General features: G+C 41.0%; 7 protein-coding genes and 1 long non-coding RNA gene across 11 annotated transcripts in view; 4 read left to right on the top strand and 4 right to left on the bottom strand.

The window, feature by feature from the left end:
• Positions 1 to 4,448: 4,448 nt before the first annotated feature.
• rhoq (ras homolog family member Q) lies at positions 4,449 to 20,517 on the bottom strand. Its single transcript, XM_063874634.1, has 5 exons — positions 19,956 to 20,517; positions 19,588 to 19,646; positions 10,324 to 10,488; positions 8,583 to 8,678; positions 4,449 to 7,248 (listed from the first exon to the last, which is right to left on the bottom strand). Exons 1-5 carry the CDS (start codon positions 20,095 to 20,097, stop codon positions 7,087 to 7,089), a joined length of 624 nt encoding a protein of 207 aa, XP_063730704.1. The 5' UTR covers positions 20,098 to 20,517; the 3' UTR covers positions 4,449 to 7,086.
• An 18,779-nt stretch (positions 20,518 to 39,296) lies between these two features.
• Positions 39,297 to 44,739, top strand: tmem254 (transmembrane protein 254). The gene is made up of 4 exons (XM_063874222.1): positions 39,297 to 39,469; positions 41,933 to 42,036; positions 42,830 to 42,889; positions 44,001 to 44,739. The coding sequence occupies exons 1-4, from the start codon at positions 39,383 to 39,385 to the stop codon at positions 44,119 to 44,121; spliced, it is 372 nt and encodes a 123-aa protein (XP_063730292.1). The 5' UTR covers positions 39,297 to 39,382; the 3' UTR covers positions 44,122 to 44,739.
• A 3,620-nt stretch (positions 44,740 to 48,359) lies between these two features.
• LOC134858391 (L-threonine ammonia-lyase) lies at positions 48,360 to 57,843 on the bottom strand. 2 transcript variants are annotated; one of them, XM_063874246.1, is made up of 11 exons: positions 57,606 to 57,843; positions 54,025 to 54,355; positions 53,199 to 53,315; positions 52,092 to 52,333; positions 51,432 to 51,597; positions 51,056 to 51,155; positions 50,832 to 50,907; positions 50,609 to 50,734; positions 50,153 to 50,320; positions 49,482 to 49,539; positions 48,360 to 48,962 (listed from the first exon to the last, which is right to left on the bottom strand). In XM_063874246.1, the coding sequence occupies exons 1-11, from the start codon at positions 57,719 to 57,721 to the stop codon at positions 48,864 to 48,866; spliced, it is 1,599 nt and encodes a 532-aa protein (XP_063730316.1). In that variant the 5' UTR covers positions 57,722 to 57,843; the 3' UTR covers positions 48,360 to 48,863. The 2 variants fall into 2 exon arrangements, with proteins under 2 accessions (XP_063730316.1, XP_063730315.1); XM_063874245.1 differs by lacking the exon at positions 57,606 to 57,843 and adding an exon at positions 57,018 to 57,597.
• A 4,327-nt stretch (positions 57,844 to 62,170) lies between these two features.
• LOC134858346 (placenta-specific protein 9-like) lies at positions 62,171 to 77,475 on the top strand. Its single transcript, XM_063874186.1, has 4 exons — positions 62,171 to 62,301; positions 62,332 to 62,427; positions 76,388 to 76,479; positions 76,881 to 77,475. Exons 2-4 carry the CDS (start codon positions 62,367 to 62,369, stop codon positions 77,022 to 77,024), a joined length of 297 nt encoding a protein of 98 aa, XP_063730256.1. The 5' UTR covers positions 62,171 to 62,301; positions 62,332 to 62,366; the 3' UTR covers positions 77,025 to 77,475.
• Positions 77,476 to 78,599: 1,124 nt separating this feature from the next.
• Positions 78,600 to 94,488, top strand: nvl (nuclear VCP like). Of its 2 annotated transcripts, none has more exons than XM_063874640.1 (24): positions 78,600 to 78,718; positions 80,049 to 80,117; positions 80,939 to 81,009; positions 82,025 to 82,077; positions 82,278 to 82,368; positions 82,472 to 82,535; positions 84,236 to 84,481; positions 84,797 to 84,896; positions 85,366 to 85,442; positions 85,563 to 85,697; positions 86,255 to 86,356; positions 86,809 to 86,926; positions 87,577 to 87,721; positions 87,893 to 88,199; positions 88,521 to 88,775; positions 89,699 to 89,803; positions 90,435 to 90,497; positions 90,938 to 91,057; positions 92,039 to 92,138; positions 92,240 to 92,346; positions 93,358 to 93,434; positions 93,614 to 93,705; positions 93,982 to 94,079; positions 94,323 to 94,488. In XM_063874640.1, the coding sequence occupies exons 2-24, from the start codon at positions 80,061 to 80,063 to the stop codon at positions 94,365 to 94,367; spliced, it is 2,628 nt and encodes an 875-aa protein (XP_063730710.1). In that variant the 5' UTR covers positions 78,600 to 78,718; positions 80,049 to 80,060; the 3' UTR covers positions 94,368 to 94,488. The 2 variants fall into 2 exon arrangements, with proteins under 2 accessions (XP_063730710.1, XP_063730709.1); XM_063874639.1 differs by having other exon boundaries at positions 84,794 to 84,896.
• A 2,314-nt stretch (positions 94,489 to 96,802) lies between these two features.
• On the bottom strand, positions 96,803 to 105,237 carry degs1 (delta(4)-desaturase, sphingolipid 1). The gene is made up of 3 exons (XM_063874641.1): positions 104,975 to 105,237; positions 100,262 to 101,004; positions 96,803 to 98,220 (listed from the first exon to the last, which is right to left on the bottom strand). The coding sequence occupies exons 1-3, from the start codon at positions 105,054 to 105,056 to the stop codon at positions 98,074 to 98,076; spliced, it is 972 nt and encodes a 323-aa protein (XP_063730711.1). The 5' UTR covers positions 105,057 to 105,237; the 3' UTR covers positions 96,803 to 98,073.
• Positions 105,238 to 110,166: 4,929 nt separating this feature from the next.
• The window catches only part of LOC134859234 (uncharacterized), a 5,622-nt gene continuing 1,605 nt past the window's right edge, over positions 110,167 to 114,183 (bottom strand). For both annotated transcript variants that reach the window (XR_010165061.1, XR_010165062.1), the window contains exons 3-4: positions 113,315 to 113,428; positions 110,167 to 110,976 (exon numbers count right to left, since the gene is read on the bottom strand). This is a non-coding gene — a long non-coding RNA (uncharacterized LOC134859234). The remainder of the gene's footprint in view (positions 110,977 to 113,314; positions 113,429 to 114,183) is intronic.
• ogfrl1 (opioid growth factor receptor-like 1) overlaps positions 111,560 to 114,183 on the top strand; it is a 4,459-nt gene continuing 1,835 nt past the window's right edge. The window contains exons 1-4 of the mRNA XM_063875614.1: positions 111,560 to 111,903; positions 113,162 to 113,248; positions 113,356 to 113,434; positions 113,639 to 113,717. Of these exons, the coding sequence (XP_063731684.1) occupies positions 111,715 to 111,903; positions 113,162 to 113,248; positions 113,356 to 113,434; positions 113,639 to 113,717 (434 nt within the window). The 5' untranslated portion in view covers positions 111,560 to 111,714. The remainder of the gene's footprint in view (positions 111,904 to 113,161; positions 113,249 to 113,355; positions 113,435 to 113,638; positions 113,718 to 114,183) is intronic.

Below are 114,183 nucleotides of genomic sequence, written 5' to 3'. Positions count from 1 at the left end.
TCAAGTGTATACAAGGTTCCTGCAGATCCTTCAAAAATCTTAAAAGTAATTTAATGAATTAATCTAAAAAAAAGAACTTCAGTGATATTGATGTTTTTTTCAAAATGTCTTAATAATGCGAAGGATTTAATCATTAGTTTTAGTTTTCTTGCAGTTACTTTGCATTTTCAAATCACAAAGTAATCGGTTGATTCCATTTTTGAAAAATAGTAATTTACCAATTGCATCTTGCATTAATGTCCCACAGATTCGGTTCGCGAAAACATTGCCCTTAAAATTGGTACCTAATTGTATTCTGAGTGGCATCAAACCAGTCTTATAACTCTTCTGCCATAAAGGTTGTCATTTTGAATTAGGATCAGAGGGATTTTCGTCCACATGGCGACAGCCAGCATCTCACAGTGATTATTTCACTAACAGTGCAAATAATGGCAACTGGAACCAGAGGGGTGGCCATTACCATTGTCTAACAATGCTGTCAGTCGGGACGTCAGCAGTATTGCCATGAATAACGAGTGCTGTGCAGAATGGTGAACACTAGCATTAGCCAGCTAGCAGGGCACATGGTCCCAATTCAGACACTCCCCCAAACTACACTGCATGAGGTAGGCTGTTAACACTTATACAGTGTGTGAATTTTGACTGACACATCGTGGCTGTGCCATCAATTGTATTGACAATTGCCGCTGTTAAATAGCTAGCTAGCTTGTAACCTTATTGTTTCGCCATAGTAAATCATTACAGATTTCTCCATTAACCTTGTAAAAAAACATGTATAACTTTTATTTTTATAGTGGGGTGTTCCTTCCATTATGTAGCCAAGATGGCGATTGATGAATGTGAGAAGTGTCCAGCTTTCCACACTTATCTTTTTGACCACTGTGAGTGCATCATCCAGGTTCTTGTAATGCACTGCATTATGAGATATTTTGCTTTTGCATGCATTTATGCACTAAAAATAGCAAATGTAAGTACAGAGCTTCACAAATTGAGTCACAGCTAAAAAACTCACATGCTCACCTATACAAAGCACAGAGAAGCTCGGATTAGAACAAATGCAAAGGGAGAATTACTTCATTTTCTCTCTGCTTAAGTAGACAACACCCCATTGCAACTTAACATAGCAAACAGATGTTTGCTGCTATACTAATTCTGATAATATTGAAGTCAGTACCTTGAAAAAACCGTGATAGTAAACTTTAATTTATTGCAGTAGGCTACTCATCTGACATCCACTAAACCATAACAAATCATGTACGTGCTGACAGGTGATGTTGGGTCATGGGCACCCACTCACTACACGAATAGATTTGGATACTGATCAGTCGTGATATTAAATTGATGGACAGATGCAGACGCTTGGAAGAACAAGTAGGATTATTTTGTGTGGAGTTCAGATCACATTTTATATATAGATTATTATTGTTGTTTAAGTGTGTTTATTTAATGTTTGCAGGTGTATTTAAACACAATTATGAAACGCCAACCCTTTACAAAATGATGTTTGGTCGTCGAATGGGATCACTGTAATGTGTTATGTGTTTTAAACAGTCGACTGGAATTGAGGATATAACATCATTGAATAATTTACAGTTCATTTAACCATGTCATATCTTTTCATTGCTATTTAAATCGTTGGGCTTATTTTTGTTACCCCATCCAAAATTATTTGTTGCTTTTGTATTCCCATTTGACTGCTGTGTTTGAAATTAGAATTACATTTATGCCTCTAAAAATTGGCAAAACTGTTGTAAATACAGTCAGTCACATGCCAATAGTATTTGTCCTATTACTAAGTAATTACAGTAGAAAGTTAGGCGTTTGATTTAGAGTACACATACAGAAATATAATTTAAAATATAAAGGGTGAACAAACTATTAAATTAAACTTTTTGTGTGTTCTATCTGGAATACATGTACTGGTTTGTATTCATCTAAATGTGCAGTGGAAGTTTCTTTAGAGACAAAGGCAAGGTTGCCATCTTGTGGAAAACAAATTCCATCAACATCAAAATGATATTTACTGTTCCCCATAGTATTTTGTTTGACTATTTTGTGTAATTAATACACAGATTATTTTCAAACAAATTATCAGTTTGTCTATAAAATGTCTGAACTTAGTAAAACATGTCCATCCCAGTTTCTCAAAGTACAAGGTGATGTCCCAGCATATTTTGTCATTGTTGCACGAAGTATTACTTTGACAATTAACGGGGTCCTATCATGCTTTTTGTAGTGTTCCCCTTCCTGTAGCGTGTTTAAAGGTTTTTATGCATGTAAATGGTCTGCAAAGACTCAAATCCCTCCAGAGGGAATTTCTCTCCCACAAACATTTTATGTCCTCTTTAACTTTTTATCACATTACTTGGCGATTATTTTTCTGTCAACGGCTAATCTATTCATCAATGTGTTGCTCTACTGCACATTTTTTCAAACAGTTCTAAGTCCAACTGACTGAGACCACATTTTGTCTTTTTTAATGACCAGCTCAGACATCACTTTAAGGCAACCTTCGAAATAGTTAGTAAAATAAATGTCTCTCAAAATCAGTTTACGAAAAACAAAAGGAAATTGTTCTATGTTTTTACGGTCGAGTGTCTTTAGAGGTTTGTTTTGTGAAAGGCCCTGTAACTGAACCCAGATAGGATTTGACTGTAAATTCCAGTTTCTCTTTCAAAAGCACAAGACAGTCAGCAGGGTGAGGTTGGCTCTCGTGTTAATTAGGATGCATAATCCAAATTTGATGCACTGATTTTCAGTCCCTGAGGGGGAGACTCAGACTGGACTGGAAAAGCAAATGAAGACTCAGTGAAGCACATCAAAAGTCGTTAAAGCAGGTTTACACACCAGCATGCTTACAGTTAGTAAGCAGTTATGAGTTTAAAGAGAGTTGAGCTGTGCTTCAATGTATTCTCACTTACAGTAAAAAGAAAAGCAAGCTGATACTGGTCAGATCTAACACAAGACTTCAAATAAACAATGATTTGCTTTTCCTGACTCAATACTTCAGAAAGTTTATGAGTCAAAACATTTCTTTAGGACAAATATTGCTGCCCCCTGCAATTTAATGTTCAGAAAGTGGCTCTTCCGTATGCTGAAGAGGTCCAGTAAGTCAGAGTCTAGATGGGATGAAGAAACACATGCTCAAGATTAATGTTAGGTTAGGGCTGGCCACAGCCAAACGTTACTGCTTCCCCCTTTTCATTTTTATTTTCAGCTTTTATGTGAAATAAGCCAAATCATGTTTCAAATGCAAAAGTCATTGATGAATCATTTTTCGGGAGGACACATTTTCCTGATTTGTTATGTTAAATTCTTTCTTATTGTTTATTTGGATACACTTTGTGAGCAAAAAATGCGGAATTGTATTATTTACATGCGTCTGATAATATAATGCATGGCTAAGAATAGCAGAGGTGTTAAGTAACTTAACTAAGTACAGTAATTACTGTACACAGGATTTTTTATTGTAACAGAGTATTTCTACACTCTGGTACTTTTAATTAAGTACACGATCTGAGTACTACTTTCACCTCTGAAGAAGAATAGTAATATATCTTCATGATGGACAAATGGTTCATACTGAAGAAACATTTAGAAAGTACTGATATGTTGGCATTTTCTAGCCAGTAGCCAGCAGATGGCGCTCATATTCCAGGTACTGATGCTGATGTGGACAGAGGGTCTAATGTAGGAGCAAAATACACACACAAGAACATATGGCAACAAGACCAAAAACACACACATGGAGAAAACAGAGAGCAACAACACCACAAACACCTTCAGCACTCATTTCACAAAACACAGACATACAGACATACAAATACACACTGATCCTCTTTACTGACACACACACACACACACACACACACACACACACACACACACACACACACACACACACACACACACACACACACACACACACACACACACACACACACACAGGGAATCTCAACAACAAACACCATATTTGATACAGACACACACACCATCACAACACACACAAAAACCTTAACACACACTTCCACCATCATCAAAAACACCCGTACTCAGTGTATTTGTTCATTGATTTCTGCATTTTCTTGATTATGAATTGCACCTTTTTCGTGCTATTTAATCAATATTTCTGCAAGATTGTCTTTGTTAGACTGCCTAAAAAAATATATATTCAACTGAGTAAAACAATCAATGATGAATAATCACAAAATTCAGGAGATTCATAAGAAAAAGTTAACTTTTAAACAAATCAAATGAACATCAAAGATTTCTTTGAACAGGCCTAAGAGTTTAATTCAGTTGACTTGCTTATCAACTCAACCTGGTATGTTTGACCTACATTGAAACAGAATGCCTGTAGTTCCAGAAATAATCAATGAAAAAGTTAATTTCAAAAATGTGTTCCACAGCACATCTGACACCGTCCAAGTTAAACCCTCCAGGCCGGCTTATTAACACAGTAAACACATTTATTGAGAAGAGAGAAGCATCAACGGGAGAATGCATTGGTGGCTGCGGCACTTTAGGTCCTGGATCCTGAGGGCGGACCTTCACACAACGTAAGCAAAGCAAAACTGTCCGGGTGAGAAGGCTGTTCACCCCGCAAAGACACGGTTATACAACGCAGGCTGGGACAGAGAAGAGGAGCACCGTTTACATTAAAGCTTTAATCAATCATCTGACTCAACACAATGTCAACACAAGTCATTCAGCAAGAGTTGGCACCTTTGATTAATATCTCTTTTGAAAAAGTTAGAAAAGCCGATAAATGCTTTAAAATGAGAAGAGCTGATATTTTTGAGATGTTTGGCTTGCAAGAGTCACAAACTAAAGTTAATACCTACAGTACATCGACATATAGGCTTTAAACCTTTGTTGCATACACTTGTTTTTGGAGATCATAGAGATATATGTATGAAGAACTCCAAATCCAGGTAAACTTCACATATAATCTCAATTTATATTGGAGATGTCGTAGAAGGAGATTTCACTACACGGGTAAAGTATTCTTGGTGTGGCATTGTGACTGTTTCTACAGTGTGGCAAAAAGATTGGCTGAGTGTGTACTTGTCAGACTCACATTTCCATAGATAATGTAAAAAGCCATCATGTGAGGACATAACTTTGAATTAAGCGATCATTTTGATTCAAACTGTATTGAAAGATTAACTTCTACATGGGGTTGCACCATCCTTTCATAACTCAATCATGTTTGATGTCAAGTTTGTATGTAGAGTCCTTTACTATAACTTCTCAGTGACTGAACTGGTTTCAATTTAGTGATAACAGGGAAACTACTGGCCTGATTCACATCAAACCGTTGCAAGGGTGTAGTATGGGTCAAGGATAACCTGTTACATTTTGAAAGGTATCTGAATCACAGGGCTTTACTTAACATTTGGCCTTGGTGACGCAAGAAATAGGCCTGGGTTTTCTGAGTGTCGATTTAAGTCATAGCTATTCATGCTGCTATTGTTAAAAGATCAATTCGGCCTACTGTACTTCTATTTCTTTAAATCAACTCAAATCATCTTTGCTCGGGAAAATGTTGCGTCCAATGACGTGGTGAGTCAGGCTAATGCTAACGTAACATACAATATTCAACGTTAGCTAGTGATTCAGTCCAGCATTATTGGCATAATGTTGTAATTTCAGGGATATTTTGTTGTTTTGGTTAAATAGAATTTATTTGACACTTCAACAGTAAACAGATTTTCAGTCAGATGTGTCTGCCATATTCGTAACGAGTCAAACCCTTTTTAAGGTAACGTCAGTTTGTTTAGTTGGCTAATGCTATGAAAGTTTGCGTTGTGCACCCCATTTTCACTTTGTGTCGTGTGAAGTTTGAACTTATGAACAGCTGATGCAACCCCTTCTTGAGTCAGTGTCTTTCCTGAAAAGCTGAAGTATTTCTGAGACTCGATGGACTATGATTGTGCGTGGTAAGTGTGCTATGCTCATAGTTGTGCCTGCTGGAACAGTGTGCATCTTCTGTGCTTCAGTCAGCCTTCTCTGGGAGAGAACTGTGTTTAAAAGCAGAGGGATGTGCTTTGTTGTGCCTGAAAATGAAGCTGTGCTGACTGTGATTCATGTTTGTGCCTTAGATATACAGTATTGGGTCACCCATGATTTTGTGAAAAGTGTGCATTAGATTCTTTGGAAGTCGGATGTGAATCATTCTGTAACTTCGTAAATGAGATATCTTCTGAACCTTCTTGAAGGTGTTAACATATTATTGTAGGATAGCAAAAATCAAACAAGAAAAAAGTTATTATTAGCTGACAAGAACATCTCTATTTTAGAGACAGAATCATAAACTCTGGACAATATATATTTAGAAAATGGATAGTAGATCTCTTCAATTACTGATGAAAAACTCAGCCTGGAACTTGCAATATGTTTTGGCATGCCACACTCTAAAGAAATAAGTTTCATAAGGCAAAAGCAAGACTCATACACTTTAAAATAATACAGTTCAGGTCCAAAATGTGATTTCTGAACAGCATTGCACTCGTTGCATCTTGTGTGATGTCGTTTGCAGGGCCCAATTGGCATATAATTGGAGACAGACTTACACAGTCTTCATTTGAAATCCCCAAACTGGGTCCTTATGCCCAGAAATATATGCTGGCCACTTTCACAGTGTCACTTAGGTCAGCCTCTCATTATTTACAGGTTGCAGGCTTTCTCTGATCTGCTCTTTTTTAGAGAAATGCACAAATGTAGCTTTCAAACCATAGAAATAAAATGAACTCTTTGCATGACAGCTTAAGACAAGGAACAAATGATTAAAAATGGTTATAAAAGAAGGTACTTCAGAGGCAAGAAGTCTTTCAGAAGAAGAGACAGACTTGAGTTTTGTGCTCCTTTGGTAGTAAACTGCATCCTCAACCTGTGTCGGACAGCAGGAGAGAGTTATGGCCTTTCAAGAGCCCTGCAGCTTAAAATTAGCTCTTGTTCTGTCCTTTTCAGTCCTCTCTTTTGTCTCACTCTGCTGTCCGTGCATTTTTCTTTTGTCTCTCTTTTGCCTGCAGTCCAGGTTTGGTTTATGGTTTGTTGCTGACAAATCTCCGAGAGGTTAATTCATCACGTGATCAGACAGCAGTTGATGCAGCGGGGTCCCAGTCTTCTCTTCAGCGCTCCTTTCTTTTTCTTGGGCGTCAGGATTGCGATGATGGCCTCGTCGAACACCGTCTTCAGGCCCTTCTGTGTCAAAGCTGAACATTCCACATAGCAACATGCACCAATCTGAAGGAGGAAAAGATTAACATCTGTCAAAAATGCAGGCACATTACATCTAGCAGTTATAATACGTAAAGGAATAGATTGTCTTTATTGCCAATAGTTATACGAGAATTTCGAAAACCATTACTTCCTAAGCACAAAATAGCCCCTCATTTTTACACTTCTGCCGTGTTTGCTAAGCAGCCCTGAGCTACATACTGTTTTAAGCCTACAGACATTAGTGAGGTATCGACAAAAGTTAGATTTTTTAAAAAAATCATTCAACAGTAGCTTATCATCCAGATTGTAACATTTGCCAGAGAGGTTTTGTTTCGGCTCAGCTTGTCTGTCTGTCAATGAAACTTGTTCAAAGGGTGAATCATGGGCCAAAAAAGAACCCACTGATTTTTGGAGCAAAGCCAAATCAACAATGCATCAATTAGTTTTCAAGTTTGTTAACTTCGCCAGCATTTCTGCTGCATTTACGTGGTGTCAAAATACAACACATCTTATAGCGTCCATGTTGTTTCCACAGTAAGACTTTAGGCTCATGAAGAACCACTTCCCAACTGGGCATACAGGACCATCTGCGGAGCACGTGAAGGCACCATTGGCCGGTAGTGTTTGAGGATTCTACAACTTTCAGAACAGCAGTACAGTGAGGCCCCATGACTCCTATATCTTTATAAAAAGAGGCTAAGAACTAGAGAAAACATAAATACATTTTGGTTCCGTTCATTTGGAGTTTTTAGGGGAGTTTTCAAATCTTTAAAGGACTTATATGGAAATCAAGTCTGCAACAGTAAGAAATAATGTCCAAAGTAAAAAACTGTTCACATTGAAGAAAAAGCTAATACGAGTCATTTATTAAAATCTGGAAATTATCTTACATTGAACCTTTGTGACCTCAGAAAACTTTATGCGCACTTTATTCACACGTCATGAAACCCGCCTAAATCCTATCTTACATTGCCAAAAAAAACATGTTGTTTTTACTTTAAAATGAGTGTACATTGTAATTTTTGAACGTTTGACTTATATTCTGACAAGATTGATTATTCACAGGCCATGTTTGGTATCTACGTCGAACAGCCTGTAACCACTTTTGACCTCCATGAGGACATAGAATGTATTTCTGAATTTATTTGAGGCAAAGAATGCACAGAGGTCTGATTCCAGACATTTTATTGAGGAAAGGACATTCCCACAGAGACATGCAGGGGTCAAAGAAACACGCAGGAATCTCACTGGACATGACAGCTAAATTCTACCACATTGACAGTAAGGATCTAGCTTCTTTCGTTAGTTACTTCTCTTTAGTAGGACAAACAAACAAACAAACAAACAAACAAACATACCTCCTTTGCTAGTTTCTGTCCTTGCTCAGTGGGTATGGGCTTCTCCTTCATGTCATTCAGTTTGGCAATGGTCTTGGGGTCATCACGAAGGTCAATCTGAAAGAGATAAGGGACACCCTCTCTGAGTTAAGTCATGGATATGAATTCAGAACTTTTCTAATAGTTTCTTAAAGAGTTATTTTCTGATATGACAACACAAAAGCTGGTATTTCGGCACTTTTCTCCACACTTCTAAATATAGCCGACCTGCATAACTGACAGCTTTCCTTCTAATCTGTAAGAAAACCATGTTTGCCCACACTTCCTGCTCTTGTGCAAAAGCCATTTCACAGCCAACCACAAGGTTCCTCACTCTTCTTTTATTCAATGCAACGCTCAGCACACACAACTCATCCCCATGTCAGTAACGGCCATTTATAATAAATGCATCCACCTGCACAAACGCACTGAGCGTGACCTTCATTAAACCTTTTCTTGATTGGTGGGAATGGTGGCTCGCTGTTATGAAGCTCATGTGTGCATATCAGCAGCTGGCCTAAGAGCAGCGAGCGAGTTTTGACGGGGACTGATACAAAGGGCAGTAAACATCAGCTGACAGGAGATAAATCAGACACCCACTCCATCCTCCTCACCACCGCTGGGCCCTGGCTCCATTGGCATTTGGTTGCCAAGGAACACAGTGCGAATTCACCCACTAGTAAGTGCTCGTTTTTGGACATACAGATTTGAAAGTGGGTTTTAAGGCTTAAGAAATAAGCTCATACTTAGGATGAGTGTCATCTCCTAACATCTTCATGAGTTTGGTTGCCTCCATTGAAGATCAAAAGGCATGAGCCCAGCTTAAGTATCTTTGCATAAGTTAATTGCTGTTTTAATGATTACCTTTAAGGCACGGAGGAGTAATGTACCAAGCCACAAACCAGGATCAGCCAGAGGTCTCCAGACATGTTTGTTCTCGCCACATTTTTTTTATTGAATATATTTACTCTTCCTTGCCAAGGGTCAGGTTCAGGGAAAAAGCAATGGGAATTTGTATCAATTTTACTTAAAACTGCACTTTAGGAAGGCCACAGAAAGGAAAATGTTCCACTTTTATTTCTGTAAAAAGGAAAAAAAACGTAGTAATGTGACGCGGAAGCCAAATCACTGTGTAACACCAGTAGCAAACATTACCTTGGCAAACTAGCTTCATTATTAACCTTTTTTTCCAATGGATTTTGTGAAAATAGTAGGAAAATGCCCATAATACTTTGCCAGAGCTCAAAGGGATAATTCTAAAATATCAACAACCAAAAGACAAAGAAAAGCATCACATTTTAAATAGTAGAACCTTCAAACGTTAGAGAATCGACAAATGGTTAAAAGGTCTAGATTTATAACATTTTGTAGGCTATAGGTAAGGAACATTTTCGTGTGGTTTTGTGATACTCTGTGAATATCTTCTGAGCATCGTGCCAACCTCCTTTAGCCAATGAGAACAAAATCAAGGCCGATTCAATGTATATATTATATTTGTTTCAAATTCACATTGTACTTAAAAGTGTGTTTTGTGTATTTCTCAAGTTACAAGCCAACAGAATTTGTTTTACAAACTGAATTTTTGCCTTAAACATTAAAATTCCAATCATATCACGTTGAGACAGTGTAGATGCATCAGACATTGTCTCTAAATAAAAAAATCACATGTAAGCAGTCATTCAAAGTTGGCTGTGAAGGCTTCTGACATGATTGGTGGACTGACCTGGGTGCCTATAAGCAGGTAGGGGACACTGGGCGCATACTCCTGCAACTCAGGCACCCATTCCTCGCGCACATTCTGGAAACTGGCCGGGTTTACCACCGAAAAGCAGATGAGGAAGACATCAGTCATCGGGTAGGACAGCGGCCTCAGACGGTCGTAGTCCTCCTGGGGGAATACAGGACAGGAATAGTTAACATTGGGGGGTCAGGGGAGGATGAGAGGTCAGGACGGTGAGCAGACATGATTCATTTCCGTTTCCTAACATCTGGGAAGCGATTACTCGTGAATTATTAAAGCGTGTGAAAAATGAGCTCCAGACTCAGACAGGAGCCAGTATAGCTCCTTGGCTGTTTTATATGAGTGATGTAGACTCTTATGATAGGAATGATAAAGATACACACTTGGGATTGACTTATGAAGAGAACAAAGTAATGACCTTCACATGACACTTCAATGGATTCATTTTCATTTGCAGTCAGGTTTAAAGGCGATCCCTACAGGACACTGAAAACCAGACGAAGTGGCATCGCCCAAATTTGCGTGGATTAAATGGCCGATTCACAAACGCAAGACTGTCCTTTGTGCATCAGATCAAGCGCCCTTTGTCCTCACCAAAGATAAACCCTTCTGACAGAGTGTCGTACTTTCACACATATGAATATTCAACACCCATCACACTTCTTCTACCCGTGGCACACATCAGGATGGTTTTCAGCCAATAGCTCGAAGATGCGGGCGATCAATGGATCTCCGGTAATTAGATATGACTCAACCAGACCAACAAGGACCAAGTGAATCAATCTCACTCTGTTGTCTGGGGAATATACTGTCCACATGCCTCAAATCAAAGCAAATTGGTTGCCACGTCCCACTGTGCCAGAGATAGTTGCACTGTGAGCGTTGGCATGACAGTGTTTCACTCGGATGCCTTCAGCAAGTCCCATTCTCCGCCAAACGCACTTGACAAAATCCAATACTATCACACTGCTATACCCCCAGAAGCAAGTCCTACTCATGCAAATGCTTTAGGGAATGTTTATGCAAATGAGCGTAATGGTTCTCCATACAGCAATAGAGCAGACAGATGAATGTGTCATCTTTTGGTCACTGTGTAATGAATTTAAGATATACTGACTTTATATTGAATTGAAGTAGATTTTAAAAACGCCATACAAATCTTCACGCCTGTGCTCGTATCGTGGATGACTCTTCACTGGAGTGGAGTCAAGTGGATGTGATTCAAATATTTATGAGTTGTTCATCCTCTTACTTCCAAATGAGTTCAGTATTCGCCGGGTTCTCACAGACATGGCTCAAGCAGAACATTTTAAATAATTCTCTGTATCTGCTATAAAGTTCCTCAACTAATGAGATGATAGAGTGTTTTCACAGCCTCAGTAATTCAAGCAAGTTGACTGACAGCTTACCTGACACTATCTTAATGTCCTTATGTGATAAATTAGTTATGTATGCAAACCATCTGGTGCTTCAAGCAAGCTGAGACAAACCATAAGGCTGATTCCCAAACACTAAGTGTCTGATTTTTAGTTGTAAAGTTTGAAAAAATGGTGAAAGACCAATAAAAAGACCACAATGATATAAATTAAAGTGATACACAGGATATGTGACAAATACATAATGAGTAGACTTTGGAATCAAAACTTTGTACCATATAAGAACAGAATCCAAAAAGTGCCATGAACCTGCTACTCTTATAAAACCAGACACAAAGAATTGGGAAAAAAATGATCAGGAAATCATATAAAGATCAGCAAACAAAACTGTTTGCAATTCATTTACAGAGTCCCGTAACCTGATGACTGAATTGTGAATAAAAATATACAATTGTGTAAAGGTTTTCTTAAAGATTTATTTCTGTGACATAAGCCTTTGACCTCTTGCTTAAACAATTGCGATAAAGAATTGCTAAGAACAAAAATCAATAAGCAGAACCGCAATCAAAGCAGTAATCATTTAAACACCAACGATTGCTAAGCCTTAAAAACACAGTTAGGCAATATGCGACAATCCTGCAAATCCAAAATTATCTTAAATCCGCCCTGATCATTGATTTCCCATAATGGGCTTAAGCAACCAGAGATATTGAAGGAATAGCTACGTGGGTATAAACGGCACGAGAAGTCTGTAACTGTCAGACCACATATAGTGTTTATTCAAGTAGTGCCAATCAATTAAAACATGTAATCGCATGAATCACAATAGTAATCTATGATTAATTATGATGAATCAAAAATGTTGAAATATTTGTATTTCAGGGGAAGATAAAACAAGTACACGTGTGATGTTGTACTAAAGAAATCCTAGAGACCTAATAGGAGAAATCAAAGGTTTTTTTATTCTGAATTGAATTGCATGAAGTCTGACCATTTTCCACACAAACATGACATGTATGGTAGTATTCATATTACGAGCACTATCTGTTCCAACAGTGGTGACCCTGAAAGAAATTGGCTAGCCTTTGTGTCAGGAAGATGCCTTTCCTCACTTTTCACTGCACATCAAGCGAACAAGTGCAGTCGCCTTCTGTCATGGATTAGGCGTACCTTTAAACCGAGGTAGTAATGGTTCTTTCTCCATTGTAAGTCCAGTGGTCTCCAGTCAGCGCAATACTTATAGTTTGTTCCAGTCATCCATTTTATTTGCCTTTTCACTGCCACGCAATTCATGGTAACATCTGCGCTGGAACTACGGTAGGAAGTTGGTGTCAAACTTGGTCATTTGATTAGTATGCATTAATTTCTTTATTTAACACATTAAGGTTTCCAGATTCATCGTGAGCATTAACTTTGACAGCCCTAGTTTATTCCTGTCTGATACCGATGTTATCCCGCTCGTTTTACCCTCCTTGGGACAACATATTACATCACAAACAGTTTTCTTCCATACACATAATGTGCTTTCCTCTGCCCCCAAAGATATACTATATCCGTCACTTGGGATCAAGTACACAGTGTGTCTGTGCGACCTTTGCTTGCACAAGTATCCCCCAGTGAGCCACAGACTTAAAGGAACACAGTGTAAGCCACTCAGCAGTTTACTGTAAACAGGCCGGGAGCTTCTCCGGGACCCATCTCTGCTTCTATCACCATTTCCTCAGTACACCCCTGACACAATACCAAAGACAGTATTTCTCTAACCACTCAGAGTGTACATAGAGACACATAGAGAGTGTGTACGCCTACGTACAGCAGCTCACTCGTATGTTTGATCAGTCCAGAAATGTTTACACTCATGCTTCTGTGAAGGGATAAAAGTTTCCATCAGAAGAATGTCTTACAGTTTTATTAGAACAGTTTATGAACACATCATTGGGACAAAACAGCATTCCCAAGTGAGTGCAGTAAATGTTATTATCAGTGGAAAGTGATAAAAACACTAACACCAACTTCTCTCCATACATGTCCATACATTTCTAGGAAGGCCAGGCTCGGTGTCTACGTGTAAGCTTCACCGTGTGACTGCGCTCTGTTGACTCAGTGACATATGAGTGCAATGATATCAGTGAGTCATACCCTCCTCCTCACTCTCGATTTTCTATCTTTCTCCTGTTCTCCTCCTATGGCCTCCTCAGGGCTCTATACACCGGCAATGTCAACAGAGTCAGAGACGCCTGTTCCAGCATGGCCGCCGGCTGGGAGCGCAAGCCCAGACACAAGACACTTCCTTTTTACCTCAGGAATAAAATAAAGAAGCTATTTATGCTCGTTTTTATTTTACTGGCCCTTTAGTGGTGATTAATGATCATTTATCTAGCTTGGATGCTGAAGCACTCAGTCTATTCATGCCTAGTTAGTGAGAAGAGCCTGCCATACTCCATTAAAACATCTGACAGTCTGATTTTGACCTTAATGTCAGCTAATGACATTGGGTACAAACTAAATTAACACCTTTAATAAATAATTAAAACTAGGGCTGCCGGACGTTTAACCTTACTGGCTTTTTTATTTATTTAACATATACACATATTAGTTGTGTTCATTTATTTTTCTTCGGTTTTGTTTTTGTGATTTTCTGTTGTGAATACATTTATAAAATAAAAACAAAAACATATTGTTATATTCATGTTTTTCCAGAAATTTGTACCAAAACCTGATTCTGGACAAATGTATGCAGCCGAAAATATTTCCATAGAGCTACCATTTCTTTTTGCAACCAAATCTTACTTTTGGATGTTTTTCTACTGTTATAACCACATTTCAGATTGCTTTAAAGTCCAGCAGGGCATGATGTGAATGGTGGTTTGCAGTGTATTTCGGGTCTGGATGTAACTTACTAACAATAAACTCAGTGTATCAAAGAACTCTCAAAGTTACAAACAGCAAAAAAGTTGTAGCAAGAAGTAGTCAAGTTAATTTGCCTTGCTTGTGCAATCATAATGTGTAGTAGGGCTAGGCAAAATATCAATACTATATCAACGTATTGATATGAGACTAGATATGGTCTTAGATTTTAAATATCCTTATATCACATAGTGTTCTTCCAGGTTTTAAAGCCCCATTATACTGATCTCATTTTCAGAATTTACTATTCCGTTTTTTTTTACTTATAATTGAAATAATTATCAAAGATCTCACTTTGTAAATATTTGGTGAAAGCACCAACTCAACAATATCGTTACATGAGATATGATTCTCTGCATATCGCCTTTAATTGAAGTAAATGTTTCCATGAAATGCTACAAGTTTTAAATAAGACGATGAAGAGGAATTCAAAGCATCTAAGTGGTGACAGGCTCCCAGATGGGAAAACAAAATTCCAGACCCTCCCTTTTATGCCTCACCCTATTTCCCACCTGTCACCCCCTCCTCTATACTGGGATGTCTGAGGGTGACTCTGGTTTGCTGAGTCAAAAAGAACTCATCAGACTGTATCAAACAGAACGGAGAGAGTGGGTAATGGGTGAAGTGAAGTGGAAAAAGTGATCAAGGGATGTGCAGTTGAGTGTGAGAAGCCCTTGAATGGCTGAGTAAATGAGGAACAGTCAAACGACAAAGTGGGGGTTACTAGGGCAGCGTGGCACAGATCCCAGAGGGTCACAAATCTTGAGTTCCTCTCCTTAAAGCGTTTCCATGGGTACCACAGCACTTAACATCCACTTCCTGCTTCCTCCTGCTTCTCCTCAGGCAGCAAAGCTAGATTTGTCTTTGAGTGCAGCATCATGAGAACGAATGAATAAGTAAAGGCTTTCCCCTCGTCACACTCAGCCAAACAGACTTCTCAGACCTTCCATATGGAATAATTCAATAGGCGGTGGCTGGGGGAGCGACGTGGCAGCGCGCGGATAATAGAAGCAGAGCAGCAGTCTCAACAGCAGACACTCAGTGCCACTCAGGTCAATGCCGGGCCCTGATTATGTGGCCCTGACATGTCACAGAGAAGCGACAGTATGAAATAGCATCTGATGATGGTATGGCAGCGGTAGTTTGCTGCTGATAACCATTGTGGGAGTTGTAACCCTGCAGGAATATCAATATTACAGCAGCCTGAGCCAACTGAAGATGTGTAGCACAGGCCAGAGGTGGGGATGATAAAGGTAATAAGTGAAGGAGAGAAAGGGAAAGCAAAACTTAAAGGGAACTATTATGCTATTTTCTTTAGGTTCATATTTGTATTTTGTGCCTACTGGGACATGTCTCCATGCTTTAATGTTCAGAAAGCTCTTTACTTTTCTCATACTGCCTGTGCTGCAGCACCTCTTTCCACCCTCTGTCTGAAACCAGATCCCACTCTGTTCTGATTGGTTAGCCGGCCAGCTCTGTTGTGATTGGTCAACCTCTTGGAGATGTCCTGCCCCTTAGCCTATCACGTACAATGTGTTAGAGTGCTAGCCAATAGACGCCTGAGTGTAACATAGTGATGTATCTTTGTTAGGGAAGTAAACAAAGGAGTTAGTGAGTTACCACTTCAGGTTCCCTCGTCTTGAAGTCAAAGGTCGAAGTCAACCGTTTGAACGTGTTTTTGGTTAGATGCCTGAAATAAGCTCTGTTTTTAACACCTGCCTAAGAGATTTCAACTTTTTGTTCTCAGCATAAAATACATAACTAAATACCCAACAATGTCTGAAGCTTCTATCCTTCGTAAAACTGGCTGTTGCTAACAAGTGACTAAATGAGACTACCACTGGTCATCACGGCAATCATTAGCCGCCTTGAGCTTAGCGTTGGTAAAACTCAACCATGCGACCTTGATGTAGTTTGTTTATAGCGTAATGTTAGCTTTTACCTGCCACAGAGCTAGTTTTCTGCAGTATTCGAAAATTCAGAGGAAAAAAATTATAGCTTTTTGTCGAGGGACCCCATTGAGATGCTAACTTCTGGGTCGGCCTACAAAAATAAGACATCGCTGCTTCACTCTATTTGTTCACTTTCTTAGCAATTCAACCCCCTCCTCCCCCCCTCCGTCACCCCTACCCGTCTCTCTCTCTTCCTCCCTTCCTTTCTTACTCTCTCTTTGGCGCGACGGCTCTTTGATCAGATGTTGAAGCTATAAACATTACCAGCTGGCCTTGCTGCTCCGCATAAAGAGGTCAGCAGAGTCTGGGGCGGTGAGGGGGGTGCGCGTTTACAAGAGCGGTAACTCTACTCTCGAAATGCCAGCAGCACCCACGGCAGACATCTGGGAGAACTTCTCCATTTCAGAGACACTCTGAATCAGCTAAAAGCAAACCCTCGTCTCACACACACACACACACACACACACACACACACACACACACACACACACACACACACACACACACACACACACACACACACACACACACACACACACACACACACACACACACACACACACACACACACACACACACACACTATCAAAAACACCAGAATACACAAAAAGTATGTGTTCCTCTTTTTACAACCGGGTAGTAACACCTCTTCCATCTGCTTTGTCGAGAACAGAAATGCAACGCAGCCACAGGTTGGCTGGGAAGAAGGAGGCAGGGTTGTGATTTGATATTCATGGACATTTAGCATTCATGAATGAACAGAAACAGAGAGGCTGAATATTCCCCGGGTGACCTTTCAGCGCCTAGTTTTTGTCTTTCCGATGAACGGATCACATTTCGGATTGTGACTCATTTTGACTTCACACAGTTAAATCTGGCACTGAGGAAAGTGTTAACTATTCAACGTTTGACATGAGTACAGTTTTAGGTTGCTGGAGGTGAAAGGTTTAGGAGCAGGGAAAGGTTACTGTTGGCGAGCCTTGTGATTGTTTAAGGAAGTCCAAACCTAAAGGTGCTTCGAAATGTTCTCATACTAAGATAGCAGCTTCAATAGTCGCACACTGTTCCTGTTATTATGTCTGCCTAAATAGTACTGGAGCACAATAACATGAACAACTTGCGATATTACAACTTGTATTTCCACAAAACAGAGTAAAAAACTGTTGTAGTCTCAAAAACTAACTACACTCCTACTTATAAAAAGGGGAATTATCCGTTCAATTGTCTGTTTTATGTTGCTGTCTTGTTCCATTATGTATTTTTATGCTAAAAAGCATTGTTTGCATTTTAGGGAAATCATTATAAATGTATCAGATACAAATTCCTTGACACCCTCCTGCAAACATAACATGCTGTATTCCTCTACCAACAAAGCTAGCGAGCTGCGTCCTTTGACTTCTGAGCGGACATCAAGCCAATTGATGGGCTAAGTTTCACCTGATTGACCACCTCCATCTGCTCATTGTGACAGAAGTTGAACATTAAGATCCAAAACCTAAAGGTGCTCTTTGGAGTTTCCTTTTAACAAACTATTATTTAGTGTTTTTCACCAGAAAGCATTGTGTGCATTTTTCCTAATGCCAGTATAGTGTTACAATTCCAACTGTTGATCAGCAGAAATGTGTCAAAACCAGCCCCCATGCTTCTAGTGGTCTACACTATTTAGGGTTTTCTGCTATTTAATCAAGACTACTCCAACAAAATGACCATTTGTATCAATTACTCATTCCATGTTACTTTGAGTTCTTGATGAAGGCTCTACAGTGAACAAAGAACCAAAACACAAAGATGGCAGTGGCCTGCTTAACAATGGCAATCTTAAATCTTAATGATTTTTTTATAAAACCTTACTATTACATTTTTTTAAAATAATCTGGACTTGCAATGGACAGGTCTGCACAATTGAAGACTGTTAAAAAAGTGTTTTAAATATAAATGTTTAGGCTTAAATCGGGTATTTTCATATGGTTTTGCCTCTGTTACATACAGACCCCATTTACTTGAATTGATTAATTATTCAACAACAACTGATTGATTATCGGAAATGGCTGCTGATTAATCAACCCATTGATTACTTGACAAATTATTTCAGTTAGACTGTTACCATCTAAGTTATTACACTAATTAAATTATTCATATTTATATCCCTAAAACTTGGGCTGCATAAACTATATGTATATTTTTTCTTGTGCAACACACTTTGAAAGATTGCATCATTGTTATTAGGGGTTTTATGAGGTATTCAAAAGATAGTATTAGTAGAAAATGGCACTTAAAAAAGAAACCGTCATTATTTTTTCAGACATTCCTTGTGTGTTCGGTTCATTTATTCGAATTTTTTTTTTTAAATCCATCAAGGAATTAGTTGTATTTTGGATATCCAGTATAATTAAAGCAGCAATAAGTACACTTTAAACACTTTTTTTATATTCAGCAAATTGCATCACATCTTTTCCTCATTATGTGCAGCCCTAAAACTTAGTCCGTAAGATCTGGTTGTGAATGATGCAGCATATCTTGCAATCAATGATCTTCTGTCTTTGGTGTGTTAACATGGCTTCCTCTGTCAGTGTGTGTTACACTGCTGAGCTCTTCTGCTGAGTGGAAACATTATTGTGTGTCTGTGTGTGTGTCACATTGGATTTCCAGTATAGTTTTAGCTCTTGTCCACTGAATGGCACATTGTAAAGAAAAAGCCCAGGCATTAGGCAGCCCTATTAACAAACCTGTGACATCACTATACTGGACATAGGAGCCCTGTTCTCCACATAATAGAACTATTGAAACCCCTTCACTACCATCACTGTCCATGGCACACACCACTACAGGCAGTAAGCCCATGTGTGAAAACCATCACCTGTTGCAGCTTAGTGTCTGGCCTGAATATGAAGCCTGTGGGCGTGTTGGATAGTTATTGGTCCCATGAGCGCACATGGAGACCGAGATATAGAGATAGAGTGTGTGTCCTTGACATGCTTGGCACCGGGCCAGAGGGAAAAAATAAACTGTACCTGACCAGCTGTGTCATACAGTCCCAGCAAGTACTGCTTTCCACCAACGTTGACGCTCACTGCAAGGAAATGACAAAGAGCATTTGAGAGGAGAGAGGGTGAGGTTGGGGAGCAGAAAAGAAGGGAGGGAGGGAGGGAGTATGGGAGGGGGTCCCCAACCCCTCTCTGCTATGAAGAAGGCAAACAAGTGGTTTTGATTATAGCAACAGATGCAAGCCAATGCAGTTGGAGAGGAAGTGGCAGAGGGAATTCACCCAGCAACATTACATTCACTCTTATTAGAATGTTTGTGACAAAACACAGGATTTCAACATGTGTATGTGTCATTATTAAACGCCCATGACAGACAGAATAATAGAAATTCCTACCTGCATAATGATCAAACACTGTGGGTACATACTCCTCTGGAAAGGCGTCATTGGCATAGCTCATCAGAAGACACGTTTTGCCTACTGCACCGTCTCCAACCACGACGCATTTTAACATGATGGTACCGGTTCCGTTAGCCATGATCCCGACCTTACCAGCATCATCATCGGCCTCCCGAGGCACTGTTTTCCCGACCCCCTCCGGCTGCTGCTGCTGCTGCTGCTGGGCGGTGATCCCCGCACGGCACGCCGGGCATCACCAGCCTCCGAGGCTAACTGCGCGGCTTACAGAGTCGGGCTTCAACTGCATATTTTCCCCCTAAAACCACCGGGTTCGGTACTCCCAAATTTGGCAGTGAGGAGTTCCCTTTCACGGTTGACAAAATGAAGGATACCCCTTAGTCCCAAGAAGTCTTATTACGGAGTTTCCCCCTAACCGTGTTTTCTCCGTAGAACGCTCGGCTGCCACTCCGTGCTGCTGCCGGACTGTATTGCCTGCCCCCCGGTGTGACCCACGCCTGAGCTCCTGCTGCCTGCCTGGCGCACTGTGCTGCTGCTGCTGCTGCTGCTGCTGCTGGTGGACAAGGTGGGTGCGCTTGCTGGAGAGGCGGGGCTTGGATTTGAAAGCTAGGGGCTCTGGATAAAGTATAGGCCCTCCTGTCTGGTGTGAACTAAGCACTGAAAGAAATTACATCATAATTTAGGAAGGTGTTATACAAACATCTGCCTACGTCATTTCAGATATAGCTTGTAGGAATATAATAAAAGACTATTTATACCCTTAGGAAATACAACAATATACACATGAAGGGCTGCAACAATAATATCCATTATAAATAAATATTTTGATTGTCTTCTCTATTTATTGATTAGTGGTTTGGCCTATATATTCAAATCTAACAAGCTGTAAGAAGAGAATTGACAGTGTTTTCCTTTAAATATTACTCAAACCACTTCATTGATTTGCTAAATATTTAACTTAAAGGGGACCTATTATGCTATTTGGGGTTTTCCCTTTCCCGTAGTGTGTTATATAGGTTTCTGTGCATGTAAATGGTCTGCAAAGGCTAAAATCCCAAAGTTACCTCCATAATGACATCACTATTTAACACTTGCACTTATATTGGCTAGCACTCAGAAAACTTGTACATGATAGGCTAATGGATTGGACATCTCTAACAGAGCCGGCCCAGCTGACCAATCAGAGCAGGCTGGGCTCTGGTTTCAGACATAGGGTGAAAAGAGGTGCTGCAAGCCAGGTAGTATGAGAAAAATGAAGCGCTTTTTGAACATTGAAGCATGAAAACATGTCACAGCAGAGGCACAAAATACAAATATGAAACCTTAAAATGAGCAGAATAGGGCCCCTTTAATAGTAAACCCATACTGGTGCAACATTCAACAGTGTGTGCTATATAGACCTACTATAAGTGTACACAGAAATATCCTAGTAACATTGTAAGGGTTCATAATTCCCTTATAATGACTTTAACATCACTGTAAAATCTAAAAAGAAATCTGTAAAAAAAGACGAGAGAATATTAATTTCACTTTGGCTAGACATGCATCTGTTCAACAAGACAGTCCATCATAATAACATGTAAGACTTTAGCCAACTTGTTTGTTTGGATCCGGAAATGTTGTAACTGAAGTCTAACTGTAAAAGGTCTAAATTTAGGGAAGTCTGTGTGCTTTCACATGACTTTGTGGTTAGAGAGATGAAAAGATGGACACACACACATACACTGTGTGTGTGTGTGTGTGTGTGTGTGTGTGTGTGTGTGTGTGTGTGTGTGTGTGTGTGTGTGTGTGTGTGTGTGTGTGTGTGTGTGTGTGTTTTTCCAGGATGGATGGGATATGTGAGAAGGGACCGGGGCGCTGCAGATGGAGGCGCCACAGGAGGAGGTGTGTGTTTGGGAGAGAAGGATGGGAGGTGCAGTGTTTGACCTCTGTGGTGCAGTTGGCCAGGTGTGCACTGTCTGCTTGAATAAGTGCCCGTGGAAACTTTTTTCAAATCTCATGTTTTTGCAATCCCAAAGATAATCACTTTAATATAATTATAGTAGAGAAAAACAACAGAAAATCCCAATACTTTAAATTACTTCATTTAGTTGATCATCAAAATAGTTTCCAGTTTGTTTCTGTTGATTGTCTTTTTGTCTTAACTGAATTTAGAACTTCATATGCTGGCACTTAAATTCTTGTGTTTATATAGTATTCTTTTTGGGGGGAAATTTTAATGAACATTTGTACTTTCATTTCTCAATTGTATATATGTTCTTTTTTCTTATTATTATATCACATTATTACTTCTTATGTTTATGTATATATTTTATTTTATTCATCTTTTTTCATTCTTAAAAAGAACAATTGTCTGAAAATTGAATTCCCCCCGGGATAAACGAAGTATCTCTGATTCAAATTTTGATCTTTATCTGGTCCCATCTACAAATGGAAAGGAATGAGCACACACAGCTATCACACACACACACACACACACACACACACACACACACACACACACACACACACACACACACACACACACACACACACATACACACACACACACACACACACACACACACACACACACACACACACACACACACACACACACACACACACACACACACACACACACACACACACACACACACACACACACGTGCCTATCGTTTTTCTGTCCTTCTTTATCTGTCTGCTCTGTCGGCCAAATGTTCTTAAACCGAGGGCCTGAAACCCCAGGGAGTCTAAGAGATGTGCAGCGAGATGTGTAAGTTAGATAACACATGACGACATTTTTCCGGAAAGTATCATGAGCTGACTCATTCTGGTGAAATGTCATCCCATTCCCTTGTTATGGCCTTTACATAAAATGCACAGTCCCGCTCAAAGGATGTGTGAAATAAGATGCCGACTTAATACATCTTTTAAGCTCATTTAAATGACATCTGTTAAGTGCTAATAATCTTTTGTCTTTTTGATCTCTCAATTTTTTGAAATCATTCCTATCCTTTTAGCAGTTTCTGACCCTGAAACAGTTGCCATATTTTCCCCTACAGCTGTCTAAATGAGCAAGGTAAAGGATAACAAATCGTGTTATGTTGCACACTTCACTTAAAGAGAGGCTGCATTAAAATCAAGCAATTCACAGTTAACAGGAAATTGGGATGCTTCTGATAACTGATACCCGATTATGTGAAAAAAAGAAAAAGAAAGCAGTAGAGGCAAATAAGGACACATCAATATTATACTTTTTTTTAATAAACAATTCAACTTTAATATGATCAAAATGTGTGGATGGATGGATGGATGGATGGATGGATGGATGGATGGATGGATGGATGGATGGATGGATGGCTGTTTTGGGAGAATTAAGCACCAAAAACAAAAGTTAGAAACATTTTGGTGTGTCACGCACCAAAACTGCTTTTCTCACTGAGAGGAGATGAAAATCACAAAAACGGAGTCAGTTCACTGAAAGAAGCTTAAAATGACAAAAGTGTCTTATCTCAATATTCTGCTTCTCTTTTCCAACCTTCCCCTCTGTTTCCTGGTTGAAACTAAACAATGAGTGCATCTATAGGCTGAGCTCTTGCTTGATGGTCCCTAGACGTCTGAGAGCTGTCCAATGAGCTGCAGGGGGCGGGGCCTATGATCTTCCTGCTATCGCCACGTTTGACAGCTGCTGCAGCGGATCACATGACCAAACAACAATTACCTCATACATGTAGTACTCCTGCTGAAGGTGTTGCATTGGAGACAGCGGCGCTCCCTGCACTGGGCTGGGCTGCCGAGCAACAAGAGACCTTTCAGCTGACATGACAGAAGTCTGCTGGGATCCTCTCTGATGGATGCACCTTACACTCACTATAAGACACACTTACATCAATCACCATGATATTACTCCATTTCAATAGCTAGAACTATGTCGTTTAATACAACACTGGGTGAGCCATAACTTCCAGTCAGTGCAGATCAAAGGCAAATTATACTGCTGTATGTCCTCATGAAAGCAGATTGAAGATGGTTTGTTACTGCCCATCGTAACGTACTGCTTCCTGATTATTGATGCATTAATGTGTTCATCACTGCTGGTAAATGTGTAGTTAATTTAAATATTTATGAACTGCTGCTGGATATTTGAACCTATAATTATATGACAATGTTTATTTATAAATGATATATATATATAGCTCTGAATCAAGTACAGTATGTTATGGTGGGAAATCACTTGTGTTTTGCTTATGTTAATGTGGAAAGTCACAAGTGTTATCCAGTAGTTAAGGTGGATATTGTAAGACAACTTTATATAACACTTTATCATATTGCGCAGTGTGTTGCTTTATCGCACTTATATATATATTTTTAAAGTAGCCTACTAAGAAGTAAGTAACACCACTAACACCACAGTAAATAATACAACCTTACTACTAACTAATAACTTAAAAAGCCGGGCAAGGTAAAAACTATAAACGGTGCCACCTGCTTACCAGGAGCGATACACGTTCACACCACACTCAATTTAGGGTTCATTGTCTTGCCCACGGACACTTGACGAATGGGCTGCAGGGGCCAGGGATTAGGTGCCGCAGACCTTCGGATTGGTGGACAACTACTCTACCGCCTGAGACACAGCCGGCCTTTTATGACACAATAGGTTATACTACTGATCCTATCATGTTTCATGTTTTTTTTATTATCATCCTGCGTTAAAACTGTCGGTTTCATGAAGTGTGTCTTAGGTCCTAATAATGAGTTCCTGATTTCCCCTTACCCATCCACATGTACACTATCAAGGAAAATTCCTGTATGGAGTTATCCATGTATAACTTTAATTATTTTTTAAGGACAGTCTTTGAAGGGCACACATTGTGTTCATGCAGTGTCAGCATTATAATGCTCCTATAGTGTACTGTTAGCGCTGCCAGGAACAAGAAGCTTCGCAGGAGTTCATTAGAGCGCTGCTGACCTTATTTCCCATGTGGATGATATTTAAGATCAACTCTCTATTTCTGTATGGAGCTAAGTTTAAAGGTGGAGGCTTCAATAAAATATATTGGCGTGCAATGATCTGCATCTCAGCATAATTCCCAAGTAAACAACATGCTTTTTTTGTTCACTACTGAGACAATAATGTAAATTAAATTGTACGTAGTATGAATATGAATGAAGATAATCATATGGTATATAATGTTACATCGGTCTATTTGCAGTCAGGCTTGCGTGTGGTTTGCTGTTCTATTTAAGGAAAGTGAAACAAATGCTCTTCCCTCCCAGGTCTCTTCTCCCGTTTCCAGACACTATCAGATCGTACGCAGGTATGAGCACACACACAAACACACACTCATGGAGACTTCCTTCCTGTCACGGACCGACATCAATCACAGTGTGGACGTGCAAAGTGGGGATCAGGCTGTGGACGGGTGAGAGTGGCGCAGTGCAATCACACAGCGCTCAGATGAGATCCTAAATTAGAGCGTGTGGCCGGCGCGGACTCCCTGGGAGGGTTTGGTTAAATTACAGGCCATATTTTTAGTGAAGGCTAGGCTTCATCCCTGGAACTGCCAGCAGCTGAGGACCATCACTCACACGCCTGTCTGCCCCCAGTTTGTTCAACACTATGGCAGTTAACGCTTTTGTGTGTTTGGTTGGCGAGCAGCAGGAAAATAAGACCATTGCTTAGAAACAGTTCTATTGCTTTGTGTGACTATGTCAATAATTATTCACCTATAGTTTACTGGCTGAGGAGTTTGATGATCAGTCTTGTAATGACAGAGACAATGATACGCAGAGAAGGAGAGTAAACATGTTGGTTATAAATGTCAGTAGTCCTCTGTTGCTTGCATTATTTGATCTCAATTAAACTCAAATACAGTAATTTTTCATTCATATTTTACTTTTGAGTTGTGGACATTTTTTTTTTTTTACTTTGATATGTAATTAATCCAATCACATGAGCAGGAAATCCTTTTAATGCTTCCATTTTCCATGAACATGTGACACTTAGAAGGTCATTATCTGAGAGCTCAGAAAAGTTGACTGTTCAATATTTAAGCAAAATTATTTTGAGAATAAAACTGAAATACTATTTTGTGTAAGATAACTTTCAGTGTTCATAAACCATCTCAGATGTTTTTTGTAAAATTGTAAAATGAGATTGTTTCCATATGGCAGTGTGGAAGTGATTTATGTGCATCCAACGTACAGTATTGGATTTAAATGGATTGCACCGTATTATGTAATTTCAGATATTGTGTAATTGTACCATTTATCTGGATTATGAATTAATCCACTGGTTGTGCTGGTTGAGGGGAAAAGAAAAGGGTGACAACCTTGTCCAAACTGATCCGGATAGAAGGTTTAACATACACCAGATATAACCCTCAAGCTAACGAGAAGGGAAATGCCATGGTGGCACCGTTAGGAGCAATGGGGATGAATACTAAATTAAATGAATGATAGTGAATGACAATTATTAGTTAAACTTATACAAGATTATTTTATATTTTAAGGGACGTTTCCAGATTTCATCAATAACCAATTCCCCCCCTTCAAATATATAGAAAACTAGTCCCACACTAAAAACACTGAAAGGTTGACTTTAATTAAATGTATTATGTCAACAGATTTCACACAACTGTATTAGGTTACTAGAAAGCAATAACATTAAGTTAAAATGAAAAGTATAAGGTTCAACTTAATATTATTGCTTTCAACTCTATACAGTTATGTGAAATCTCTAATATATTTAATTAAAGTCAATGTTTCAGTTTTTTCAGTGCAGGTCTATAGGGTAAAAATGATGCCAAAGATTATGAGTTATTTCTTATTACCATGAGTCTTTACCAGTTAATTAATAACATTAAGATAACAAGTTTTGTGAAATCTTGTGTTTAAATATGCAAAAGAGGCATTATCTAATGCTAACTTTTGGTACATTTACCAGAATCCACAAACACAAATTAAGGCGAATAAACTGAGTTTTTTTTTCTTGTTTCCTTTCCATTCGTTCTGTCAGTGTTTGGGGAAATAGGACCCAAGTGCAGCAACAAGGGAGGCAGGTATGGGTACAAACAAAAGGCGAGCTTTATTCCAAAGCTGTTTCACAAAAATCCAAAGTTAGGTAAAGTCCAGGGCATGAAAAACACTTGACTTGAACACATGAAGACGATAATCCAGGACATGAAAAACACTTGACTTGAACGCATGAAAGACGATAACGAACTGACAGAGAACACAAGGGAAAGCAGGACTAAATAGAAAGACACTAATCACAACACAAGACACAGCTTGGGAGGGGAGGCAGAAACATGAGGGCAACAGGTGACAACAATAAAACAATCAGACACAAGGAAAACCAAAAGACAGGAAGTAAAACACATGACACAACAGAGGGAAAACATTTCAAAATAAAACAGGAAACAGACAGAAAACAAGGATCATGACAGAACCCCCCTCTCAAGGGGCGGATTCCAGACGTCCCAACAAAGTCCCAAAAAATCCAACAGGGTGGGTGGAGGGGGTCTGGAGGAGGGACGCATGACCAAGGCCAAAAGGGTAGGTGTAGGAGTTTCGGAGGCGGGATTCGGGCGGACGACCCGGGGGCAAGGCAGAGGATGAGAAGGGTGTCTCGGCCGGACGGCCCACGGGCAAGGCAGAGCATGAGACAAAGCACGGACAAGCCTTGTGGCAAGGGAACTCCGGAGGCCGGAGACATGGGCGGAGGCCACGGCGAGGGAACTCCTGAGGCCGGAGACATGGGCGGAGGCAAGGTCGTAGACCATGGCGAGGGAACTCTGGAGGACGACCTGGAGGGCAGTGGAATAGCTCCGGAGGGCGGCGAGACAGTTCCGGAGGACGGCCTGGAAGGTAGCGAGACAGTTCCGGAGGACGGCCTGGAAGACAGTGGAATAGCTCCGGAGGGCAGCGAGAAACCTCCGGAGGACGGCCTGGAAGGTGGTGAGACAGCTGTGGAGGACGGTCTGTATGACGGCTGGAGGATGGCGAGACGCCTCTGGACGACGGGCTGTAGGACAGGCTGGAGGACAGCGAGACGCCTCTGGACGACGGGCTGTAGGACAGCCTGGAGGACGGCGAGATGCCTCTGGACAACGGGCTGTAGGACAGGCTGGAGGACGGCGAGACGCCTCTGGACGACGGGCTGTAGGACGACGGCTGTAGGACGGCGAGACGCCTCTGGACGACGGGCTGTAGGACGGCGAGACGCCTCTGGAGGAGAGTAAGGAGGACCTGGAGCGGGAGGCGGCAGGGCCACCGAGGAGACAGGAGCACCAGTCGGCGGGACCCCCGACGGGACATGAGCCGTTGTCGGCGGGACCCCAGTTGGTACTGGCATCAGCGGGACCCCCGAAGAGGCAGGACATGGCTTTGGCGGGAACCCGGGTGGTAATGGTGTCAGCGGGACCCCGGAAGAGGGAGGACATGGCTTTGGCGGGAACCCGGGTGGTAATGGTGTCAGCGGGACCCCGGAAGAGGCAGGACATGGCTTTCGAGGGAACCTGGGTGGTTATGGTGTCAGCAGGACCCCGGACAGGACAGGGACATGGGTCAGCCGGGCCCCCGACTGGACAGGGACATGGTTCGGCCGGGCCCCCGACTGGACAGGGACATGGATCGGTGGGACCACCGACGGAACAGGTGTCGAGGGACCAGCGACTTGACGGGATGAGGAGTTGGCGGGACCCCCGGCAGAACAGTTGACGGCGGGACCCCCAACGCAGCAGGAGGACAGGACAGGCGAGGCTGGGGTCGGCCGGGCCGGAGTCGGCCGGGCCGCCGAAAAAATAGGACGGGAAATAGGACCCAAGTGCAGCAACAAGGGAGGCAGGTATGGGTACAAACAAAAGGCAAGCTTTATTCCAAAGCTGTTTTACAAAAATCCAAAGTTAGGTAAAGTCCAGGGCATGAAAAACACTTGACTTGAACACATGAAGACGATAACGAACTGACAGAGAACACAAGGGAAAGCAGGACTAAATACAAAGACACTAATCACAACACAAGCCACAGCTGGGGAGGGGAGGCAGAAACATGAGGGCAACAGGTGACAACAATAAAACAATCAGACACAAGGAAAACCAAAAGACAGGAAGTAAAACACATGACACAACAGAGGGAAAACATTTCAAAATAAAACAGGAAACTGACAGAAAACAAGGATCATGACACGTTCGAAGAAGACATGTAATGGAAGCAAAATGTACTACCGCATGACAAATTATGTTTTGGATGTATTGTAAACACATTTAAAAGTAAACATTCATGCAGCAGAGGGCTAGACACATGCAACCACACACAAACACTTGATCACATGAAATGCTCAGCTGATTACGACAACATTTCTGGAAGTAAGCCAATGGTAGAACAGGATGTGTTATTCAGTGACCCTGAAACACATGATAGATCGCATGAGGTTATACGCTACATCCTGAGTTCTAGATTTGTAATTTAGTCAAGTTTCACTGAAATGGTTTCTATTGTGCAATCACTACTCTCCATAACAAGGTCAAGACGAAGAGACACTTTGAGGAGACAGCATAAAGTACCATAAAAATTGTTGAATGGTGAGGTCCCATTTACACCAACATATGAACTATGTTGTTCTCCTCCCACGTATTTCATAATGAACATAATGCCGGCAATTACATATTTCAAAGTATATCAAATACAACATTACTTCATGTTGTTGACAGTAAGAGGAGGAATTATGAAACAGATAAAAGTTGCTGCCTGTTGACACCAAGTCATCTTTAGTTATTGACATGGGAGCATCTCATTGTCATCTTTGCTTAGATTTTTTTTAATGATATTAATTACACACACTTTTTAAAATATTGACATGAAATTAGCCACAAATATTTACTAATGACTTTATAAATGGCCGACTACTCATCTAGTGCCATCATCTGGTGACCATGTCAATTTGTCCAAAATAGGAAATGGGTCAGAAGTAGCCTACTACTACTCAAAAACTAAATGACCAGCAATAAAGATAATTGATCACTGAACAGATACAGGTGCCTGAATTTATCAAGATATGTTGTCTACCCCAGAAGTAAGTGTACCAATTTTGTTAAAAGGTTGTTTCCACCTGATAACTAAAAGTTTTATAATCATCTGTTTAAGTCGGTATCAATGCCTGAGGGGTAAATCTTCCTGTTTAGCTGCTAAATGCTATATTCACCCATAGCCTCTAGCTTAACATCATGTACACCTACTGTACAAGTAGCCAAGCAAGTCTTTGTTCATGTACAAATATTTCTTACTACTGATATGTTGTTAACTATAAGTAACTTATTCATATTCTAAGTCTTTATTTCACAACCATTTGAGCCTCAAAGGAGTACTGAACACCTTAGAGCAACTATGGCTCTAAGAACTATTACCCTTGGCGGGCCAAAACTGAAACATAATGGTGGGTCAACGACAAAAAACAAACACCTATTTTATTATTAATAAGGTGCAATATGGTAATCCCTACTTCCCTTAGTTAAAATGCCTGTGCCAATGTCTCTTCCTCTCCGTATTTTCTCACCACACCGGCGAACTTCCTGTGCAAAAAGTCACTTTAATATCAGTTTATGAAAAATAATAAATGATTCAAGCCAAATTTGGCCTTTGGGCCCGACATTTCATAGCACTGCTTGAGAGAAATACCCGCATAATATAGCAAAGACAATGCCTACAAACATGTAAATGGTTGACCGTTTAATTCAAACTTTAGTTTGCATACTTTGGTTTACTGCTGCTACTCTTTCAAGCCTGCAGTCTGCATTTTGTTTATTGAGAATCCAGTGCTGGGCAAACACCTGGCCGATGCACGTCAGACACCTCCAGTCTGACACATTTCCTCCGATTATGTATCTTTAGTGAGTACAAGAGACTGGAAATCTACGTTCCCTCCTGCGTCAAGACCCATTCTTTGTTTTTTTGGGCAGAGGAACAGTCGCCAGACACAACCAAAGGACAACACCCTTCCTCTCATGTTGAGGATGAAGGGAGGAGGCCAAAACAGTCCAAACAACAAAAGCACGTTTCACTGTAGCGTGAAACAGTCGAGCCTAACATCCTGTGTACCGTGTTTTTCACTGATGTTTGAAAAAGATTATGTTGCGGTTGTCATAGGTTAGGAAAACAGACGGCTGATACACACATGGGTCTGTTGACAGATGGTACAAGATTTCTATTTTATTTTATACTTAATTTGATTTATTTTGACCCCAGGCCATTGCTATGATAAACAGTAGCTCAACAGATGCTGCACTTGCTCCCATTAGTATAAGACATTTACTCTTCAATGTATTTTTGAGTTGTTTCCACCCTTGCCTCAGACAATAAAATGTCCTTCACCTCATTTACTATTTTCATCAAATCAAAAGGACTAGCTAATGTTAACTGAACACAAAATGTTGGTGTCTCACAACTCAGAGAAAGTTTTGTTCAGCTATAGTTGCCGAGTTGAAGCTAAGTTTTGTCCAAAAGCCACCCCAGCAAGTGTGCTAATATTAATCTTAATACGAGGCTACTGTAGCAGCATGACTGTATAAACTCATATCATGGTAGCTAAATGATTTTAGCCTGCATGCTAACCTTTGATGCCTGGTTGGCGGTTACATGCTGCTATTCCGACATACCTCTACTCCGACATTGATGTCTAATTGTCGGAGTAGCGGCGCTTTACTTTTTTTCAAACATTCCACCATTCCGACATGAGCATTCGGAGTGGTAGTTGACACTGTCAGACACGCAGGGCCTCCCTCATGGACGCTTCTGATAGCCCTCCCAAATCCACCGCCACTGCTCCTCCAAGTCTCTCCATTGTCATCCCATCAGCTCTGGTCTACAGCTCCGCGGAATTGGGAGCAGCCTCGATGGCTTTAACTTTCTTGAGCGTCTCCCTTGCAGATCGGATGTAGGGCGATCGGACAACAACGAAATTGAGTGCCAACCAGTCAGTGCATCCATTACAACAATAGGCTGTATTATATTATACAAAATAAACTGAATATGTTAAAAAAGTAGATGTTAAACAGACACACAAACACAAATGAAAGAAAGACGATGCCCCGACGCGCCTGCGTAGACTGTCGGAATGGTGGTACTAAAATTGTGTCGGAATAGAGGCATGTCGGAATAGAGGTTGCACCCCCTAGTTGGCCTACTCACAGGGTCAGCTAGCTAACAAGCTAATTGTTCTCATCAAGAGCCAGGTATTTGTGTTTTTAGCTTATTTTTTTACTTTTCAAGTAACTTTTTCCTACATTTTGTGAAAATAGCCTTAAATGTCAAATTTCAACATAAATTCTGTGTTGCCTACCTTAAATGTTTCTGCTTATGAGATACAAGAGTAGGCTACATATGATTACTTTCACCCCTTCGTTTCCATTTATGCCAGTGTATAACCTGCTGTTTCAATCCATCCTGAGGAAAGAGGAAAACGTGTTCTTTTTAACTGACCAAAATAGATATAGTTATTTAATATGGAACTAAAAAACGTTTTTGGTCTTTTTTTTTTAGGTATTCCCACAGAGGATGTTAAGTTTCTAAAATAAATCGTTCCTTCTTGTCCTTCTTCCAACTCAGAGGCACCATCTGCTGGTTGTGTAACGCATCACAGACTTTTCTAGCAGTTAATTCTGTCTGATTACAAGAGGATTTCTTGTCTTTCTGTCTTTAACTAAACCGAATAGTAATAGTTTTAAATCAACCTCAAACAAATTATTGGATATAAAAAATACAAAACAAACAAAGGTTTAGTACAACTAATTTATTATTATAAAAGTGCACAAAATCATACATACTGGTAATAAATAGAGTGAATAAAAAGGTGAATAATGGAATAAATACATTAAGCAAAAGAAACTGTAGTCAGTGTGGAATAAATAATAATCATGTAGGATTTTTGGAAATGTGTATCCCATTTGAAATATATTTTTGTTTTTACACATCGCAGATGACCAGAAACAAAATAATACATATGATTTCAAACTGTCCATCGCAAATCCTGGTGACAGTCATTAGCAGAAGAAAATGTTATCCCCAGTAGTGTGAGTGTCCAGTCACTCTCCTCCCATCCAATCCTCATTCAGCACCCCCAGGATCTCCTGCAGTGACAGCTCAGGCAGAGGGGTGTGAGGTTTGGACTCCCTGCAGCTTTCTGCAGCAGTTCCGCTCCACGAATCCTCCAGCTGTGAGTACTGACTCTCCACAGTTGGGCTGCTCTCGACACTGGCATCCCAGTACCCAGAATCAGGGGTGTCTGGAGTTGAGGATTGAGAGGTGGGGCCTGGCATACACATCTGCTGCTCTGCTGATCCTGGATACATGGCGGCTGCCTGACTGGAGCTGTAGTCTTTCATCTCCAGGGAAGAGTGGCACCACCGAGACGAGGCGGGGGAGGTTTGGCTGCCCGGCTGGGACCAGAAGCCCCTCAAGGGTGGGCTGGAGGTGCCTCCAAATGTTATGCCCTGCTGGAGGCCATACATGGAGCCAAAGTGCTCCTCAATGGTGGAGTATGCTGGTGGATGCTGTCCGTAGTAGCACGATTCGTCTACCTCCTTCTTCACCTGGGTTTGGTAGGCAGGTGGGGGGCCATGAGGTGGCACATACCCTGAGCCAGGGCCCCTGCCGGCTACAGCATGAATGGTAGGCAGAGCATCATGGACCGGGCTATCTGACTGCCACAGAGCCTTCTTGGCTCCTTTGACCTTCAGGGTGCGAGCTCTTCTGTTCTGAAACCACACCTGGACAGGAAAGAAATAAGTTTATATTAAAATCAGAGCAGATAAACAACACCTTCTGTTCTGTTAATCATTTTCTGGGCACCAGTGGAGTATAAGGGGGAACTGTAGGGTGTCAGAGCCATGGTGTGCAATCTATCTGTGAGCTCAAACAAGATCCTGAAAAAAACAGCCTGTGTCATCAATAAAGATAAAGAACTAAAGTGATAGAGGGATAGCAGTATCTGCAATTCTATGCAGGATGCATTTGAACACAGTGGCTTTTTATGATAAGAAACCGCAGTTCAAGAGAGCTTACTAAACAACTTTTTACTATGGGTACATCGGGGGCTCCACCAAAAATCAATACAGTATTATCTTAACCTATAACAATACATTAAACATTTATGTATGCTTGTATATATATATATATATATATATATATATTTATATATGTTTTTTTTATATATATTTTTTTTTATCAGAATCTTTTAACCTAAAACTGTCAAATAAATGCAGTGGAGTAAAAGCGCAATATTTGCCTCTTGTAATAAAGTAAAAGTATAAAGCGGTAAAACAACACTAACACAAATACCTTCAAATTCTACTTTAGTGTAGTTAAATAAATGTACTTAGTTACTATCTACAGGTGTACCTTTAATCTTGGATAAAACCAGTTTCTTATTACCCACATAAAGATAATTCCAATGGTAAACTGACAACTTCATTGCCCATATATACAGCTCAGTTAGATTAATTTCATCATACTTTAACCCCCTAAATATTCTGTAGTATAAAAAGGCTGCGTGGGCGACTGTTTACCTGGATGCGTGACTCTGGCAGGCCTGTGGTCTGGGAAAGGCTCTCCCTGAGGCTGATGCCAGGGTACGGGTCGGTCTCGAAGGTGACGCGCAGGAGCTCCACGTGGTCTTTGGAGAAGCTGGTTCTCTTCCTGCGACTTGCGCTGCGAGAGGAGCCGCCACTGGAGGACACAGGTCTGGCATCATCTGAAGGAAGAGCAGAGAAAAGATCTTTAAGAGATGTACCTTTTAAATTATTTCTCTGATAATAATAGTTCTGATCACTGCTTGTGCGCTTAACCAGGGGTTGTTTGTATAATCATTGGCCTTCTTTCTAGAAAACATCATTCATTCATTCATTGCACATGTTGAATATGGACACTACAAATAATCAATTGCCTTTTTTATTCTCATTGAATCTGAATAAATACATGCACTACATTGAATTGAATGACGAAAGTACAAATATCTGTCGAATAATGACTTTCTTTAATGATGCTGTGTTCTATCAGTTGTTTTATTATTTCTACTGCCACTGTTTATAAAAAACCTGGTTCAAAAATTTGCCAATTTTTAAAGTTTCAGACGACATAGTTAGTAGGTTTGTAATTTGTCTGATGCATTGACTGCCACAATATTTGCAGAATAATAGAAACAAATCAGAAATACATTTGAGGACAGATCTATGTTATTGGCCCACTGCCTGACAACCTGTATAAGTCATCCTGGTGTAATACAACCCATATATGTGGCACTGCTTACTATTTTAACCAATGCCAAATCATATTGTTCAAATTTGAAAAATTAAGCACTACACACAGTTGCAAACTAAAAGTGTTTCTTACCATTGCTGGAATCTTTCCACATAGTGCAGGTAAATGAATGAAGCTCTGCAAATGAATGGATTTTTAATGGACTCCTGAGGTCAGTGGGTGTTGCTCCTTCACTGAGCTCCTGAACTGTGTCTCCTGCTTGTATCAGGGTACCTTTTATATTGATCAATCCCAGAAGGCCATGGTAGAGCCAGGAGAGTGTTGGGGTGGGGTGTCGTTTTATTTGATGGGTGGGTAACAGACCAGGGTCCCCTCCACCTACCCCCGTTATCACCTCATCCCTATCAGAGTGGTGGCAAGGTCAACGGCAAATATGACAGAATGATCTTTGGAGAGACAAAAGAAAGTCGTTAGCCTCATCGATACCACTTCCTCGATAACACAAGACGACAAACATGTAATTGTTTGTCTTTTCTGTGCTGCTGAATATATGACATATAGGACAACCACATAGCAGGACATATTAATTTAAGTGGGCCATAAGGACAGGAGATATGGTGGCATCTGATCAGTGTTGGAAGAAGTACTCAGATCCTATAAAGTACAAATACTATAATGCAAATAATAGTAAAATTCTTGATTTCAAAATGTTGCTTAAGTAAAAGTATTGAAGTATCAGCAAACAAATTATACTTAGAGTTTGAAAAGCAGAAGTAGTCAATCTGCACAGTGACCCATTTCAGTAACATAAAGCACAGAAGTATTATCAGCTAAATGTACTTCAAGTATCAAAAGTAAAAGTAGTTGTTATGCAGAATAGATCTTTTCACAGTATTGTATTATAATGGTTATTATATTATCCTTTTTTTTATACATGTAAGAACATTTTAGTATTTTAGTTTGTCATCAGGACCGATTTAGATAATAGATGGAAATAGAAATAGATGTGGTAAATTAGTAGAACAGTATCAGCATATCATGTGTTTTTATCTAACTGTAAATGTTTAAATAAATATAGTTAAGTAAAAAGTATGTAATTTGCCTGATATGTAGCGGAGTCAAAGTATACAGTAGCATTACATGGAAATACGGTACAATTAATAAAGTATACTTGAGCATATGTACTTAGTTACTTCCACCACTACATCTGATACATTCTAATGCCATTATTTCCATCATATAAACAAGTCCTGAGTATTTTATTTTGATCATTTTAGTTGTGTTTACCTGATAGTTAACATTAAGTGGATTAATGCAAAAAAAGTAAAATCAATATAGACTTAATGTGCTGTTTAGTCCAGGCATTCTGTAAAAAGCTGTTAATATATATTTCTTTTACTGAGAACACTAGACCTTATCATTATTTGTTTATTGATATCTTTTTTGTGAAAGGCCCCTAGATTGTTATTATTTATTATACTAATATTTGCAAGGTGCTGAAAACTACTCTTGCTTTTTGTTTATGATTGAGTGTGCAAGCTTGTGATTTAGTCACAGGCAATACATAAATTATATTGCATAGTGTACAAAGCAAGGAACCTGGAAATCATTTCTCTAGCTATCTTATGAATGAGTTGTCTTTTTTTGTGCTGATGTTCTAAAAATGGCATAAAGAAAATTCAAATGTATATTGGGGTTTTATAAATATAAACATTTTTGGCCAGCATTTTTCACGGAACAGAAGCACAAGATGTTTTAATTCTAAAGAATTTATTTAAGGAAGGATTATTAACGTATCTTTATGAAAATTCCAATACGCCTTTTAATTTAAATGTGGCTAATAGGGGTCATGTGATTAGGGCTGAACACAAACATTGGCAGTTTTGCAAACTGTTGACCACTGATCAACCAACAACAGTCTTAAAGTAATATTAACTCAAAGGCCTTAGTAAAAACAAAAACACACTTCAGAGCTTGAAGCCTATCAGCGGCTCCTGTTGTCTTTCATATGCAGAGTAGCGCCCTGCTATCACAGGAGGAAAGACAAAGGTGGGTAGTTATTCTGTGATGAATTAGACGGTTAACCAGTCGCCTCAGTGTGCTGATTCAGTGAGTGAGCCTGTCAAATGGTGTAACATATCCAGGCTTTGACCGAGCTGTATGCATAAGATGGGACATTTAACATCACTGTCACTCTGAGATTCTGCTGGAAACAAAAAATTACCTATTTGAAAAATAAACCTTTTTTTTTGGATAGATACTTTTATCGATTTTTCATGAGAAATAAAAGTCAAAAATACAATGTATTTAATGAACATCTGAATTTAGCCCGAAAAATTGAAACAAAGAAAAAGATATATAAATAACTTATGGGGAAAAAAAACAAAATAATGTGTTCATATCTATGTATATGAATAAACATTTACATCATATATATATATATATATATATATATATATATGTATATACATTATACATACAAATACATAATTTAAAAAATATTTATATTTTCATTATTATTTTAGCTATGCTTTTTTTATCCATCAAAAAGAAATAAAAGTATAAGTAAAAAAATCAGAATCAGAATCCGAATACCTTAAACCGTCCCACAGGGGGGAAATTTACATTAGATAAATCAAATAATAGAACATATAATAATAACATATGAGGGGAAATGCCTAAATCCAATGAAATCAATATGAAAATCAAGGGTAAAAAGAAGGTGCAAAAACAGGTTTATATTATAAATAATAAGCAGTAAATAAAATATATCTGATATTTATATAAGGAAAAAGGCCCTTTCTATGCACATTATTATGGTCTGGAACTTTGACCTCCATCCTGTTGTTTACATTTCATGACTCCTGAGCTGCTGCATGTCAAACACATTGAAAATGTAACTACTAACACATTGAATCTAGGGTCAGATAGTACCAAGGGTCAAAGTGCAGAAGCAGATTTACAGTAACTGTAGGTGCATTAGAAAAACAATGCAGCTTGAAGTTTACCAGAGTTATCTAAAGCAAACGAAACAAGCTAAGACTGGCTCTTTTCATGGTTATCAGAATAACTTGCAGAATCAATGTCTCCATGTGTGGAGACGGCTCCTGAAAGTCTCTTCAACTCTCTCTCTCTCTGTACTTTATCCAAATGCTATCAGACCTCACACATTCTGCCAACTGTGGAAGCTTCCAAAGTCACCAATTAATCATAATGATTCAAAGAAATTATGTAAGGTTTTCACTGCCTGGTTTAACTTGATCTTTTTAGGCATTTTGAAGCATTATTTGTTAGAAAGACGTACAATTATGTATTACATTTGTAGCCTTTGGCATTTCAAAAAGTACTTGTCCAGCACTTTGTATTTCATATCTAGAATCATTCTGATAAAATAACAACATGGGAAAGAGTGTTATCAATAACCCATTTCAGCAGATTAAATACTTGCCATCAGGTTTACATACAATGGTCAAATGATTGAAGATAACTAAGCGCTGGTTTAGCATCTAGACTTTTCAGCTAATGCAAAATCACTATAAAGAGCTTTGCTTAGGTTAAATATCTGCATATTAAAGAAGTTAAAAGTCTTCTGATCAGTTTATCTCTTTATGTAAATAGCAAGGTATGGTCCTCCAAAAAGGTTAACGGCCATGGTGCAGCTGTCAGGTATCAAAAATACAGCGTAGGCCTACATGTCACAGTTTGGAATAAGTCCTGTGGTTAGGTTGCTCTTATTTTATTTATCACATTTGAGGCATATTGAGAATAAAGTTGGACATGGATTTAAATAATAATAGAAATGTTTTACTTTTCTAATTGGTAGTTAAAATGGAAAACCATGCAAAATCACAAGGTGGAAGGAATGCCCCTTTAAACGCTTTTTTAATACAGTATTAATCATGCATTACTTTATAATTACAGTGTAATATAATTATATACATACGTGTAAATAGCAACAAGACAACAATATAGTGAGAAAACCTGACAAGTTCATATAAAAAGATTATGTTTTTAGTTCAATATGCATTTCCACTTATGAAATAGCCTTTCTTACATGCATGAACTATATCACTCTGCCCAGGCAGCCCAGCCTCCCGTCAGTTCACTTCTCATCGTAGCTGTTACTACACGGCCGTATTTGACAGCGGGACCAGCGAAGACCAGCAGCTATGGCGAAAAGTGATGGATGCGATTACTTTAAAAGAACCAGCCTGTTTTGGCTCGTCTCAGTGACACTCGGCATGGGATATTTCACTGTAAGTTCATTATGCTATCAGCCATTATATAAATAAGGTATAATAAAGACCAGTGTTACACATAACTTCTCCCTGCTGACGATTCCACCGTGCTGTGTTGCATAAATTATCCTCCGGGTGGTATTTTCTCTCAAAATATAAAACGCTATTTAAAATGCTGCGGTTTCTTGTATTTAGTATTTCTATATAGCTGTTTCGCTTGAGTTTTTACGATAATGTGTTTAGTTGGTAAAGTAGCCTTCGAGGTCATTGCCAAGTAATTGATATGTAATCTTATCGGGATCATTCAGTCCTATGTAAGAGCATAGGTTAAACTAACTTCTGTCCAAAGTCCACTGGACATGTTAGTAGTCCAGTGTTAACCCTTACGCTTGCTAATGTTTGTCCCCGTACCACCCATTGTATTTGAAAAGCAAACAATATCGTGCCAAACTCCATTCAGAATGTGTTAGTTTAAGTGTGGCTTTTTGGGGGGGCAAAAGCTTACATAAAAGCTTACATAGAAGCTAAACTCGACAGATATTGGGTTTTCGTTGTAATGTAGTAGTGCTTGGTCACTCAAATATATGCCAAACTTATCAATGGACTGTCTCTTCGTTGAATGGATATTGTTTAAAATAGTTGTTGTCCACTGTATTGGACAAACAAGTAAGACAGACCAACATGTAACCTTTTAAATGGAATTTGGAGCCTGTCACATATATTGTCTCAAACAGGTTTATTTATATACTATCACTTGCCACGTAGCTACACTGTAATGTAAGGAGAGACCTTACTGTGGTGAGAAAATGACAACTGTTTGTGTTGGGTAAATTAAGCAGAGTTAACTTATTTCATTATCAGTAAAAGTATGATAAAATGTTGGATCTGCCTTTTAGGTGTGTCTAACATCCAAACCATAATAACCTGCATTCTCTAGGCTGAGGGGCCCTTTTAACAATATCCCATTGTCATTGTCCATACTGACACATACCTGGCATGTCACAGGTGCACTGAAGAGGACAATAGCAGAATGGCACAATGCTACATTACATCATGAAGATTACACTGGGATTTGTAGTGCGTTGTGTGTGTCTAGTGTACGATCTTTGTACTATATTATTTTGTATGCTTGGTCATTTCTGCTTGCGAAAGAAATATCTGATCAAAAATGTTATACATTTCTGGGATGCAGTGTCAGAAAGCAATTGCTCCCTAATCCTTGATAATAATTTAACTTCTGTTATCAGCTGAACTGGTTGTAAGCAAAATGTGTGGAAAAAAAACACTGATTCTGAAAGTAACATAGATTACATGTAGTCTGATCTAGAGCCTAGAGAATATCGTGTAGGGTTTCAAATGAAAAAAACTTAAATACCAACCCACCGCGGTGCAGAACTGTGTCAAATACAATTTTAGTGGCATATCGCTCAACAAGGCTGCCTCTTGTGATACAGTCATGACCCTAACTGCAGCAAAAAGAGCCGATAGTGCTGCTCGGGAAACCCTAATATCATACAGTTTATAAATGTCACTGTGTATCTGAAACACTGTAAGAACAGACACATGATAGTTAGTTTTAACCAGCTAACTTTCCAGTCAACAGACCGGAACCTTCAGGGAACACAGAGTCAGCTTTCAAAGGCAGACCACTCAAATGTGTTCTAAAACAAACGGTCCTTTGACTTAATTATTAAGTTTGGAAATCCCTGAAAGTAGAGTGAATGATTATATTGGGGTGTCAAATAAGATAGAAGATGAAATTATTATGATTCGGAATACTTTCTGGAGGGAACTTTGGGATTATAGTTTTTGCAGACCATTTACATGCACTAAAACCTATATAACACACTTCCGGATAGGAAAACCCCAAAAAGCATAATAGGGCCCCTTTCATATTGTCATGAGATCTTCCATTTATTTCTCTTTTAATTTGTTACTGTTTGGTCTATTCTTTATAATAATCTTTTCTTGAAAATAATGATTGACATATAAATCAAACCCAGACACCACCTTTTTTGGAGTGTTTTTTCAGATAACAACATGCCGCCAAAAGCAGGCAACAACAACATGTCATCCTATGCACAGAATCTACAGATATTATACATACTTTTTTTTTAACTGGAAATCAAATATGCAAGATGACCAATAAATAAACCGCAAAACAAAATAAATTATACTACCATTTAAAATGTCTTATGTAAGAGCGAGAAACACCTTAACTTTCTATATACTATATTAGATTTGTGAATCCTTGTTCTCCACCGTAAAGGAATTTCAGATATTAAAATATTTTTTAGACTTTTCAAACTATATTCATAAGCTGTTTGATCCCCAAATAAAATCCCTGAGGTGTTCTGTTTATTTTTCTATTGGCATTGACTCCTTTCATATAAAACCATTTGTAGCAATATCTCTAAATAAGTACAGCATTTGAGTATTGTTTTTATGTGTAATGTCTAATTACTTGTCTATGTTTTGCAGTGCATTGTGTTTGCACCAGAAAAAATCCCATTCGGGTACCTTGGTGTGTTTGGCAGCTTCTGCACTCATCTTGTGGATAACTATGCTGGCATTATGTATAAAGGGTAAGTGATAAGAAACAAACACTGCTTTCATGAGAAATATTATTTTGACATCAGTCTTAGTGTATGTTTACTTTTTTCTACAGTTTTGACAGGTCTCACTTGCTGAATAAAATGAGATGTTGCCTTATTAGAATAAAGGCAATCACATGACTTTCTCTACAGAAGGGCAAAGACAATCAGATAATGTGCAAAGTGCCGTCACAAGACTGAAATACACTTTCGAATCACATACAGCCTTAATGGTTCTCCCATTCACAGGTCGTTACACACACTGGTAAGCAATCTTCTAATTAGTCGTTTAAGTCACATGACTGCTGTAGCATCTGTAGAGAATTAAGACAGCAATCAAAGCATCATGTTTTGTTGTCATTTGAGTCATGTGACAGTAAACACAGCGTTAATCCTGAGTGGACCATCAAGTATTTGCTGTTTTGACATTTATTAGTGTTAGTTTATGTTGAGGTAATCTGTTTTTAGGTTGTCATGTGTTTCCTGTTATTTCAGCACCCAGTAACTTTGCATGAATAAAAAAAAAACATGAAATTCAGTTTCCCCATGTTCTCAGGCAGCTTTAAAGTGGCGCCAGTAATGGTTAAAAATGACGCCGCCCTTAGTTGCAGCCTCATTTAGCAGCTTTATATCATTCTATTTTTAATTATCGTTTTAATATGAATATTTTACCTTGTGTGAATCTGTACTGTCCTGTTTTTCACTCTGACCCAGTTGCTGCTTTGAACTCCTGAATTTCCCCACAGAGATATATAAAGTTCCATCTCATATTTGTCCGTTACAGGTGGTGGGCTGCCTGGGCAATCCATTTGTATGAGGCCTATATTGCAATGAGGATGTGCCGGTAAGACTGACAAGAACCTGATTGTCCACTAGGTGGTGATGTAGTCACATTTTTGCCAATGAAATTAGGCAACAGCCTCAAAGCCTTTAAAACTCAACGCATCATTTTTGAGTATAAATAAACAACCAAAAGTTGCCTTTTCCCACATGCTTTACTGTGTGCTTCAGGCACTTGGGACATTATTCTTTTGTGGCATTTCTTTAAAAATAAATAAGCTTTTTTCTATTGGCATCTATCACATCGAGTGCAAAAATACTGAAACATACCAGAAAAAGTATTTGGAAGCCCTCGTTTCTCAGGCCTTTTATTTGACACAAATTAAATTAGAAAAGAGAACTTTATTATCATTCCATGATTTATCCTAATTTTCTTCATGGTTTCAGCATGGCATGTAATTTTTCTAACTTGTTCTAGTTGTATTTTAGTAAACTGAACATTCTTTCAGTTTTCATACTAACTATCTGATATGTGTGTTGACATATTCATATTTGTTTTCAACCTGGATTTTTTTATAAAACCATACATGCTCAGTACTCAGTCAGATATTGTGGTGTACAGACATACATCCTTAGAACATTGTAAAAGGACATTTTTATAACATCTAATTCATTATCTCTTTTAATTTGGTTACATATATTTTGTATTCTTCTCTTTCCATGGAAAACACCATCCAGATAAACAATTTAAGAATATACGCTTAATGAGTCCAGTTGTTAAACAAACATCAGATGATGGGATTTGTTTTGGTTATTTCCAAGAAACTGATGAGCACATTTTTGGTAAACATAAGGTTTAAAGGGGTGCTTTTTCTGAATTCTTTGTAGCGAAACAGATGAGTCATTTAAAGTGTGAGTCAATCTAAGCATTTCTTTAGTCTAAAACAGCCCTAGTTAACACTTAGGCTAACACTGTTAACTCTGTCAGCACTGTTGCTGTTATTAGCATTGTTAGCACTGTTAGCCCCATTACCTATGTGTTTGCTAGTGACGTCAGAAGTGGGAGCAGTGTTATACTACCGGCTTACACCTCCCTTTCAAATTCTAGGAGGACTTGGGTTTTATACAGCTGATCTTAACTTTGTTGTTCATGTATCTTCTCTGTTACCCTGCAGAGAGAAAGGCATCACAAACCAGACCACTCGCCTCCAGTGGTTCATCCAGACCTTCCTGTTTGGCTTCGCCTCCCTCGGCCTACTGCTCAAGTATAACCCTGAACGCCCCAAACAGAACTGACTCCGGCAAGATGATGCCAGCTGAACAACACTGCATAGGCTAAATCCAGAAAATCAATCGCTTCCTTTGAGCCTCTTCTTCTTCTTCCTCTTCTGTTTTTCTCTTTGATATGAAATCCAGCTGCGGGGCAAGTTGAGAAAGACAGGCTTTTCTATCTCTTTTTACTTAAAAGTATTGAAATGAAGACATAGCTTTGATAGAGACACTACCATTATCCGTCTTCGTTCATGTAACTTCATGTGTTCCTATGATCGACACAATTTAATTCCATGGATTTTCTAATAATAAACCAGGGACGTTTTTTCTGGATAATAATATTTACATTATAGCATCAGAGTTCTCTTGAAGATTTCTTCCTGGCTGAAAATGTTCGTTAATTACAACGGTAATCTCTAATGAAAGTATTTCGTTATTCAATGGTACTTGGGATATTTTCTCAGCTGCTGTAATGAAGATGTTACACCATCTTCTCATTCTCCAGGATAAAAATAAAGAGAGTTGCTGTTTGAATTAGCTTTTGATATAACAAAGTGCTTTGTGTTAAACTTTTAAACTGAAGACTGGAATTTCTTAATGTTAACATTGAATAATAAAGCGTTACTTACCAACTGCTGATAATGTGTGCTGCTCAATTATTTTTGTATTTCTCTTGAAATGTTTAAAATGCTCTGACTTAATCCTATAGAGCAACATTTATCCTTTTATCCTGCATGTTAGCATGCTCACATTCGCTAATTTGCAATTCAGATAAAGTATAGTTAAGGCTAATGGGATATGTTATCATTTTTCAGCTATTTGGTCATAAGAAAACAAAGACTTTGAACTGATGGTGGCTTTAAATATAGTGTTAAGAGAACAACACCATGTTTGGTGTGTAATAAGGTTGTGTGCCTAACTTAATAGTCATTTGTCAGTTGTTGGACCAGCAGGAACAAGCTAGCGTCTTGCTAAATTTCCTATATGTGGTTATCCCTATTTTACCACGGTCCCTTATTCCCCAGCTCTTTTTTAGGAAACTTAAAAAGCACAATATGTAGTTCTCTGACAACAGAAGTCTCTAAATAAAAAACTCAAGACAGTTTGGATTGTTGGGTAGTTGCTAAGGAGCTATTTTCTTGACCACCATTTCTGTCATTGCAGTCAGCTTCTCCCAGTCAGGACAACGGGCCTGCAGACAACCACTGCACTAAGAGGAAATGTTGTCATTACAGGCAACCACATGAAATACATCTAATAATAATAATAATAATACATTTTATTTGTAAGCGCTTTTCAATCACTCAAAGACACTTTACAGATGAAAAATAAGTAATTAAAATACATTTAAAAACACAGAAACACAAGAAAACGCAGAGAAGTAGATACATTGTAAATAGAACAGCACAATACAACAGTCAGACAGAACAAAAACAGAATTAGGAAAAGTGGTGGTTAAGAATTATAGGCAGAGTGGAACAGGTGTGTTTTGAGTAGTGATTTGAAAAGTGTGAGGTCATTGCAGTCACGGATGTGGTTGGGGAGGGAATTCCAGAGGGTAGGGGCAGCAACGGAGAAGGCTCTGTCTCCCCAGGTTCTGTGCTTGGTTTTAGGGACAGTGAGGAGGTTGGCATCAGAGGAGCGGAGGTGACGGGGAGGGGTGTAGTGGTGGAGCAGGTCAGTGAGGTAGGAGGGGGCCTGGTTGTGGAGGGCTTTGTGGGTGAGAAGGAGGAGTTTGAATTGAATACGCTGAGGGACGGGGAGCCAGTGGAGGTTCTGGAGGACAGGGGTGATATGATCGCGTGAACGGGTGTGGGTGAGAAGACGGGCGGCGGAGTTTTGAATGTATTGGAGTTTATGGAGGAGTTTGGAGGTTGTACCATAGAAAATGCTGTTGCAGTAGTCGAGGCGGGATGTAATGAAGGCGTGGATCAGGGTTTCGGCGGCAGTGAAAGATAGTGACGGGCGGAGGCGGGAGATGTTTTTGAGGTGAAAGAAGGCTGTTTTGGTGACTTGTTTGATGTGATGGTTGAAGCTGAGGTTATTGTCGAAGATGATACCAAGGTTGCGGCAGAGGGGGGAGGGGGACAGTGTAGAGTTGTTGACAGTGAGGTGGAAATCTTGAGCTGTTTGGGTGAGGGAATTTGGACCAATGAGGATCATATCAGATTTGTCGTAGTTTAGTTGTAAAAAGTTTTCTTGCATCCAGGTTTTAATTTCCGAAAGGCAGTTTGACAGGATGGAGTGGGTTACAGGGGTGATGGATTTTGTTGAAATGTATAGTTGGATGTCGTCAGCGTAGCAGTGGAAATGGATACCAGGGCGACGGATGATTTGGCCAAGGGGAAGGAGGTAGACGATGAAGAGGAGAGGACCAAGCACAGAACCCTGGGGGACGCCTTGGGACAGGGGAGCAGTTGTGGAGGAGCAGTTGTTGACATAGATGAACTGTTTTCTGTCAGTGAGGTAGGAGTGTAACCAGGTGAGGGCAGTGTCGGTGATGTTGAGAAGGGATTTCAGGCGGGAGAGTAGGATAGAATGGTTGATGGTGTCGAAGGCGGCGGAGAGATCAAGGAGGATGAGAATGGAGAGTAGGCCGGAGTCGGAGGAGAGAAGGAGGTCATTTGTGATTTTGAGGAGGGCGGTTTCGGTGCTGTGTTGGGTGCGGAATCCAGATTGAAATTGTTCAAAGAGGTCATTATTGTTGAGGTGGGATTTGATTTGAGAGGCAACGACGCGTTCCAGTATTTTTGACAGAAATGGGAGGTTGGAAATGGGCCGGAAATTGTTCATGATGTCAGGGTTTAGACCGGGTTTTTTGATGATGGGGGTGACAGCAGCTAGTTTGAGTGAAGGGGGAACGGAGGGAAAGCTGAGGGAGGAGTTGATGATTTTGCAAATAAGTGGGGCGATGGTGGGGAAACAGTACTTAACAAGAGAGGATGGGATGGGATCTAATGTGCAGGTAGAAGTTTTCATGGTTGAGATGATTCTGGATAGGTCGGCCGGGGAGGTAAGTGTGAATTTGGAAAGGGGTATGGAGGTAAGAGGGGTGGATGGGAGTGCGGAGGGTAGAGGGGTGGGGGAGGCGGTTAGTGAACTGTAGATCGTATCAATTTTGGTTTGGAAGAATGAGAGGAAAGAATTGCATTTATCTACGGTAAAGGAGTTCGAGATGTTGTCGATGGGGTTTAGAAGTTTGTTAACAGTGGAAAAGAGAGCCTTGTGGTTGTTTGAGCCGGTGTGAATGAGGTTTGAGTAGTATGCGGAGCGGGCAGTGTTGAGGGCGGCTTTGTACTGTAGAAGGTGATCTGTGTAGGCTTGGAGATGGACTGTTAAACCGTTTTTTTTATGGAGACGTTCGAGTTGGCGCTTGCGGGTTTTCATGTGGCGGAGATCAGGGCTGTACCAGGGGGCAGAGTGTGTGAATGTGACAGATTTGGATTTGATGGGAGCCAGTTGATCAAGACAGGAGGAGAGAGATTTGTTGTAGTAGTTAACGAGGTCAACGGGGTCAGTGGACAGCGGGGGAGGGAAGGTGGACAGAATGGTGGAAAGAGAGGCTGAGAAGTCTTGGGGGGAGATGGATTTGAGGTTTCTGAAGGATATTGTGCGTTTGATCTTGGGGAGGGGGGTGGGGAGATGGATGTCCATGGTGATAGCCAGGTGATCGGAGATGTGGAGGTTGATGCTGGAGAGTTGTTGGAATGTGAGCCCGGTAGAGCAAACCAAGTCCAGGGTGTGGCCATGATTGTGTGTGGGGAAGTTGACATGTTGAGTGAAATTGAGGCAGTCCAGTAGTTCCAGATCTAGACCAATAAACTTGATTCAAATAAAGGTTGCTAAAAAACTATTGGAAACATTTGGGGTAATGTATTCACAATACACAAAAAAAGCATACTTGTAATTTGAGATATGAGAACATTATGCAAGATAAGCTTTCATTTGAATTTGTGTTTCAAGCAACTGGCAAACATATTCCATACGTTTACAAGTGTGACGTTGAATGAAGCAGTAGAACAGTGTCACAATGTCCTCTGCTTATGAACGTAAGAGCATTAGCCTGTCTTAAATAGCCCCGTCTCTACTACAGCAATCCACAGCTATTAATCAGGAGTCGGCAGCAAAGAAACAACTTACTTTCTCTTCATGCTTCATTTATTCCTTGAGAGATTACACCAACCGTCAAGAGAAACAAGTAGAGCAAAAATATTTGAAAATTATATATATTTTCCCAAACATTAGAAAACTACCAAATCAAGTCATAGACAGACAATTCTTTATTTGGAGAACACTTTTTACAATTTGTACTCGTTTCAGGCAGAATAAACACAGAATTATATACAAAAAAAACAACACGGATTGAAAAATACATATTTGATGCAGGTGTTTTAGGAAGTTGCATAGTGTGTACTTACTTTAAGAAGGAGTAACTATTCGCTGCTTGGCTCTGTGGACTATAAGTCTTATATTCATCTTCTGAATACAGCCTATGCACTTTACCATAATTACACAGGGGCATAATTAAAGAACAATAGCAGCATAATTGGAGTTATATGAATAGCATTCTCTACATAATCTCAAGGCTTTACTGTATACACTTAGGTTTGCTTACCCACTGTCTTAATGATATTCCTACAACAGAGTTCATATATTGTAGTAGTGTATGTTACAGGGTGTGTATGCACGACAGCTCTCATTTTATTAATGTGTCACATAATGTTATTTTTCCGTTTCCTAGTCTTTGTGTTCATGTTGTGTTGTCATCATCGGTCCAGCCAGCATATAGAGGGGTAGCGCTCAGCTAGGACCTTGCGTAGCTGAATGCTCTGTGTCTTATCCCTGGTTTCCACCACACACTCCACCTGCCAACACACACACAGTTAGCCCTCTGATATCACGCACCCTAGATTTAGGTCAGTGGGTGAATTATGCAACACCTTCACCTTTTGACACTGCCTGGGACCAAAGGGGAAAGATGAACTCAATGGTGCGGATATGTCAGTGTAGATTGCAGAGGCTTTAATAACAAACCAGGAGACTAGGTCTATGCTTACTCATGTTCCTCGGTTATTCATATTCAGATTTTGATACAGGGCACGTTACTTTTGATGGTAAGAATAAGTTCTTATTTCTTATTTAGAATGACTGTTCCTTGCAGTGTAAGCGTACAGTAGGTTCATACTGGATACACAATCTAGAAAAATCAGCATAGATATCAATTTCTTTTTACTTAAATTGTATTTTTTCACCCTCTGAGTCACACTCATCTGTCCCATTATCTGAAAGCCATGAACTTCAAGGCAATGACAGAGAAGAAAATGTACTGATTGAGGATGAGGAGAAAAAGTTATGATGTACAGAGCAAAGATCTAGTTGCATACCGTTGCCTTGAAGAGGTCTGACTTGTCACTTTGTCTCCGTTGGCAGACATCCAACAACCTTGGAGGAAACAGACGAATACATTAAGGAGTAAAAGGTGGCATCAAGAGATACTTAACATAAAACAGATTGGACCTCAAATGGACCGCAAATCAGAACATATCACCCCAATACTCACTCCACTGGCTCCCCGTAACCCACCGGATCAACTACAAAGTCCTCACCGTGGTCTACAAAGCCATTAACCACACAGGCCCCACCTACCTACAGGACTTGCTTAGTACACAACATTCAAAGACGTCACGCACCCTCAGGTCATCCAGCACCAATCTCCTAGCTGTTCCCCGGACAAAACTGGACAGCATGGAGAATGTGCTTTCTCCTCCCTCGGCCCTCGTCTATGAAATCAGCTACCAAGATTTAAGGACCTCTGCATCCCTCTCAGTCTTCAAGAAAAGCCTGAAGACCCACCTGTTCCTCACCGCATTTCCTTGACTGTTTCTCATTTTATATTTAAACATTTTATGCTCTTAACCTTTTTCTTTTATCTTTTTGAAACTCAGCTCACTAGATGATTTCTTTTTTAAATGATTATTATTATTATTATTATTACCTCAGCGTGAAGCGAAGGATAGATCAACAGATCTTTAAAATGAACAGAAGTTGCCCCTACCTGACTTCCTCTCTGGACAGGAGGTCCAGCAGCTTAGCCATCTCTCCTGGATATTCCCCCAGCTGCACGGAGAACTTGCTGACCCGATCATCCAGCACCAGGGCCCGGTCCAAACACTGCCTCATCAGCTCCAGCTCCATGTTAGCACTGCTCACCACTACAGCGACCCTACAGAGGACACACACACACACACACACACACACACACACACACACACACACACACACACACACACACACACACACACACACACACACACACACACACACACACACACAGCTTGTTTTATATGCGGTCAAATGTTAAAAGAACCACTTGTGTGTTTTCCTCATTGTTTTCTCTCAAATAGTGGTTCTGCTATAACATGAATAAATGTAACTGCTGCAGTACACTTTTTTCAGTGAATTTCCCATTTGGGCTCTGTCAGGTTTAATAGTATGAACAAGTCTGTCACACCTTTTGCCTTTCAGCTCTGGTAGTTTTCCAGCCAAGATGGCCGCCAGTCCCATGGCTCCCTCTGTGTCCACAGTGGAGCGTTCAAACTCCTGAAACCGCAGCATCGCCACCAGAGAGTCTTCCTCACTGTGAGGCAGAGGTTGAGTAAATAAAACAAGTTACAGCAGCCGTTGTTTAATCTAAAGTCATAAATTGGTAAACAAAAAGTGTAAATGTGCAGTACCTGACAGAGATGACTTTATCGACTAGTTTCTTTGCCAGCTCGAAGGTGTTATCACCAAGTGAATGCTCCATAAGATCTGCAATAGAGAAATAATAAAGCAATAAGCTTCTCTTAGAAAAATGTGCACATAATTATGCATTTTGTTGAATGTTCATGTGACTTTACAGTATTTTCTTTACAAGCCAGGAAGAGCACCTGACTTATACGTGTTTAACTGAGTTTACCTCCATAGAGTTTCTTATTGGGGTTGCTGTTCATGTTTTTGATTGGGCCGTCACTTTTCAGAGATTGTTGCAGCAGAGGGAAACCTTCAGGTTCAATTCCCTGTTGGAGAAAGGCAATATAGTCTCACCATATTACCACATGTAAACATGACTTAAACCAGACACATAACCATTTTTATTTGCAATGAGATGAAAGAATTATGGAAATGTTGCCTTATTTCAAGAAAAAGCATGAACAATGCAACAGGTGTTAGATTGGGCACAGTTCAACCCATTATACACTTACTTACATTATATACTTGTACATTACAGTATTGTAATTAAGTAGACAGTGATATACAGATGATTAAACAACCTTATTGGAGCATCTACTTACTATGACAAGGGTTCGGGAGTTGAGGTGTTTGATGGCTGCAGCCACAGCAGCCAGTAGACCATACTGTCCAGCGGCCGGAATAACCACTGCGTCCAGTTTGGACACTTGCTCGTAGATCTCCATACCAACAGTGCCCAGTCCTGCCAGGTACGCTTCATTTTCAACTCTGAAAATCAGAAGGCAAAGACGGAAAAAAGGTGTGCTATGCTACTCTGTAAGACCTGTAAATGGAATAGTTCGTCTCTGACACACAAAAAACGCCTCTTCTGAACATTGCCTGGCATGGCACACATTTTTGGTAAAAGGTCTAAATATTACGGGACGAGGATGTTGGTCCAACTCACCAGTAAGTTTGTTTTTATCATTGCATGGGTTGCTAGAGTCTTTTTGCCCTTAAAGGTCTCATATTGCTAAAGCCTTGTTTGACTAAAATGAACGTGTAGATACTATATCCTTTGAGAGTATCAAGTGGCTGAACATATTAGTTACACCTTTGCTTTCCATAAACGTGTGCCTGGTAAATTAAAACTAAACTGCATACTACAAGTGAACTACTTATTTAATTGAATTTATTACATATTTCTAGCTGTGTATAAATATAATTAGTTGAGAATGTTAAAACTAAAGTCAAATGTTACAGTGAATTCAAATGAGACTTACTCTTCCAGGTAGAGGTAACCGTTTTCCGAGGCCAGATGGCGGGCGTGGTTCTGGGAGTCGTGGCCGATGCTGCCGTAGGAGATAACCATGGCACCGTAGTCTCTGTAGATCCGGAGGCGAGGTGAGGAGCAGCATGACGGCATGATGACAAACACCGGGATGTTCAGCTCCACTGCATGGTGGGCCACGGCCATGGAGAAGTTACAGTCGGTGGCAACAATCACACCCTTCCTCTGCTGAGCCTGGGATACAAGAACACATATATATGTATTCATATGTCATATATACACACAGCAAACATCAACAGATTTATGAAGCGAACGAATAATCCTCTATCCTCTGTGAACATTTGCACTTTTCTGTCCACTGTTTTACAAGTGGTTATGTGCGGGACTATTTCCTAGCAAGTTGGTTTATTTTATACTTAAGGATGGATAAAAAAAAGAAAGATGTAATGTTAATAAGTGAGCTTAACACATACGAGTGGAATTTGTTACATTTGAACAGAACAAGGCTAGCTATTTTCCTATGTTTCCAATTGTTATGCTAAGCTAATGATGATGTTCTCATTAGCCCTCGACCAGAAAGCAAATTGGCATATTTCTAAAAATAGCAAACTAGTCCTTTAAAAGGTTTAAGAGTGCACCAAGTTAGATATTCTCAGTTGATTTCTGGCCTCAACCAAATGAGGCCTTCTATGTAAAGCCAGTGTTTCTCAAAATGTAAACCACAGTTCCCATAATCCCTGATGCTTCCTGACACAAAGCAGATCTTTGCATGGCTTTACTAGCGAGGATAAAGGCGTCGGAAGTCCTTTTTTCCATCAGTGTACTTGTTCCTTCAACATTTATAATCAAGTTAAATACACAGTTTTGCTGGTAGGCCATTTCTAAGGTTGACAATGATTGAATTATTTTTTAGTTACTAAGTCTCACACTCACAGGTTAAGGGAAACATTTCCAGGCCACTGCCAATTAAATCTGCACTATTTTTGTAACTGTACGTCAGTATTGGTCAGTGTCTGCAGGAGCACACAAATAGTAGATCACTAGCTGTGACCTGACGGACAGGAAGGGATCATCCTCCCCCTCTCTCTCTGCCTCTGACCTGTGTGAGGGAGCTGAGCAGGTACAGGACTCCTCTCTCCTTCACAGAGCCTGTGTAGTGCAGGTGCTCCTTCTTCAGGTATATCTCCATCCCATACTGCTTGGACAGTCTGGAGTACTGCACAAACACATAAAGAAGAAGTATTTTTATGTTTAAGCTCTATATTTAATGAACTGAACTGTACTGTAAAGGTCAAAACTATAACTTTAGCTAATCTTCTAAAAAATATTTCTCCACTACGACAATGTAATTAGATATTATAATTATTCATTCTTTAATCCCTGTTTGTGCAACTATCATTCCAGTAATGTCTATTTAATAATGTTACCATCATATTTTGTATATTTATTCAGAAGATGGTTTATTGCCAATTTTAGGTGTTCACATACAGGGAATCTGCTTTGGTGTATTGGTTAGTGAGGGTTAGGGTTGGGGTTAGCAATTTCAAATAACATGAAATAAAAGAAAAACAATAATAGAAAACAAAATGTAATGAAAAGTTCTTTGTGTGTTTTTAATTAACATGACACACCTGTGCAGTTTTTGCAATGGTAATTTGGTGCAAACATGTGCCTGACAAAGATTTTACAGTGTTTAGTATAAATGCAATGTAGAGAAATGTAGTCCCAAAGATTTGTGTTAATAATTGTTCAGACAGGGCGACAATATATGTCTTATAATGATGTAACTCATCTAGTACCATATATCCATTCCTTGCAGATATTATCCCTTTAGATTTTTTTCTATAAACTAGATTACTATATTGTTTTTTAGACAAAACAGTTCTTTCCCACCATTTCACTCCGGTCATTCTATGCCAGCTTACCGCGCAGGGGGTCTTCTGGATCCCTGTCTGGATCCTGAAGGCTGCGGCGCTGATGTCCTCAAAGCGGAGGAAGGGTACAAGCGGTCTGGGGTTGTTCCTGAACTCACTCATGCGTCTGATTTTAGGGGGCTCCTTGAGCACGAACTCAGCAGGAACCCCCACCAACTTGGTGCCATAGACCTTTACATCCCCATTGACCAGCTCCTCCTCACCGAAGTCCTTCAGCCGCTCCGGTTCAATGAGGGTGGATCGACGGATTGCATTACCGTTACTGACGTGGCCACATTTATCAGAGCCTCCAGGCAGACTGGGGCCAAGACACAACTCATCTCTGGGAAAGAAGACCAAAGGCAGACATATTGTAATTTGTTTTTGAATGGGATATCATGCGTTTGATAAAACTGACATGTACCAACACAAAATGATGATACACAGACTAGACTGGGTAGGAAATACCTTAAGTCCTTGTCCTACTATCCTTAAAACCTTGAAACATGCCTGAACTCTTTATTTAATTAAGAGGAACCTACAGTTTTCATAGTATCACACAGAGACCAGTGAGTTAATTTGTGGACCAGGAGTTGAGATTCCAGATGCATTTTTCATTGCTCTAGTTGTCAGAAATCCAACCCAGACGAAAAAACAATTCCGAGACCAAATAATAATTTGGTTTTCATAGCTCCTTGAAAGAAAAGTTTTGGTGTCCAGCAGCCAGCCCTCAGATCATAAAGTTTTCCGGAAAACACACAAATGCACCACCCCAGAACACTTATTTCATCAATGCTATCATTTCAATGGAGCTGCAGAGAAACAAATGTCACTAAAGAAAGTCTATAAAACTAAAGGACACTTTTTAAAGTGTGTTTTCTTTGTGGTTAACAAATACATAAACCTGATTCAGAAGAAACAAAGGAAGTTTAAGTACAAGTACAACCCTTCTTATCCCAGTGCTTGAATGCAGAGAGAATAGAAACAACAATCTTCAAAAACATGTTGATCTCTTTGAACAATCCCTCATAAAGAAGAGAAGGTTTAATCCCAATTACCACCCACATAATTAAGAGATAATGAACTTTCAGTACTTTTGTTTTCACAGAAAGATTTGGTGACTAAAAGTGGACTACATTGAAGAAAAAGTCAACCTTAGACAGGGCAGAGAGAAGTAGAAAATGCAATGATGACAACAATGTATGTTTCATTTGGATTCGAACAACAAAAACAGGAGCAATCCAGCCTCAATAAAAGTCTCTCTTGACAAATCACCTCACACAGCTTGATCCACCAACTGCACATTATACACTGAAACTGTGATCACTGCTACTACTCCTAATATCATTTAGTATGGGCCGATCATTCCTAAACTTAGTCAAATTAAAATCAAACAGAGAACTGTATGTGAATGTACCGCAATTGAACACACCATGTCCCTTAGTCTGAGATGAATTGATTCACCTTTCATGTCAACCCAGTTTCCAGTCTCGGTGATAGATTACATCTAACAGTTCATTTATGATCCATCGGGTGTCATGTGAGGGTCATGCTGCACGGTGTTGTTGATAACAGCTCAGTACATGGCCATTTAATATAATCAAACAGTATAACTCACTTAAATACTTCAATTTTGTTCCAAGTCTACTGTGGATACTGCAAGGACTATACCTGAAATGATTGGGTTATTGTACACTACTTGTACAATCATGAATATTTCCAACTTACTGCATATTACTTTATACTTCTACTTAACTACATTTACAAGTATCACTCAATTTAAAGCTTTAGTTACTTTGCAAATGGTTGTCGTAATGCTATCATAGGTTACAGAGCATTATAGTAAAATGAGCCCTACCTCTTCAATTTGAAGGCAATACTTTTACTTGTTACCTTTTTTATAGCATCTTTTAGTCAAGTGAAATATGTGAGTACTTGTTTACTGTTAATTTCTTAAATGACATTGCCCAAAATGTAATTAAACTTCACACTCAATTGTTGACACTTCTCTAACCATGTAGTTACGGAAGCACTGTACACAATATAAACATAATAATAGGATTACACCCTATGGAGATTAACCTTGTCACCTAGCCACATAAGCAGATCACAAATAGTTAATAGCTAAGTTTGAAAAAGCTTAGTCAATGGATCCATGGTGTCTTCAGATCTACGGTATGAACAGTGTGTGTTTTTTGTCTTCAGATGGGCAGGGTTTGCTGTATCATGCTAGTCCAGATAGAGCTGGGTAACTAAAAAAGACTAAAAGAGTCCAGTCATGAAAGTGCTTTAGGGTTAGGTATTAGTGTGTTTGAATACCAATATCCCACCAGGTGGGGCAGTTCTCCCTAACAAAGTCTGGATCTTCACTGTACACACCAGTCTATTTATGTTACAATGGTCGGCATAAACAAGAGTGTGACCTTTCACCGCGTCCACAGGGTCCATAACTGCCCTCTGCCCCACTTGTCAGTTATTTCCAGTCCCTTACTAAGACACTCAGTGTGCACTTATCATGACTGGGATTGAAAAGTCAGAGGCTGCACCTGTGATGAGGGTGCTTTTGATCAAAGGCAGAGCTCAAAATCAACATCAAAAGGGGGAAAATAGCAACATGGCCGCCACTAGGGAGCCTCAAAAAGCATATCCAACAAAGAGGGCAAAAAAGTGTTGTTTGTCTGCATTGTTGTAAGTGCAATTCTTCGTCTTTCTGTCATTCAGGCATGGGTATGATATCTATATTACATGCTTTGTACAGTTTGTTTTAGTAAAAGTAACACCAGTAAAACAAGATACTCATACCAAAGTTCTTGAAAGTAGTTTTTCTTAGTTTGTCTCACCATTTAAAATCATCCAATGTTTTTCGGACAATCATGGTGTTCCTTGTTTGCGAAGAAAACCTCTGAAACTCGCTTTTGACCCTACATGTGACCCTAGATGTGTGTGCAGTATTGCCCAAAGCAGTGGCACAGTACTGCACCATAATGATTCTTGAACAGCCATACCTCTTTGATTGTTTGCTTTTGATTTCTCTCTGCCTTTCTCTTATCGAGAATAACCTTGGGACACAGATGAAAACAATGTAGAGGACCAAGCGAAGGAGCAAGTCTACCAGGGCTTGGAAGGTTGGGAGTAGCTCTCCTCTCAAAGGAACTGAGGAAGAGATGGAAGGAGACACAGTGATAGAAGCCATTTCTGCTGGGGACCTGGATGGAGCAGGAGAAGGTTTTGGGAGAACCATCTGAGGAGAAACATAGTTGGAAGGGATTTCGTAAGTCCTCGATTTGGGGATCTCAGCAGCCAAACATGGATTTGGAATACAAATGGGTGGTGGTGTTGATTTCCTTTTGTGATTAGGTTGAGGAGGAGCTGGCAGAGGAATAGACTGGAGATTTAAGGGTGCGTTTGTTAGGGTATGCTTTAAAAAAAGTGGATAAGGAGGAGGGAAGGAAGTAACTAAAGGAAGAGCTGAGTCGATGTAGGGAGAATCTTTTTCCAAACAAAGCACAGAGGATAGATCTTTCGCTTCTGGGCTGAGCTGGTTAGAGGAGGGGTCTGGAGGATCCAAGGAGCTACATGTTGTAATTTCCCACCTCTGCCAGAAGGGGTCATTCTCATCTCCGTCTGTAAGTGCAGGCCTGGGTGAGTACAAACGCTCAAGTCGTTCACTCAAGTAGCTCGAGTAGAAAAACTGGGCAGCAAAGTTCATCCTGGTCGAAGTACTGTCCTCCTACAGTCCAACAAGTCTTTGAATCCCTCTCCTACTTCGGCTGCTATAGTGTGTCCCAGTGATAGGAGGACACTGACTGGAGCTGCTCCCACGCTGTCACGTCCCAGCTCCCTCCCTCTTTTTCCTGCCCAGTGGGGGTTATTTAACTAAGGATTACCCAGGCAACACATGCACGTTGCCTCAACAGTCTCTCCAGTGGCCTGGCCCCTCCCAACGCTCTATTCCTGGGCCCAGACTGGGATTACTACCCCATTCTATGACGTTGTGCTAATCAGACAGTCTAAGAAGATAGATGCAGACTTAGAGTTTATCTAGGGAGCAGTGATCTGGAGGCTCAACGATACACAGGTGACCACTACAGGATTAGAAATGAAAGAAGTGGGGCGGTTGGTGCCTGAAAGGTACCAATGCTTGCTTGAGTCCAAAAAACAGCAGGATCCAATAATTGTACCTGCAAAATAACTAATAAGTGGCCATAGGGCATTCGAAAAGTCCTTCCCATATCAAGAATCCTTCAAAGTGCTCTCTATGAGATAGTAGACTATTTTGTCTGCTCACTCTCAAGACTTGCATCGGAAAGAAACCTAAGCAGGATGTTGCTGCAGAAGAAGAAGGCTTTCCTGTTTAAAACAAGTGCATGTAGTTCAATTGTAGATCAAAACAAACATCCTGATAAATAACAGGGGGAGAGAGTAGAGGAGGTAAATTGGCTGATGCCAGCACTCAGCAGGCGGTCCAGATCCTATTCGCCTGTGATCGGATGTCCAAAGTTTCCCTAGAATCTGGAGCAACAGGGTGCCAGCCTTCAACTGGTTCTTTACAGATAACCACTGTACCTCAAATCACCACAGGAATGTATATAATCAGAGATAATCCTTTTAGCAAACATGGCTCAAACAGGTAAATCTAAGAGTATAGTGACTGGAGTGTATGGGTGGAGCTTATAGCCTTAGCATTGAGCAGCTAGTGTCAACAACAGTGTCACAGCAAAGGAAACTAAGAATGTTTCACTCTAAATATCATGCTTATGAAATACACGTATGCTTAACTTTCATAGATTGAAAGATGGTTATTGCTTTATTATAAAAACCATTGTGTAAAAGCCTAGAAAAGAAACACAGAAGACCTGAAAATGTACAATTTGATGTCAAGTGCCGTACTCCTGAATTGACCCTGTAGGTGACCTATTGACCACAATTCTAAACATTTAAATACCAGCATATTGGTTTTATTTGAAAATGTTGATAAGCCCAAAACACATGGGTCCTTAAACTAATATTGGTATATATATACCACAAAAAAAACACCGAACCCATACATCCATCGCACCAACCTAAACATAGGGTACTCTCACCTAGAAAATTAGAAAGAAAAAGTGACCAAGAGACATTTAGCCATACCCAATTTGAATCAATGTAAACATTGAGTCCAGCAGTGGCTCAGTCAGTAGGGGCTTGGACTGGGAATCGTAGGGTCGCCGGTTCAAGTCCCCCAAACACAAAACAGACTTGAAATATGCTACTTGGAGAGGTCCCAGTTTATCTCCTAGGGCCTGCTGTGGTGCCCTTGAGCAACGCACCGGACACCTCCAATCCCCCCTCCCCATTGCTCCCCGGGCGCTGCACAATAGCTGCCCACTGCTCCTAGTACTAGGATGGGTTAAATGCAGAGGACCAGTTTCACTGTGTGTGCTCTGCTGTGTGCATGTATGTGATTAATAAAGAGGGTTTCATCCTCCGATTCTATCATTTGTAAGACTTCTATGCAAATTAACCAAAATAAACAGTGATTATAACAGGCATAATTGAGAAAACGTATTAGGTATTAACGTATTAGGTGAAGCTGCCAGTGAAGCTGTTATTTCTGTAAACACAACAAATCTACAATAGGATTAGGACACAACTAATGACTTGTTTTAAAAGCAAAGGGTGGAGCTTTGATTCTTTTGACAGAGTCAGAGACTACACACACTAACAACCCCACAACTCACCCAAATTAGATTTAAAATGTGTCAGGAAGACGGTGTTTGCCAGGGGCTGGACAGGTTGAGGGAGCTGAGCTCACTTCTTGGCAACAACAAGGTTAATGAGCTCCTTGTTCAAAAGAAGGTAATGGTTTGGGTGAAATGATGAGGGTCTCAATCTCACCCTGATTGTGAGGACATTTGGTCATGATACTGACTAGCAGGCGTTTCATTTAACTAAGCAGCAGACAAACAGACAGCTCAAAGAGGTAAACTGGACAGAAATAGACAAGAGAGAAGGTGACCCCGCCTCCAGCATTCTGTCACAACACAGATCAGCGTGACACCGGCCCACTGGATGCCAGGATCCTTTGGCTCTGTGTTCAAGCAGACTTATCTTCAACATGTACTACCTGATCGAAGATGAACCTTGACACACATTCACATTTTATATTATATTTATATTCAAAATACTCGTTCATTTCTGCTACACATTCATGAGATAATGAAAACAAAAACATTTCAAATATCTACAATCATCACATGATCCATTTTCAATGATCCATTCCATTTGAGAAATTTGTGTCCTAAAAATGGAGCCTAAAAGTAGACTTATTTAACAAACTGCATAATGAGTGTTAAACTTAATTGAAAACTCTTAATTCCATTACTATTCAAAATGTAAAAAAACTACTCAAATAGAAGTAAACATGACAATATTTTTAAATACACTTCTATAAATTCAGAAGCAGATGTTGCTGCAAATCACAATAGTTACATTTAACGTGAATAACTCCGTTGTATTGCTTTAAATTATTTTGTTTGCTTCTGTTTTGCATGTTTTTCATAAGACCTAACGATTTGGCGTTCCAACATAAAAAAGATGTGTACATGATCTTTCTGCATAAACCATTTGATATTTTTTATGTAATCTTCTTTTTATGGTGACTATTTAATTTCTGTCAAGAGACAGGGGTAATGTTAGTGCACACTGTCCCTGTTCCATTAGTAATTAATAAATAAATGAGAATAAATGTTTCAGAATGATTCAGAAATCAAATAGATTGAAAAATAGTGAATTTGCCTTTTGAGGGTATCTGCTGTAAGGAACACCTTACATTTTCCAATAAATGTAAAACCAAATGTTAATAAATGTGCCATGTTTGTAAAGGAACTGTTCATTGTGTGATCTTAAGAATAGACAATTAATTCTAGTATAGAGATTTATTATTGTTATTTTACCTCACTTTTAATTTTCTTTTTTCCCTCTTACAAAAACTATGATAAATGACCAAGAAGTTTGGCCATGTATCATATTTATACAAGAACTGTTTCTGTATGCGACAGAGCCCTCCTCTCTGCTGTGATCCCTTGACTCACTTTTCCTCCAGTTTTCTTTCCTGCTGCTTAACCTGAAGATCTGCTTAAGAGGCCAGACGAGAGCCGGAGGCATAAGAGGGCCAAGACATTACGTAGTAAACGTGATTATCTTCATTAAGCCAGGCTCTGTTTGTGGGAACGAGTGGGAGTCACGGAGACAGAGCAAGAGAGAGAAAAGTCAATTCAGTGAGAACAAAAGGAACCAATCAATGTGATCATAAAGGGTCTTCTCTGCTGATGAATGGATGTTGATATCTCTGACTTCCTGCAGAATACAAACACTGACTGATTTCTCGGAAAGAGATCTGCAGCTTCTGTTATCCTCCTTCAGTTCAAGTACTGAATGAAAAACAGATAAGAGCTTGTCTACTTTGATTTAACGTTGAGTGCAGCTGGAGATAACTTACCTTTGATGCATTACAGGTATTTTAAACATTCAGCTGCACCATCAACAGATGTAGGGCTTCAACTATGATCATAAATCTGATTATCATCATTTTTGATAGCAGCTGATTTGTATTTATAACGTCAAATATGTTGATTGGTCTTTACTAAGCGCAATATGACATAATCAGGTGTTTTTATTTGTCCAAAACTCAAGGATAATCACTTGACTGTCATAGAGGAGAACAAAAACAGTTAATACTCACATTTAAGATGATAGAATTAGAGAAATTGTACTTACTTTGAATTAATAATGAATTAATTGATTTTTCATAAAAATATACAAAGTTGAATTTTTCTTTAATTTCTTATTTTTAAATGAATGGATTTCTTTTTTTTTCATGAAAATAAAATGACTCGATTTTTGTCAGAATACTTAGCAATTTATTTTACAATAATGAATTTGTATGGAGCTCAATGTGTAATTTAAAAAGAGAACTCTGACGTTGACTTTTTATTAACTACATTTTGATGCCAGTCAGCACAAATTAAACAAAAGAGTAACACCACATGACAAAGTAAGCACAGTACCCCTGTTTAAAAGTCAGCCTGTGGTTCAGATCTGAGACCCCTCCCCAGAACATCCCCCCGCCCCCTCCTAGATACTGAGCTTTTTGTTCTAAATCTCATGTTTTCATTAGGAAACTGGGCGCAACCGAGGCAACGTGGGAAGGATAAGAGAGCAGGAGAGCAAGGGCAAAGAGGGAGAGGGGGAGAGAGGTGGAGGAAAATAAATCTTTTCAGTCTGAATCAGAGCAGATTGGGGGGGGGGGGGGTGTCGTCTGTGTTGTATCTCTCTAACACGCTTCACTCTTCGGCTGCTCACCAGGATTCATCATGACCGGCTTCACCTTCTCAGTAGGACTCATCTTCCTCCTGATTGGCTACACTGCTGCAGGTAAGAGATGTAACTTGGTGTTGTAAAGAGAGAAGGATCAGAGGTCAGACAGCTGGAAGCTGGAATCTGAGCAGGTCAGCTGTGATGAAGGTGTTGATTGACTATAAAGATGAATTATTTTGTGCAGTTAAAATATATAATGGTGCCGGTCAAACCCTTTTCATGCATTATGTCTTTGTTGCAACACATCTGATGTATTTCACAGATGTGTGTGTAGACAAAGACAATAAGCTGAACATCATGGGAGTGAATGTACGTACATACATGTGAGTCCGTGTGTGTGTGTGTGTGTGTTCAGCACATCTGCTTCTAATTTCAAAGCAGCTCTGGCTATACTCAATCTAATATTGTGTCGTCATAGTTTCAAACAGTCACCCTTTACTTCATCATGTTCTTCTGCCCGCTCCTAACCAGAGTGTTTACCAGTATTACGAAAATCCAACGGAAAATCACAGAACTGTGGGCCAATCCTCCAGAGCCCAATCTGTGAGGAACAGCCACAATTCTGAATTACACTGACTTCATACTGCAGGAATGACCAACTGCAGGAGGCAAAACGAACAATCAACATGTTCAAAAAACCAGCACACACACACACACACACACACACACACACACACACACACACACACACACACACACACACACACACACACACACACACACACACATCCTTTTGTATTTGACTGAACTCCCTCTCTCCTGCAGAGAGAGCACATGCACGAACACTCACACACACACGGTCATTCACCTCTGTGCCCGGTGGAGTTTGTCAGTGTGTTGATCCTATCTGTTTGCTTTTCCGGCACTGTATTTCCTCAGAGTGTGAAGGGGTTCTTGTGTGATTTCTCAACCTCCTGGAACCCTTCTGGCAGGGGAAAATTATTAATATGAGCTGGATAAAAAGCAAAAGCCAACACATACATCTTTGGAAGTTTGGAAACTCAGATGATTAATACAACCTGACATCTGCTTATTGCATCCAGCATAGACAACTCTTCCTTCTCATAACAGCATTCATCAACATGTATACTCCCTGTTGCAGCTTTCCACATCTGCACACTGAACACACACACACACTTAATCTGTTGCACGGCTGTGGTTTAAGAGGATTTTATTAGCTAGAATGACTTCTAACTCCACATGCTGTGTAGGAAATCTAGGTGCTGATAATGGATCTTCCAAACCAAAGCTTTGTAATGGAGGACACACCAGGGCAGACATCTGTGAAAAAATGGACTTACTGTACTGTCCATCCATCTTGGCTAGCTCCCTGCAAGTGATGAAATTGGCTCGGCTCCCTTCAGTGTAATGGAGCTTGTAAAAAATTCCATGTTTGAATATCCGTGTGAAATCAATGCAGCCTGATGCTAAGGCACAGCTGTACGTGGGAGACAATGTGTTGAATAAGAAGTGGGAATTATTTCTGGCCCGCTCAGCTGGCACAGTGTACATAGCATTAGGAGGAAAACATTTCAAGGATTGATATTTAACTTACTGATTTTTTAGTTGGTGTTATAGAAAAGAAATCCTTATATTAGCAAGAATAGGGTTTTTGAATGTCTTTGTCCATATCATGATTCCCTTTAGCACTAGCATGAGCATTGGCTATTCTTCACACACATTCAGTGAAACACACATTTAAATACCATAGCCGCACAAACACAACAAACATAAACAAACAACCGATCTCATGTCAATCAAGTACTGGAAAAAAATCTAAATGTTATTCTTTCAACTATTCTTAATAAAAAAACATTATTCACAATCAAACAATTACACAAAGATGAATTACACATCTCTACTTCAAATGAATATAATAATAATAATAATAATAATAATAATAATAACAACAACAACAACAACAACAATAATAATAATATATTGTATTTGTAAAGCACACTTTAAAAACAACGTTTTCTCAAGGTGCTTCACAATGCTATGGGGAGAAACAAACAAACAAAAATGATATAAAAGCTACTTAAGGATCATATTTAATAAAATACATACATTTTTTGTTAGTAATAATAATAATAATAATAAGAAGAAGAAGAAGAAGAAGAAGAAGAAGAAGAAGAAGAAGAAGAAGAAGAAGAAGAAGAAGAAGAAGAAGAAGAAGACTTTTGACTTTTACAAAAACACTTTATTACAGGTTTATATCAAGTAGCTACAACAAGAATCTATTTACCTAGAATAGGTAAATAAAAAAGCTAAGCCTTAAAAACTTGTGTAAAGTGCAAATCATCATTAACCCCAGAACATACAATATCTTTATAACACCACCGTTGTTTAAAAGCTTCCAAGTCCCCAATGTGTTTATAAAAACGATGCTCTAGCCAGAGTCTGGCTCTGATGTTGCACAGCCAGATCGCTTTTGCTTCTTGTCCCTTTTTGTTTTCCACTCTGTTCTTCCTACTTAGGTATATAGCCATTTTAGCCTCACCAGAGAGGTAGTTTAGGAGCTGCCACTTTTCTTTGTTTGTCTTTTTGTATGGCGCTCCCATGATAAACACGCTCTCTGTAAAAGCTATACTAAAAAGACTAAAAACCAATGTTAAAAGAGAGAAGAAACCCGTGAGTCTCTGGCACTCTGTAAAAACATGGAAAACAGTCTCTCTAAAACCACAAAATGGACAGTTGTTACTAACAGCAGGATTGATGACAGAGATAAAATAATTGGAGGCGATAGCGCCGTGTAAAATTCTCCACTGGAGGTCGGCAGTACGTTTCTTTAAGGGGGGTTTGTACAGAGTCCTCCACTGTGGGCCTGGTCCGTTTCCGGCACCCAGTCTAGTGCTCCACACAGTGGAGGCCCTGTCCTTCAGTCCATTTTTGTTAATAGTTTTTACAATGTTCGTGTATATAGTCTTTTTGTCAGCTTTGTGTATGCTCATCTTCTCTGGGTTTGCAACCTTGAGCAGGGGGCCCGTCAGCTCTCCGAGCCCTGGGCTCAGGTATATCTCCGGGAAAGGGTCTGTTGGGTCTGGTTTGGCTCTGCCCTGTCCGTAGCTCCTTAACAGTCTCTGCTCCTCAGCGCAGAGGCTCCGGCTCCAGAGTTGCAGGATCCTCTGGGCCACCCGGACAGAGTGTAGACCCAGCAGAGAGCCCAAGGCCCGGGCATCGCTCAGCTCCGGCCCCGCTGCTTCCACCACCTGCTGAAGGCTCAGGGTCCCAGATCTGCGCAGCACCACCGCCAGTCCTGGTGTCTCGCTGCAGCTAACGTCCAGCCTGGCTCCATGAATCAGAGGCTCTTTTAACAACCAGTGCAGAGAGTCAGTCTTTGGACACCTTTTATGGTTAAAAAGGGCCCAAGACTTAAAAACACCCTGATAAAAGGGAGGTAACCCACTTAACTTTAAAATGGTTAAATCAGTTAAAAACAGAGCAGCATCCAGCCCCAGGTTACTCACGCGTCTTAGGATGCAGCTGCTCGCATCTCTCCACACCAAATCAGCCGGGCCGGTAAGATACCTTTGCAGAAACTGCACTCTAAAGGTGGCTGTTCGGCTGGCCAGGTGGACAAGGCCCTGTCCCCCCTCCTCTCTAGGTAAAAACAGCACCCCCTGTGGCACCCAGTGTAGCCCATCCCAAAAGAAATCTACCAATCTCTTTTGTATTTGGGCCAGTAGGCCTGAGGGAGGGTCTACACAGGTAAGGCGGTGCCACAGTTGGGATGCCACAAGGTTGTTTAAAACCAACACTCTACCTTTAAAAGACATCTGCGGTAGCAGCCACTTCCATTTGGACAGTTTTTCCTCAATTTTCTCTGTGACGTTCTCCCAGTTCTTCTGGACTATATTTGTGTTCCCTACAAACACCCCCAGGTACTTTATGCCATCTCTTTTCCATGTCATTCCCTGGGGGAGAACTGGGAGACCGCCACGCCACTCACCGACAGCGAGGGCCTCGCTCTTCTTCCAATTGACCCTCGCTGCCGATGCTGAACCAAAATCTGTCACAATATTGGTTAAAATGTCTGCATCCCTCTGGTCACTAATAAAAACAACAATGTCGTCCGCATACGCAGATAAAACCGTGCTTCCATTAAAACCAGGTAAAAACAGCCCTTGTAATTTAGAGCGTATTTTGCAGAGGAGGGGTTCTAGGGAGAGTGCATAGAGCATCCCAGACAGAGCACAGCCCTGCCGGACCCCTCTACACACTCTAAAAGGAGCACACAGCCCACCGTTGAACTTCAGCACACTCTCAATCTTATTGTACAAGACTTTGATCTTAGCTATGAAACCAGCGCTGAACCCAAACTTCTCCATTACTTTCCAGAGGAAGCTGTGCTCAACGCGGTCAAAAGCCTTTTCCTGATCTAGAGAAATCAGACCAGTATCAATGCCCAATGAGCTGGAGACCTCCAAAACATCTCGAATCAGGTGAACATTGTCCACCATGGACCTGCCGGGCACACAGTAGGTCTGGTCCCGATGGATGACCTGCTCAATAGCTCTCCCCAACCTGGTGGCCAAAGCCTTGGACAGAAGCTTGTAATCCACACACAGCAAAGACACAGGGCGCCAGTTTTTGATGTCCTGCAAGTTCCCTTTTTTTGGCAGCAGCGTGATCACCGCTCTGCTGCAGGACATTGGCATAGAGCCAGAGGCCAGACTCTCGTTAAAAACGTCTAACAGGTTATGAGACAAGATGTCCCAATAGGCTTTAAAAAACTCAACCGAGAGGCCGTCGATACCAGGAGCCCGCCGTCCCTGCATGCCTTGCAGTGCGGCCTGCAACTCCTGCGTTGTCAACGGCCCTGCGAGCTGTGAGTTGGCCTCCTCAGAGACCTGAGGTAGTTCTGCACAAAACTCCTCTGACAGCGTTTCGTCCTCGTTATATTCACTCGTGTAGAGGGTGGAATAAAAGCTCACAGCTCGCCTCCTGATCTGGCTTGGCTCTGTTAATTCCTGCCCTGTGTCTGACAGCAGTGAGTGGATTACCCGCCTCTGTCCATTCTTTTTCTCCAGGCCAAAGAAGAAACTAGTGGGAGCATCCATCTCGTTTATGTTTAAAAACCGGGACCTGACCAGTGCACCCTGAACTTTAACGTCCAGCAGGCTGGCTAGAGCCATCTTTTTCTCTTTGAGGATTTCAATATATCCTCGATCTCCTGTGGACTCGCTTATTGTTTCTAGTTCCACTATATCACTCTCCAGGTCTTTCATAGATCTGATGTTGTCCTGTGTGACATTGAGGGTGTGCTGTTGACAGAGCATTCTTATCTCAGTCTTACCATGGTCCCACCACTGCCTAAGACTGCTAAACTCTCCCTTCCTCTAAAAACACTCCAGAAATAAGTAAGGGCCTCTTTAAAATGTCTATCAAATGTTAAAACCGAATTAAAATGCCAGTAAGCACTTCTCGGTAAAACATTTCTAATAAAAACATTACATAGAAGCAAAGAGTGATCTGTAAAACCAGCAGGGAGTATACTGCACATTTTAAAAGTGTTAAAATGATGCTTAAAGCAATAAATGCGATCTAGTCTGGCTGATGAAATCCTATTCTCTCGGATGTGGGACCAGGTGTACTGCCTATCGTCTGTGTGCATCCTTCTCCATACATCCACCAGGCCGTGGGAGTGGACCAGCTGCCTCAGAGCATGCTGGGATGCTGGATGCGGCTCTGCATGGTTGCGATCTAAAGATGCATTCTCCGTACAATTAAAATCCCCACCCAAGAATAAAAAGTCCTCCGTGGCACAGCCGTTTAAAACATCATTCACTTTTTGTAAAAACAGCTTCCTCTCTGCACCGTTTGTTGGAGCATACACATTCACAAAAACAGCCGTAAAAAGGTCAAACCTTGCTTTTATTAAAAGCAACCTCCCCTTGATAAACTGCTCGACCTCCAGTGAGACAGGATTAAAAGACTTGGAGAGAAGGAAGCCCACCCCTCCACTGAGAGAGGTGCTGTGGCTTAAAATGACTTCCCCCTCCCACTCTTTTTTCCACTCATTCTCGTTACCAACGTCGCTGTGCGTCTCCTGTAAAAAAAGCACGTCGACATGTTTTATACTTGCTGTTTGATAAATTAAAGCCCTCTTTCTTAGCTCTCTGGCTCCATTGACGTTCAGGCTTCCCACTCTAAAAGTGTCCATTGTGAGTGAGGTAGTGCATACAACAATAAAAACAAATAAGTTAAATAAAACACACATAAGGGGTTTTAACTTCATTGCTGCTTATTTGTTTTCGTACTTTATGCACCAGTTTCTTTAGTCTCCAAGCTTCCTGTTCTGTGAAGGCAGACTCCTCTTTTCGACTAAGATGGAACTTGGCCGAAGAACAAAAAACAACCAAATCAGGGAAATAGTCTTCCACAACTACCCCATGCTGGTTCTTTGTCTGGAGTAGATAGTTTTTTATCATTTCCGCTGTGTACATTTTTCCCTTTTGACTGTCACTGAACCCTATCACATCACTGCCGTCTGACACACACTCATCCCCACTCTCATCTGTCTGCCCTTGCTCTCTTCCTTTCTTTCCCTCGCTCACCACTTTGCTGCTCTTTCTAACAGTAGGTGCGTTGTTCCTCGTGCTTCTGCGTTTATTAGCAGTCTTTTTTGTTGTTGCTATTGCTGTTGCCACCTCTTCATCCTCCATCTCAGCAATCTCCACCTGCTCACCCCATGTTTTCCTCTCCTCTCCTGTTTTCACCATGTTTTCCTCCTGTGTTTGGCAGACTTCACCTGTCTCTACCATTTTTTCGATTACCTCAGTTTTTTCTTGTGTTTTTTTCACCATTTTTTTTTCTTTTTCTCCCACCACCTGATTTTCTTCACCTCTACACAAAACCACAACCTCCCTTTCGTGAACATCCTTACCATCACCCACACCCTGTGCAACACCCCCGCATGCCCCGTCAGACACAGCAACAGCCGGCTGCTCCAGCGCAGCGGCGCTGTCAGCAGCCGCGGCCGCCTCCGGAGGGGGGGAGCCCCCCACCGCCACAGCGGCCACATCAACGGCCACCGTCGCTGGAGACACCCCTCCCTCAGCAGCCGCCGCCGCCTCCGGAGGGGAGCCCCCCACCACCACAGCAGCCGCGTTAACGGCCACCGTCGCTGGAGACACCCCTCCCTCAGCAGCAGCCGCCGCCTCCGGAGGGGAGCCCTCAACCACCACAGCGGCCGCACCAGCGGACACCGCCGCTGGAGACACCCCACTGAAGAATTACACTCCTCGATGTCAGATTGCTTATTTAATGACAAAGATGAAGAAGCCCTGCAGCAATTCACAAAATAACAATATGAGCTACAATCAGTAATTCCTTCATGCACATGTCTAACACAAATATCAGCAAGAACTTAATAATGATGATATAAGATGACATAAATGATAATGATAACCAAATAAGATAAAGGACTTACATGAATTATGTTAGCATGCTTAAAATCCAAACTCTGTAACAGGAACGTCTGTATTGCTTACTGTTTAACTTCTGTAACCGGAACGTCTATGATACTTACAACAATATGGCCGACTCCTAACTGAGTATTAATAATATACTACCCCCTAGTGGCCAGTGGTAAACTCTGCATCCCCCCCAGTCCGTAAAGCTATGAACGGGAATAGGTTAACGGACTCAGTCTCGCATCCAATGGCCCGTCTCGGGTTCGTAGCGTTTGGGTGGCTTCCTCGGGCAGCATGGCCGGTCAATGCGGGGCAGCGATGGCGGTGATTGCGACACTGGAAGCGACGCATCCGGGGTGACTCCTGCAGGGACGGGTACATCTTGGGCCCCAAAACCAGAGGTTGCCTCACCAGGGGGCGCAGGCGGGGAGGTTGTCACAGCCGTGTCACTGTTCCCATCTGCTGCTCGTGGAATGAACCCCTGGGGTGTCACAGGCCCCGGGTGTGCGGGCAGGGTCTGGCGTTCCAGGGTCGCGGGTGGCAGCAACAGCACAGCTGGCTGCTGTCGGGCGTAGGGGGTGGCTGGAGTGTAGCTGCGAAGAAATCGCCGGTTTCGCAAAGTAAGGCGCCCCGACCCGTCAACCTTAATCCGATACTGATCGTGACTTAGCGACTCCACCACGACTCCCGACTGGTCCCACTTGTGAGGGTTTGGGCCCTGCTGATTCTGGAGGAAAACTTTCTCGCCAAGTGCCAATGGGCGGAGTGGTCTTGAGTGAGCCCTCAAAGACTCAGTGGTGTGGGACATACGGGTCCGAAGGGCATCCTCCTTCGCCGCCCATGCCTGGCGCCAGAGTGGCCGGATATGTGGGTTCGAGAACCTTTCTAGTCTGTTGACAAAAGAAAATGAATCTCGAAGGGGGCGACCAAAAATGATCTGTGCCGGTGAGAGGTTGCAGTCGGGGTCAGGCGTGTTGCGCAACTGTAACATTGCGCGCAAAAAGCGATCATGATCAATACTGCCAGTTGGGCCAGTGTTAGACATCAGAAGGCGCTTAGCAGTCTTCACTGCAACCTCCGCTCTCCCATTCGACTGTGGGAACCCGACCGAGGAGACGCGATGTCTGACGAGCCATAAGCAGAGGAAGACCTCTGTATGACTAGCTTTGAACTCTGGACCACCGTCGCTTGAAAGTTCCTCCGGCACGCCAAAGGTGGCAAAGAACGTGCGGAGGTGGCGGACCAAGCCAGCTGAGCCTCCTAGATCAGTGCCTGCTGTGGAGCTTAGGACCTCCACCCAGCCCGAGAGTCGATCTCCGACAACTAGGTAGTGGCGGCCTCCATAATCAAAGAAGTCAGCAAACACCGCCTCGAATGGGGTCGATGGTGGTGGGGATGGTAGGGGGGGCGTGGCTGCCTGTGATGGAGCATTGCGGTTACAGTCTGAGCATCCTTGCCTGGCGGCTCGGATGTCCTTCGACATTCCGGGCCAGAAGACTATGGCACGGGCGTGCTGCTCCATCGCAGAGGTTCCTTGGTGAGCTGCATGGAGGTGCCGGAGGACTCTGTCACGGAGCGACGCTGGAACCACAACACGGTCGTGATATAGGAGGACGCCATCTTGTGCGTAGATGGACTCACAGGCTGGCGACAGACTCGCCAGGATAGGATCATTAACATCCACCCTGCCCTCGTGCTCGATCAGGTGCAGGAGGTGGCCGAGGCATGTGTCAGCTGCCGTCTCTTGCGCCAGAAGGGACCATGAGATGGCTCCAAGTTCTTGTGCATCGTCGCGGATGGAGGCCATTAGTGCCGACTCCACGGCATCAGGCACGCTTGGTGATCCCAAAGAGAGGCCGTTCGCAGAGCCCGAGGGGGAAGGATGTCTGGAGGTTGCATCAGCGGCATGGTTGCTCTTGCCAGGCATGTATACGATGTCAAAGCGCCATGGCAGGGTGCGCTGCTTATGTCTGAACAGGCGTGAGTTTGTTATCTCATCTAGCGTACGGTCGCCAAAGATCTTTACAAGGGGCTTATGGTCGGTGACCACTACGAGGTTGTCACATCCTTGTGTGAAGTACCGCGTTTGCTCCAGGCCCCAGGCCACGGCAAGGGCCTCCCCTTCGATGGCCGCATAGCGCTGCTCCGCCGAGGATAGGAACCGTGAGCCGGCGAGGGTGATCCTCCATCCTCCTGGGCAACAGTCCGGTATGCCTGAAGTGCAGCTACAATGTTTCTGGAGCAGGAAGTAGCCAATACCACGCCTGGACCAGTCAGGGCGGAGGCAGGTGCGCCTACGCATGTCGAAGATCTCCACACCCTCACGGATGGCCCCAACTATGGCTTGTTTGGACGCTTGGAAGGCTTCCTCCAGTTCCGGGGACCATGAGAATTTGCAGCGTGGGCTGAGGAAAGGCTTGAATGGCGCCATAGTGTCGCGCAACTGGGCGTAGTTCGCCACCTGGTTGACGAGGCCGAACCAGCTTCTAATATCCGTCGTAGAGTCCGGGGTGGGGAAGTCTCGGATGGCGTCCAAGTACTTCGGGAGTGGCTCTATGGTAGCGTCTGACACCCTGAACCCAGCAAAATCAACACTCCTTTCTGCGAATTGAAACTTATCTGGGTTTAACACAATGCCTGACCGGCCGACACATGCCATGAAGTCGATGGTCCTCCACCAGTGATGCTCTAGGTCAGTGTCATAGTGAATAGTGTCATCCACACAACGTTCTTTGCGCTCAAAGTCCGAGAGGACAGCGTCAAAGCGGCGGTTGTAACCGTCCCCCGATGACAGGAAACCTTGTGGCGCCCTGGTGTAGCGCCAGCGGCCGAAGGGCGTGATAAAGGTGGTTAGATGTCGATCCGACTCACGCAGGGGCACACTATGGTAGCCGTTCCAGGCGTCCGTGACAGTTTTCCAGGTGTCCCTCGGGATGCGACGTGCGAGGTGGAATGGGGATTCAGTGGCGAAGGTTTCACGTTGGCAGAACTTGTTAAGAGGCGAGAGGTCCACAGTCCTGCGGGGGGAGCCGTCGTGCTTCCGAGTGACCACCATGCGATGGCACCATTTCACCGGTTCGCCGTATGGCACACGTTCAATGACTCCAAGGGCTTCATCCCGAAGGAGGTCGTCGTAGACTCTCTGCTGCCAGTGCAGAGACACGATGGCCGCAGTGTGGCATGCTTTTGGTGTGGCTGCGGGATCCACGTGCATTTCGATGGGTGGCCCCTCCATGCAAGGCAAGGCTCGATGAGGGCAAGTGTTGAATGTAGATGGGGCGTATCTCTCGAGTAGCCACTCTTTCATCCGACCATTGTTCTCCGGTGTGCAGGGGAACGGTAACGCCTGCGGACGTGGAGGAGGGGCTGAACGCTGGGGGCATGAGCATGGAGCGTCATGTGGATTATTTTGGCCTGTGCAGCCACTGTTGGTGGACCTCGTAGCATTCACAGACAAGGACTTGTCTGGTGTGTCACGAGTGCCAGGGCCATGCTCGTCTCTGGGTCCACCTCCACTGTTACCTGACGGGAAATCCGTAGGCAAGAGGCCGAGGCTAAGCAACGACTCATAGGAGAGGTACATTGCCCGAACTGAGCTGCTCACGTACACCATTGAGCGGCAGGACGTCACACTGCAGTTGCTGGGGGCTGTTGAGAGCCTAGCAAAGAATGCTCCCTCAATGGCTATGGGGGAGCGGTTGGCGGCCGACAGGCTAAGTTTGACGGGACGCAGGTCGTCACGCGAGAACCCGCAGGCGAGGAACTCCTCTAGAGACCAAAGATCAGATTGTGCGCCAGTGTCCGCAATGGCGGATATGTGCACCTCATTGACCGAGCGGTTGTGGATGCTGTCCCTCGGCCCGACTGACCTGTCACCTGAGATGGTGATTGGGACTCGGGGGTGGTCTTTTAGCTTGGCCCGCCTCCATTCACCCCGGGAGAAAATGTGGTGCTCGAGCCTGATGTGTGTGGGATGATGGACAGTGCTGTGTGTCATCTGAGCGCGGTGACGGCCCCCGCAGCGTCGGCCAGGGCGTGCCCCGAATTGAAAAGATGATATCTGGGAGATCTGCACTGACTCCACGGCAGCCTGCTGACTATTGGTCAATGGCTGTTGTCGGCTCTTCCGGCGGCGGGCCCTATAGCAGTCAATGCAAATCTGGTGTGGCTTGACATTCCATCCGCGAGACCCCTCCGTGAAGACCCTAAAAGTGCTTTTACAGTCCGGGCACGAGGCTTGTCTAGCCCTGTCTGTCGGGGCTGGGGTCGGGGTGGGGTTTGGCCGTATATCTTTCTTTAGGCGCTGGAACGACGACATGGCTGACAGAGTGGATGATGGGAGAGCATTGCGGGCCATTTCCTTATTCTCAACGACTGCAATTACATCATTCACTGGTTTTGTAAGAATGTCAGGTATTCCCAGTGTTTCGCGGCGAATATCAGAGTCATAAATTCCATTGATTAGAACATCACGGATAATGTGGTCGGTATAGTCTACATTCTCGCCACACTCGCATACTGCTGTGTAGGCGCATGTCTCCGCCTTTCCTTGCACTCTGGCAGTGAAGGCACGGAATGCTTCATCCCGATCCTGGTGAAACTGAAGCAGCTCGGTGCGCAGGACACATGTGGCTACTGGAATGACAGCTAGTGAACGCATGGCAGCGATCAGATCCACCAGGGGCCCAGAGGCGATGTTGGGATTAGCTTTCAACAGGCTGTCTCCAAGATCAGGCCCAGCGCACTGAAATAACTGGAAAGGGGCCTGGGCAGCCCCTATGCCTGAGCCGGTGCGAAAGACATCCCAACGACGAGTGAATACGTTCCATTCCTCTATCGTCACGCCAACGTCGACTTTAGGCCGATCAAGTTTCGGGCCATGTGCAGTTGGGACTTGGGCTGGCGGGTTCTGATGGACAAGTCCGTGATTCGTCAACAGAGCAATGGCGAGTGCTTCGGATACATCTCCAGTTACGAAAGCGCAGCCAGGAACAGAACATCCAACAACAACCATGGCTTCTTCATGAAGAATTACACTCCTCGATGTCAGATTGCTTATTTAATGACAAAGATGAAGAAGCCCTGCAGCAATTCACAAAATAACAATATGAGCTACAATCAGTATTTCCTTCATGCACATGTCTAACACAAATATCAGCAAGAACTTAATAATGATGATATAAGATGACATAAATGATAATGATAACCAAATAAGATAAAGGACTTACATGAATTATGTTAGCATGCTTAAAATCCAAACTCTGTAACAGGAACGTCTGTATTGCTTACTGTTTAACTTCTGTAACCGGAACGTCTATGATACTTACAACAATATGGCCGACTCCTAACTGAGTATTAATAATATACTACCCCCTAGTGGCCAGTGGTAAACTCTGCACCCACCTTCAGCAACAGCAGCCGCCCGCTGCTCCACTACAACCGGCCCGGCCGCAGCCGGCCCCGGCGCGGAGGCAGAAGTGACATCCGGACCAGGCGGAGCCGAGTCCCCGCGCCCCGGACAGGCACTCACGGTGTGCCCCTCTTCCCCGCAACCAAAACACTTCATAACCGATGAGGTTGCAAAAATCACGTAGTCATAATCATCTACTTTAACGTGAAAACGGAGGTTGAGCTCCGCGTTCCGATTGTTAAGTATCATATAGACTTGCCTGCGATGAGACACCACGTGCTTCAGTAACTGAGACTTACACCCAGACAGCATCTTCTTCACCGGAGAAACAAGTTTCCCGTGTCTGGATAGCTCTCTACTGAGGAACTCATCAGTTATGAAGGGAGGGACGTTGGACAGAACCACTTTGGTTGCAGGGAGCGTCAGCGGCTGCACCCGCACAAACATTTCACTCACCGTGATGCCTGTCTCGATAACGCGGTTCACTTTCTCCACCTGGTCCAGAAAGATCACGACCGCACTGTTCATCCCCGCCAGGGACTTAATGCTGCTGTGTCCGACCTTCTCCCCCACAGCCAGCCCGATAGCTCATTGCATTTTGGAATGAAAGAAATCTCCTTGACAGGACCTAAAGGTTTTTTTTGGATTGAGGTCCTAACTATATTTTTCCAGGAGAAAATGTGAAATTATTGCCAATGAGAGGAATATTATCGACGATCCCCGCCCTGCAGAGGGAACCTTTCACCGCTGTAGTGTTATAAATGTTTCATAACACTCTCAGGCACCAGCTGACACATACACATGTTTTCTTGAAATAACAGCCCTGCTGCCAGCCTCCAGAGAGAGAAAGATAACCTCGCTCATGTATATAGTCTTAATGCTATCAATGGGAAATGGCCTGCAGACACACAGAATGTGCTAGAAAAAGGAAGCACATCCTGCCAGAGACTGCAGGCTTCTCTCAAATATGTTGGCTTCAAAGAGAAACAGATAATTGGAAACATAACTGTGTGCATGTGGCCCTAACCGCCATCCTGCACTGAAATCACAACAAGAGCATCATGGGAAAGACTCAAAGCGAAACACTCTCCTGCTACTGAGACACAAAGTTACTTGATTGAAGGTTGGACTAATATCTCCAATTGTCTCCCATTCTTTAATTCCCTCTGATTTGCTTCTTCCCTGTTTGCAGGACCTGAACCTGATTTGCTGCCTCGAGCAGTGCGTTCAAGCGCCTGTCAAGAACACACTAGCCTACACAACCGCCTGGATGTGGTGGAGAAGGTGCTGTTTCTAAACCCAACTACTCTCAGCACTCAGTGGTTGAAAACATCAGGAATCTCGATATTTTTAGTGCCAATGTTTTCAGCTTTATTCCATTTTTAGCTTTCTCTCCAGCTGCCAACAATCCTCAGTATTTCCTTTAATGGTTGGATGTGGACAAAGCTGTGGCTTTAAAACCCAAATATTTCTCTACTTTTCCAAAACGTTGATGAACCCACATTCATATGACAAAGCTCATGCTAACTGTCAACCAGATATTTTGGCCATCTGTATAATTCATGTTCATATAATAAATGATTGCATTATTCATGTTTGATGATTCTACTTTTCATAATACAAGTAATTAATGCATCATTCATATGTCAACCACACAACTACTGTTTGTCTTGTGTCTGCTGCAGAAAGTGGAGGACACAGTGGAGAAGTTGGAGGTTGAGCTGGCTGCTCTCCTGGAAGCCATTGAAGCCCCGAAATGGAGCCCCCTGCTGGACAACACAGGAAAACCAGCGGTGGATATCCTGGAAGACCCTGAGTGGAGGTCCTAAAGGGGAACTACGAATATATAATAAACAACAAAGTCTATCAGAGTCCAACATACAAGAGAAGAGGAACCATTTTCTCCTAAATGCAAAAACCAGAACGCTTAAATTTAAATTTGTGATGTTGTCGAGTATACTGCTTAAGACTAAATATACAGGATCATTTTCTGTTGATAACACTTCAATATAATACAAGTTGTTTGGGTGTAAAATAAAATAGTCTCCAGTCTTTGTATTTAGAGCAGCTCAATACTTTTGGATGACATTACAAGTTCACTTCTCAGGTTTTCTCTGGCTTTGAGATCTGTAGCTCCTGTCACATATTGTTTTAACTTTGCATACTTCTTAAGTTTGCCCCCTTTGAGGTAAACAGACACCATTGAAGAAGGAATTCAACAAGTCCTGAACTTTGGCTTTTGCATTCAATCTGTTCCCTTGAAATAAATGCGTATGTTTATTTTTTGTGTCTGTGTCAAAATGATGTTTTGATTAAAAAAAATTTTTTAAAAAAATAGGGGAAAATTGTAAAGCTTGTATGCACTATTTACTTTCACTAATCCTTGGACATCACCATCCCCTCTGCAGTAAACAGTGACACAGCTCATGTTGTCCATATTATTTACAAAGATTGTTTTACTGAAGGTACACCCTAGCTCTTCTTCGACCTCTACTGTCAGCAGGTAAACTATGCCTTTAGTTTTGTATTTGAGTGACAATGACAGAGATACTAAATAAAAGGAGGGACATTTATCCTTTAATCAAAGCAGTTAAAGCAGCATTTCTTAAACACAAAGAGCAGTTTCAATGGGTACAGTAACAAGATCCCCATAAACATCCTGATCGATGGAATGCAATAGAAATGCAGTTCATGTCTATTCCAAACATGATCTCTTTGCTGGGATACAGATGATATATTTTAAAGATGTGTGTGTAGTTGAACACACATGAAGCTGGACATCATGGGTGTTCATACACACATGTGAGAGTGTGTGTTCAGCACATCTGCTTCTAATTTTTCACAGCAGCTCTGGCTACACTTCATCTAATGTTGTGTCAGCATAGTTTCAAACAGTCACTTTTTACTTCCTCCATCATATTCTCCTGCCTTTAATTAAAGTGGAAGAAATGAATATAATCAATGACAAGTCCATTCATCTATAATGATATACTATAATAAATATACCTGGCAGAGAAAAGTGTCATTAAAGTTAGCTCCACCTTTACCAGCTACAAAGTCCAAATGATGTTCACATGAATGGATCAATAATTGTAATATAATGTTTGAGTTAAGTACTTAAGGATGTTTTGTTGCTAATACTTTTGTACTTTTACTACATTTAGAGTGCAGGACTTTTACTTAGAATGAAGAAATTTCAACACAGTGGTATTACTACTCTTACTGAAGGTAAATTATCTGAGCACTTCCTACATCTCTGAGTTTTTAGTCATAATGTTAGTTACTTGAGAGAACAGGGCTGATAAAAAACTGTCAGACGGAGCTCTGTAGTAGCTCCCTCTTACCAGAAGATGGCAGTGATGCGCCACCAATGATGTCAGCTACCGTTAATTCTCAGCGAAGAAGAAAAACGGTCGCCCACTTGTTTGCTTCCGGGTCACCATTTCACGTTGCCACACCGTAAACACAGCCCAGTTCAAACAGAATCGTTCAGGAGAAGCGATGTACTGCTGTTTCTGTTGAGGTAAGTAACCATTTATCACGTTAAAAATGCCCGTTTCTGTTTGACATAAAGTGACGTTAAACTACTAGATATGTATGTATGTGTTCGTTCAGTCCTGAATGTTTCCACAGTACAGCCACCTGTGAATGGACCACCAGCGTGTTGCTCCCTCTACTGGGGCTCTTTTTCATTATTTTTGTTAAAGAAAAAATATTGCAATTCAGTAATGCAGTTGGGAGATCACGCTCGTGACATTTTGTTTACTTGCTCATTTTTCCCCCCTGTTATACAGTAACCATAGCTGACTATTAGCTAATCATAACTGCACACCACATTAAGTGGTCTCAAAATGACTGTAAAACGAAGAGCTAACGTCCCCTACATTAGCTGGCTCCAGATGTGTGCATTTACTGTAGTCTGATCAGTCTTGTTTGTTTACTTTTTTATATCTGGTTTAAAATAAAAATGTAAAAGCACAATTTGTTATTTCTCAGGAAGATGTAAGGACGCCCCCCTTCGACCTGTCATTTCTAAATGTGTGACAGCTGATTTCTTTAGGGCTTGGTGCATTGTTGACTTGCAGGACTAAGATATGTGATCTTCAATATGCTTGACTCTAGGTTCATTTATTGAATATATACATACTTTACCTTTTAAATAGCCTGTGGTCGAAACCTAACGAAAAAGCTTTAAAAGGTTTATGTGTCCCTAAAGTTTTGGATCATTAAAAAAAGAATCAGAAATCCTTTATTAGTCTCACAGCGGGAAAATTCAGTGTTACAGACAACAGTTGTATAGCAGGTTGACAAAAAATGAATGAAAGAATTAACAACTAAAGCACACATTGGTAATACAACCAAAATAATCACATATAAGTACACAACCATGGCTAAAAGATGAGTAGCAACAATTTAAGTAAACCATGACATTGAGACCTTAAAAGAATATAAGTTGGGACATTTATAAAACAAGTATTTTCTACATTATAGTGTTTATATTGCACATTGCAGGTTTATTGAACAGGATTGCAAGAGTCTCTTTTGTGTGGGGGTCTACCTTCATAGACAGTATTAAGCCCCTTCTCCTTTCCTGATTGGTGGATTATATTAAGTGTGATAAATGTGTGTATTCTTAGAAGAGTTATTATGTGCTAAGAGCAAATGCATTGTTTTCATCACACCTTTGGGAAGTTGTATTTGACTGTGTAGAACATATAGTTCTTAGTTAAGGGAGTAATATAACACAGTTTGCACAGTCTCAGTATTTAGACAGATTCTGCTTTTTTTTAGTGATTTAATATATATATATGATGTGATTTAATTTCTCATGTTCCTCTTGTTCTGATTGTCAGGTTGGAATAATCATGAAGAACAGAAGCGGGGGCTATGTGGACCACCGGCTCAAGCAGAGAGTGGAGCAGGTAAACATCCATGCCCTCACTCTTATCTTACTTATCAGATCTGTGGGATGACCTTAACAAATAAATCAGGATTTTGTTATTTATTAAGTAACAAATAAGCAGTACTCAAGATCCAAAGGCTTTATGTTCATATACACAGTAGCTACAGTGTAGTTATGGCAATGAAAATCTGAAGTCCTAAGTTCTTCCAACAATGCAACATAGTTGTATAAGACATAACATAATAAGACAATTAAATAAATCCAATTAAAATAATGCAAAATGAAACAGAGTAGAAAAGATTAGAATACAATAGTGCACATTAGGTTGCAAGACCAATGTGCAAGTTATGCAGATGAAGTCAACTAGCCTACATTTCAGCAAATAAATACATGCAATAAGCTAAACACTGCAGAGAATGTTTTCAGTGACCAAGGAAAGGCAGGATTCTATATACATGTAAGTAGAATAAGTTATACAAGAACAGAATGCACATTTAAATATTGTACAGTGCAATAAGACCAAGCACTGTTTATCGTAGTGATAACTATTAAGTTAAATAAACTGTAAGATGGAAACAGATGAATACTATAGGCTATAATGCCATTACGTTACCCATGATGAGAGAGAGGAGAGACATGACTCATACCTCCTTTTCTCCATAAATCTGGACGCAGCTCTCCCCCTTCTTCCTTTTGGTTTACCCTGCATCCTTTCTGGAGTGATGTCACATAAATGTCACGTCCTGGCTCTGAATGTCATGCTTTAATTTGTGCTATTTGTCGTGTTAAATGAACATACCATCAGAGACTGAATTTCCTGCTGTTGGGTTGTGTTTTCAGTACATGGCGACCTGCTCCAGTGAATATGTGGACCTGTCTGCCATGGCTGTGGAACTCCAGAGACTGCACAGGCAAGTACATCACTAGGGCCTTGCACCATTTAGAAAATAATCAGGATTGCGATAAGTTAGATTTATAATGCCATATGATTCACGATATGGGAGGTAATAAGTCCATTTTGATTTAGAATCCTCATTATCATTGACAGATATATTAAATGATCTTGGTGTGATTTGTTTAAGAGGATCTGTACCCAATAAATATGTATTCTTAAGTCATTCAAAAGGGTTTTTTAACACATATTTAGCTAATAACAAATATTGTACTTCCTGTTTGAATATTGCGCTTGTCCATAATGGATTACAAATGTGATTAATTGTGCAGATCTAATTAGAACAGTGACAATTTGTATATTTATCAAAGCCTTTATTTAAATAAATCAAAATAAAAAGGTTTTCTCATATAGAGGTGTTAACATTAGCACCTTCATAACAGTGGGAGCTGCATTACACTATTTGTTTTTAAGGTGATCTATTATGCAAAATCCTCTTTTTCATGTCTTTTTATACAAAAACATGTGTCCCCGGTGTTAAGAGATTCCGAAAGTTGCAGGAAAAAAGATTCCCTCTCTTTTAGTCCTGATCAATTAATATAAAAACTGAAAATGAGCTGATCAGATTTTGGCCACTTTGTGATGTCACAACGTTTTTTGGGCTTATTTTAGCCAATAACCAACCAAGGTAACACCTGCCCACCGTATCACCTGAATCTCCTCCTAGAGAACCATTGTGTTTTTTAACCAGTCAGCTTTCAGAGGGGCGTGGCCAGCAGCAGCTCATTAGCATTTAAAGCTACAGAATCAGCACTTCAGGAACAGGGCTGAAACAGAGGGGTTTATGGGATGCTACAATGATCTGTTTGGTGTTTCTAACCAAACACTTCAGAGACATGTTTTGAATATATCTGAGACCTGTAATATTGTTGAAAAAGTGTATAATAGGGGAACTTTAACTTAACTGGACACTGAGTGTATATAATTGTCTATGTATACAATTTAAAACTGTTATGTTTATATGTTCTCTTTAGGATGGATTACGGCAGGCGAAACAAAATAGCTTTCAGGATTCAGGTAGAGAAAGGTAAGGGTGTACCTTACATAAATGCTGTATTACACTGCGACAGTAGCTTGGCGTACATGTGTTTACAGTCTGTGTTCCTTTAACAAATACTGCTCTTGTCCACGTTGCGATTTTGATAACATTTTAATTAATCGTGCAGCGCTAGTACCAACTCATCCATGCCATTGTTTATGATAACACTCTTTATCTGCTTCTCCTAGTGTATGACCTATTAATGAAGGACTCTGGGCTAAACGATCTGGAGAGCAAACACTTGGCTAAGAGAGCAAAGCACAGCACCAACAACACCGGGTACAGATCACTCTCTAGCACTGCTTCTCTCCAAAGCACTCGTATTCTTAATGCACATCTAATGTCGTACAAAACGTGTGTGTGTGTGTGTGTGTGTTGACAGTGAAGGCAGCAGCAGCAGCGCAGAGGAGGACGCCGACAGTGATGACCTCATTCTGGAGAACACGGTAATAATTAATGGGAAGGTTAGATCAGAAGGCTGTGGGACGATTAAAAGCAAAAGTATTTTTTTTACAGAAATGTGACAGGTGGTTTTATTTATTTTAACCCTCACCTTCAGATAATTAAGGGAAATCACATGTTAAGCACTTAGAAAACAGCTGACTCTACCAAGGCTGTCCTTTCTAAACCAAAGATATGGACGGACAGATGCATTGATGATTAAAAAAAAATACTGCTTTGAAGGGGCTGGCAGTTTCTTTATCAGGAGCCACTTAGGTACTTTTACAATATTTATGAGTGGTAAAATGCTTTTTTTCCCACCATTTATTATTGGAATTTTTAATATAACAAAAAAAAGACACACAAGGCAATCATCGAAACATTATGCAGAAAAGAACAGACACAATTACACAGTCTCAGGAACTGCACCAGCAATACATCCATTCATCCCTTCGGACATAAGATTTTAGATCCTTTAACTAATCAATAAAGGGCCTCCATGAAATCCCAAACACATGCTCTTAATATATAGGATATCTGCTCCAATTGGATGCCTGAAAGCATTCATCGCAACCAATGATTGATGCTTGAACTGTGAGCCTTTTTCCAAAACAATGCAGTACAGGTTTGGGCCTACAGCAAGCTGAGGTCTATAAATGCTTGCTCATGTTTAGTATACAGCTGCGGAAAAATTAAGAGACCTGCTTCAGCATTTTCATTTTCTTTAGTTTGATTATTTGTAGGTATGTCTTTGAGTTAAATGCTTTTTTAATTTATTCATCGTATTGGTCTGTGTTGGAATTCAACAGACACTGGACTGACTGCCATACATGTAGAGAGAAAGATTTAGGAAACATTTTAGAGTGGTCTCTTAATTTTTTCCGGAGCTGTATGTTGCACCCATTACAATGGTTATATGTTTTCATTATTTGAACGATAGATGACGTAATGGAGCAACAACATATATAAATGATCTCCCTGGCACAGGTGAAATTGATTGTGGCTGGAGAGCAGTCCGTGTCTGTGCACACGCTGTTTTTCTTTGAAAGTAAACTATATTGAAACCTAAAAACCTCGTCGTGAATAGATGTACACGAGTCCAATCAGTTTAGTCAATCCCAGGGTGATATTGAGTAGCCATAGTCACCACACTATAGATATGCTCTTCTGGATATAAACCCAACAGAAAAAACTTTGGATCCAGTCAAATCTGCTTTCTCCTCCTCCCAGAACACCTTAATCTTTCTGTGTTGAAAGGCTTTTTAGATTATAGAACAAAGGAGACGACTAGTAGTGTGTTTTCCTGTATTATTGGACCAGCTGTTAATGTGTTATACATATTGTGTGTTAAAATGAGTTTTATTTTAAATGTTAAACTCTAAATATTTGAAGCATCTGTGAGTAACACGAAAAGCCCTCTATAAATTAAATGTATTATTATTATTATTACTACCATAACCTCTTAAATAATAATATATAACTGGTTTAACGGTACTATGTTGACTCTTTCGATATAGTCAGGCTCACAATTTCGCTTTTCTACTTGTGAACATATCCTGGAGCTATCTCTGTGCTGGATGGAGATGATGTATGTAGATTTAGATTGCGATCACACAAATCTCCCAAATGTTGGCCTGCTTCTTATAAAGTCCTCTCTGACGGTGACATCTGATTATTCCATGTTTCCATTTTTTGCCCTCCGCAGCCGACCAGCCACATGAACAGCTCCCTAACTTCTCTGTACCGGAAAGGACTCCCTGAGTCCGACTCCAGCTCCCCCAGGAGAGATGCGCTTGCTGCCAGCACTCCTGCCAGCGCAGCCAACGCCCCCCCCAGTGCAGGAACACTGGTGTCCACTGGAGGCTGGTTCATTGACAAAGGCAGAGGCCCTGAGAAGCGCCGCATCTTAATCGACCTGTGTGATGAGGAGCCCACCAACACTACAGCAAACGTATGTTCCTCTGGGGGTGTGTGGCAGGGAGGACATGTTTTTGTCGGCCGACCCCATGTTATATAGATACTTTGGTCTTATTGATTTAGTCAGTATATAATTGTAACTCCCTCTTCGACTCCTAAGAGTTAGGTGGGGTTTTTTTACATTTGTGTAGACTCTCGACTCCTATTTTATAAAATGTTACCGTCTCTGGTCTACTGCCCTCAAAAACAAAAAACCAAGTGAAATAAACTCATAGTTGTTACTGAGGCTACCCGATAATCTCACTCTTGGACTCCAGCTCTCACTGCCTTATATTTCTGTCACCAGCAGACAGATGTGTCCATTCTCGAGTCGGAGAAATCTACAAAAAAGTCAAAGAAAAGGACAAAGATCTCTGAAACCACGAAGTCCCGCACCCCAAATAAGAAAGGTACTACCTTGTCTAGTTTGCCAGGATAACTATAAAGTAGGGCTGCAACTAATAGTTATTTTTATTATGGACTAGTCATTTGAGAAACTGAATTGAACATTTCCTGTCTTGTTTTTTCAATCCCACGCTAGCTTAAAAACAGCTCTTCCTTACTTTTTAGCATTCAACATTTGTTAAGATTTACAAAAGATGTGGCGATTTTTATTCCATCGACTATTCGATAAGTCGACTAGTCATTTCAGCTCTATGATAAATATACTCTTGACTTACTGTTGAAACCCACTCTAAATCATAATTCAATAAACAAACAGTCGTTGCCTGTAGGACTGCAACATTTCCTTATAACTAAAGAGTAGATTATATTTCTTGTATTGTTAACTTTATAATGTTTGTTTATAATTTACTAAGGTTGTTGAATTGCTGGCAAACATTGCATTCACAGTATTTTCCTTTTAAAATGTTTTTTCAGCAAAATCTAAATCACTGGAGCTGCAGTATCCCACTCTGAAGTTCGAAGATGTGGGAGGCAATGAAGAGACGTTAACGGTTAGCTCAGTTTGAACCTTATTAACGTCTTCGATTAAAAATCATAACAATACAACTTTTACCTCGCAGATTATCCATGTCACTGTAGTTTTACCCTGTGCTACTTTGACCTTGTTGCAGGAGGTGTGTAAGCTGCTGATCCACATGCGTCACCCAGAGGTGTACCAGAGGCTGGGGATGGTTCCCCCCAGGGGCTTCCTCCTGCACGGACCCCCCGGCTGTGGAAAGACCCTGCTGGCCCAGGCTGTGGCGGGGGTGAGTGCTGGACAACGCCTGGGGAATACAGGCGGATGTTTTTATTACCAGGTTATCTCATATGACCCCGATGGTCTGTGGGAATAAGCAGTCTGTATTTTACTCTATTTACTTCTGGGTTTTTTAATTATTATAATCATTTTATTTTAAAAAATGTTCTACTGTAATTTACTGACTTTATTCCCTAATTTGATGTCAAGGTTCTTACATTAAAAGAATGATACAATATAATATTATGAGTAATAATAATAATAATATGCATTTTATTTATATAGGCGCCTTTCAAGGCTCTCAAGGTCGCCGATTAAATGAGCCTTTATAAGTTAAGACAATATTCACCTCCTCTTCAAGGGCATGCACTTTATCTGCTGTGGTCTCTAATCATTGAGGGGTTCAATAGAATAGAATTGTAAAGAATCATGGGACTTTAAAAAAGAAAGGTTCTACAGCTTTACTAACGCAGTAATCACTTTAACTGATACTTGAGTGTGACATCACAAAGGTTTCATGTTCACTTTCTGTGGTTTTTAAATAAAATGATATATTTTGTGTGTCAGGAGCTGATGCTGCCCATGTTGAAGGTGTCTGCTCCGGAGCTGGTGTCCGGCGTGTCGGGGGAGTCTGAACAGAAGCTCAGAGAGCTGTTTGACCTGGCTGTGGTTAGTGCTGGTTTTCCTCTTCTATATTGATCAGCACAAGAGTAGAGAATGTAGGAGGTAAAATACGTACCTGTGACCCACTGAGCAATCTGAGCGATTAGCACATGGCTAAATTAGTAAACGGGCATCTACCATTCAGAGGGGCATTGGTATCGACCCCCATGTCCTGCAGTCAAAGTGTTGAAGTGTCCTTGGTTAAGATACATAACCTTAAATTGCTCCTGTAGGCTTGTCTGCCATATTGAAGAGTATGTAAGTAGCTTGGATAAAAGTGTCTGCTAAATCTAGTGCATCTTGTACACAATCACATATGAGCTACTGGGTTGCTGATCGAACCCCAAACCTTCTGACGTTTTGATTGGATGACAACCATCTCGCCCCAGGATTAATAGAGCAGGTATATTTGATAGTGATCAATAATGTTGTATGCTACTCCCCCCCCCCACCCGCAGAGCTCTGCTCCGTGTATCCTGTTCATAGATGAGATCGACGCCATTACACCGAAGCGAGAGGTGGCATCTAAAGACATGGAGAGGAGGATTGTTGCCCAGCTGCTGACCTGCATGGACGGTAGGACACACAGCCTCCAGAGCAGTACCAGAAATCAGTCCTCTGCTCAGAGATTTTATTGACAGGAAAAGCTGCCTTTCATGAAGCACTGAAACATAGGAGCACATACTACAAATCTGAGCTGTCAGAAAAGGCTCCGTTTTAGTTTAATACACAGTTAATCTCACACACACTATTTTATGAACATATACTGAAGGTTCACCTGCTGATTTAAAAACAGAACAAATGAACCAAGGAAAGAGAAAACCATAAAGCAGATTCAGGCAGTAGGCGTATAGATTCACTCTTAAAGTTTTAGCCTACAGAACAGAACCACTGACAGAGGAGAGAGGACATCTGATCCTTTACAACAAACACTGTATGATCTTTCTAGTTGCACTATAATCCTGCTAGTAATCCCCAATTTTAGAAATGTTACAGTAATCTGTAATTATTTTATTTACCAGAAGGGAATACAGTCGCCTTTTTTTGCATCCTGATCATGTAATCTGTTACTTTTCAAGACTGCATATGCTCTCTTTTTCTGATATTGCTAAATGAGGCTGATTGACAGCTGGTGGACAAATTAATGATCTTATATTAAGCTACAACGTCAAAACTTAGAAAATAGAACAGATAAAGACTTTGCAGTGCTGCTCTCCTCCTGACAGACCTGAACAGTCTGACGGTGACGGCTCAGGTGATGGTGATCGGGGCCACCAACAGGCCGGACTCCCTGGACCCCGCCCTGCGCAGAGCAGGACGCTTCGACAGAGAGATCTGCCTGGGGATCCCAGATGAAGCAGCTCGACTCAGGTCAGCCAAACAACATCATGAAGAAGGAACACGTCCTTTATTATACTTAATATTGTGTTTTCATCTTGGAAAAAGATCAATCTTGTTTGCATTTTTGTCCTTCACTTGCTTGATTTGCCATAGCTCTAGATATCTCACACTTTAAATGAAACTGAATTCTCTGCGCTGCAGGATCTTGAAGACGCTGTGTCGGAAGCTGAAGCTGCCGGTGGACTTTGACTTCCAGCAGCTGGCCCGCATCACTCCAGGCTACGTGGGGGCCGACCTCATGGCTCTGTGTCGAGAAGCCGCCATGAGCGCCGTAAACAGAGTTCTGATGGAAAGAAGAGCAAAAAGCCAAAGACAGTGCTCCACTGAAGACACGGTAACAGCTGGAGCTCAGACTGAGGAGGCTGTGACAGACGGAGAGGTCACAGAGACACAGACAACAGACATCATCCCGGTGCCTCAGGAGGAGGCGGGGCACACTGACCTGCAGGTATGAGGAGCTCCATCAACACACCTGAGTCATTCTGCTCAGAGTCATACTGTATGTTTATCTACACATCTAAATATAACTATGTCGATAAGATAAATGCAGAAAGTAAACAATCAAACTGATTACCAGATAATCCCTAAATTAATCAGAGCAGAGGTCGTGCTTCATGTTTATGAGTGATTTTGTCTATACCTATACAATGGTGTTGTCGGTAAACAACAACCCGAACTATAGTTGGACTTCAAGTAGCATAAGTTTTGTTTTATCTGATGTGATTTATAGTTATTTGTCTGAATTACATTTGTTTTATTTCCTGCCCAGAGTCCTTCAGGGCAGTGTGTGTCCTGTGTCCAGCAGGGGGAGCTGTGGCACCTGCTGCAGCTGCTGAACAACACTGAATCTCTGTCAATGGAGGAGCTGGCCGGCCTGGCCATCCTCATGTCAGACTTCCAGGCGTCTCTGGCCAGCGTGCAGCCCTCAGCCAAGAGGGAGGGCTTCGCCACGGTGCCCGACGTCACCTGGGAGGATGTGGGGGCGCTGCAGGACATCAGAGAGGACCTGACCATGGCCATACTGGTAAACACAGCCGGCTGCTTCCTGTTAAACATCTATGATCCACACTGAGAAAAACTATTCATACTCTACTTTGAGATCCTTACCTATCAAGTCATCATTATGAATGAGGATTATTAAACTTAGGTAATAATGAGTCAACACAATGGGTTTAAAGGGCCCTAGTATGCTTCTTGGAATTTTCCCTTTCCTGTAGTGTGTTATATGTTTTTATAAATGGTCTGCAAAGGAAAAAATCCCAAAGTTGAAATGCCTTTGTTTACTTCAGGAACATAGTGACATCACTGTGTTACATGTGCACTTCAATTGACTAGCGCTCAAACACATTGTAAGTGATAGACATCTCTAAGTGGTTGACTGATCACAACAGAGCCGGCCAACTAACCATTCAGAGCAGACTGGGCTCTGGTTTCAGACAGAGGCTGAAAAGAGGTGCTGCAGCACAGGCAGAGAGGTTTTTGAACATTAAGGGACGGAAACATGTCACAGTAGAGACACAAAATACAAATATGATCCTGAAAACGGGCATCATTTGTCCTCTGTAAAGCAAAGGAAACAAATGGAGGATGAGGCCCCCACCTCAGGCCAGCCTTTTTAGATTTCTTAGCTCCACCTCTTCAGGAAACAGCCGGAGGCAGGTAGAGGAAGCTTGTAGTTTGGATGGAATTTTCCACAGGGAACATAAACACAAACTAGGATATTTATAGAACCTACGGCTGTCAAGCTGGCAGCTTGTGGTAGAAACGGGTGACCTGCAGTGAGAGTGCAGGTAGATGTGTGGGAGGCTGTCCAGACTCATGACATTTTTGAGTATGATCAAAATTAAGTACCCTGCAAAGATGTCAGTTTTAGGTATGTTGTTGTGCTTAACGCAAAAACATTTTTTATACTGAGGAGCAACATCCCTCTGTTTGTGTGTCCTGCAGGCTCCAGTGCGTTCTCCGGAGCAGTTCAAAGCTCTGGGGCTCAGCGCTCCATCCGGGGTGCTGCTAGCTGGACCTCCAGGATGTGGAAAGACTCTGTTGGCCAAGGTGACCCCCCCCCCACACACCTACACTGTTATACCTGTTAGTGAGTAACAGCAATACTAGTGTTGTAGTTGTAGTTCAATGGGTAAATGTTCTACTTTTCTTTGATCATCCATCAGCTGATGATTTGTAATGAAAATAGATAGTGAATGAACCACTTAGTCCATTTCATTATGGCCAATTTATTTTTATATTTTATTTACAGAGCTAAAGACTTAGGATGAAAATACAAAATTTGACTCGGACCAAGAGAGTGATCCTGTGCCTGCCAGTTATTTTATGATACATCTTAAGCAATTTGACTCAAAGTCAGGTGTCATTAAGGCAAAACTACTACTGGTACTGTGTTGTTAACTATGTAACTTTTTTATTTGCTTTCTTTCTGAGAGTAAAATAGAATGATCTATAGAAGTATGTCGTTAGCCTAGCTTAGCATCCTACTTAGCTTATAGATGAAAGCAGGGGGAAATGGCATTGGAGAGAGCCAAGCTAGCTCCAAAGCTAACTGTTTAGCATAAGGTTTCGAATACTCTTCTACTCTGAGCCTAAATGTCCCCCCCGCTGTTTCTACATAGTGTGAGGTTGCTCGGGGGTGTACTGTGTCTCACTGTGTTTCCGTGTTGTTTCCTGACAGGCAGTGGCCAATGAGTCAGGCCTCAACTTCATCTCTGTCAAAGGGCCAGAGCTGCTCAACATGGTGAGTCACGGAGCTGCAGGAAGATGTTAATGTGGCCAAGGCATTTTTAGGATGTTGGATCAGAGTAAAGCCAACAAAGTGTCACTTATTATCCTTTAACCACGTCTCGGAGAGGCTCATTCAGTGTGTTGTGCTAGCATCACATCAGGTGGTTCTGTGTATTTATAGCTCAGACTTTGGTCCTTTTTTATTCTTATTCTCTTTAATCACCCTGTTTTCATGATGATACGTGTCATTCATTTCACACCCTTGCACTAAATATAAATGTAGGGTTGATGGTAAAGGTGTGTGTGTGTGTGTGTGTGTGTGTGTGTGTGTGTGTGTGTGTGTGTGTGTGTGTGTGTGTGTGTGTGTGTGTGTGTGTGTGTGTGTGTGTGTGTGTGTGTGTGTGTGTGTGTGTGTGTGTGTGTGTGTGTGTGTGTGTGTGTGTGTGTGTGCAGTATGTTGGTGAGAGCGAGCGTGCTGTCAGACAGGTCTTCCAGAGAGGACGAAACTCGGCTCCATGTGTTATCTTTTTTGATGAGATCGACGCTCTGTGTCCGCGCCGCTCAGGACACGAGGTGAGACCGACGACCCTTTGGACCCCAGTCCAAGCCCTTACAGACTAAGCCACTGCCGCCCTACTTTTATAATTTTCTTAACATAAATCTAATCGCCAGAAGCAAAATTCTGACGTTATGCTATAAACGAACTACAGACGAGTCCAGCAGGGTCGCACGACTTCAACGTCACGCCAACTTAAGATCGTTTCACCTGACTTTCAAAAATACAGATCAAAATGGGGGGGTGTCACTGCTGACGCATTTAATGTCGTAGAACAAAACGTGATCCGTCTCTTAAATTTGTGTCAACCACAGACCTTATTTCAAGCTATTTTCCTAAAATCCTCTGGAGAAATCCCATTGACTCTGTGATGGAAACTTCTGAAGCAATGGAGACGAAACTCAGAGAGACACAGGGAGAGCTGGAACTTTGATGGAAAGCACTGAAGGTTTTAAGACATGTGCTGCAGCCACGAGTTGACAGAGCGGTTGCCCGACCAATTCTGAAGATCTCTACTGCAATACGAGGTTTTAACTAGTTCAGAATGGACAATCCACATTCTTCATTCGCCAGACTAAACAAATATGGATCCTGAATCTAACCAAAGCTGTCGCACATTGGAAAAGAAAGTGTGCCAGGGAACCAGATAAGAAGGGCTTCTAGACGTCCCTAAACAAAAATCTCATGGTAGCTTGTGCTCGGTCATAGACTGGCATCAACAAAGCGCCCAAGCTGCCCCTCTTTAAGGGAGATTACAGCACCCCAAAGGCCATGGGAATACAGACAGAGGAAGGAGGGAATCATGAACTAGGTCAAAGGTTAAACAGAACAATTATTCCCTGACTCTGAGATGAGAGAACCGGAACTGGTAAAAACTCGAACTCACTTCCAAGTTTTAGGACTCATTCCCGCACCACTCTATTACTGTTCATACAGATTTTCTTCTCGGACACCTTGTGGCATGTGTGTGTATGAGCATTGTTTGTGTGTGTGTTCAGTCAGGAGCCAGCGTGCGGGTGGTCAACCAGCTGCTCACAGAGATGGACGGCTTAGAGACCAGACGGCAGGTCTTCATCATGGCTGCTACCAACAGACCAGGTAACCACGGGGACATGGCAACATGTAATGGGTTCAGAGATTAAGATTCCTTTTCCAACCTTTTTCTAAAAACAATATGTGACCGTCTTGTCTCCTGCTAGATATCATCGACCCTGCCATACTGAGGCCAGGGCGTCTGGATAAAACCTTGTACGTGGGTCTGCCTCCTCCAGCGGACCGCCACGCCATCCTGCTCACCATCACCAAGGTAAGAATTCACTACGAGAGGGATGGAGACGGTCATATTGATCATGTGATCTAACGTAGGCGGATGTTTTATGTTGAAAAGATACATTGAACTGCTGCCACATGATTGACTTGTGAGATATTTATGTTTTTTTGCCAGGGGAACACAAAAGGAATTCCTATAATACTATTTCAAAAATATCTCAAACGTATTGCTTTTTTGAAATTATTGTAGAATTTTAATCTATTTTATTTAATTGTATTGCAAATTATTTATTTAACTCGTGTTTGTATAAATATTCATTATCTTTTTCTTTTTTATCTATAATTTATTTATGTCATAGTAGAATGGAGAAACTATTAAAATAATCTAATTAAAAATATTCTGACTTTGAGGATTCTGATTATCTTATCCACTGGGAATTCCTGATATTATCCATTTCATTGTAAGTGCTTCCTTACCTGCAGTTAACAAAATATCTGTTATATTCAAAGCTGTTTCTTGTAGTAGTAGTAGTATATTGGATTACTTTCCATCATTGTGGAAGCAATAGAAACTCACAGAACACATGATTTCATTTTACACAGGTTCTTCAAAATGAAGTCTTTCCTCAGATGTGTCTTTAATGTCTTAAAGACCTTGTTTCAGTGCAGAGCTTCCACCTAATTTCTCTCCACTTATCCAGAAACAACTCTGAGATATTTCTAAGACATGGATCTGATTTATTACAGTGAGGCCTCAGTCTATCTTATCGAAGCCCTCCCTCTTTTTCATTCATTTTTAATCTCTCCTCAAAAAAATTGTTTTTCTGACATCCTAACATTGTTTGTGATCCTCCAGTAAAAAGGATTGGGTAGCTCATAAGTCTTCAACATGATCCCATAGCTAGGTTTATCACTGTGTCCTCCACAGTCCTCATTCAGGGTTTTGTGAGACACTTGAACAGAAAAGGCCAAAGACCTTTGTCACTGGGAAGTATAAAGGCATCTTTTGAAGAGGCTTTGTTACAACTGTGCCGCTGATCTTCTGCAGGGAGGGACCAAACCTCAGCTGGAGCAGGATGTCAGTCTGGAGGAGATTGCCTTCAACGAGCGCTGCGATTGCTTCAGGTGAGTCTTACTAATTTCACACTGTTCTGACGCTTTAAGTCTGACAGATAAACTGGCTTTAAACAGTGGTAAAGGTTTTTCTTCCCATGTTGCAATGATACAGATGTTGAACCACTGATACACTGTTAGTAAGTGTGCGTGTGTGTGTGTGTGTGTGTGTGTGTGTGTTTTTGATGCAGTGGAGCTGACCTGACTGCGTTGGTGAGGGAAGCCTCTGTGAATGCTCTGAGGGAATACCTGAAGACCAAGCCCCCCACCACTGCCACACCTGGTAACCTGACTACCTAAAAAACCTGTATTTAAAGAGGCCCTATTGTGTTTTTTTGGTGTTTCCTTTCCTGTAGTGTGTTGTACATGTAAATGGTCTGCAAAGGCTAAAATCCCAAAGTTCCCTCCACACTCCCCATTTCATTGCAAAAAGGAGATTCTGATTATTGGAAATTGCAATATTTAAAATGTTAACTTTCTCATGAAACACAACAAAAACAGGACTGAAAACAAACTGTTTTTGAGTTGATTATTTATTTGTGTTCATTGTTCCACACAGGACACACGTTCTCCTCTGGCCCGGTTGTTGACATCAAAGTGAGCAAACTGAATTTTGAGGATGCTTTCAAGAAAGTTCGACCATCTGTGTCCAAAAAAGTAAGTGCACATTTTCTTTTAGGTCAAGTAATAAATAATTGAACAGATGACTGCCCTTATCATATCTGAGTCTCATTACTGACCTCACAATGATACAATTATAATTGTTTAAAACTGGGAAAATATTAATATACATTTCACAGGAGAAGAAACATGGATTTATGAAAACCCTTTACTCAAATTTCTATTCATATAAATTGTTATTCATATACATTTCTGACTGTTCCTGTGTTGCCTGTGCAGGACCAGAAGATGTATGAGCTGCTCAGAGAGTCCCTCATCAGATAACTATTGGACCAGAACCAGTTCAACTTTAGTGAATCATTTTATGGAATGTATGTATACACATTTTATTGTGGTGAATCATAACTGATTCCTGCTTTTGTAATAAAAAAGTGTAGAAACCAAATATGTCTGTGTTTGTTATAGGTTAGCTTGAAAAAAAGAATCCAGAATTAATGACTAACAACCTTACATTAACATTTAAAAGATAGGTTACATGGTATCAAGAGAGGAAAGGAGCCCTCTCAGAGTCTTTTCTGACCTGGGTGACACTTGAAGCCTCTCCACCAAGGACCTGTGGGGGAGTAGTTCCTTTCCTGTTCCTTCCCAAGTCCACTATCCGCGCTCTGTTTGCTGTCGTTCAGGAGTTGACCTGAAAAGGCAGCCGATCAGGCGCTCACTTCCTGCAGCCAGGCCTTTACATTGTTCTCCGTTATCAGGTCCTACACAGCTTTGTTGTACATTGGACAGAGAAAACAGCAATGGGCTCAGAACGCAGCCCTGGGGTGCCCCAGTGTTGAGAATAATATTGGAAGAAGTGTATATAATTAAAGCAATCACACATAGCTAGCCCTGTGTCCGGGTGAAATAGCGTGGTGTGGGGATTGTGTGCTACGTCATCTTCCATTGATCGCTAGCAGGAGTGGGCCCAAATAAATGATATATTATTATCCAAAGCAACTTATAAAAAGTGCAGTCAAACATTTGGATACAACCCAAATAATGATGTGAATAGTTTGTTAATTATCCGTGCCAGCACAATGGGCAATCACCAATGTACCAGTATACTGTATGTGTCGTTATGGTGTGTCGTGCTTTGTTGTACATTGGTAGGGGTCTGCAGGGGGCTAAGAATGCAGCCCTGTGGTGCTCCAGTGTTGAGGATGATGTTGGAAGAGGTGTTTCCTCCTCCCAACTGCTTCACGTGTCATTGCCAACGCAAAAGGCAAGTACCAGTGTAGCAGTATATGTGTATTTATGTATATTGTATACGTCTTTAGCCTCTCCATTCTGGCGCTGTGACTGCTGTAGCACTTTCCTGACAACGACACTCCAAAGAGGCCGTTGTTCGGATAGCTTCAATCCTTCATGATTCCAGCAGCCTTGCTCCTGAGCCGCCTGGTGTTATTGTCTTTAGGCAGCAGTGCGTTCTGCAGACCGTGCCACACTGATCTGTTTTTTTTTACATTTAGTGAGAGCCAGTTGTCTCCTCCTCCCCTTCCTTCAACAGGCTGGCACTACCTAATTTCATTCTTAATGATTAGGCCACTAATATCCAGTCTATTGCTTACTTAATTAATAATGCATTAGTTCTACTTCATGGATTGTTGGAGATGGAGCTAAAGATTGCTTAGCTCATTTAGATAGTTGCAATTAGCATGTCTTGTACTGTACTGGAGGGATGGGAAACAAAATAACTCAGAGCATTATTGGACTAGGCTGTGGACATTGGGAGAAAATTAGGAGGATCTATGGGTATAATTGTACATTAGACAGTTTAAAGCTGCCGGGGATGTTGAGGTTTCTTCAGGCAAGACGCATGTCATAACAAGTCTCAAAAACAAGTTTTGAAAAGCAAGACCTGATCAATTACATATCTGCTTATGAATTAGGTCAGAGCATACGGTGTATTGCAGATGTCTTTGAAGATGTTTGCCATAGGACAGATAGTATTCAAACGGTTTTTGGAAAGATGGTTTGAAAAGAGGCATTGGTGCACCTTGTTAAAATGTAAATGTAACCTTTGGTTCACAAATATTCTCAGGTTTCTTCTTAAAAGACAGTAGAAATTAAAATAATGTCAGACCATTCTTGGTACTTCTGAGGATTTGCGTGAACTCCACTGCCTGGCAACAGTTAATGTCATTTGGCATTGTCTAATAAACTCACTTGTTCTGAAAAAAAGTACAAAAATAAACACACTCACACAATGGGAAGGAAATACTTTGCATTAGCTAGAGGTAGAGCATTTCCTCATTGAACAAAACACTGGCAATAACAAGGAAGCTATTCTGTTTATCCACTACATTTCTTCTTGATGTATATAGTTTCCCATTTAAACCTTTATTCAACTACAGTCCCTTTACAACTGGACAAAATCCATCTGCTAATTATGAGATATAATTTAAACCTCCATGAAAGCTACTGAATGTGCCTGCCTGTGAAGTAGTTTCGCCTCCTGTAGGTTAACACATTTCCTCTAGGCATTCTTTTGATATCGCTTTCATGATAATAGGACAGACAACCTGAAAACATTCATCATACTTATTATATCCGTCTTTAATCAATAGCCATTTCTGTTATTATTTTATGAGCAGTTATTGTAAATTCTGGCGCACTTATCCCCAGGTTATTAAGTGTTGAGGTCATTGGTATAAATGCACGTGTAAAGCTTTTCTTTTTGCCAGGAATAACATTGAAAAATGCAAAGGTATCCAGTCTTTTTCATTCATTCTTTTTTATTGGCTTTAAAAGTAACAGTATATTATATGAAAAATGTTGGAATCAGCCAATTCAATAGCAACCATACTTAATTTGATCTTGGTTACTCGCTAAAACCCAGAGGACAGGGCCTCAGCTGTACAGGCATTAACTTTAACATTCAAAACTATTCTTGGCAGCTATTTCATCAAAATGAAGACATTATGAAATTGAAATTAAGACCACAAATTGAAATAAAAGCTGTGAGGCACTGATGAGTAACACGTTCATCTCCCATACAACACCACCTTAAACTGATTGGTATAGTCACAGTTTGTGTGGACAGCAGGTTGCGCAATGTTGTGGAAACATTTAGGGGGTTGCGAGTTAAAGAGCAGATTAAAAAATGTGTCACGGGCCACAAAAGGTTTGCTAATTCATTTAAAATATTAAAGACTTAATTCATGTTCTAACATATTATGGAACCAACGCAATTCATATGGAAGGCTATTAATGATGAGTAGATTCACTCAGAGGCAACTTTGGTCCAATCTCGAAATGAAGATGTCAACCAACAGCAAAGCTGCTTTTATGCTGGTGACGTCTGACCTTGACATGGATAGCTTTGATATGGTATGTCTGGGCAGATTTTGAGCTTGCTGTGTTTGTTTCCCGATGGCTTATTTCTTGGGGCTGGTTGCACAAGGACATCTTGTTTTGTTTCGCTCTTACTAGCTAAATGCTAACCGTTAAACAGAAATGAAATACTGACTTATTTAGGATGCTGAGAAGTAGAGGGAAACGGTGCATCATTTGCAGGTTTTGTTAAACATCAACTGGAGGCAGAAGCAGTCTGTTTTATACGGACACCTTTGGTTACTCATTACTGAACAGTGTGGTAACACATTGAGGCCTCAGAGATGATGCAAATATTCCCAGCGCATGCAGAGCACATTACCAACTGGCTGGTGTTGCAGAACATCAACAACAGTGGTACTCTTAAACCAAGGCCTTGGACAAATGATAGGATGATGATTACAATTTTACATGAAAGACAATCCAGTAAGACTTTGTGCAACCAGCCCCAGGTACTGACCCCCCTCACATTCCTAGATGTTCAGTCATATTTTAACACAGTGTGTTATTTTCTGACCAAATAACCAAAAGAGTTTTATTGTCCTGGAGAGAAACACGGGGATTTTAGAATGTCAACCCTCATGTCTTGTGCTGCATGTATTCATTTGTAAAAGCTATTAGGGTTTATGGGATGGTGAGACAGCTTCCGGTGAAGTTACTCCAGTTTGACGTCCCCCTTCAGCTTCCTCTTGACTCGGGAGTAAGGGCTCAGTGTTTCCTCCATGATGAAGTCATACAGCACCTTCACCCACGATGAGTACTGAGGAAGGTCGTCATAATACTCTGCTGCGATTTTCTTCACCTGGAATACAACAACGAGAAGAATAAACCGTGGTGAGTGCCGCTTTGGTCATATATTTTGGACATAAAAAGCTTTTCCCAGAAGAAGTGGCTTCTGGGAAAAGGTCTATAAGAGAATTGTTCACTATTTGTGGACCAACAAAACCCATATACAGGAAGAACGAGTCTTATTAATAGAAGGAGGAGTAGCATTACTTAAACACGTTAGAATTTGTTAAAAGATAACCTCATGGCCATCGCTTAGCTCAGTAGAGCAGGCGGCCATATATTGGGGTTTGATCCCCATGCGGTGGACCCAGGTTCCAATCCAGCCTGAGTCCCTTTGCCGTGCGTCTTCCCCTCTGTCTCCCCACTTCTCATCTGCACTATATTAAAAGGCCCGGCTAGGATAATCTCATAAATGGAAGGATCTTGTAAATGAAATATATGAAACGATAAAAACTAAACAGAGTTAGATATCTAGTGAAAAGATCGGAAACAAGGGTTGAGCTATGCAACACAAACATGTACTAAAAACTGTCTGAGTAGTTGCTGACAATTAATGTACATAATAATAATGAATCAAGTCTGTTCACTTTATACTAGATCATGTTCATCATTGTTTTGAATCCCTTTTTTCTCTCTTCTGATTGGTTGACGGTTATTTTATCCATGATAGTTCTGACTGTTTTTCATTTTGTTGTGTACGTTTACAAAAAAAGGAACAAAGTTTACTTTGGGTGGACAGCTGATAAAGCCTGCAGACGGCAGACGGGAAGTACCGCTCTGACATTCCTCAGAAACGTGAGTCAAGTGTAATGAAATGGAACAAATAGACTGTGACAAATTGGTTGTGTAACCTAGACTGTTGTTTAGTCATATCTGCCTTGGTTTAAAAGTAGACTTTCTCAGAAAATCTATCTAAATTCCTCCAAATAATAATAAATAACATAGTCTCGAGTTTCCAGTGAATGAAATACCGTATCTGACTTTGACCTTTTTTACTGCCTTTTTCTCAAGAACATAATGCTCCGGCTCTTATTGGCCTAAAAGTTGATTTATAGCGTGTCTTATCTTTACTGCTTAAGATTCTGTGCAGTTCAGTTCATTTTCTCTGCTTTTATTATGTTGGATAGGTAACAGAGAGGTCATGACCGTGGTTTGAGTTTTATTTAACCAAATTAGATTAACAAATCCTTGGAAATGCTTGTAGGTAATAATATAAACATTTAGCACTTCCCATTCCAGGCGTAATTAAATACGCTTTTTAAGATACTGACACATCAAGTCTACCATGTTAGGACTTAAGAAATGTTAGCATGCATCTCAAATAACAGAGACAACAGGACAGCTGTGCTTTTATGAATGTAGGATCGACTCCGCTGTGACCCCGGCTGAGTTCCAACACTGTCCAATCAGGTCTGCAGACTGTGTCCATTTCATTATTTATCCTGATGCCCTTTACCGATCCACAGAGAAGCGATGTGCATATAGTCAGAAAATGAAATTAAAACAGTGGCTAGCTGACTCTTATCTGCCGATCAGGGAGTTCTCAGTGCTTAACCGCATGAATGAAAAACCAGTTAGTAAGTATTTATGATAATCTTAAAGAAAGTTCATGGTAAATGAATTATTTTTGGACCAACTGTGAAACCATGACGTAGCTATTTCATCTACACCTATCTTTTTAACTGATTAAATGAGTGTTATCCCAATACCAAACACTTCCTGGTTGTCGTGCTCTGTTCTTATCAGTCGTCTTGTGGTGTTTTAAGAGCTGTGTGATTAAGTCGACATTCTTTTGCATACTGTAGACCGTCTTCACAAAGCCCCTCAGTGGTTTTGATCATTAAGTTACCAAAAGTGGCAAATAACAGAGGCCACATGAAAGAATGTTTAAAATGAGCAGCAGCCTCACAGTAACACAGCTGCACCTTCTTTGTTTAGCTAAGCTGCCTGCCTGGACAGATTAGTCTCCACCCAAAGGATTTCTTCCTCTCCAACCTCATGGCGGTGCATTCTGTGCCAACTGTGTGTACCAAGGATCTCCAAGCTGTACTCACCATGGGCAGCCTGCATCCGGGGATGCTGGGAAAGTCGTGGTGCTCGTTGTGGTAGCCCACGTTGAAGGTGAGCAGGTTGAGGGAGCCGTAGTAGGAGTAAGTCTCGTGGCCCTTCAGGAACATGTAGTGCTCAGCTATGAAGTGTCCAGAGATGGGGTGCAAGCCCATCCCCAGCAAGGAACCAGCCATCATGTAGACCACAGGTTTTGCCCCCCACAGCCAGTAGAGTAGGACGTTGAAGGTGAGCTGCACGGCCACGTTGGTCACCTCCAGCTGAGTGATGGGTTTGGGGTTGATGCAGAGGGGCCGGATGGCGTAGAACAGCGGCTGCAGGATTATCCAGATGAATTTACGGAAGGGTGTGCAGAAGAACCAGCCTTCAAAGTCCGTGGGGATGTCTACGTCCACACCGTCTCCACCCAGGTAGCGGTGGTGGTCCAGGTGATAGCGCTTGAAGGAGGCAGAGTAAGGCAGCCCAATAGGTAGGTTGGCAAACATGGCAAAGTAGCGGTTCCACATGGCCTTATTGTTTCCGAAGGCCGTGTTGTGGGAGATCTCGTGAATAGCGAGGGTCATTGAGTGGTTGATACAGCTGCCGAACGCATAAGTCCAAAACAAAACCCACTTCCAATCCAAGTCTTTGACCAGGTAGAAAGCTAAAAACTGTATCGCCACCATCATGCACACAATCCATTTCAGCCTCAGGTCGGGACCCATCAACGACTTGATTTCTGGGTATTTGGCTGTGGGGGAGAGAATAACAGAATTCAGTTAAACTCAGGGGAGATTCAAGAAACAAACATCTAGATGAAAGAATTGGGCTAATGAGAAGAGTCAAAAAATGATACAACTGCATTATCTGAGTTAAGAGAATGCAATATGTTTATAAGAACAAGCTGACTTAGCACTAGCAACCATTTCGATGCAGATATGTAATAACTGATTTGCTCCTCATGAAATGTGTTGCGCCATCCCCCAAAGGATTAAGCAGGAAAATCCACTACACTGCAGGGTGATTCCCAAACAGCCTAATTTCTAGATTTTTCTTAACCTCAAGTATAACTCAGTGCACAGGTTGGGTGTAACATACAAGTGCTTGCAATGCACAACACATGAAGTAACAGATCATTGAAAGGCTTATTCTATCAATGTTTCAGTTTTCTAAGAAAAAGTGGCTCACACTTTAGAGAGCCTCAGTCCCGCCCTTCTACTTCGGACCCAAGGGACCTTATTTCGGAAAAGATATGTATGGTAGGCAATGGCGAGAGAGAAATTATTTTTTGACCCCGCTTGAATTGTCCCATGAATTACACATATGATGTTTGTCAATTTAAAAGATAATTTTGCAAGTCAAGAAAAAAAAGTTTGTCGTAAAACTGAAGTAACGATTATTTTTGTGTGAAACCGCTCAATGAACTATATCTCTGGTCTCGCACAATACACGTCACCAACACCAAAAGCAAAAGGGCGAGCAAGACCCATTGCTGGTGCCTACAACTTGGTACAAAGCACAAAAGTCATCAGTTATGACATCACTTACGCGACTGTGACTTTCTTGACTTTTTGAAGATTGACAAACATCATATGTGTAATTCATGGCACAATTCAAATGGGATCAAATAATAATGTCTCTCTCGCCATTGACTACAATACATATGTTTTCCGAAATAAGGTCCCATGGTGGTCCACCGGAAAGGGGGGGAATTAGGCGCTCTATACCACGAAAGATGAACCAAATGAAGCCTAACTGCCTTATCTTTCCATATTAACTGCTAATTCCAATCTTGAGATATTCATCTTGAAGCACAACATAACAACTCGGCTAGGACTGTGAAAATACAAGTTATCCCTGTATATTAACACCATTTAAAACTAGTTTGAAAAAGCATTTAATAAGCATTCAAATATCCATATGGTGTATGTCGGGCCGTGTTGATATGCCGCCCTTGTCAATTTTTTAAAATGGTACTGCGTTTTTCTCATGCTGTCTGCAGATAAAATGTGACTTTCGACCTCCCCTCTGACATCAGCAGTAATGGAGACCTGGGCTGAACTATGTTAATCCTTTTATCAAATCTTTGTTATCTTAAATCACTAACGGAAGCCAAAGAACCGTAAACATGGAAGGGCATTAAGGTTACTTGCTGAAAGAGTGGTTCAGCCCAATGAGTAATCACCAGACTAAAATGTCTTCAAGACATGCAAGCTGTTACTAGCAGTATGTAAACATTCAGCTCACATCAGATTGGTACATGTCAGGCCCTTTGCTCGGCCTTGACTCAGCTCCAGCAGTAACAGAATGTGCTGAAGTGGTCTATAATTTTTTTCCGGGGCGGTATATATTCAATTAATTTACTTATTGAAGCACTGATGTCAATGTTGCACTTGGTAAATGCGGGGTTTGTTTCAATTACCTTATATATTGCTAAGTAACCTAATAGATACTAATAGTAATCATAATGTATTATTCAAACCTGAACTCACAGTTCAAGAGGAATAATAAAAATGCCAAATAACACAATGAATCACAATGGAAACAGTGAATACAATGTCTATCCATGATAAGAGATACAAGCCCCTGAAGGCTTCCCTTTCAAAGCAATTTAATATTCATTTGCATTACAGAAGAGCAAACAAAGAGCGCTTTCAGGTTACATGTATGCGTTCTATCAGGGAGGTTGCAGCAGAAAGACAAGTCTCTGCAAACACTACCTCCTGTGTGATTACCTCAGAGTGTTGCCCCCCCCCCCTCCCACAACCGAGGCCTGGGGCATGTGACTGCATGGCTAAACTCTTTCAAGCAACAAAAAAGCCTCAGATTACAAAACATGTCGCATAAGGTTGCATGTGTTTATTTGCAGCTAAATCCATGTGTGATTCTTGTTTTGTGGTAAATGATGTTTAAAAATCCGGCACGAGGAAACAAAACCCATGTTTCTTAGTGTGTGTTCTCCCTCCGTATTATCTAACAAGGAAACAATGAACCCAGTAGGGAATCTGACCCAGGGTATGTTGAACTTTGGAGGATTCATTTCAAGCTATCATAAGTGAAGCATGGAAGTAAAGCATGCTAATAAAGTTGACAATTATGAAACATTATACATTTTATATCACCTGGATAACACTGAATGAATTAGTGTGTGTTCAGATACAGGCAGGGCAGTCTGGCTGTTATACCAAGATATTTACCTAGATGTTTATCGTACACTGAAATACTGTTACACCCCTAGTGGAAACACACAACCTTCCTAGTGTGTAGTGAGGCAGTGAGTCTCCTGATCGCTCAGTGAATGAATAATTCAACCCAGGAGACAGCTGGCTGAATGAGTATCATTATCCACAGCACTGGTCTCACCCCCGACAGACAATGGTAGTACTTTTAGTTTGACAAATTGACTTAAGTGTCTTTTATGTGATTAGTGAAAAGACTAAAGAGATACAAAGCTGTACACACAACCTACACATCGTCAACCATCCAAAACTGGGTCCACTTCCAAAAGGGATTGAGGAGGAACACCCTTTTTGATAAAATGGGAACACAATCCAGGCTTCTGTCTTTTCCACAATAACAGGAGTGTTGCATTTTTACTCATCCTTTCTCTGTGATTAGATCTTGTGTGGAGGAAGGAAATGTTATTTGACTTTGACATGGGAAATATAACCATTGTTGAAGTCAAACAATGAATTTCATTATTTATTTATAGCACTTACTTTAATGAACTACCCTTACAAGTTGGATGAAATTGAGTACTTTTTAGCGTTTAAAGTGCATGCAATCCAAACAATCACTATTGTAATTTCAAATGCTGATACAAAAACATTACAGCAATTCATTTATTTCCTGATACTGTCTCAAAAAAAAGGAAAAACCCCAAAAATGTGCCCATGGATTGTGATTTAACTGGAGTAGTAAAAGTAGATCGTGTTGATATAATGGAGGAAACTCGACTACTTTGTAAATTGTGTGCACATTACTTGATTATGATGATGAGCTAGAGCCCTAAAATGATTCCCTGTAGCTCCAATGAAGCATTACATATCAATAAAGCTCATTAAAGCATAAATAATTACACCTGATAAGTCTAATGTAGCCATAAAAACAGAGGTCATGAACATCATTTCTTATTAAACAACGTCATGTTACCTCAGTTAGGTATTAAACACTATTGAACTAGCTAGTAGAAGCCTTATGATACCCTTCTGTCATGTTTCCATACATGGCTGTATCTAAGGCTAAACCGTTACTGCTACTTCCAGCTAGCAGCACCTCAAGAGACTTGGTGTTATGTCATTTCAGGGAGTGGCGAATTGACTAACGTTACTGTGGCCGTAGGGTTAACGTTACACTGCTAACATGGTCATCGTGTTTCATTTAGTTTACTAGCAACAACAAGCTTTTATAAATATAACTACTTTGATAACAGCCGTGGTGGTGGCTGTCAGTCATTGAAGGCTGGAATGTATTCACCAACCGAACCTGTGTCAGTTAGCTAGTCTGTTACTTTCGAATGCACAGGCGGATATGAAACCGTTAGCTAGCTTACATAACTTAGCAAAGCGAGTCAGCTGACATGAAGGAAGCGTTTATGCAAACACTTTGGGGTTTGCTGACGTTATTTATAAACATACTAAACCAGCCGAGTTAACACAGATATATCTAAATAAAGTTTACGATGACATTTTCAAAACTTTCAGACGGATCAGCTAGCTCACCAAGGATCTCTTTCCTCCTGTCCGCGTGCGGCTGATCTGTGTACACCCACTCGTAGTCCTCACGGGCGACCCGGTTCCCCATGTTCTACTGTAATAAACGACTTTCTTGCACAAAAAAAACAAAACAAAGCGAATATCAACCGGTCGTTTCAGAGGGGAACTTCTGTGTTTCTGGTCCTCCTCCTCTCCTCTCTCAGCCGATCGGCCCGCCTGTGACACTGGCTGATAGAATCTGCTCTGCACGGCTGCATCAGCTCCTCCTACAGCCTCAGACCACAGGCAAGCATAATGAATGACGCAGTTTTAAAAAGCTATACAATAATTTATGAACTTCTCAGAAACAGCATCTGGTCAGAGATTATTAGTAAAGTACAGTAGGATATTTTTAATTCAGCTGTTGCAAGAAAACCCATTGTCTTGTTTCGATTTACTATGGTACCATGCCAATATATGAAAAGCATGCCTAACGTTACCTGGTTCTCATCAGGAGACAACAAGGTTCAGTGAGGTGAATTTCTTTGTTCTACAAATACAGTATTGCGCTGAAGCAGTGGTCCCAAAACCTGTTTACAAGGAACACATGGTCTCAAGGTCTGACGATCCCTGATATGTGAAATATTTTATTTTCAATGCAATGAGGCCAAAGCAACAACACAATTACCTAAAACAGGAGCCTGTTAACAAGAACTGCAGGAAGTAAAATCAGTGATTTGGGTGATTGTTTTTAAAGTGGATTAGCTCCGGTCAATATTGAAACATCAGATGTCAGATTTCCTGATATCTTTGAAAACAATTCTCTGCTTAATCGGCAGTTTTAACTGCATGCATTTCGAAGTCTTGAAGCGGAAAATGGTTTAAGACAATAACATCTCACGCTAACAGCTACTGTCCAAGAGCTGTGGCCTGCATCACTTCCATCCCTGTCTAACCACAGAACACACCACCACGCAAAAAATGTAACCACAAATATGTATTGCAATTTCTTTTAGCATTTGGTTAATTTGTAATTGCAATTAATTACTGCTACCTCTTCTTTTATCACTGCTTTCATTTATTTGTGTATATTGCTGTTACTACAGTGAGAGCCAACACATGTTCGTCATATCAACGCATGATGACAATAAAGATATTCTGACAAGGCCGTAGACTATGCCATGGGAAAAGAGAGTGAAAGGAGAAAGTGATGGACTGGGTTAAAGGCAGTGTTGGGTGTAACGCGTTACAAAAGTATGGGATTTCCAGTAATGTATAACTTTTTGCTGTGACGCACTTAATGCATTAAATGTGGGTAATATAATACCCTTTCTCCAATTCTCAGACATTCCGACACCAGAGAATCAATTGTGTGGGTAGAATAGTAACTCAGTGAGCCTGTTCACTATTGATTAAGAGGGCTGCAGAAACAGATTCGGGATTGAGAGCTGCAGGCTCATAATGGAGAGCTGCAGGCTCGGAGAAAAGAAGAGAAAAAGACAGGAGTGCGTGCAGGCCGAAGCAACGGAAGGTAACTTTCTCTGGGTCTGCTGCTTGAACCCTGAGAAGTTCAGAGACTCGTGGCAGTGTCGAAGATCTGCAGCCTCTATCCTCTGTGGAATCGCCGGCTTTTAGAAACGTGGCAGCCAAAACCCCGATAACACACCAATGATAAGGTGAGCTAACGCTGCCATAGAGACTCTTTCATACAGCAGGTTACAGGGCCGTGCAGAGGCTCCACTAACATGTTAATAATGACAAACACAGACGTAAAGTTACCGGTATCACATATTATTCAGCCCAGTTAAACGGAGCATGAGTTTAATTTCTAACTATTTTCCTAATGTTCAGCATGTACTGCCAGATAGATAGATAGCTTTTATTAATGAGCTGCAATAAATTACATTTTAGCATTTAAAGCCATACTTTGGCGGTTATTTTGGTGAAAGTAACTCAAAGTAACGCAAAAGTAGTGTAACGTATTACAGTTCAGAGACAGTAATAATCTAATGTAACGTATTACTTTAAAAACACAGTAATAAGTAATATGTACTGTATTACAATTTGGAGGTAACTTGCCCAACACTGGTTAAAGGTTAGATACCTAAGCAAAATATTACCCAACACTTTTTTTCAATAACTTGATGAAATGCTTAGGTATAGTCACACTTTATGGAGGGCCTTACACCCATCAAAATCAAGAAGGCTTCATGAAACCCCTGTGAAACTTTTGTGTCCCCTACATTAGGGTTGGGGTCACCTATGTATTTGATACAACGAAGGCATATCTAAGTAATCAGAGGATTATGTAGCTGGGGTCATAATTATATCCGTCATATCCTTGTTTGAAATAATGTGTAATACATTAAACAACTATTGAAATCAGAGTCTATGTCAGAAATAGAATGGGCATTTTCATAATATGCAAAGGTCCATATTCAAATTTAAGAAATGCACTGACATTTTACTCATATCCTTTTTTCTCCCACATCACGTCGAGCATTTTCTGGTAGAAAAAAATACATGTTTTCATTATCACTATTTTTTGTTCAAAGCCAATACTTAGTAAACTCTAAATTAATGTAATGTGATTAATAAAACAGTAGCCAAATGTATCCTCATACCTTATCAAACTCTTTTTGATATTCTACAAAAACCTTCAGAATGAGAGTAGAGAGAGCATTATGTAGACACACACACACACACACACACACACACACACACACACACACACACACACACACACACACACACACACACGGAATGATCAACTTAATACAGTGTGAGCATTTATAGATAGCCTTATGGCAAATTAACAGAAATTCTTAAATTACAGATGTCACATTTCTGGATGGGTCCCAGTTTAGAAAAAAAATCGCAATGGCAATGAGGTTAGCTACACTGTAATGGAAGGTTCAGTAGACAGTGGAGACATTTAGGTTAAACGGTGTTTCTGCAAAAGAGAGACTTCCTCAAAGTGAGACTTATCTCCGCTTCCCTAATGCCATAGATTACATAGGGAACACTGTCCCCTGGTGGTGAATGTACAGTACAACAGAAATGAGAATAGGGAGCAGTCGAGATGGAACTTCCTATCTTCTCAACAATTGGCCTTCTGTATCCATATATGAAGTTATGATTTGTAGGTTTGCTTTTGTCTCATCGCTAATAAAACTCTTACTAAGACTGCAGATCAGATTAGACGGTGAAACAATATAGTTTGTTCCCAAACCACCGTTTTCTCAGCTAATACTAACATTTATTAATGATTAATCATGTTTCTGTATATTCACCTTTCAGCAGCAATGTACACATCATTTAATGTGTTATAGGATATTTGTGGATATCAAATATATTTGTGGAAATGTGACCACAGACTGTTACTATGAAATTGATGTTTTCAAATCATTTACTTGAAATAGCCTACATATCTGAAATATATGAAAATCACATGTGCCCCTATTTACACACATCATATTTTTAGTAGCATCAAATCTACCTCCGTCTTCTTCTGGAAAACTTTACATTTAAAAATATCTTCAATTGGATCAACAACATTAAATTACAACAACATGGCCTGATTTCTTACTGTTAATGATTTAATCACTTGAACATTTAATTCAGAACGTGCTTCTCTGAGGAACAGTCAACATATTAAGCAGCTATTATTGTAAATGTTCTATAAGCATACATCTTTGTTCCCCAACTGCCAGGAGCTGGTGGTGTTTCCAGAATGCATTAGAGGAAACAAGTCGCACTAGAAGCAATAAAATGCTTACTGGCAGAAAACGGCTCTGTGACTGGCACAATACTAACGCAATAAAGTGATGAGACTTCAATTACAGCAGCGAAGTCTCTCCACTGATCTCATATTTACACCGAATGCTGATACCATCACATGGTCTTCATGAGATTCAGAGGTACATTCTAAATTTGGTTGAGTTTACTTCTACATACACAGTTCAAAGGACTGAATGTATCCGTCCGAGAGTGCCTTTGACTATACTTCACTCCACAGCTGTGTTTCTTAACAATTCAGAAGGAGTTCTCTATAATATATTTGACTATAGTGTGGTGCTTGGATTTCCCCTTCTAACAGTAATTGATTAGTTGTTGTTAGAATTCTGTCCCAACATCATGCTGTAGTTGGGAAGTCCAACAAAACCTTCCTCCAAATGTGCCTTCACTTCACTTCCATTACAAAACTGGAGTTTCCAGCATTGTTTTGTAGGGTTGCATTAAAAATATAAAGGGGCCCTGTTATGCTCTCTGGGATTCTCCTTTTCATCAAGTGTGTTATACAGGTTTGTGTGCATGTAAATGCTCTGCAAATGTTAAAATCCCTGTGTTCCATTTCCTGTGTTTACTTCTTTAACATAGTGACATCACTAAGTAACACATGCACTTCGATTGGCTAGTTCTCCAACCTATTGTATGTGATAGGTTAAGGGACAGGACATTTCAGATCCATATTTCAGCTAACCAATCAGAGCAGACTGGGCTCTGGTTTCAGACAGAGGGTGAAAAGAGGTGCTGCAGCACAGGCAATATGAGAAAAATAAAGAGCTTTTTGAACATTAAAGCATGGAGACATGTCCCAGTAGAGACAAATTACAAAATATGAAGCTGAATATGAGCATAGTAAATCCTGTTTTTGTTACAGGGTTCACTCAAAGGTTCAGTTCCTGTACTTGCGTAGACAGAAACCAGGCATATATGCTGAAGCACTGAGTCTCGATTAACTTATTTCTCAGTTTCACTTATTGCTCAGTTTCCTTTCATTTGTGAAACAGTGTTATTTGGACTGGAAAGAAGACCTTCCCAAGACCTCTGTGGCTCATTCTCCTCTCAGCAGCAGCGCAGCTAGAGGCCGGGACACATCCTCTGATCAGTCACATCAATGTCACAGGTGTTGTAACCGCTGGCAACAATTGCAGCTTTCCATCAGGAAGTCCTCTGCAGTGTGTGTGTGTGTGTGGGGGGGGGGGTCAACCTCAAGACTTAAACACACCAAGGGATGAACTCAGATGTGCTTTTGAAGGCCGATGTTAATGTGACCTGCAGTTAAGTTTCTTGTAACTTGCAGTGATAGTCTAATAAAAATATACTTTGTAAAACAGGACACATATCTTGTAAACTAAAAAGCTATGATGTTGTCACGCATCTATAATCAGTATAAGAACAAGTAAAGAATTCATTTGAGATCCAGTTTCAGGGGATTTATTGTTATTGCATATGGGAAATAGTAATTTCTCAAATACATTCTTGGATCTCAGACTCCCATGAGACCTGATAACCTTTAAGATTTAAAGTATTAGGCTAAAATAATATTTTGGGGGATACACTATTACATGCAGTATATAAAACAAAATAATATATAATATGATTAAAAACAAACCCCTGAAACACAATATATTTTCCTTCTAATTGTTCTTCTTTTTTTGGAAATATTGATTAATTTGTACCTGTTCTGACACTTTCAAACAAAACGATATGAGACGCTAAGAGGGAAAAATCACTTTTTGATGAAACTGCTAAAAAGCATTAGACATTTGAAATTCGTCTCTAAAAAGGAAATACTGGTTTAACCCTCAATAATGTGGTGTACCCAATCTTATACATGGATCACATGATTATAATGTTACACCTTGACCTGAAAATAACTAGTAACTACTATGTAATGTTAATGTATTTATCTTTGATCTATCTCTCAATAAGAACTATTTCATTAAAAGAACCTATGCCAATGTGATCATAGTAGTATCTTTACACATTTCCTCAATTTATAATGTATTTTATAAGTGAATTGAGACACAAGCGAAATGTTCAAATGTGTATTTTGTTTAGTTTAAACAACAAAACTGTAAAATAAAAACAAAGCCTGTATTGTCCTTAAGAACAACCTTCACAGCATTTCTTTTTTTTCCTGAAGGGACGTTATTAATGTTATGGGGGTGTGTAGCGTAACCTCCTCCTGTCCTGGTGTCACGTGACGCAGCTCTGGTCCTGATGCTGCTGTTCCCGGGATTCTGTATAGGGAGTGATTAATGCCACAAGCAACAGGATGAGTAGCAACATTGTGAACCATAAAATAGTGGGTTACAAATTAAGTGATATGTACAATATACACTCTACATGTATTATAGGAAAACAAAGCATGATTGTCATTAGATATACATGATGAAGTGTATGTTGTTGAAGACACATCTAAAATGTTTTCATTCGAATAATAAAATGTAGCTGAGGTACTAACAGAATTTTCTCTTAACATGGATACATTTAAACTTTTCAGCTTGATCAAAAATCAGACACGGTGTTATGGATGAAAACAAGAACAACTTTAGCTTCTTTAAACATGGTCACATCGTGATCGCAGATAGTCGGTTTAATGCTAATAACTTCAAGAAATAAATGGCTGTAACAACAAATATTTGTTTTGTTATTTAGATAGGTAACAATACACTCCCTTCCGATTATTTTAATGATATTTCCACCATGACCATTATCATTTATTCATTTCACAATCCACGGTTTGTAGCTTTAAGACCCTCCTTTCGCTGCTCTTTGGCACTAATCCCCTCTCATACAGAAACACGCATCATCGGTTCTGATGTGGAAATTCCCTTTCTGCCATTTAAAAGCTCCACTCTTAGGGCAATGTGAGCCCAGCGAGCTGCAAACACGAATACCAGGACAAAAATATGTAGAATAGAAGTTTGTGTAAAGAGGAGGACAACAGAAGAAAGCAGGCGTTGCATGTTTTTTAAATGGGAAATCTGTTTGGCATCTGGCGTTTCAAGGAGCCGAGCACCGTTGAGGAATGCGACTCGACGTGGGGGTCGGACACCGAGGGCGACGAGCCGGCGGCAGGTGGAGATGACAGCGGCATCTCCGGCTCAGTCAGCCCGCTGGCCAGCGAGCGGGCCGCCGGAGAGCCCGGGGAGAGTTCCCCGCAGGTACAGTGAGGGTTATTTGGGCTATGTATGCGATGACTCAACGGGGGACAACACAGGGGACACGGTAACATGTGTGCCCCGGCAGCACGTTATTGTCAAGGCCAGGACACAGAGAGGGCGACTGAACACGCTGTTGTGCGAGGAGACGAGCACACAGCTAATGCGAAACCAAATTCGAAAATATGTCATTTTAATGGTATATGGAAAGACATACACTTAAATGGTGTGAACTGTAGGCTTCTTACTACTCCTCATATAGCATCTAATCCATCCAGCAGCACTTCACTGTTACTGACACTTTCAAGATACACTGAAAAAACTCAAACGTTGACTTTAATTAAGTGTATTATGTCAACACATTTCCCTTAACTGAATTAGGGGAGTTGAAAGCAATAATATTAAGTTGAACGTAATATATTTTTATTAAAACTCAACGTTATTGCTTTCAACTTACCTAATACAGTTATGTGAAATCTGTTGAGATAATCCTTTTAAGACATTTTTCCGTGTACACCCCCAGTTATGGGTTGTAGTGTGCAAGTATTATATTGATGTCCTATAATGCTTCATGCATCTATGTGGTGATTATATGGAATATGCAAACTTAGCATTTGTGTCAGACTTAACACACATTTGCGATATCTAGTTGGTTAGTCTCAGCTGCTTATTGGTTTCCTCTTTATTTTTTACACTGTGTTAAACTTAATCTCCTTTTCATAGATTTTGGTCAAATCTGACTTTATTCAATGATTACTATTAGAAATGTTTTCTAAAAAGGATTTTTTAAAAGTCAGGATTCAGTTTGTAGAAAATAAATGTTGTTATAGGATCAGGTAAGAATCACAAAAGCTACAAACATGGCTATACAAAGAATACAATATCAGGAATCTTTTGCTTAAAGGTGTTGGGTGAAGACTTTAAAGGAATATAATGCCTGAGTTTTGGTAGTCTGCATGTATAAAATATATATATATATATGTAGAAAATAAAAATAGTATAACGGAGAGTGACTTTGGAGTATGGAAAAGTGGAAGTTAGCGTGACCCAGATTTGATTTGAGAATCAGATCTAGTTTCTAGCGTCCTTTTGTAGAAATTGTACGGCAGCGCTGATGTGAATTGTCCTCCTTTGCTGAGAGAAATGGATGATTGACCTCAAAAGCGAAGTCAGTGCTTTGTTCAGCTGAATGCCAGCTGAGTGCGGGATGTTATTCTTTCAGATGTGCATTTGAACTGAGCCTCTTTCTTTCTTTTGTCAGCTTACAGATTCTCCAGATTCCGCTCCAAAGTTGAAGAGGAGTTTCTACGCTGCCAGGGACCTCTACAAATACCGTCACAGCTACCCGGTACATGCACAGGAAAATAAAAACGTGTAAAAGTACAAATGTAAAAATGGAATGCCGGGTACTTACTTTATTGGTTACACCTGGCTTTGTTCTGTGTGCGTTTGCAGAACTACCGAAAGCCACGGCAACCCAATGAGTACCGTAACCTGCGCTTCTACTTGAACAAGATCCCTCTAGTGCCTGATGGTAAGATCAGAAACACAGACACACACACACACACACACACTGAAAAAATGTAGGTGTTTGTAAGTCACTGAAAGGTGTTGTTTGACTTGGAAAGATGAAAAGATTCGTGACTGATCCCATGTTCAAACACACACACACACACGCACGCACACACACACACTTTAGAAATGTGAGTGGCAGCTTATTGCCCCTGTTTCTTTTAAGGTATCTACATAGAGGAGATTCTGACCAAGTGGAGGGGTGACTATGACAAACTGGAGCACAATCACAACTACATTCAGTGGTGAGACATTTCATCAGTCTATTTGTATTCTTTTGAAACGTATATGTGATTGCAGAAACTTTTAGGAAGTGTGAATTGTTATCTGGTCACGTACAATAGTAACTGACACGTAAACCCTACTTTTTACTGTCTGGTAAATGAATGTCACCAAGATAAATCGTCATATAAGTCATGTTTGTATCTATGGGTCTCAGACAAAGGTAGACAAACCGGGTTAAAAAAAGAGGTAGCAAGTTATAGCTCTCTATCTGTTTAAGCTAACATTAGAAGTGTGAGAACATCCTACAGCTTGCTCGATTTAAAATGTTAAAAGAACAAAGCCGTCTCAGGCGATAACTCAGCATCCTCACAGCTTATGATGCACATAAAAAAACAGCATACACGCTAATAGGTGCTAGCATAGAGTGGTGCAGTGATGATCTATTGGTGGTTAGCATTGCAAGGACTCCCTCGACAAAACCAGTGG

This window comes from Eleginops maclovinus, chromosome 22, assembly GCF_036324505.1.
Source record: "Eleginops maclovinus isolate JMC-PN-2008 ecotype Puerto Natales chromosome 22, JC_Emac_rtc_rv5, whole genome shotgun sequence".
Taxonomy (NCBI): Eukaryota; Metazoa; Chordata; class Actinopteri; order Perciformes; family Eleginopidae; genus Eleginops; species Eleginops maclovinus.
This window is presented reverse-complemented; position numbering and strand designations above follow the sequence as displayed.

Excerpts from the sequence above, each read along its gene's own strand:
- rhoq (XM_063874634.1), bottom strand. The coding sequence starts at position 20,097 with ATGGCTAACGGAACCGGTACCATCATGTTAAAATGCGTCGTGGTTGGA. Across the intron at positions 8,679-10,323 it reads ACCTGCTTATAGGCACCCAG|ATTGACCTTCGTGATGACCC; the intron begins GTCAGTCCACCA and ends TATCTCTTTCAG. Across the intron at positions 7,249-8,582 it reads GACAGAAACTAGCAAAGGAG|ATTGGTGCATGTTGCTATGT; the intron begins GTATGTTTGTTT and ends TTCCTCCTTCAG.
- tmem254 (XM_063874222.1), top strand. The coding sequence starts at position 39,383 with ATGGCGAAAAGTGATGGATGCGATTACTTTAAAAGAACCAGCCTGTTT. Across the intron at positions 39,470-41,932 it reads TCGGCATGGGATATTTCACT|TGCATTGTGTTTGCACCAGA; the intron begins GTAAGTTCATTA and ends TATGTTTTGCAG. Across the intron at positions 42,037-42,829 it reads GCTGGCATTATGTATAAAGG|GTGGTGGGCTGCCTGGGCAA; the intron begins GTAAGTGATAAG and ends TGTCCGTTACAG.
- LOC134858391 (XM_063874245.1), bottom strand. The coding sequence starts at position 57,253 with ATGGTTCTCCCAAAACCTTCTCCTGCTCCATCCAGGTCCCCAGCAGAA. Across the intron at positions 54,356-57,017 it reads AAAAGCAAACAATCAAAGAG|AGATGAGTTGTGTCTTGGCC; the intron begins GTATGGCTGTTC and ends CTTCTTTCCCAG. Across the intron at positions 51,156-51,431 it reads ACTCCCGAACCCTTGTCATA|GGAATTGAACCTGAAGGTTT; the intron begins GTAAGTAGATGC and ends TTTCTCCAACAG.
- LOC134858346 (XM_063874186.1), top strand. The coding sequence starts at position 62,367 with ATGACCGGCTTCACCTTCTCAGTAGGACTCATCTTCCTCCTGATTGGC. Across the intron at positions 62,428-76,387 it reads GATTGGCTACACTGCTGCAG|GACCTGAACCTGATTTGCTG; the intron begins GTAAGAGATGTA and ends CCCTGTTTGCAG. Across the intron at positions 76,480-76,880 it reads GCCTGGATGTGGTGGAGAAG|AAAGTGGAGGACACAGTGGA; the intron begins GTGCTGTTTCTA and ends TGTCTGCTGCAG.
- nvl (XM_063874639.1), top strand. The coding sequence starts at position 80,061 with ATGAAGAACAGAAGCGGGGGCTATGTGGACCACCGGCTCAAGCAGAGA. Across the intron at positions 80,118-80,938 it reads TCAAGCAGAGAGTGGAGCAG|TACATGGCGACCTGCTCCAG; the intron begins GTAAACATCCAT and ends TTGTGTTTTCAG. Across the intron at positions 94,080-94,322 it reads GACCATCTGTGTCCAAAAAA|GACCAGAAGATGTATGAGCT; the intron begins GTAAGTGCACAT and ends TTGCCTGTGCAG.
- degs1 (XM_063874641.1), bottom strand. The coding sequence starts at position 105,056 with ATGGGGAACCGGGTCGCCCGTGAGGACTACGAGTGGGTGTACACAGAT. Across the intron at positions 101,005-104,974 it reads CAGGAGGAAAGAGATCCTTG|CCAAATACCCAGAAATCAAG; the intron begins GTGAGCTAGCTG and ends TCTCCCCCACAG. Across the intron at positions 98,221-100,261 it reads CCGGATGCAGGCTGCCCATG|GTGAAGAAAATCGCAGCAGA; the intron begins GTGAGTACAGCT and ends GTTGTATTCCAG.